The sequence below is a fragment of the Terrapene carolina genome, unplaced genomic scaffold, assembly GCF_002925995.2.
Source record: "Terrapene carolina triunguis isolate 2854851 unplaced genomic scaffold, T_m_triunguis-2.0 Scaffold113, whole genome shotgun sequence".
Lineage (NCBI taxonomy): Eukaryota > Metazoa > Chordata > Testudines > Emydidae > Terrapene > Terrapene triunguis.
Window position 1 is genome coordinate 5,262,778 of NW_020664464.1, and position 144,179 is coordinate 5,406,956.

At 42.6% G+C, this 144,179-nt stretch overlaps 4 protein-coding genes and 1 non-coding gene across 6 annotated transcripts in view; 1 reads left to right on the forward strand and 4 right to left on the reverse strand.

Moving 5' to 3' along the window:
• ADAMTSL1 (ADAMTS like 1) overlaps positions 1–28,406 on the forward strand; it is a 274,580-nt gene extending 246,174 nt beyond the window's left edge. For both annotated transcript variants that reach the window (XM_026652366.2, XM_026652367.2), the window contains 6 exons: positions 8,862–9,062; positions 12,954–13,134; positions 16,423–16,630; positions 21,332–21,441; positions 22,355–22,575; positions 24,251–28,406. In XM_026652366.2, coding sequence (XP_026508151.1) covers positions 8,862–9,062; positions 12,954–13,134; positions 16,423–16,630; positions 21,332–21,441; positions 22,355–22,575; positions 24,251–24,357 — 1,028 coding nt within the window. In that variant the 3' untranslated portion in view covers positions 24,358–28,406. The remainder of the gene's footprint in view (positions 1–8,861; positions 9,063–12,953; positions 13,135–16,422; positions 16,631–21,331; positions 21,442–22,354; positions 22,576–24,250) is intronic.
• A 14,408-nt stretch (positions 28,407–42,814) lies between these two features.
• On the reverse strand, positions 42,815–100,803 carry SAXO1 (stabilizer of axonemal microtubules 1). The gene is made up of 4 exons (XM_024193142.1): positions 100,745–100,803; positions 56,833–57,012; positions 49,260–49,462; positions 42,815–43,842 (listed from the first exon to the last, which is right to left on the reverse strand). The coding sequence occupies exons 1-4, from the start codon at positions 100,801–100,803 to the stop codon at positions 42,815–42,817; spliced, it is 1,470 nt and encodes a 489-aa protein (XP_024048910.1).
• A 3,388-nt stretch (positions 100,804–104,191) lies between these two features.
• HAUS6 (HAUS augmin like complex subunit 6) lies at positions 104,192–124,951 on the reverse strand. The gene is made up of 17 exons (XM_024193145.2): positions 124,686–124,951; positions 123,187–123,282; positions 122,312–122,390; positions 121,081–121,213; positions 118,978–119,125; positions 117,768–117,833; positions 117,604–117,655; positions 117,225–117,398; positions 115,995–116,188; positions 115,050–115,179; positions 114,362–114,464; positions 113,065–113,152; positions 111,849–111,921; positions 110,907–111,092; positions 109,241–109,376; positions 107,689–108,735; positions 104,192–106,104 (listed from the first exon to the last, which is right to left on the reverse strand). Exons 1-17 carry the CDS (start codon positions 124,799–124,801, stop codon positions 106,007–106,009), a joined length of 2,919 nt encoding a protein of 972 aa, XP_024048913.1. The 5' UTR covers positions 124,802–124,951; the 3' UTR covers positions 104,192–106,006.
• Positions 111,995–112,127, reverse strand: LOC112102102. The gene has a single exon (XR_002907717.1).
• A 10,052-nt stretch (positions 124,952–135,003) lies between the features above and the next one.
• Positions 135,004–143,129, reverse strand: PLIN2 (perilipin 2). The gene is made up of 7 exons (XM_026652326.2): positions 142,723–143,129; positions 142,444–142,639; positions 141,622–141,704; positions 139,760–140,045; positions 139,262–139,446; positions 138,410–138,544; positions 135,004–137,214 (listed from the first exon to the last, which is right to left on the reverse strand). The coding sequence occupies exons 1-7, from the start codon at positions 142,750–142,752 to the stop codon at positions 136,813–136,815; spliced, it is 1,317 nt and encodes a 438-aa protein (XP_026508111.1). The 5' UTR covers positions 142,753–143,129; the 3' UTR covers positions 135,004–136,812.
• Positions 143,130–144,179: the final 1,050 nt, after the last annotated feature.

Here is a 144,179-nt window from a genome sequence, read left to right on the forward strand (position 1 = left end):
GGGCTGTTTTTCAGAACATTGTAGAGGGTTTCATTATTATAAGAAGTTGGACTTTAGTGCGTTTTGAAAGCATGAATTCATTTTAAATAATGTTACTTGAGCAATTGTAGATTGCATAATGATAACATTCCCATTCATATTGATTTTTAAATATAAATCATATCACATGTAAGCTGTATATTTGTCAAGATCAAAGTTAAATACAAATAGAAGATCACTGGATATATATTACTTCATAGGAACCATATCATTCATTCACCAATCTGATGCTATCACTCTAATTTCATACTAAGCATTGGTATAAAGTAGGACTGTCGATTAATCGCAGTTAACTCAAAAAAATTAATCATAATAAAAAAATAATTGTGATTAATCACAGTTTTAATTGCACTGTTAAACAATAGATTACCAATTGAAATTTATTTAATATTTTTTGATGTTTTTCTACATTTTCAAATATATGGATTTCAATTACAGCCCTAAATACTCCCTATTGCTAGTAATTGGATTTTCCAATAATATCTGTCTAACATGATCAAAATAAATGGTGGTGGTTGTATTCTTTTGTTACACACATGGCTTAGTTCCTGCAGATTTGACCAAATTAAACCAGGGACAGAGTTAGGTGGAAGACGTATTCATATAGTGAGATTTGGACAGATTCTGATAAAATAAGACCTGAGCAGAATGTATGTGTCCAAAACTTAAAATTAATCTTCTCAAAAGTTTAAAGAGAAAAAAATAAAAGTTCCATTACCCATTTTTATTTTGTTTTTTATTTTCATTCATCTCTTCAGTTTTTGGTTCTTGCTGGGTCCAAAAGTGGAAGAGACAAAAATGCCCTAAGAAAGACTTGTCTCAGTGTGTCCAGCTTCATTGGAAGCAGGAAACACTAGTAGTCTCTCATGAATTCTTGCTCCTGTGAGATTTCCAGCACAGTTTTGCAGACTGAAGAGATTCAGGTAAACATTCAAACTTTTTGAGTTAAGCCCCTAAAAAAGTCCTTTTCTTCCCTGCAAAATGTCATTCATTGCTTGATGTTTCTTTGGTGTGAATTCACTCGTGATCAAATTAACAGACAACACCAAAGCTGAAAAGCTGGCAAAGTGTAGTCAATATTGGTGGACAGACCCAAAGCCATGGTCTACTCTACGGAGTTAGGGCAACGCAAGGCAGCTTACATTGACCTAACTATGTTTCTACACCAAAATTTCACTCCCCATAACATAACTCGCCCACTACACCAACTTAATAATTCCACCTCCACTAGAGGCAGAGAGTCGATGTCGATGGAGTTAGGTCAATGCAGTGTGTGTGTAGACACTGTGTTGCTTACATCAAGTATAGTTGACTTTTAGAAGCTGTCCCACAATACTCCACCCTGACAATTTAATTGGTGCAAGCATTTGGCCAGACACCCCTCTGTCTAGACACACCCTCTAGAAGTGTACCCATCACATATAAGTGGGTTTATTTTCATCTTGGCTCTATCTGTCTATCCAACCAGCCAGTTATGTATTCTACTGTGCTTTCCACTGTAGTATCTGATTCTTATGGAGTTTCCTTTATACTCTTCTAATATTAGAGATAATCAGGAAATGGGGGAAAGGGATTCTGCTGAAAATTTTGACTTTTCATCAAAATGGAAACCCAAACTCCAACATTTTTCCAGTTTTTAGCATCCAAAACACAAGAATATTTGCTCCAAAACTGCCAGACACCCAAAAATGTGGCCAAAAACTGCCCAGAAACCAAAACAATTCTCTTTTCTGATGAAATTTCAGGTTTTTGACCTGGCCAAAATATAGGAAATTCTTAAGGAAAGCTGACATTTTCCACTCAAAAATCATCTGTTCAGTTGAAAACCCAGTTTTCCATTGGGAAGAAGGTTCAAGGGGAAATATTTGATCAAATTTATCTAAGTACTACTTTGTCTTCATGTAATAACTACTGCTGTTGCTATAGTCAGGGTCTGGGATTAGGGCTGGGAGAGGCAGGAAAGTGGTCCGGAAGAGGATCTCCATTTTTAAGAACTGGTCAAGGGTGAAGCAACTTGGGAACCCCCTTTCTACACTAATGGTTCAACATGCCATATTAAATAATGTTGCTAGTGTCTGGGGCCATTTCCTGATTAATACCATGAATGAGGGTTGCAACCCATGAGCTCATGGCTTTAAGCCTGTCCAGACTAGCTGGGCCAGATTCTGCTCTCACTCGCACTGATGTAAACCAGGTATAGCTCCATTAAAGTCAGTGGAATTACTCTGGTGTAAAGGTGGTGGGAGATCACAGTGTGGCCCTGTGTATCACAGACTGGGCATCTGTCATTCTTTTGGCTCCTACTGCAACAGTCAAAAGATCTTTCAGCCTTGTTGAGGTTCTTGTGCACGCCCTAAGCATTGCTGTAGGATAAGCAGAAGAGAACTTCCAGATGGCCTTTCTAATACTGGAGGGTTTCTGAGCTGTGGTCTCTAGGACTTCTCTGCTACAGGCTTTGAAAAGCCATACGCTATCCTGGGTTGGTTGCCAAAGCCTGCCGATCACTGCCAGAACACCTCGTTAGCCAGACAGAAGTTACACTGCAGCTTCGTTAGAAACACACAGCAATTGCTTTCCTGTGCTCTCCACCACCACCTCCTCTCTTCCTTGCTTCTGATTTTCCTTGCTTCATTGGGAAGTTTCTGGGCTGCCAGAATCTCAGGACTCAGCAGGCTTATATCAGCATAATAAATACAGAAAGGTCTTCATGCTTCCATAGCAGCCCTGACCTTGGTAATCCACTCTGGTGTTCATATTGAGCAGTCATTCCTTCCTGTGACTTGTTGTTGAACTCCACACGGTGCAGTGGCGCCTCTCAGGATACCTGCTGTGAATATCAACCATCCTTCATCTCATGTATAAATATATGGCTATCCTGTGGCTGCTGTGGTGGTGGAGCAGAGATGAACTACAGCATATTCTTTTTCAATCTGTGTGTCTCCATGAACAGACACATCAGAGTGAGTTAAGGATGGAGTTTCAGCCTTCAGTTTCCATCCTCTCAGACTTCAGCTTCCATTTTTCATAACTGTTAGGTGGCTTCAGACTGACTCTTAATGATATTGTAAAGTTGTATCTCGGTGTATAAGATTCTCCTTTTCAGAATTATTTTACAAAGCACCTTATTTCCCCCAACAGTTTGAAAACCCTTTGACCTCTTAAAGGGACCACCATGTGGTTAAGTATTTGGGAACATTTTTAGCAATCTCTATGGGGCAAGGAACATATCTGTATCTATGTTTGTGAAATATTGTATAAATTTACAGCACTACATGATTTCTAAGAAAAATAACGTGGTATTATATAACCAAGATATATAGTCAAGCTGGAAAGGCATATCGAGGTGGGTCCCACAGGGATAATTTCTGGGTCCGATTCTGTTCAATATCTTCATCAGTGATTTAGGTAATGGCATAAAGAGTACACTTATAAAGTTTGTGTATGATACCAAGCTTGGAGGGGTTGCAAGTGCTTTGGAGGATAGGATTATGAGGGAATATTGAAAAAATTGGGTTTGTTCAGTCTGGAGAAGAGAAGACTGAGGGGTGACATAATAGTTTTCAAGTACATAGAAGGTTGTTACAAGGAGGAGGGAGAAAAATTGTTCTCATTTAGCTCTGAGGATAAGACATGAAGCAATAGGCTTAAATTGCAGCAAGGGATGTTTAGGTTGAACATTTGGAAAAACTTCCTGTCAGGGTGGTTAAGCAATGGAATAAATTGCCTAGAATCTGCATCATTGGAGATTTTGAATAGCATATTAGACAAACACCTGTCAGGGATAGTCTAGATAATACTTAGTCCTGCCATGAGTGCAGGGGACTGGACTAGATGACCTCTCGAGGTCCCTTCCAGTCCTATGATTCTGTGATAAGTGTTTGTGGACTGTTTAAAACCATGTCATTTACTTAATACCATAGATTTTAACTGCTCCTTTGGTGCCATAAAAGCTTTATTTAAAATACCAGGTTTTTTTACTGTTGTCATCAGCTGTATTGGTATATATTAAGAAATGCTAAATACTCAGCTTTACTCTGCTAAAACTAATTCATGCTAATTCTGCCTGATTTTAATTTGTCATACAGTTTGGGAAAAATAATAATATTTTCACTTACACAACTCCTTCCTTTTGAGGATCTCAGTGTATGTTATAAATATTAATAAAGCCTCACAATATTCCTTTGGAAGTTTTATTTTATCTATTTTATGGAGACAGGGAGAGGTTTAGGCTGTATCTACACTTAAAACGTTACAGCAGCACAGCTGCAGCTGCACCACTGTAGCACTTCAGCATAGACACTTACTACAGCGACAGGAGGGGTTCTGTAGGAAACCCAAGAATACTTCCATCAACCTAGTGCGGTCTACACAGGGACTTAGGTTGGCTTAATTACGTTGCTGAGGGGTAGGGTGACCAGATGTCCCGTTTTTAAAGGGACAGTCCTGTATTTAAGCCCTCCTGCAGGTGTCCTGAGTTTTCTTAAAAACGGGCTAATTGTCATGTATTTTCTGTTCCTCCCCCCCACCCACCACCACCACCCATCAGTACTGGTGGGTCCTGCTGCTGGACAGATCCCTGCTCGCCTGCCGCTCACCCACCAGCTGTGAGTGGGGGGTCCAGTGGTCGACGTTGGGAGGTGGGTGTACAAGGCTGGTGTCAGGGCGAAGATGCAGCATGCAGGGCTGACTGCTCCCCCTGCTGGTCCATCAGTGCAGCCCCCGCTGCGTGCCAGCTCCATCCCCTGTCCCATTTCTGGCCAGCATTGGCTGCAAGCTGCAACTGCTGGTGTGTATGGGCAGGCGCCAGGCAGGGGCTGGCTACGTGTCGCCTCTGTTGCCCATCCATCAGACGTTTACATGCTCCCCCTCTTGCTGTCCTCTCCCTGCTTTGTCCCTTCACACCCCCATCCCCGCTGCTCCTTCATATCTCCCCCATTGGGGCGTGTCCCCCTCCCAGCGCTGTGCAGAGAACCAGCCCCTGGTCGGAGTGCTCAGCTCACCAACAGCCTGGCCGGCAGACTCCTTCCTTCCCCCTCTGCCTCTGGCTGGGCCGGCACCCCGGGACCATCTATCCTGGGGTGCTGGCCAGAAGCAGTTGAGCCCTCCATGTGCCACAGCACTGGCACAGGGAAGCCTCTCCTCCCCTCAGCTAAGTTCTGGAGTGGCAGGGGGCAGGGGAGGAAGCAATTTCGAGCCTGTTCAGGCCCCACACCTTCAGGTTCCACAGCAGCCTCCTGGGCAGGGGCTTAGCACCCTCTTCACCTGTCCTTCTTCCCCCCCCACCCCGGGTCCTGCCCCCTGGGAGCACGGGGCTGCTCCATCCCCACCCTCCCCTGGTGAGCCACATCTCTGACCCTCATTGAAGGCCCTTGCAGTCAGGTTCTCTGGGCCCTTGTGCACAATGCATTGTAAGGGCTTAACGCCTTCCTGCCCGTGCTATAGCTGGGGGACAGGAGGCAGCTGGGTTATGTCAGTGGCCAGCAGCAGCCTGGAGGTGTTAGCTGCCTTTCAACCCTGTGCAGGCAGGAAGGAACAAGCTGCTTCCAGCTGCCCTGGGGGGTGTGGGTATGGGGGGGCTGTAGGGGAGGGGAGGGATAAGCTAGCTTGTGTCTTTGCAGAGCTTATCTCTTCTCCGCCCCTGCCCCCCCCCCGCCCCGGGCGGCTGGAAGCAGCTCTCATCCCTTCCTTGCCACACAGTACTGAAAGGCTGCTGCTGGCCACATTCTGGTATGAACCCTGAGAGAAATCTGGGGAGGGGGGCCATGACCCAGCGTGACCTCCCACCTCCTCCCATCCCCCCCCCCCGCGTGTTGCCTCAGGAAGACGCAACGCCTCGTAGCAGGAGAGGTGGGTCCGTCCTGGGGGCCCAGCCAGGCATGGAGGGCGGAGAGCACCTCCCCTTGCCTCAGTTTATGCATTGCTAAATTGGATATTATGATACTTACCTTCCTTTGTGAACCACTTTAAGATCTATGGATGAAAACCACTACATAAAGGCTATGTGTCATTATTAGGCCCAAACTGAAACACAAAATCCAAAGAGGCCCCTTCTCCCACATCCGGTCCGTATCTGAACTCTGTACTTTGGGCCAATCTCTAATAACTATTAGAAAGATCTGCTGGGCACTAGTATTAGGTTGAGAAGAATCCCAAAGAACATTGTGTTAGTCAGACACAGGAGCTTAAGAACAATTTGTAATTGTTTTGGGGGGGTTGTTTTTGTTTTTTTAAAGAAAATTCCATTCATTTTTTTCAAATGCCAGGCTTACATCTGACATCACCACTGCTGGCCATAGGGCTCTGCTGGGAATTGTAACAGGCTTCTAAAAGGAGCTCTGTATTCATATGCAGTAATAAACTGCACCCAGTGAACAACTGCAGTGTGGCTGGATTCATTTGTTTCTGTCCTTCAGGTGAAAAAGAGGAGTTATGTCTGTTCAGTGATTTGTTCCCTTAGCTTTAGCGCTGCTGGCCCAGATTTGTTCTTCAGCTACAGCTATGCAATGAGGTTGCACTAGTGTAACTGAGAACAGGATTTGGCCTGCAGTGTTAATTTATTCTTTCCTCTCATGCAGTCATTGGCATTGCTGTAGAACCTTGGTCTCCTGCCGGCCAAGCCCTTTTTGCTAACTTTGAAATATTAACTTTCCCTTTCTCACCAGTGTCCCACCGCCCACAAAAATGTATAATTTATATACGTTTTTGTTTGCAATTCCAAAAAAAAAAAAGAGAAAAAATATCTCTCACATCTGTGAATCATACCCTGGCTTTAGATCAATTTAGAGTCACAGTGGACCTGGAAGAGGAGGCCTAAAAGCAATATTTTCTTTCACTGGTTAAGAAGGGCTGATAGAGAAGGGTCTTCTACTGCCAGAGTTCTCTCTAGTCAGGAAACATTGCCAAACACTGCTTCCCCGCCATAAGAGTCCTGCTGTACTAACACCCCTTAGTAACTGCACTGGCTAGAGATGAAGACAGTTTTTCACTCCCATACTGTTTATCCCATGCTTGGGGCAGGTGGTGAACACTGGAAGGATAAAACAGTCAACGATGACATGTTTGGGAGGAAATGGAAAATAGGTGTTGGTAATCTGTATTAAATGGTATTCATATTATTGCTGGGAGGAGAGGGGAAAAGGGATGTTATGGGAACATATTTTTCATTACAGTCTGATTTTTGCTAAATATGCCTAACATATTATCCCACAGTTTATGCATCTGTCCAAGTGAATACATGTAGGATATATCATCTGTGAAGGGTGATTGATGCTCATTCTGCATACACAAATGGGAAATATCCATTACATACGAGCCTCATAGGTACAGGCAAGGTTTTTTTCATTAGAAGTGGAAAAAATTACTAATTATTCATTGGTAACACATATGGAAAGAATGGGAGGTTGATTTTTTTCCCCCTATTATTGGTTACTAGCTATTCCCGTAGCCTATTATTTTATATATAGATCTGGAAAAAGAAATCTAGATGATGCAAATAAAATATACAGTGATGGGAAGGGCAGTAATTAATTTATTTGGCAGAAAAATCTGCAAAAGAAACAAAAGAGCTCAGCTATGGATTGTAGTTAATTTCAGTTCCCTTTGTACTTGCGTGTTATTGGGTTGATCTTTCTACTTTCTCATTTTAAACCATGGTAGTTGATTTTGCAGACACACAGTAAAACTGAATTAACTGCATGTCTGTATGTTGATCTTTGAGAGACCTCTTTGTAATCACATAAAAAAAACTATATATAGGTTAGAATGTTATATGTGGGGCCGGTGGCCCCGCCTATTAATAAGTTTACCCAATAATTTCCATTATAAGACCCTGTTTTCAGTTTCTTATAACTTTGGTAAACTTTAAACATTTAGGCTAAAATTTCCGATGCTGGGTGTTTGCATCAGGCTAATATTTTTTTCCTTTTGGGTGGGGGGAGGTCCAGGTAAATGTCAGCTAAAATGGTTCAGCCAATTCCAAGAATGAGGTTGGGGAGGGGGGAGCATATTTTTTTCAATGTTAAAAAAAAATTCTGGTGACCTTTGCTTTGAGATGCTCTAACTCCCCCACGTTTGGAGCAAGGACCTGAAATTTGGCAAGGGTGTGGCCTTTGTGTCAGGGACGAACCATGTGGGTGTCAATATGATGGCACTGTGTTAAAAGAACATAAACACTGCAAAGTCAAGCACTCAAAAGTTAGGAAATGCACTGACAACCTTAATGCTAGCATTTCCTAGTTTTTGAGTGCTTGACTTTGCAAGTTTTGTGTGTGTGTGTTTATACTCACATACCTGCACACATATACATCCCTGCACTTGTTATGGATGCTAATTCTTTCCCATTAAATCACAAATGGAAAGATGAGCCTGTGGCTTAAAGCATCTTAAAGGACTAGGCATCAAACAATGTGGGTTCTATTTCTGCCTCTGCCAAAGACATGTTTCTTAACTTCACTGTGCCTCAGTTTCCTCATCACGAAAAGGAGAATAATACTGCCCTATTTCACGGGAGGGTTACAAGGCTTAACATGAATTATTCACTCAGATGCGTATGGTGATTTAAAACTTCACATAAAAGACACTATGGAAATGCAAAGCATTATGAACCATTTTAAAACTGTTTTTCCGTTGATAAGAAGGCACCCATTATACACATCTCTTAGATCTTTAATTATTGAGAGGAAGAGGGAAAATCAGAGAACAACAACTTTTTTTCCTTGTTGTATTGATTTCAAAACACCATGTTCTGCTGTAGGTAACTCATGGATGATTTTATTCCCATTTTGTTGGCAGAAGGCTTATTATTTCTCTTCCCTGGTTTCTAGGTTGCCCAGTGGATGGTCACCCAACTCCAAACATCACTTGGTTTTATGCTGGTCAACCCATCAGCATGAGACATAACATCCTGGCAGCTGATCAGATTCTTCAGCTACTAAACATCAGTGATGGTTATCAAGGTGAATTCAGCTGCCTGGCTCAGAATGAAGCTGGCTCACTTATGCAAAAAACATCTCTGACAATCCGAGGTAAAATAATTCTATCTTGCTGCCTTTATAAGATCTTGGCATTGCTAGGATGGTGCTGTTAACTGGCTCATCATCATTCTGGATTCCTTCACTCTGAGACCACAAGAAACGGCAACCAAGAGAAGTTTTGGTACCTTCGCCACTAAGAGTGAATTTGTAGATATGTTCAATAATTCTGGGTATCTTGGTTTTTAGAGGTCTACACTGAGATTCATTGGACCTGATTTTCAGGGTTGTTGAGCACATACAGATCATTCTGATTTCAGCTGGACTTGTACATTTTCAACATATCTGAAAGTCAGGACATAGGCATCACAGGATGGGCCGCCAATATTAGAAGCCACCAATTTTAATAACCTAATGATGGTGTTTCTCAACCTTTTCAGGCTGAGCACCTTATCTGAAGTCCAAAAATTTTGCTACCATCTTATATTTGATATAACAGTAAGAGTGAAACATGTATCAATGAGAAAAATGATCATGTTTGTGTGTGTGTGTGTGTGTGTGTGTGTGTGTGCATGCGTTTTCCAAAAAATTTACAGAATACTTGACTTTGAAGAGTAAGGGTGGGCAGGAGTAGGGGAGCAAGGGTTTCTTTCCTTTAAATTGTAATAATATTTTCAACATCTCGTGACCGCCTACTCCCTGAATGCCTTTTATCACTCCTGTGGGGGGTCAGAACCCACCAATTGAGAGAAACTGATCTGAGTCTTTTGTTATTAACACAGGTAATGGGTTTTTAATTGTAAATATGTGAATTTTATTTTGGTAGCATCCCTTCTAGGTGCTAACAAAGAAAATTGCTTAATCTTACTAGTTGATCTTTTAATGCGTGATTCGTGTATTTCCTTTCCTCTTAAAAAGACTACTTTGAGGGTAGATATTTCCATTAAATTTAAGTTTTGATGTTAAAGTTTTAAGGATAGGTTTTTCAAAGGAAATCATGAAATATTTTTGGTGCCCAATTAATTATGTCCCTTGAAAGCATTGCATTGGAGTTTCAGCCCCATGACACCAATAGCATCTAGAACTTTGTACAATGAATCAAAATTACTGAGTGTTTTTATTTTGAGATTCTTGCATCTAGGAATTAATGATAATGCAAGTGCAAAATTGATTTCTTTTCTATATTTAGATACGTTTTCCTAGAATAATGTTATTTAGCACACTATACTTGAAGAAAGTGAAGCTGCATCTTCAAAGTGCTTTACAATCATCCTCTAATTAATCTGTGTGAGTGAACTGTTTCATGCAGAAATTAGAAATAGGACCAAACCTAAACATGAAATTCATATACCATAATTTGTTGGTATCTGGAAACCTGGATCCAAATTTTCTGGTTTGAGCCTATCTCTAAGTGACACTGGACCACATCATCAGGTTCTGTAAATCTGTGTAACTCCACTGCCTTCAATGGAACTCTGATGATTTACACCGGGGGGGGGGGGTATTTTGCACCAAAAAGTTCAAAATTCTGCTCCAAAAAATTCAAAATTCTGTAAAATTCTGCATATTTATTTGTCAAAATAATGCATCACTCCAGTTTCAATTGTTTTTGATAATTTATTTAAACTACAATACAGAAAAAAGTCACAACTACTATACAGCATTTTCTAAACACATGAAAGTTAAGTTACAAACCCGTGGTAACTAATACCCTTCATTCCAGTTATAATTCTGGATTTTCATTTAAATTACATTACAGAACACCAAACAGAAAAAATAAAGTATGTCATTTTAAATTGCTCAGACTTTCATACATGAAAGTCATACAGTTTTGCTAATCATTGTCCTGGACCTGGCTAGGTACTTTGAGAAGTGCTTGGTTCTGATTGTCCTGACATTTTATTGATTGCTTAGTAAATGTTTTATTTGCCCTCAAGGTCTTTTTTTTTAATGGGTAAGTAAAATAAATCCTGAGCTGTAATCTAACCCCATTGTGCCACTTTGGCACAGGAAGAAAGTAAGAAAGCACATACATCTTCCTAGCTGAGGATTCCCTTACTGTCATGTATAATAAGGCTCATTTACATCACTCTGGCAATGTTGGGGTCTTAAAACTTTCACAGATTTTATGCTCTTGGGGGAATCGACTGAGAATAGGAACAGTTAACTAACAATAAGAACATTAACAATGTTACTACGTAGGCAGGCTGCTACATGTCTGCCTCAGAGAATGAGATCAATTAACCATCAACAGCAACTTTAACAATGTTACTACACAGTCGGGCTACTACGTTTGTGCCTCAGAGAATGAGATCAATTAACTAACAGGCAGGCTGCTACATTTCTGCCTCTAGCATGCCTCGTGCATAATAAAAAAAACCCTACCCTTCCACGCCAGTGAGCTGCAGTAGCAAGCAAGAGGGACAGAGTCTCTCTCTCTCGCTCTCACTTGTTGGCAAGCACGTACACCTAGCCCCACCGCCCACCCCCCACGCTGACAGTGATCAACTACACAGGCATGCACGCCCAAACCCCTTCCCCCATCTCTGAGGCTGCTCCAGGCATGCTGGAACAGTAGCGCACCCTGGGCTGCTGGGGCAGAGGCACATGTCCCCTGGCAGATTTATTTTTGTGTTTTTCTGCTGGGGGGGGGGGGGGGCACAGAAAAATGTGGTCTATATGAATTTTTCACCCCCAAAGGGGCACAGAATTCTGTCAGGAGTACATCTAGTGTGTGGATTGCTGCCTTTCTGCAAAGGAATGGAAGGATTGATTTACAGCATGGATTAATAATATGCTTATTTCCTAACTAGTATGGGAAAGTCTTATTGAATTTAACAGGATTACTTTAAAGGATATGTATAGAAATTTTATAGAGTTCTACAGAAATTATTCTAAAAAACGATAGAATTTAATATACATTGAAATAATTTCTATACTATTTTAAGTGTCCTATACTCTTCTGTATCAGAGATGTTCTCCTTTAAATTCCTCAGGATGATTTTTTAAAAAGCTGTAGAAAGGTTTTTATTTTCTGTTAAATTCTGCAGGACTTTTCCATAAGGGATAGGTATCACGTGGGACTGATACAATAGTCCCCAGGTCCTGTTTCCCCAGTGTGGTATGTATATATCTTAGGTATTTATATGGCCCCCATTACCACAGTTTCTGAGACCTAACAAACTGGAATGAATTTATCCTCACACCACCCCATTGACAGGGAAGGGCTATTATTCCCATTTTAAAGACTGGGAACTGAGATATAGAGAGACTCGGAGACTTGTCCAAAGTCACACAGAAAGTCTGTGACAGAGCAGAGAATTAAATTAGTCTCCTGAGTTGCACGCTTCCACCTTAACTACTGGACCATCCATTAGCCAGCACTGAAGTCACATATCACTTAGTCGCCATGCCTTACTGTGATGAGTTCCAAAACATAGAATTTGCCCTATCAGAGAGGATTGATGGTCGGTCTAAGGCTGGTATCCCAGTGCCTGATGATTCCTGGGGTGACATGCTTTTCCTATACATAATTCACCTATTTTAAGCATTTCTGTAGGAGTCACTTTTATCTTACATCAGAGGAGTAGCCGTGTTAGTCTGTATCCACAAAAACAACGAGGAGTCTGGTGGCACCTTAAAGACTAACAGATTTATTTGGCCATAAGCTTTCGTGGGTAAAAAACCCACTTTGCATCTGAAGAACCATTTCAGATTTGGGGACTGGGGATGCATCTGAAGAAGTGGGTTTTTTACCCACGAAAGCTTATGTCCAAATAAATCTGTTAGTCTTTAAGGTGCCACTGGACTCCTCGTTGTTTTTATCTTACAAAACATCTCCAAAATGACAGGAGCACCTTGGCATCAATCACTGATATTTTACCACTAATTGGCTTTTCCGATTGATTTTTAAATGTTAATTTGGGTGTCTTGTGCTTGTGGCAGAATATTGGTGGTCAGCGGACAGACTGATGGCATGTTCGGCCTCCTGTGGTAACAAAGGAGTGCAGCAACCCCAGCTGAGGTGCTTACTGGACAGGACTGAGGTCAACGCATCCCACTGCATAGAGAAGCCCAAGCCAGTGCTACAGCCTGTTGCTTGTAACAGAAGAGACTGCCCTTCAAGGTTTGTCTTTGCGCTGTAGTATATCGTGTATGCTTTTATGAGGCATTTAATAATACTCTGCCTTGGACAACGTGTTATCTTTGCTTTTCTAATGTCTGTGCAGGAAACAATTGTATCTGAGAGTAAATTTACTGAAGCTTAATCCAGATAAATTAGAGGTCATGGTGGTGGATTGGGGAAAACATTCACAGTATATGGCAGAGATTATGTCTACTCCCTCTGTTAAAGTGGTTTATCATCTTTTTATTAGCAAAGTTCACAACCTAATGGTCTTTTGGAACCTTCCCAGGAAGGATCAGTACCCAAGAATGCTGTTCATTATAGGTGGCTGGCTAGGGGACTGAATTTTCCTCTTTGGCTCATTAGTTAACCATATCTTTGTCAACTCCAGACTAAAGATATGCTGTTTGGGGGCGTGACCGTGCCCTTCTATTTGTTTGTACAGCACCCAGGAAAGAGAATCTTGATCCTGATTGGAGCCTTTGGGTACTACCATAATATATATGTATTTTTGTCCCTCAGCCAATCAATAGCAGATTTCAGGGCCCTGCAAGTCAGTTTTCCATTGGAGGGGAAATCAGTGATGTGTAGTCTGTTTATTTTCTTACTCTTGGTCTACACTGCAAAGTTATATAGGCATATCTATGTCAGGCAGGAGTGTGTAAAATCACACCCGACTGACATGTTTATGTTGATGAACCCCAACCCCCCACCCACACCCACCTCCGGTGTAGATGCATCTATGTCGATGGAAGTGTGCTTCTGCCAGGGTACCTAATGTCATTCGGAGAGGTGGTGTTCCTGCATCCTCCTGTCAAGTTGGCTATGCCAGGATAGTCCCCATAGTGTACAAATAGCCTTAGCATGGCTGGTTTTGTATACTCTATATACACCAGCCCCTAAACAGAGGTGATCACAAACAGCATGCAAGCAAACCCATGTTTCAGAAATTCAGCCCCAGCACCAATGCTCAGTTCCCAAGAAGCCACTCTGCCCCAAGAATTGACTTTAGATAGAGAGATAAAGGGAAGAGAGTAAATTCTCCAGCTGCCTACAACAGCTCCCACAAATGAAACTGCATCCCAAAATTAACAATATACCATTTATTCAATGACTGTATGTTGCTTGCGTAACCACACCAACTAGTGACTCCCCTGAGAATTGTATCAGTATTAATATTATGTTATGTGATGGGACATTTGTAACAAATCAAAAATTAACAAATCAAAATTAGAGATAGGCCCAAACTACAAATTTCAGGTTAAAATCCAGAGTGACTCCAGTAACTTCACCAGCATGACTCTGGTTTTGCATTCATATATTTGAGATCAGAATCTGGCCACAATTTCTGACACCAGCGGAGGAGCTGAGAATCAGAAAGTATCCTGATGAGCAGAGAGCAGCCAGCTTTCCAGCCATTTGCTTTGGCTGTGGCTTAGGGAGGCGGCGTGGCTCCCATTTCATTACCTTTCTATAATGTGTTCCTGCACCTCTATTTAGGCAAATGTTTTCTGGATTGCCAGCTGAGTCATAAGGAGCAGCTGAAACCACGAGAGACTTGATGAAATATGAAACTCACTCATTAATATCAGCAGTTTGACTTGCTGATGGGAATATTTCCACAGGAATGATTTATGTCCTTTTATCCCTTTCCTGAGCTATAATGCAGCCCACGCTTCTCTTCCCGGCTCCCGAGAAAGCTGCTGAACTGTATGTTTGGAAATAAAAGTTGATTGAAATGCAGAGCTGAGCTTTACAAAAGGCAGAGAAGCTGCAGAATCAACCTTGCCAAACTCTATGATACGTGGAGACGTATTTTTTGTCCTTGCCAAGAACTCTATTTATTTTATTGTTTCTGTAACAGTGGGAATCAGTCAGCAGAGCATTAATGAAAATATAATGGATGCCTTTACTTGAATATCAGAGCGCCAAAGGACTGGAAGCACCTACTGCCTGTTTTGTAAAGTAATCATAAATATGGTGCTGCTGGTTGGGGAGATGCTGGGCTTTCCCCCCGCCACCCAGAACACATAAATCCTGCAAAGTAGCCTGAAGCCTAGTTCAGCAGAGCTCCTGACTTGACCAGAAATCTCCCCCTGGAACTAATAATCACTTCCCTCCCTCCTTTCCCCCAAACTCTCTTCAAAAACCATCTGGGTAAATATCGCACCACTGCACTGGGAAACAAGTCTCTTTGCCTCCTTGTGCCAACTGCTTGGCACATGGGCCCAGCTCTTGCAGTGTTCAGCATCACCCTTATCCGCAATGTGCATGCCTGAACATGGCCCGTGATTCATGATTACCAAGGGACTCGCTTCTTTCACACATTCCACAAAGTAGTTTTAACAGCCAGTAATAAGCTGCAGACTAGCTAAGCGGGAGGGCCTGGCTATTTCACATTATCCAGGGATTGGAGGAAGGTTGCTGATCTCTGAACAACCAGCTAAATCTGTTACCCAGTTAGTAGTAGGTGGTAGACCAGTATAATAATATTATTAATAATATCATATTTATTTATTTATTTATTAAATGTTAGTTTGTTAATTTGTTTTAGTGTTTTTAAAAAGTCAATACATATAGGGCCAGATCCTCTATTTCATCCATGCAGCTCAGGGAAAATGGTACAACGCCCTTTGTGCTTCCCCAATCCCTGCCTGGCTGTGCACCAGCCCATTCCCTTGCAGTAAGAGCAGCCTAGAAGCTGCTGTAAGTTATCCAGGGAACCAGTGGCCCCAACAAGCCACTAGAGCGACCAGGGGTCAGCAGGGCTGGAGATGTACAAGTCATGCATCTATGTCAGCAGCAAATTGAGAGTGGGAGCTGCTGTGTGGTCTTTACATAACCGAAGAATCCCCTTATTTGGCTGATCCTCCCATGGCTTGTAATACTGGCCTTAGGTCCAGAATCTGCCAACATGATGCTGCAAAGTGACCATATTGCATCCCAGGGTTAGAAGTATTTACATGGGTTTTGCAAACAGAGCCAAGAAAATATAGAATAGCTTCTATTCTGGGCCCAACCCCCTTGACAGAGGCACTAAAATGTAACATTAGTCCCTAGCCCGTGATCCTGTCAGGTGCTGAATTTCCTCAGCTCCCATTGACCTCAGTGGATGGTGAGGCTGCTCAGCATCCCCCAAGATTGAGCCCAAAGTGATCAAATGGCTGGCTTTCCGCAAGGGCCTCTGTGATTTCAGAGGATCTGTGTTATGAGATCCCTGTGACACTGTCATTTCTGCCTCTGGCAATTCTGTACTGCTCCTTGACCCCTTTGCATTTCTCCCATCAGGTGGATGGTGACATCCTGGTCCCTTTGTACACGGAGCTGCGGTGGAGGGGTCCAGACCCGACGTGTGACATGTCAGAGGTTGACCGCTATGGGCAGTTCTGTCCCCATGTCAAATGAGGCATGTGCCCAAGTTGCCAAACGCCCAGTGGATACCCAGATCTGTAACAGGCAGCTGTGCATGGAGTGGGTGGCTTCCTCTTGGGGTCAGGTAAGAGCCACACAGACACACAAATCTTCTTTGTACAGTTCGGTGACAAGAGGTACCTGAAGACGAGAGCAATGATTTTGCATCTGTGATTAATGCATCGTATGAGCTTTTAAGAGGCAACTCATGTCTTTTGTTTAACGCATTGGATGATTGGGATAACCAAGCTTCACACATTTCATGAAAGAGATAGCAGCCTAAAAGACAGGGCTAGATTGTGCCAGATTGGTACTGCCTAGAGCATAGAGGCACATTGTCCCAGGGGGAGCTCGTGGAGGGATTACATCTCCGGCAGGCATAACTGCTCCCCAGTGCTCAATGGGGCAGTAAGCATCCTTTGGGATGGTGCGGCCTGTTTTCCCTATCCCCTGCAGTGTGTGCTGAGCTTGCTCTGTAAGGTGGATGTGGTCCTGCCTCTTCCTCTCCCCTATTTCCTTTGGGGAGATCTGCAATCTGGAGGGAACAGTCCCAGCCCTCCTCCAAGTACAAAGACTGTGGTTGTGACCAATCTTTGCTTGGGGCAAGCAAGGAGCAGAGGAAAGTTCCTTGCATCTTCTCCCATCCCCAAACCTGTGTACACCCTAGAAGAGCTAGTCACAATCTGGCCCTTCACTCCTCTCCACTGGACTGTCTTCACAGAAGAAGAGGCTTCTTCTTGCAGCCTCTTGTTATGTATTTATTTATTTGTAGTGATGGACACAACCCTGGAGAGCAAAGTCCTCCCTCTTCTCCCAGAGCAGCATGGACATTGGCAGCTCAACCTTCCCCATCCTGTTCTGCCAATGTGCCTCAGTAATGACCTGGAGAAATTGGTCAGTTTCCATGGCCTAGTCAATCCTTGCTATCTCTGCTGACACCTATATATCTGGACACAGTGAAACACATTTCCAGACCCTGATTGTGTCTGTTATGCAACATTTATATCTGGTCCTGTTCTGGGCTGTCGTGTGTTTTTTAACAAACCCCCAGTTTTACAAAAGTTTTGAATATCCCCTAACACCTCATAAAATCAGGATTTACTTGAACCACTATGTAAGGGAAACTGAAATGATGATACAAGACATTGGGTTCAAAGCATTTTAAGAATCCCACACAAGTCAGTCTGAAACACCGTCCTTACTGCTTCATGTTGTGCTCAGATACTAAAAAGATGTTCTGTAAATAGTGAATGATTCATAGTATTATGAGTGAAATCCTCCTCTTGGGGAGATCCATGGGAGATCCCCTTATTGTCCGTGGATCTGTGTGGGCCAGCAGATCTCCAGAAAGGATTGTAGCATATATATGCTGTGAATGTAATCCATGCCCAGTCAGTGTGGTATTCTGTCTCTCTCCCTCCCCGCTGTAGCTGGGCCACATGTACAGGCTGATGAGAGTTTTAGCTTAGGTAGAAGAGGCTTATATATTTAAATGCAAATGTCTGAGGGTCAGTCCATGCTGATGATGAATCATCCAGGGGCAGAGTGGAATAAGTGAAGGCCAGAGTTTAATCCACAGGCTAGTTTTACTTGATGTTATGAGTTAAAGTCAGATATTAATGTTGTTATTTTAACATCACTTTTGGATTAATAAAGGTTTTCAATGGAAGAACAGTTCATCTATAACAAATCTGAAGAGGTCATACTTTTAAATCAATATCCTTAAACAGTACTAGTCAGGCAACAATAAGGAAATTAAGTTTAGGGGAGCACGCTAAAAGCCTAATAAAAACATTATGCAGAGTCAGCTTTGTGCATGCAGAGATTGGCTTCATTCTCAATATACACTGAGTTACCGTGAAATATTTTGCAGCTTTTCATGATTACTGCCTGGTAAGTCAATGTGGAAACAATGGTAAATAAATCACATTATCTCATTTTGTTAGATTTCATAGTGATATGATAGTAGATCTTAGCCACATAAATTCTGTAATTTCTGATATGACCATATATAGTCTCATATATATATAGTACACCTCTACCCCGATAGAACGTGACCCGATATAACACGAATTCGGATATAACGCAGTAAAGCAGCGGGGAGCCCCAGGCCCTTTAAAGCGCCACCCGAGCCCCGCTGCTTTATTGCATTATATCCAAATTCGTGTGGTGCCCCAGGCCCTTTAAATCACCGCCCGAGCCTGGCTGGGGAGCCCCGGGCCCTTTAAATCCCCTCCCGAGCCCCGCTGCCGGAGCTCCGGCAGTGATTTAAAGGGCCCAGGGCTCCCCGCAGCGGCTGGAGCACCGGGCCCTTTAAATCACCCCCGGGGAAGCCGGACCGAACCCGATATAACACAGTCTCACCTATAAGACGGTGAGATTTTTTGTCTCCCGAGGACCGTGTTATATCGGGGTAGAGGTGTATATACTAATATACTAAATACAACCTTGTAGACAAAAGCTACTCATTACACAGCATACAACATTGACTGTTTTATTCCATCAAGGTCAGTAACTCATTTTATGAAATGTTCATGGGACAAATGTTATTGCAGAGCACCCAGCGCCATCATCAAAATGAGATTTGTTACTGCTAGCTAACTGAAAATAACTTCATTAAATCCTATGTCTGTGTATTTTGGAGAAAGTTCACTCAGAACATAGAGTTTTGCTGCGTTTATGAGTAAAGAGCTGAACATTCTTTCAAAACAGAGAAGCAAATTGCTCAATTTGTATTTTCTTTGAAATTTCAGGTAAGGATTGTGTAATACTAGCTGTTGGCCAGTTAACTCACATGGGTGGTTGTAACCCGTGGTGGTTTATATCATTCCCCATGATGTCATACCTAGTCTCAATCATCAAAGACGCATGAATTCATCTGTTATACCTGACCTTTGTACTTTATAATATAATATTTCTCCTACCTGAAAAAAGCATTTCTCAAGCTCCATGTAAACCTATACAGCTCTGTTCCAAGCCATGTCTACAAGACAATTACATTAATTACAATTAGGAACAGACCACTGGCTGTGGATCAGTGACATTTCTCCATTGTTTCATAGGTTTCACCCTGGGGGACGTAAGGTTCATATTGGTCAGGTTTAGTGATTAGCTTTCCCAGACTAAAGTGAAAATAAATAGATGACCTAGACCCCTCCAAAATGAGTTATTTTCTTGTACCTCCCATCTTCTTTCATTTAGTTTTAAGTGGATTACTGTGGCTATTTAACCTCCACAGCCTGTGTTTTCTTATACTGCAACAAAGCATCAAGACGTATCCCCTAAAAAATAAATATATGGAGATATACCTATCTCATAGAACTGGAAGGGACCCTGAAAGGTCATTGAGTCCAGCCCCCTGCCTTTACTAGCAGGACCAAGTACTGATTTTGCCCTAGATCCCTAGGTGGCCCCCTCAAGAATTGAACTCACACCCCTGAGTTTAGTAGGCCAATGCTCAAACCACTGAGCTATCCCCCCTAAGACTCCCATTTACTCAGGCTTGTTTATGATGAAGATTGCCAGCATGTACAGCTATAGCAGTCCTGCCCTAAGTACACAAATTAATGATACCTACATGCACCTGAGCCAGCACCCCCTGTGGAAAGCCTTGCATTGACTTGCGTCTCTCTTTTTCAGTCTGCAGGGAAGTGCTATCCTTATTGCGTCTGCACCAAAGCATTAGGCTGCCTAACAATAGAGTATTACTCTGTAGACCACTTAGGTCTTTGGTGGACATTCAAGATGAATTTGAGCATATTCGATCCCACTTTCTCCACGTAATTGGTTCTCTGACCCCAGCCAAGCTGGTGATTACTCCCTCTCCTCCTTCTGAGGCCCTGTCTACTTATCTTATCTACTTAACACCCTTCCTTGCAATCAATTCATCTGTCTCCCCACTCCAAATCACCCTAGTTGTTGTTATCCCAACCAAGCTTCCTCTTTTCTGCTGGACCCTGGTACAGGTGTTGGTTGAGAACTAGTACCAGATGTGAGGAGGGCATGCCAGGGCGGAAGAGGGTTCCTGGCAGTAGGGAGGTGGCACAGGTCAGTGTCAGGTAGGAATCGCAACCTGCTCCACCTTTGCACTGATGGAAACTCCTTGATCTCTACATTCATGTCCCTTCTCGTCCATCTCCAAATCAGCAGTCCCCCGCTGCCAAAAACAGTTTCCAGATATTGGCTGCCTGGAAACCAAGCAGTTTCATAAGCTTGATGAAAGATGGTGCCATAGTCACATGCTTCATGCCTTTAGCTTTCTGTGATTTAAGCTGGGAAGAGTGGAAACAAATTAAACCACAAGAGGCTGACTGACAGGTTTGAATTAGTTAGGACATCTTTGTGTTAAAGAAAAAAACATTGCTGGCCTGATTCAGTCTTGCTATGAACGATTTGGCTATAAATTGTGATAGTACAAGCTGTAAAATACACAGTAAAGGGACTGCAGCAAGATTTCCTGTATGGATCACAAGCTCTGGGCTAATAAGATGAGAGCTTTTTATTTGTCCAAGCAGATGGATTTAAGATTGAAATAGGCAAAGGGGGAGGGGAATTAATCTATAGAGCAGATACAGCAATGAGTTTTAATACTGCCTTGGGGAGGCTGCGTGGGATACACGAAGACTGTGCACTTGGACTTAAAAACCTACTGATCTCTATGAAGTGATTGAGAGCATCTGCATCTCAGCAACATACATCTCTGCTCCTCAGCTCCCAAGAAGGGCTTCATAAAAGCAGGGCATGTTCTCACTTTATGCCACTGAGTGTCCTTTTTCTACTTTCGCAGTGTAATGGGCCATGCATCGGACCACGACTAGCTGTACAGCACAGACAGATTTTCTGCCAGACCAGGGATGGGAATTCTGTGTCTTCTGACCAGTGCGGTGCCCTGCCAAGGTATTACAGAATCCCTCATCATCAGAACCATGCTTCTGTACAGAGACCTATGAATTAGGCCAGAGATTTTACTGCCTTTGTAGTTTTTTGGATTTGAGGGCCTGATTCTCCTTTCACTTCTCAGGAATAACTCTGTTGCAGTCAATGGAGTTATGCTGGTACAAGTTACAGGAGAATCAGGCTCCATGTATGTTTGAGACCATTTTTACAGAGAAACCCCAATTCTCCCTTCAAGTTTTTTGCTAGTGGATGAGCATTCACATTGCCAAAGCCATCCCAACTAGCACTGCTTGGCAGCATCTCAATATTTCTCCTGTGCAATAACTAAATGAGCACCAAGTGTTCTTGAATATTAGCTGATAGCGTGTACAGAAGGAAAAGGATGGATTCTGAACACAGGTTTTTGTTTGTGCCATTTGTAAAACCATAACAACAATATCTGAAACCCAGGTTCGTTGCATTTATAGTAATGAAGCTCTAGTGGCTTACATCAGCCACTTCTTGGTTCATTACAACTCCTCTGTAGATCTGTAGGCAGTATCGGGTTGTTAACTACTTTATGGACAGAAGGAGTGCTAAAGTTGTTTGAGACAGATCCTCAACTGGTGTAAATGGATACATAGCTCCATAGACTTCATTGGAGCTATGCCAATTGACAACAGCTGAGGATCTGGCCTTTTGAGTCCTGTTCTTTAATTGCCAGTTGAAGTCAATGGGCCAGAGCCTCAACCTAGTCCATTAAGACAATGGATCTACGCTAGTTTACAACCACTGTGGATCAGGTCCAGTAAGTGTTCAGGATCAGAGCTATAGGGCCCATAGTATCCCCAGTGTTTGAGGAATACCCAGTGTGACTAAGCCTCTTATTTCCTGCCTGGTATTATAATAATATCTCTGTCCTTTTTATTAACAGGCCTTTGAGCACACAGAACTGCTGGACAGACATCTGTGGTGTGCACTGGAGGGTCAGTCTGTGGACTCTGTGTACAGCTACCTGTGGGAACTATGGCTTCCAGTCCAGGCGAGTGGAATGCGTGCATGTCCGCACCAACAAACCCGTGCCGGAGCACTACTGTTCCTGGAGGCCAAGACCTGCGAACTGGCAACGCTGCAACATCACCCCCTGCGAAAATAGTACGTTCCTGTGGGAGAAAGGAGCCATCTGTGAATCTTCACCACAGAGCTGGGTCCCCAGAGCGCGGTGTTGGGCCCCACTGCTGGGCTTCTTGGGAAAACATTTGTCTGAAAAATGGCAAATTGCAGCCTGCAAAATCAAGTGTTCCTATTGGAATGGCTTCAGTGTTGTTTGTTGTTGTTGTTTTCTAAGAGTTGGGATCTCATCTCCCTGCTAATAGGGCTAAAAGTAATAGGTGTTGTCCTAAGTTTCCATTATTGGTATGGAGAGAAATAATAAGTCATAAACAGGTAGTTAGCTGATGTTAACATCAAGCAAACCTGAAGCGGCTGAGTTGGTTAGTGCTGGGAATTCCTGGAGTGGCTTTCAGGTGACTAGCATTTAATTGGGGCTGCCAAAAAACGCACACATTATAAATATTGCAGAAAGAATAAATGATCTGGAACAGATGTGCCTCTTTGGAAACCAAGCCCAGTGTTATGTCAGTGTTCACCAAGCAGCATGAGTGTAAATCACAACCTTTTTGCCAGTCACGGTTCCCAAATACTCTGAAGCATTGCGTTTAAAGGCCAAAACCTGGAGTCTAGTGTGCAGCCAGCAATTCTGAGGCTGAGCACTGGGGATCTCCACGGAGGCTGGGCATTCTGGAGCAGCAGCAGAACCACTCTGCAGCACTAGACTACAGAAGGGATTGCTACAGGCCTTCTCCCCCCTCTAGAGGCAAATACAGATGCTTGGTAAAACCAGACCAAACACAGTGAGCATGGCTTGGCTTGCTGAGGGAGGACAGGACTGTCAGAGGTGGAGTTTAAAGGAGGTGCGTGAGACCCTCTCCCTCACTCTGGCCCCTTTCTGCCAGATAAAAGGGCATAAAAGGACCCTAAAAGCCACAGCTCCAGCCAGGGGAGAATTCCTTTGGCACCAGCACTACAGCAGACAACAATAAAGCTGCCCTCTGAGGATCCCCTCACAAGCTGGCATGGGGAAGGGTGTGTTGGGGCCATGACACACAGCCTTGTGGAGATTCCAGGCACTGCTGCAGCCCATAGGGCAACACCAAGTGGCTGCTGTAAATGAGACAGGCCCCTAGGGCTGTCTGAGTTACATTGGGAGGGTCTCTGGGCCTTGAAACAGCGCAAAGGTTGCTTAACCCCCTCCCCAGGCTGCAAGTTCAGTGCTCCACCTGTTAGAAACACAGCACAGAATCTCACCTGATAACTTCAGAACTAGCCAGTACGGAGCTTCCAAGCTCCAGATCAACCAGTGTGGACCTCCCAAGCCAATAAAGTACATAAAGATGCCATAGAGCGACTCTCTTAAAAAAGCAGCTCCTTATTTTATTTATATCTTTAATGCCAACTTGACAATAGGGATATCTCCTGTGGGTACCCAAGAGCAAAACTCCCACGAGTGCAATGACAACCCCAAGATTCAGGTATCCCACTAACCTGTCAACAGTACTATTACTAACCCAGGACTCCCCTCTCTGATTGTGTGGTCTAAAAGCAACCGCTGGATGTTAAATTCTTCAAGCCCATGTCTGTGTAGATTCTTGAGGCACATGTGCACCTCCGGGGAAGGTCCACATGGACAAGAAATCTTGAAGAACCACAGTTACTGGGAGGTAAGTCACTGTTCTTTCATTGCATCTCCTTTTTGTTCCCCCTTTGCCAGTGGAGTGCAGAGACACCACCAGGTACTGTGAGAAGGTGAAGCAGCTCAAACTCTGCCAGCTCACCCAGTTCAAATCTCGCTGCTGTGGGACTTGTGGAAAAGCATGAAGATGAGAGCAATTGAGATAGGGAATCAGAGGCATCAGCCTTTGCTTCACTACAGGAAGGACTGTTACAAAACAAATGGGACAGAATTCAGTTTTCTTCATTTTATTTATTTATTTTTATTTTTTATTTTTTAACTTTACTGAATCGTTGTTGTAAAGGACTTGGCAAGTTTTCCCTTCAGTGAGGCTGGGAGATGGAATGCAGCAAAGCACAGTCGTGGTGGGAGACCAAAAAGAAAGAGAAGACAAGCAACATGTCGGGCCTAAGTGGAACAGAGCTGCCTAGGAATCCTCGTACAGGCCTTGTGATACACATCAACCAGCAGATGGGGAAAAACACCAAAGCAAAAACTCCCATTAGCAGCAGATCAGACCACCAGGGCATGGATCAAACAGCTTGACAGATCATGGACTACTGAAAAAAGGGATTGAACTAAACATTCAGCTAAGCAATGGGCAGAGACATCATTTGCCCTAGAAGGGTTTGTTAACATAAATGTGAGGTTTTGGTTTTTTAAAACTGCTATCCTAAAGCTGTATTCCTGTTCTCTCTCTCCCTCTCATGCTAAGAACTTAGGATCTGAAAAAGAAGTTAAACATTGTGCGAAAGCATGAATGAGTTTAAAATACATCTAAATAAGTGCACCAAGTTTTTTCCCTCAACATAAAAAAATGAAGTACAGTATTACGCAGAAAAGGAAAGTGAGTGACAGTGATCTGTTATTGACAGGCCACCGTGCATACCTGCCATCACTGCACTGTACAGAGCACTTATAGGAGGGGTTGTATATATTTGTGGCAACAAGAGCTACTTACCATGCTGCATCTTAACATGATTAAAATGTATCTGGGGAAGAGAGAAGCCTGAGATCCCAGAGTTATTGGGCTTTCAGATCTGGGGTTTTGGTCTATTTCTAACTTTGAATTTGTAGAAATGATTTCTATGTCCTGCCAGTGTGGAATTTTTCTCTCAATTACAGCCAGATCCTCCAGTGATAATTATTAATTTATCAAGAAGGAGAATTCAGCTGCTCTGATTCGTTATAGTTCTTTCTGTCACGTAGACATGCAGAATGCTACATCATCAGCTTTGGCCCCAAAGTGGTAGCACAGATTCCTAAAAGACACACAAAAAAGGTGGACCCTAGTAAGTGAAGCAGTTGTAGTCCATGAATAGAACTCTACAGTGAGAGGTGAGCTGAGAAGTGAGTGTCAGATTTCACATTCATAACATGATTTTGCCTGCTCATTGTGATTCTCTCTCCTAATTGCATCGATAATCAAAAATTAAGTGCTTCATCCTTCAAGGTGCTAGGCATCCTCAAGTCAGTGGAAATCCAGGTTGCTCAGCACCTTGCAGAAATCGTCCTGAACTACAAAGTTTGAATTTGAACTTCCCCGAAGTTTGAGGGGAGAGGTGCCCAGATCCGGAGTTTTGGTTTAGGACTATCTCTAAATGTAAGGTTTGGCTGTGCCTCTTGTATCACCCCCAGTGGGACTCTCGTCTTTTGATGCAGTAATAAAACACTGTTCAAGTATTGATATGTTGCAGCTTACCTTACATGTGGATTTTTCAACAAGCCTGGAAGTTCTCTTGTGAGGTTAACACCAGGTCCATTGCATTAAATTGCCTCCAGTTTGGTCATTCCAAAGTGTGTCTGGCAGGGAACACTCTCTCTATAAATGGGTCTCTGAGAAATCACGTTGCTAAGAATCAGTGTAACTTTTATTTAAAAACAAACAAAAAAAGTCTTTTTATGTATGTAAATGTATATCTTTTTGTGTATATTTATTAGGATTCCTTGTATAAAAAGTGCAATATTAATAATTGTACATTGTTGTCCAGATAAAAACTATTTTGGGGACTTTTTTGTGATCTCCCTGCAATTTTGTTCCTCTAAAATTAGTGGTAATAGTGTAATTTTCCTGTTTTTATTAGCACTTTCATTTAACTTTGGATACATTTCACTGTGTACAGATTGCTTCATAAACTATGACAATTCGGGGGGAGAGGCTTTTCTACTTGTGAAACTATAGTTATGCATGGAACGAGAAGGACAAATTCCTTACTAATAATTTGGTGGTTGTTTCTAGTACAATAGCTAATGAAAAGCATTGCAGGGAAGTATTTACATTTTTTAATAGCAAAACATATTCAGACAATCCCATGTTGGATATTAGCCGTGTAACTGTGCTTAGGATAAACACTTGGAGACAAGGTCTGGCAAGGCCACTGTGTCCCTTTCACACCGTATAAATATAATTTCAGATGTTTGTCCTATGAATTGTGACTTGGCAGCACCCCCATAAGATGATGAGGGTTGCTGAGTATTCTAGAAGGAGGATTTCCTCCCCAGAAAACCTGTATTTATATCATTTTTGTACAGATAATGCAGCTTATTTATTTAATTACTTTTGTCTGACTCGTTCTTTATTAACCTTAAAACAGGAGCTACCAGGGTAGCAGAGCTTTCAAGGTTCTCCAGCCTCCTCCTCTATCTCCACAGTTGCTCAGGTTTGCAAAGCTAATCATCTCCATGCCGTCGCCAATGGATCTCGTAAGTTTCTTGAACAATCAAATGCACACTTAGGGGGAAATCCTGCCTCTGTTTGCACTGGCACACTGAGCCTGAAAAGTAGTGTGGCTAACTCTCCCCATGTGAGCATGGGGTGGGCCATGAGTCAGGAACTACACAGATTTGCTCACAAACACCCACTGTGCAAGAAGAGGGTAGTATGTTGCAACCACTAGAATAGCCTCAAACAACAGCGACTGTATGGTGGTTGTACAGCTGAGCCATACCCCAGGTCCAGTTGGGAAGGAGGATTGTCATTCCATGGCAGATATTCTGTCCTCCCCAGCCCTACAAATCCTGAATAAACAATGAGCCCGAATTCAGTACACACAGGTATGGTGCATCTGTTTCTGCCCAGCTGTTGATTTCCACTGGGCTCAGACTGATAAAAGTGATATAGTCGTTAAATCAAAATATTTTTTTAAAAGCAAGCAAAGGTATTAATCCTCAGTTAGGATTATGTCTGTGCCAAGTTTCAAGTTTCTGCTGGAGCCCTTTTCAAACAAGTGAGGTTGCAGCTCTTTTACAAAGGGAATAGTGATTTTGTTCACTCTCCTGTAATTCAAAACCTGATCTAGTTTTTCCAATAGGTGGCTTTTAATTGTAAGTTTCACAGGAAATTCCACATGGAAAAGTTTTTGGTTTAAAAGAGGGGAGGCAACTTGTGACTGGGGGGCGGGTCTAATCTAAAATCAGAATCAATCAGAGATTAATTAAAACCTCATCCTTAACAGTCACTTCTGAATTTATTGGCAGCTGAATACTGCTCAGCAGTGACAAAAGGATTCCACAAAAGCCCCTTTACACAAAGACTGATGTTACCTTGCTCCGTGGACTCTGGTAACAAAGTAGCACAAGGAGCCATATTTAAAACAGGGTTGTCAACAGCAGCTTCCCAAAGTCCAGACTTTGTATATTATTTCATCCACCTGTAATGGGTGATTTTATGAGGGGAGGGACAGGGGTAGCACTATGTAAAATGGCTTCACGCTATTTTGTGGCTAAGATTGTTTGAGAATAAAAGAGCCCCCTGAAGCACAGTTGCTATGGAGATTGAGATAAAGACCATATCCTGTGACCTGAACTTGGCAGTAGCTGGACATTTTCTAGATGTGAAAAGCAACGTTTTAAAACGTTTAAAATGATAGTGCCCATCCTATAAAAAGGAAAATAAGGACAACCCGGGGAATTACAGACAACTCAGTTTAACTTCTGTACCAGGAAAGATAATGGAGAAAATAATTAAGAAATCAATTTGCAAACACCTAGAAGGTAATGAGGTGATTGTGACATTGCAGTCTATATGTTTATGGAAATATGTGTATAAGTGTAAATATGATGTAACTGGAATATGCTTTATACAAAAGGTCTCTTGTATGGTATCATTACAAAGCATATAATCTACTGGGTGTGTTCATCCTGTTTGTATGAATGTATCATTCTTGTATCTGAAATTAGGAAGATGAAATATAATTCTGAGGTCTTATTGTAGTTATGCAAAGTGTGGGCCATTAATGGTGGTTTGGAATCTTGATGGCCCCCATTAATTAGGACAATTGGTTGTAGATGACTCTGTTTACTTGTAAGCCGTCCTGTATACATGTGTGCCAGTGAGTGAACAGGTCACATGATACTGGAATTCATCTTTAACCTGGTGCTTTTCCATTTAGAAGGAGGGAGGGAACTCAGATTGAGACAAAGGATTCCCACCTTGTGCCAAAGCTATAAAAGGGAGTGGAACAGAACAAAGGGGTCCCAGTCATGTGGAATCCCCTGCTTTTCATCTAAGATGCCTGCTGGAACTAACAAGAAATGTACCAGGGTAAAGGACTGGGCCCAGACTAAGGAGGAGTCTAGTCTGTGAAAGGAGCTTATTGGAACATCTCTGAGGGTGAGATTTACCTGTATTCTGTTTCTTAATGTATTAGGGTTAGACTTGCGTATTTTGTTTTATTTTACTTGGTGACTTACTTTGTTCTGTCTGTTATTACTTGGAACTACTTAAATCCTACTTTTTATTCTTAATAAAATCACTTTTGTTTATTATTGAACCCAGAATAAGTGATTAATATGTGGGGGAGCAAACAGCTGTGCATATCCCTCTATCGGTGTTATAGAGGGCGGACAATTTATGAGTTTGCCCTGTATAAGCTTTATACTGAGTAAAACGGATTTATTTGGGGTTTGGATCCGATTGGGAGTGGGGTGTCTGGGTGCTGGAGACAGGAGTACCTGCTGAGTGGTTTTCAGTTAAAGCCTGAAGCTTTGGGGACGTGGTTCAGACCCTGGGTCTGTGTTGCAGCAGGCTTGTGTGTCTGACTCAACAAGATAGGGTTCCGGACTCCCAAGCTGACAGGGAAAACGGGCTCAGAGGTAGTTTCAGCACGTCAGGTGACAGTCTCATGGGGGTCTTTGTGACCAAACCCGTCACAGTGGTGTTGTCGACAGGATCTGTGCACAGCTGAATGCTTTGAGGCACTGGTAGTGATTTTAAGTGAGTTTTAAGTGTGGTGGCCAGAGAACAGACAAAGTGGTTACTGGTTTGTTATTTTCTGTTTGTTTATTTCGGGTGAGGGAAATAAGCACAAGAAAGCAGGAAAATGACCACCAGTGAGGCAGCTACAAAACTAGAGTTGGCCAGACTGGAAGCGGAAGAGAAGGCAAAGGACCGTGAGTTTCAAATGTGGCAGGCAGAAATGAGGCTCAAAGAAGCAGCTGTGGCCAGAGAAACCATGGAGGCCCGGAAATAGGCTCAAATTAAAGCACAGAAAGCAGCTCACGAAAGAGCCATGGAGCTAAAAGACCAAGAACTTGAAGACCAGAAAGCTGCCCAGTTGGAGAAGGAAAGAGAGAGGAGGCTAGCTCTGGAGTTAAAAGACAGAAATACAGGCCCAGATTGAGACCCAGAAGCATGAACTGGCTGTAATGGAGTGGAAGAGACAAAACCCTTCAGCAGATGCCTCCACTTCCCAAAAAATCCATAAATGGGAGTGGTTATGCCTGTAGTATGATGAATCCAGTGATATTGCCAAACATTTCATCCTCTTGGAGAGACTGTGCACTCTCCATGCAATTCCTGAAGATCAAAAAATGACCACTTTGGTTGCAAAATTGACTGGGAGAGCTCTGGACATATTCAGTAAGATGACTATTGCTGATGCTTCAAACTATGGTAAATTTAAGGAACTGGTTTTGAAACAGTTTTTCAGATTACACCTGAAACTTACAGGGTTAAATTCAGGAGTCTTAAGAGGGGATCTGGATTGAGTAATATGGCTTATGTAAATGAAATGAAAGATTTGTTAGACAAGTGGGTGAGGGGAAAAGGCATTACAAGCTTGGAAGAATTGTATGATTTGGTTACTCAGGAACAGTTCCTGAATATGTGCAGTGATGATGTAAAGCAGTATTTGTGGGACAAAAAGGTGGGTGCAGTGTGGGAATTAGCTGGGTTTGCAGACTTTTACGAGCAGTCACAAGCTGCAGTTAAACATAAACCACTGGCAGAGGGGTACAGGGTTGGTGGAAAGTAGAATCACCATTTTACCCCTGGGAAAAAAGAGGCTTAGCATTCACCTCCCTATTCCCCTGTTACTTGTCCCAAGTCTCCTGTACAAGCAGTGAGCATATGCATGCTGTTAAGCTTAGTGGCAAAGTGCTCCAAGGATGGAGAGACACTGGTGCAGAAATTTCTGTAGTCAAGAGGGGCCTGATCCAGGAGAAGGATTTGTTACCAGGGAAAATGGCAGAATTAGAATTGGAGGGAGGTTACAAAGTCCTTGCACCTTTAGCTAAGGTACACATGGAAACTGGTGATTTGCAGGCTGAACTGCCTGTTGCAGCAGTGACACATAATTTTCCACTGTTTCTACTGGGAAATGATTTTTTCGATGTGGCGGAATCTGTCCCAGGGTTTGTTAGCAGCAAGAAGGAATCTTGTGCTAAAAGCCCCAGGGGGGAGGCTGAAGTCACATGTGCTGCTGGGGGAATAGGAGAGTGTCTCTTTAATTCCTCTAGCAGTGGAGAATGCAGCTTTGGGGGCAGGGTGGTCGAAACCAGTTCCTACAGCCCCGGGGCTCAAGGCAGATCCCTGCGAGAAGGGCTGGATAGAGCCAGCTCCTGTCCTGTGATCATCTCCCTGGGGGAGGGGGATGTTCCACCTTGTAACAGGGAGGCCTTCCCAGCTGCTGACTGCCAGGAGTTGCAGGCCAGCAGGGCAGTCCTGCCCTGGGGTGCACAGAGCCATGTATCCCGGAGATGGAAGTTGGGGTCCTGGTGACTGCTGCAGTGGGAACAGACCCTAAGGGCTCTGTAGCTGAAAGCAAGCCCAACTTGAGTGAAAGGGGGAATTTTTCTGGCCAGTGAAAAGTCTGTCATAGCTGGTAGCTGTGAGCCCACAGCTGGATAAGGGTCACCTTCCCTTTTAGGGGACACAGGAGTGTCTGCCTCAGAGGGGAGCCCAGAGAGGGAAGTCCAGATGGAAGGTATGAGGGGACAGGAGGGACCGCCCACCTTTTGTAGGAAGGCTTTTCCCCAGGAGGAGGGTGAAGGATCTGCATCTAAAATGCCAGACCCCTCACCTATGGATCAGGTTTTAAGGGAAGACTGGGGGTCAGATCTCCTGGAGGAGCAAGTCCACCCAGCTAACCTTTTGGGAACAGAGAATGGGGTGACCAAGGGGATCTTACCAATCCAAAGCACTCCATTGAAAAATGTTGTTCCTGCTGCCTTTGTGAGAGATAACACTGTCTCTTCAAGTCTGGAAGAAGGAAAACTTTGCATTTGGGAAGCTTCACAAGGGGGTGAGGTCCAACATAAAGAGATTCCAGAGGGAGGGGCTGAAGGCAGGCAGGGTTGCAGTGCACCCTTTCCTTGCCAAAACCTCAAACACATGCCTGAATTAAGAGCCTTATCCAAAGGGGCAGAAGAATCTGTATCTGAGCACCTACCATGGTACACAAAGGGATTGGAAAATGGAATAGACACTGAACAAGTCAAACTGTGTGAACAAAGTCTATCTGTCATAAATTGGCTGTTAATCTTGTGCCTTTTGCTTCTTCATCTATGGGTCAAGAGAAGGGAGTTAATACTAATGGTAAACCTTTTAAAGATGTGTAACATACCTCATTTGTGGAAAAAACTTTTGTACATGCTAGGGATGGTAACAAGACAATCCCACAAGCATATTGCTTTTCAGCCTATACCTGTAAACAGGCTTAGAGCTTGGCACAGCAGCAGAAGTATAACAGGCCTACACTGCTGTGTGGATGGGGAAACTGAGGCATGCTGCCTCATGGCATTGGTGGCTAAATGCCAAGACACCTACACTTTAACAGATATTGCTATCTGCATTCTATTAGCAATACTGCACCCCAACATGTTTTCAGCCACCCAGGGACCAGGAACACAGAACTTTGCTAGGACACCTATGAATGACATCATAAGGTTTAAGGGTATTGGAAGGGGGTGTGACCAGAGATAAACAGGGATTTTACATGTACTGCCTCCGCCATGGACAGTGTCCAAGACTCCGGCAGTAAGTTCAGGAGGAGGGTGTGACATTGCACTCCATATGTTTATGGAAATATGTTTATAAGTGTAAATCTGATGTAACTGGAATAGGCTTTATGCAAAATGTCTCTTGTAAAGTATCATTACAAAGCATATAATCCACTGAGTGTGTTCATCCTGTTTGTATGAATGTATCATTCTTGTATCTGAAATTAGGAAGATGAAATATAATTCTGAGGTCCTATTGTAGTTATGCAAAGTGTGGGTCATTAATGGTGGTTTGGAATCTTGATGGCCCCCATTAACTAAGACAATTGGTTGTAGATGACTCTGTTTACTTGTAAGCCTTCCTGTATACCTGTGTACCAGTGAATGGGTAATGAAGTCTCACAGGACATGTGAACAGGTCACATGATACTGGAATCCATCTTTAACCTGGTGCTTTTCCATTTAGAAGGAGGGAGGGAACCTAGAGAGAAACAAAAGATTCCCGCCTTGTGCCAAAGCTATAAAAGGGAGTGGAACAGAACAAACGGGTCCCAGTCATGTGGAATCCCCTGCTTTTCACCTAAGATGCCTGCTGGAACTAACAAGAACTGTACCGGGGAAAGGATTGGGCCCAGACTAAGAAGGAGTCTAGTCTGTGAAAGAAGCTTATTGGAACATCTCTGAGGGTGAGATTTACCTGTATTCAGTTTCTTAATGTATTAGGCTTAGACTTGCGTGTTTTGTTTTATTTTACTTGGTGACTGACTTTGTTCTGTCTGTTATTACTTGGAACCACTTAAATCCTACTTTTTATTCTTAATAAAATCACTTTTGTTTATTATTGAACCCAGAATAAGTGATTAATACCTGGGGGAACAAACAGCTGTGCATATCTCTCTATCAGTGTTATAGAGGGTGGACAATTTGAGTTTACCCTGTATAAGCTTTATACTGAATAAAACGGATTTATTTGGGTTTTGGATCCGATTGGGAGCTGGGTGTCTGGGTGCTGGAGACAGGAGTCTCTGCTGAGTGGTTTTCAGTTAAAGCCTGCAGCTTTGGGGACGTGGTTCAGACTCTGGGTCTATGTTGCAGCAGGCTTGCATGTCTGGCTCAACAGGGTTCTGGAGTCCCAAGCTGACAGGGAAAACGGGCTCAGGGGTAGTTTCAGCACATCAGGTGACAGTCCCAAGAGGGTCTCTGTGACCGAATCCGTCACAGTGATAAGTAACAGTCAGCATGGATTTGTCAAGAACAAATCGTGTCAAACCAACCTGATAGCTTTCTTTGACAGGGTAACAAGCCTTGTGGATGGGGGGAAGTGGTAGATGTGGTATATCTTGACTTTAGTAAGGCTTTTGATATAGTCTCGCATGACCTTCTCATAAACAAACTAAGGAAATACAACCTAGATGGAGCTACTATAAGGTGGGGTGCATAACTGGTTGAAAAATCATTCCCAGAAAGTAGTTATAACTATAATTATCAGTGGTTCACAGTCATGCTGGAAGGGCATAACGAATGAGGTCCCGCAGGAATCGGTTCTGGGTCTGGTTCTGTTCAATATCTTCATCAATGATTTAGATAATGGCATAGAGAGTACACTTATAAAGTTTGTGGACGATACCAAGCTGGGAGGGGTTGCAAGTGTTTTGGAGGATAGGATTAAAATTCAAAACGATCTGGACAAACTGGAGAAATTATCTGAAGTAAATAGGATGAAATTCAATAAGGACAAATGCATAGTACTCTACTTAGGAAGGAACAATCAGTTGCACACATACAAAATGGGAGATGACTGCCTAGGAAGGAGTACTGCGGAAAGGGATCTGGGGGTCATAGTCGATCACAAGCTTAATATGAATCAACAGTGTAACACTTGTGCAAAAAAACCAAACATCATTCTGGGATGTATTAGCAGGAGTATTGTAAGCAAAACATGAGAAGTAATTCTTCCGCTCTACTCCACACTGATTAGGCCTCAACTGGAGTATTATGTTCAGTTCTGGGCACCACATTTCAGGAAAGATGTGGACAAATTGGAGAAAGTCCAGAGAAGAGCAACAAAAATAATTAAAGGCCTAGAAAACATGACCTATGAGGGAAGATTGAAAAAATTGGGTTGTTCAGTCTGGAGAAGGGAAGATTGAGGTGGGACATAACAGTTTTCAAGTACATAAAAGGTTGTTACAAGGAGAAGGGATAAAAATTGTTGATCTTAACCTCTGAGGATGGGACAAGAAGCAATGGGTTTAAATTGCAGCAAGCGTGGTTTAGGTTGGACATTAGGAAAAACTTCCTAACTGTCAGAGTGGTTAAGCACTGGAATAAATTGCCTAGGGAGGTTGTGGCATCTCCATCATTGGGGATTTTTAAGAGCAGGTTAGACAAACACCTGTCAGGGATGGTCATAATACTTAGTCCTGCCTTGAGTGCAGGGGACTGGACTAGATGACCTCTCGAGGTTCCTTCCAGTTCTATGATTCTATGAAAAGCTGGAATATTTGCTGAATATAATAATCATGTTACTTTAAAAAGGGACCCTTCATTCCCATGTGAATTATGCTGCTGCTTTTTTTTTTTTTTTTTTTTGCAACAGGCACACAGAGCCTGGTTTCCCCCTCCCTCACTTACACCAGTTTGACACTGGTGTACATTTGTTGGCTCAGATCCTGTGTGGTGGCTGAGGAGTCCGTGGCACACCTCCCTAGACAGAGTGGTGCAAGGGTGGCTTTAAGACTCTCTTGTGCTCCCTTGATTCTCTGCTATCTACACCAGCTAAGCCCCCAGTACAACTTGGAACAGCCTGAAGGCTGCTCTAAATTGCATCAGTTTCCAATGGCCCTAATGAACAATTCTGGAAGACAGGGGTCACTAAGACCATTGGGTTGTTCTGGGGATGCCCATTGACCCCAACCATGTTCTCTGTCCCAGTCATGGAGAGATGGAATGATGGTACAGTTGCTGCTACTTTAGGTCTTTGGCTGCTGAGGCACCTCATCTGCAGAGCTCCTGGGCCAGTTATGCTCACTTTGAGGCTGCTTAGGATTTGGCCCATTACTTCTTTTTTTTTTTTTTCTTTTTTTTGCAGCTTAGTGAGAACTTATTTATGAGTTTCAAGACCAAGCCATTTAAAGAGCGAAGCACAATACAATGTTTTAAAGGAGAGGTACCATTCCACCACACACCCTCCACGTGTCCTCCAAAGTTACCTTCTCCATCATCAAGTGGGTTGAAGAAGGAGGCCACAATACTGCTCTTCCTGTGATGTGTCCACTTGTGCTATTTGACAGGCAAGATGGTTTTGTGTTCCAGGTTGTTGTTTTTAGGCTTCAGGGGAGTTGCTCCAGATTTACACTGGTGTAACTAAGGGCAGGAGCTATCCTGATATCACTAAGGGTTTGTTCCTCACTAGAGACAAAATTCTCCTCTTGCAATTGCACTGTGGAGCATTATGGGACATTCCACATTTGTTCTTTGTACAGATTTTCCATTGATGCCAATGAGACATCCATGCACTCAGCTAAATCCTTCCGCCTATTCAGGGGTTGCAATTCTGTGAGACTTCCCAGAGAGTCCACTCCCCTTGCACACTGCAGAGCACTTGCTCTCAACCATTCAGGGCAATTTGGCTGGCCTGGGACAGGAGGAGGCTGGCTCATGTGTGCTATTAGCTAAAAGCCCCTACAGAGGATGAACAAGCTAAATGTCACTTGTTTTGGATGTGGTCCTCCAGCCTTTCTGCTAAGGCTGTACATATAAATGTGTTCTATAAACTCTGCATTTAAGCCTTTACTAACTAAATGTTTTATTTAGTTCTGTGCCGACATAAGTAAAACATGGCAGTTTTATGTGGCTGAGAAGGAAGTGGGCACTGGAAGCCTGTACTCTTGGTGCACATAAATAGGGTTTGTTTAGGCAGAACCCTTAGCAGGATGTGATTGAATGCACGGTCAGCATTTAGATACACATACGTGGTTAAGATCACACCAGCATGGGAAACCATTTCCCCTAGCACCCTCCTCAGTACTATAAAACCGTCTGCTGCCTCTAGATCTCATGTGGGGTTTGGGCTGACCTCATTTACAAATCCCCAGGGCCAATGGTGAATCACAAAAATAAAACCTGAACCAGAAAGATCAGACCAGACAAGCCACGAAGAGCTTAATCACCAAGCAAGGAGCCAGGACATTTTCCATGCCTTCTTTAAGGAAACGTTTAATGGTTGGGCTGAGGAGTAATTTGGTTTGGGCTGTGCGAAAGGTTTGTTTTTTTCCTTTTCCATGCACTGTTTTTTTAAGCATACATTATTGGTTTAAGTAGCCTCTGAGGTTGGTGGATGCTTGTTAAAACACTTCACTTACTGAAACATTTATGGAGTCAGTTTTCAACTAACAGGCCATCCTAGTGGTTTCAATACCAAAAAAAGAAAATCTCGGTGTCAACCCGTTATATACAAATCACAGCAAATTAAATACAGCTGTGCTCAAGGGGGGTATTTTATTTACTTCTTTTAGTGGGGCAGAGCGGGTGAGTAGGAGATGAGGGCATGGACCAGACAAAACGAGGCCCAGCATTTCTCTGTTTGCCTGCCTGTCTTGATGTAACATGATAACTTCTGAATGCCAAATCTGATGGATTGCAAATGTTTAGGCAATGTTCTATGCATCAATAGGCAGACCCCTGTTGACTTTAGTGAAAACTGGAAGAGCTATCATTATTTAAAAAGTTGCTCTTAACTCTCCGTAAAGTCCCTAACACCTATGGGGTGGCTGTTTAGTCAGCAGGAGGAGCCAGAGGGAAAGGAGAGTAAAGGAGGCTTCATTCCTTCCTCCCTCCTAACTCACAACATCTCCAGTGCCTGCTTCATGCAGTGGGAAAGATGCCAGCTGTCGGCCTGTCCCTTCCAGTCCAAGAGAAGAAAGCTATTTGGTGGGGAGGGGATGAGATACACAGTATCCCTGGCATGGGGAGAATGCAAAAAAATCCAGGAATGGGGGAACCCAGAGAATGGGGAACCCTGTCATGCAGGAGGGAGAGAATGGGAGGACACACAGTGTCCCAAGTATGGGAAAGAAGCTGAGTTTCTGTAGAACACGAGGGCAAAGAAAGAGAACCAAGTCACTGTTCTGGAGTCAGCGGGTCTAACTTAAGTCCTAATGCTAGTTATGTTCATCGTGTTATGCATGTGACAAACCTAGACACATCACTAAAGCTCATTTAAAAAGTCAACACGGACACTGTGCAATTTACAACTTGTCCATGAAATTCCTTGTGCTCTAAGCAGAAACCTCTGTTCAGAAGTAGTAGCAGTCCTGTTGTTTGGGGGGCGGGGGGGCTATGTGTTTAGTTTGTAGCGCTTCAGGGCAGGAAAGTTGGTTTGTTTGTTTTTTGTCATTTTACCTCTTACACTGCACCATGTGCACATAAGGTGTTATGTGGACCAAAAAAAAAAAAAGCCAAAGGACATTCTAGTGGGATTTTGCAAATTATTTATTCATGTGAATAAATTAGGCTCCTTGTATTATTCTGGTTTAGTTTTAAAACATTAAAGCATTTTATTAAGATACAAGTCAGCAAAAATACATAGCTAGCTCCCATGCTGTGAAATCCCTGGAAAAAAATCAGTTCCATTGATTTGGCACATGCTTTTGTGGAGTGGAAGTTGGTGTAGTGTTTGCAGAATCTGGACTTTTGTTATTAATGTTTGAAAACCAGCAGTTACTCACACGCTGTAACATTTATACTTAGATCCATATTGATACTGATAAATTCCATATGGCAAAATACAGTAAAAAAGATAGGTTTACATCCTAGACACACGCTGCTCCATTTTCATGGTCAGGTTAAAGTGAGAGTGTTAAATTAACAGGCAAAGAGCTTTACTGTATAAGAAGACAAATCCTTTCCCCAGCACTTAACCTGAGTAGCATCTTTCATAGAACCTGTGTTCCAGAGAGTTTTCAAAATAACTGTAATAAATAGCAGCAAACAGCGAGAAAGAGATTAGCAAGTAAAATCTTTTCAGTTGAGATTTGACCTGAGATGGTTTATTGATGCGCCATAAAGTCTGTTACAGATGGCACGAGCTGTAAAAGGAGAGAGTTCTTGCACCAGCAGAGGTGAGAGAATATTTACTAGATTTTAAGACCGAGAGGGACCATTCTGATTCTCTAGTCTGACCTCCGTGTATAACACAGATCCTCTAATCTCATGCAGTTCCTCCTACTTCAAGCCCAGAACTTCTGTCTTAACTAGAGCATGTCTTTTAGAAAGGCATCCAGTCTGGATTTGAAGACTTCCAAGTGTTGCAATGGTTAATTAAGCTCAATGTAAAAAAAAAAATATTCACTTTATTTCTTGTCTGAATTTGTCTAGCTTCAGTTTCCAACCACTGATATAGAACTTCCATTCCCAAGGGCTTCAGAGGGCTTCACGCATATAACTAAAATGCATATTATACATAGGATCACTTCAATCTATTTAAATGGAGCCACCTCTATGGTTGAAACAGAGCTTCTCTGCAACACTGCACAGCAACAATGCTTAGCACTTGAGATTAGAAATTAACAATACTTTAGATCATGATTGCTCAGCCTGTGAGTAGCCATCCAAAATTGTGTCAATGGCCTGGGGGTGGGGGAGGGAGTTACTGCGCCTGTGGGGAATGGGCAGTTGCGGGGGGGAGAAGGGGAGGGAGGCAGAGAAGGTGTTGCAACCTAGTGCATGGGTCAGAGTGCTGCTCAGGTTTCTCCCAGCCACCCCTTTGTCTTGATGCTGGGGGGGCGAGGGGGAGGGGAGCTGTCCAGACCAAATTTGAGTGAGTGCTGCTGTAACCCCACTCCAGGTTGCAATGCAATGCTCATAAATGTGGTCCAACCAGCCCCCACATCAGGGGCCTGTGCCAAACCTGAACGGCACGCCAACTCTAGAGAGCAGAGAGCTGAGCCCAGCCAGACACACGGGACAGGAGATGCACTATGGTACGCACAGTACACTTATTTAGTACTTACTACATTAATGTGTACATTATACAGCGTGGGTAAGAAATATTTAATAAGCCAGATTTTTTTTTTTGCACTATAGCTATTTTCTGGGTCATGATGGGCCATCGAGGTTTACAAATGGGTCGAGAGCCTGAAATGGTTGAGAACCACTGCTTAAGTTACAACTGATTTCAGGGGGGGATTTTAGGAAATTGGCCTGGATAACAGAACTAATGTATCTATCTTGCAGAAAAGCACCTTGGGAACTTAAATAAGCACCAGTGGTCAGGACCTTGTTTTTCGATCACAGCCAGAAGATGCCACCTCCAGTTGCACCGTGACCCACCTAGCAACATGCATGGGCACTGCTTTAGCACTGACTCAGAGGGAAATGTGCTACTTCAGAGGTTCTCAACCTTTTTCTTTCTCTGGCCCCCCACAACATGCTATAAAAATTCCAGGGCCCAGTGAGGGGGGACCCTTGGGCATAGGTGTAGTTTGACTTGTATTTTGGGAGGGCAGGGGCCAGCAGGGCTCCTGACAGCTCTGCAAGGCGGGGTCCAGGGAGGGAGCACCACCTCCACCCCCTGACTCACCTCAGCAGGCCACCCACCCAGCCTGTCTGGGTTTGGGGGGAGGGGTAACCAAAAATTATAACTCAAAGGTGGGGGGCTCAGCTCAAAAAGTTTGAAAACCACTCAGAGTGCAGGCAGCAGGTAGATAGGGGCTGTGTGCTGGCAGTGGGGTAGCTCAGGGTGCAGGGAGGGGCTGTGTCGCAGGAGGGTTCCCGGTTCCCCGAGGGCTCTGCCAGCCACAAAGCAGGGTCCCCTGCCCAGGCGGCCCTTACCGGCTGCATGAGCAAAGGGGGCTGGGAGCTGAGGAGCAGCTTCAGCCCCCTGCAGCAGCAGGAAGCGAGGAAATGCTGTGGCTGCCTGCTCCATGGCACCAGCCGTCCCCCACTGCCTGGCTCTGGCTTCCCACCTCCGACCTGGCCAGGGGGCGGGGAGAGAAGGAGGTGGGGGGAGTGGAGCTGCCCTGCTCTTGCACTGTAATTTTGGGAGGGGCAACACCCTCATGTCCCCCCCAACTGTGCCCATTGGCTCAGGGCGTCTGCCCTGTGGGGAGCACCAGGGCTCTGGAATTCAGCCCTTCTGCTTGTGCTTCAGCACTGTGGGGGGCACCAAGGATTGGAGCTTCAGACCCATGGGAGGCGCTGGTGCTCGGGCTCTGGGTTTTAGCCGTGGGGCCTTGCGAGCCCCCCCTGTTGAGAACCGCTGTGCTACCTAACAGTATTGACTTCCTAGTACTTGTACAACTTCCTGCAGCAAGAGACCTCCAAGGTAAACCTATCCAAGTACTGACCCTTCCTACTTTGTGAGATTTGAAGATTTCCCATTTAATGTTCTAGTTCTGGGCAGTAATGTAACTTGATATCTTGATTTTACTAAGGCATTTGCCCTAGTTCCACATGACATTCTCATAAGTAAACTAGGGAAATGTGGTCTACATGAAATCACTATAACAGGAATCGGCAACCTCTGGCACGTGGCTCGCCAGGGTAAGCACCCTGGTGGGCTGGGCCAGTTTGTTTACCTGCCACGTCAGCAGGTAAGCCGCGGCCAGCACATCCCGTGCCGCTTCCCGCAGGCCCCATTGGCCTGGGACAGCGAACCACGGCCAGTGGGAGCTGCGAGCGGCCGAACCAGCCGACGCAGCAGGTAAACAAACTGGCCCAGCCCACCAGGGTGCTTACCCTGGCGAGCGCATGCCAGAAGTTGCCGACCCCTGCACTATAAGGTGGATGTACAAGTAGTTGAAGGCCGTACTCACAAATTAGTCATCAATGGTACACTGTCAAACTGGGAGAGCATATCTAGTGGAGTCCCGCCAGAGTCAGTCCTGGATCTGGTACTATTCAATATTTTCATTAATGACCTGGATAATCAAGTGGAGCGTATGCTTATAACATTTGTGAATGACACCACCCTGGGAGAGGTTGCAAGCACTTTGGAAGACAGAATTTGAATTCTACACAACTGCAATGAATTGGTCTGAAATCAACAAGATGAAAATTCATAAAGATAAGTGCAAAACACTTAGGAAGGAAAAATCAAATGTACAACTACAAAATTGGGAACTACTGGCTAGGCAGTAGTATAGCTGAAAAGGATCTGGGGGTTATGGTGGATCACAAATGAATATGAGTCAACAATGTGATGCAGTTGCAAAAAAGGCTAATATTCTGGGGTATATTAACAGGAGTATCATATGGGAGGTAACTGTCCACTCCACTTAGCACTAGTGAAGTCTCAGCTGGAGTACTGTGGCATCTAGTTCTGGGCCCCACACTTTAGGAAAGATGTGGATCACTTGGGGAGATTTCAGAGGAGAACAACAAAAAGCTGACCTATAAGGAAAGAGTTTTTTTTTTTTGTTTGTTTTTTGTTTTTTTAAAGTTGGGCATGTTTAATGTTGAGAAAAGAAGACTGAGCAGGGACCTAATAATTCTTCGAATGTGTTTAGGGCTGTTATAAAGAGGTTGGTGACCACTTATTCCCTGTGTCCATTGAAGGTAGGACAAGAAGCAATGGGCTTAATCTGCAGCAAGGGAGATTTAGGTTAGCTATTAAGAAAAACTTCCTAACTATAAGAATAGTTGAGTGCTGGAATAGGCTTCGAAGGCGGAGGTTGTGTTTATTTGGTCGTGCCTCAGCACAGGGGGCTAGATGTTGCAAGGTCCCTTCCAGCCCTACAATTCTGTGATTATTAAGGGAGACACAACCCTGAAAAATCTAATTTTAAACAACAACATTTTTTTCTTGTCTTTTATGGACTCAATAAATAAGGCTGGACATTGGGCTTGTGCTATTTACCTGCACTCAAAACTAACCTCTGTTTTTATTGTAACTTAAGGGATCTGTCTACCTATGATCTAGGCTGCTGTACCACACTCATCATGGAGGAAAAACTTAGTGCCTGATACGTTTGTGAACAAGAAATCTGTCCAGGGCCGGCTCCAGGCACCAGGCACCCAAGCTGGTGCTTGGGACGGCACCTGGAGGGGGGCGGCGCGGCGCTCCGGCCGCCGGGGAGAGCGGGGCCACGGCCAGGCTCGCCGCCCTCCCCCCGGCGCTCTGGCCGCCCTCCCCCCCGGCAAAAAAGCCAGAGCCAGCCCTGAATCTGTCACCACGACCTAGGCATTGCTTAACTAAAGACAGAGTTTGGGAGATAGAAAAAGCACTGACAACCAAGTGATTAAAATGTTTTTTCCCCCAGACATTAGGATTCTTATTATTCAGGTGTTCCACCAGGAGCTAGGTCCTGGGAGCTATTTTAAGTTCTTTAAAGGAATAAAATCAATGATCAGTTTAAAAGAGGGTTACAAAAAAAAAAAAAATCAGGCTGTCACTGGTAGTTCCTTTGGGCCAGGTAGGTATAGTCCATTCCCAGAAAAGCTGCTTCTTCGCTCTTTACTCTTTGAACTCATTGGGCGTTCAGCCTCCGAAACAGGGCAGTAGAACTTGTGACCGACAGCATCGATTTCTTGAAGCACATAGCCTGGGGGTTCTTTGTAGGAGGCAAGGCATTTGACAATTTCCTTCGGCGTGTAGCTGGTGGCGTAGGTGGTTTCTGCATCGAGTGGCATGTTAGGCCGTGCAGCTGACCAACCCGGCTTAAAGCTCTTAGTTAAAGTGGGGGGGTGAGGCACGTAATGGGCCCGAAAGGTGGTCAGGTTCTCCATTGGTTCTGCTGGCAAAGTAAGTTCTGAGACAGGTATGATGGGTTTTGCTTTCTTACCATGCCATGGCTTGTAATCATCCTTCATGGTGGAGCAGCTGTCAAAGGGTGCAGTGGTTTTCTGAACATGGCCCAAGGGCCGACATGCCTTGGCTGGCTGTCCCTTAGGGTATGTGTAATGAGTCTGAGTAGTTGTCTGAAGGTCCATTTTCTCTACGGGGGGCACGTACACATCAGGTTTTCTGGTGAACATGGGGTGCTGTGGCCAAGCTTGGTATTTTTCCCGAAACTCTGTGGAAGAGGAAAATGGGAGATCGTGGGTTGGCATTGACTGGTACGGTTTCACTATCTTGGCAGGCGGGCCAGCCAGACCCTTGTATGATTGTTTGTGGGTGGTGAGGCCATCAAATGGGGTTTCACTGGGTTTATACTTCTCATACTCATGGACAAAGCGTTTCTCCAAGGGATGTGGCACATAATTCAATTTATAATTTGTCAGGTCCTCCAAAGGTGCCTTTGTCATGTGGGCTGGATTCAGAGGTTTGCAGCTGTGAGTGGCGACTGGTCCCTTATATACATAATCATCCTGGACAGTGGTTCTGTAGTCAAATTTTGCTTCCGATGGATGGTATTTATTGTCTGGTTTAATCATCTCTCGTTTTGATTCATTCCATGGCACGTAGTCACCTGAAATGTAAGAATCTGATTTAAGTGTCCATCAATGCACAAGTTCTGTAGTTAGTTTAAAAATATAACAGCCTATGCTTTGGTTATTAGTATTTGTTGTTTGTGTTAGTCGTGTCAATCAGGTAGGCACCGTACAAACACATTGTGAGAGACCATCCCTGCCCCTGAGGAGTTTACAATCTAAATAGACCACACAGAGAATGGTAGGAAGAAAGGAGGATTAGTTCATCATCTCAGTAAGATGGGGATGATGATAAGACACTGGGAGTTAAGTGACTTGCCCAAAGTCACACACTGAGTCTGGGAGAAATCTGGGAATTGAACCAAAGCCTCCTAAGTCTCAATCTAGAGCCTCAGCTACAAGCCAGTCCTTCCTCGCTGTGTCTTCCTCTTTGATGACAACTGATTTTTTCAATTGGCTAGACAGTTTTTCCCTGCCCAGAACGGAGTTCAGGGTTTCTTCTTGATGACATCTAGAGTAGTGCATTGAGAGGCATTTCCTGCTTTCTTTGCACTGTTCTATATGTTAGCAGTGCTATCAACATGTGCAGAACCCTGACCTCAATTATTATTATTAATTAGTTACATTGTGCTGGGCACTGTGCAAACATAGAACAGAGTTGATCCCTGCCCCAAACTGCTTACAGTCTTAAGTATAAGGCTAAGTATAATCTACCACTTTGCCAACATTAGTACACTCTCTGTAGAGCCCTGGGTGATGGGTGCATATTATATCCTATTTTATAGATGGGGAAACCAAGGCACAGGGAGTTAAATTGACTTCCAGAGCACACTGGAAATCTGTGGCAAAAACTCCTGGCTCTCAGACCAGTGTTGTAGCCACAAAGCCATCTTTCTTCCCTCTTACTAATCTTGTGCAATTGCCCCTAGAGAGCAATATGGTTACTGGTAGGAAGTTGAAATGAAATAGCCGTGGCAGTAACCCAAGTCTTATTTTTTTGCTTTGAAACCACATTGAGAGGCATGAGACAAATAACGTTCCAGCTGATTCTTTATAGGAAGGAAGTCTGGATTTCAAAGTACCAGAAAGTAAATGATGCAATTAGGCATCGGGATATTTGAATTTTCCAGTCCAAACAGTATTAGTCCCTCTGAATGATTGTGCTATAATACAGCACAATTACAATTATATTAGAGCTCCGCTCGTTACAATGCAAAGTTGAAAAATTAAAGCTTATTTTTAAATTAAGCATTTGTTCTCCAGTCTCTCTGCCCTGACACCCAGCATGAAGTGGCAGCAGTAGCCAGCACTGCTACTGCTCATACTCCGACCTCAGCCTAGCGTCCCCAGTGCACCAGGCAAAAATGGATTCCATGCAAAACTGCAAGGAGGGGCCTGCTAGCATGGGGACCTTCCAAGTGCCATGGCTGATGTTTGAAAATTCAGCTTGGATGAAATCCTGGCCCCATTGAAGTCAATGGCAAAACTTCTAGTGACTTTGGTGGGGCCAGGATTTTATTTTCTTCCTCAGAGTGAAGAGCTGTCTAAACTAATCTGGCCTCATTTATTTTAAGTGTTTACATAGTACCAGCCTTCCTCATATTTAGGTACTAAAGGGCAGATTTTAGAGGTATTTAGGCACCTAAAGATGTAGATAGGTCCCTAATGGGATTTTCAAAAGTGCCTAGAAGCTTAGCTACTATTGAAATCAATGGGAGTCAGATAGTTTGGGAGCTTTTGAAAATCCCACTAATCATTAATCTTCATCTTTAGGTGCCCAAATACCTTTAAAATATGGCCCTAAAGTCCTGGCCTCAGTCCGTCAGGCTCCACTACTAGATCTGTGGGGATGTCTAGCCATAGTGAGATCTGGAAGGGTGTTTTGCCACCCGCAGCACACCTGAAGTAGTAACTTTTCCAGACACTCAAAGATATCAGCAATGCTCAGATTGTTGCTAGGAACCTAAATAGCAGTGGTCTTGATGTTGTTCAAGAAATATACTGTTTGCATGGCCATGCCCACTCTGTGCAGCTTACACAACCAGTTAAGTATATAAAGTGGTGTGGTACCCACCTGGATGAGAGTCATGAGCTAAAGGTAATGATCAAGGCTGGGTGGACTAGTCCTGGAAACTATAAGGACTGATCCAAATAGGCTGATGTTAGTTCTGATCAATTCCCTTTGCTATTATCCCACCAGTCCTTTCTAAGTTAGTTCATCTGCCCATTGCAGCCTCTCACTGATCCCCAATCTACTCCAGCCCCCCTCTGTTCATCCCTTTTCTCCTACTTTTAAAGCCTATTGATGCAGGAGAGAGGAGAGAATGCTCTGCTGCGCCTTCAGTGCCCATGGGCAAAGCACATTGAAGTCATTTGTCCTCCCACCCCAGGGACGGCGCCAGGTTTTTTGCTGCCCCAAGCAAAAAAAAAAAAAAAAAAAAAAACACCGGAGTGCCGCCCCTTGAAAAGTGCTGCCCCAAGCACATGCTTGGTTTTAGGGAGTTAAAATAAAGTCATTCCATCACCCCCTGCCCCACCCCCAAGATGTGGCAGCATCCTGGAGATGACAGTCTGTCCTGCCTAAAGCTAAAGCTGCCCTTGCACTCGGGTCACACTTCCCAGCACAGCGGGGCTGGCCCTCAGGCTAACTCCAGCCTCACAGACATGCCCCATGATCTCTGAGGCATGTGCTGAGAAGTTTGAAGTGAGCACCGTCCCAGACCCAACTGAAAGGTGGGTGGGCCACATCACTTTACCAAAGTAGGAAGTCTAGAAGGGGAAACAAAGGGCGCATGTTAAGATGAATCCTAGAGAGGCTGTAAGGGGCTTATTAAGAAGTGGGTGACTTTGGAGTCTCCACTGCTTATGACATGCAGTCTCCAAGCAAGTGTAGATCCAGTTGAAAAGGCCTGACATTTCAGATGAGTATTAGAAACTAATCAAAACCAAACTGCACCCCAAAACCGTTCAGGGCTTCCCATCATCAGTTGTAATAATCGAGTCCAGGCACTTCACTGAGACCATAGTTTTAGAAATAGTTTCCACATGTCTTCAATTTTAAACTTCTATAAGTGCCACACATTTGGAGTCCTCCTAGGCATTATGAATTTACTTTAGTTTAAGCCAACAATGCTACTATCCCTTCAAAATATGTTACAGTTTTATTGAAACTAATTCTTTTCCAGTAGATATTAATGGTTTCCCATGTATCACCAGCTTGAAAACTTTAGGGGGTATGGGAAGGAGCCTACAATACAAACCACATGTTCCTAGGCTCAGGCAGCTCTCCATATAACCAAGCTAGACAACACTTTAATTTGATTATATACCTGTAGATAGACACACACGACTAAGAGGAGATGAAAACTTTGAAACCATGCTTCATGCAGTGTTAAGAAATCAAGTTTCAAAGCTGTCAGACATTAATTGTGATATCTGATAGCATCATTTAAAACCACCCTATACCACTGGGTTGGGTGGACTCACGACTTCATATGAAAGGCATTTATTGCCAAGGTGGCATTATTTGAAACCTCATAGAGCAGCACATTACAAATAAATTGCACCTTGAAAGGTGATTAATAAAGCCTTTTTATGCCATAAGGCTGAATAGGTAAAAGCACATTGAAAACCTTCCCATTTGTGACCTATGGCCTTTTAAAATGAATTAACACAATATGGAACCAAATCTTTGTGGGGTTGTTAGATGGAGCTTTCCATTTGCACAGTGTTTTGAAAAATACTACAAATTGCAACCAAATGTGGCTGTGCTGCATTTTATTAGAGCTCTTGAGCGCACTAGTAAAGGTCCTGACCTAAACACGGATAAAACAAAAAGATTTACATATGGTTCTTAGGTCGAATGGAAGCATGGCTAAACACATAGGGACAGATTCTCAGCTGGTATAAAGCATTGAGGCTTTGAGTGCTTTAACATGGACACCGATTTTGTGGCTTTTTGTCATTTTAATTGTGTAACCTTAACATTGCAGTCACATGGGTTTTTTCCCATTTTTATTTTCTTGCTTGATTTTTATTTTAAATAGAGAATTACTTATGCTGAATAGGGCCAAACCCTCATACTAGCAATCAGCCTGAGTAAGTAGACTTCTTGTTTTACAGCAGGAAAAAAATAAAATATTCCACCCTTATTTAAAGTCATACACAAAGTGCGAGCCCAGCCCTCTAGTGGTAGCACGACAGGCTGCCATTAGCAGATCACTGTTTAAGACCAAGTTCCTGATCCAGCAGAGGTTAGAAGCAGAGGCAAAATGCCTTAGTGTTATATGACAAACAACTCTAAAGCAAGTGGAGTTGCTCTGGATTCATGCTAGTATAACAATGCAGTATTCATCCCAGTGTGCTCAACCCCTAGGGAGAGGGAAGCAGTGCAGGTGGCTTTGTAGCCATTCTATGGCTGTTTCACGAGTAGCGTTTACAGGTTCTGGAGGGAGTAGCATTTAGCACTCATTGAACCAAGAAAGATGATCCCTGCAGTGAGAGACCTTCTGGTGAGGGCAGTAAAAATTAAATGGGGTGTAATGGTCTAATAGACAAGGCACAAGACTGGGAGACCAGGCTCTGCCACTGACCTGGTGTGTGGCCTTGGATGGGGATCTAAGGCATAGAGGGAGAGCTTAAGTAACTCACCCATCACATGGGGCTAGGAATACTTGCACACCTATCTGACGTGTTTTGTGGGCTATGATTGTGAAGTGCGATAGAAGTTGAGCCTTATCTGTGGGAGCAGTTGTCAGAATTTAAAGGACTCCTTCACCTTGGACGGAAAAGGAGAATGCCACTTCCATTCCAGCCCCGATAGAAGCCCCCACACACACATCTCATGACATGAAACAGCAGCAATTATTCATTCTTTAAAATATATATAATTAATTCACAAACACTGGAACGGCTCCCAGTTTACACCAGCATCACTGGGAGCAGATTCTTGCCTTGTGTTAGATGCCATTCTGAACTGGACTGGCCCCACTGACTGAGTTACTGAGCTAATCAGGAATTAGTTACGATCCCGGGCTAGCCTGGCCCACGCCGGTAGAGCATTCAGCACTGCTTTTCAGCACTCCCTCTCCCCTCATGGCTGATGTTAGGGCAGTGCTGAAGCTTTCAGTGATGCTCTAGGCAAGGGGCAAGAGAAGGGAAAGGCTCCACAAAGACCCAACAGCCAGCCCACTCCCACCCTGAAAAAAGGGCCTGACAAACCTGACACTAAGAAGAAAGTTAAATTAGATTAAAATTCTGTCCTTAGCCTCAGTCCAGCCCAAAGCGCCCAGGTTAGTTGACTTTCCAGTCATTCTCTTAAGGTTCCTACAGAACCAACCTATCAGGGCAATATAAGAAATAACAAATGCAGAAGTCTGTGTATCCTCATTCTGTTCTCTTCAAGCAAGATGTTACAAGTGAAGCCCTCCTACAAAACAGCTGCGAGGGTACATACCTTTGTACGTAGGTATTGTGTCCATCTTGACATTGGAAGTGTAGTTAGTCTCGCGGGGCAAGCAGGGAGGAACTCGACAGATAGGATAGGGGTTGTAGTCTTGTTTATATATTGAGATTAAATCCATGTTCTCGTCACTCTTGACATACTTTTCAGGTGGTTTGAATTTCACTGGCAACACTTCATGAGGTACGTAATCTCTCCTGTGAATAATAAAGGCAATACATCTTACTTGTGTCTTTGTCTGGAGGACTAAGTATATGTTCCTTTTGCTGGATACCCAAAGAAAGTTTGGATAATGCAATAAAGGTGGCTAATGCAATACACAAGACTTTCACTTGTAGAAAGCTGACAGTACTCCTGTAATTACAGTATGTGTGAAACAGGAGCATGGACTCCTTCAAGTGGGCCAAATTTCTCCTTGTTGGAACTCAGTGGGTTTACACAGAGTTAATTATGGACTTCAATGAAGTTAGACCAAGAAAGAATCTAGCCAATGAGTTTCGTGGACTCATTCTAATCTGTGCACATCACAAAGCCCACCACACTATTCGGAGGCCCATGTTACAGGTAAGGTCCACATTGGTGGAGCAGGTGGGCATGTTTCTCTTAAGGACTGAGCTGGGCCAGGGCTTGTAATAGGCATGGCCTGAGACAACACCATCACTCCATAATATTCATGAGCAATAATTTCTTTAAAGCTGGAATTTTTCAAAGGTGCCTAAATGAATGAGGCGCCCAAATACCATTGACATTCAATGTGAGTTGGGCACCTAGCTCCCTTAGGCTCCTTTTAAAAGCCCAGTCAAAGTATTTCAGCCCCGTGACTATTTTGGGACACATGCAAGACCCCCCCTCTGTGCAGGGGGAATGGCAGGTATCCTCTGACCATGCATTCCACAGCAGCCCAGCCAACGAAGGGTGTCCTAATTAGCCTGCCTGCCTTAACTGGTTCTAGCAGGTTCCTGATTACTCTAGTGCAGCCCCTGCTCTGGTCACTCAGGGAACAAACAACTACTCATCCAGTGACCAGTATATTTGCCCTCTACCAGACTCCTGTACCCCACTGGTCTGGGTCTGTCACATATCCCTCCCCCCTGCTCAACGCCAAGGGGTTGGGCAGCTTGGGACACCAGACAGTGCACACTTCCGATAAACTCCTTGGTGAAATCAGGGGCTATCAGTACGGGGTTATTGCAGAGGGCAGTCCGTAGGTCTGTGAATGCTTCCTCTGCTGCGTCAGACCATCTCACCAGATCAGGTCCACGGGCTTTCACTAAGTCTGTCAGGGGGCTTGCCCTTGTGGCAAAGTGGGGGATAAATCGTCGGTAGTACCCCACCACACCTAGGAACGCCCGGACTTGTTTCTTGCGACTTGGTCGGGGCCAATTTTGGATGGCCTCTAACTTGTTCACTTGGGGTTTTACCAGACCTTTTCCCACAATGTAGCCAAGATATTTGGCCTCTGTAAACCCTACAGCGCACTTGGCAGGGTTTGCTGTAAGGCCAGCTTGCCTGAAGATATCGAGGACTGCCTCCACCTTCTCCAGGTGGGTTTCCCAGTCTGGGGTATGAATGACCACATCGTCCAAGTAGGCAGCAGCATAACTGTTATGCGTGCATAATAGCTTGTCCATGAGGCGCTGGAAGGTAGCTGGGGCCCCATGTAGTCCAAAAGGGAGGACAGTATATTGAAAATGATCCTCTGGTGTAGAGAACGCAGTCTTTTCCTTTGCGTCTTCTGCAAGGGGAATCTGCCAGTACCCCTTTGTCAAGTCTAGGGTAGTCAAGTACCGGGCATTACCCAGATGGTCCACTAGTTCATCTATGAGAGGTATGGGGTACGCGTCGAACTGGGATACTTCGTTTAGTCGCCGGAAGTCGTTGCAAAATCTTGTGGTGCCATCAGGTTTGGGCACCAGCACGATTGGGCTGGACCACTGACTGTGGGATTCTTCGATGGTCCCCAACTCCAGCATTTTTTTTACTTCTGCTTTTATTTCCTCCCTTTTTGCCGCTGGCACCCGATAGGGCCTCATTGTTACTCTGGCCCCAGGGTTCGTGATGATGTGGTGATATGTCTCGGTTGTTCGACCCGGTTTTGTCGAGACCACATCTTGGTTCCGGAAGATCATCTCAGACACCTCATTCTTCTGGTCTGGTGTTAAATCGGGAGACACTCTCACCTGTTTGGAAGGCTTGTTTTCCTGGGTTAGGTCTTTTTGGACCGTTGTGCATGCCTCTTGTGCATGCTAGGGTTTCAGAAGGTTAACGTGATAAATCTTTTCTTGTTTTCTGCGTCCTGGCTGCCGCGCCTTGTAGGTTACTTCCCCCACGGGTTCAACCACCTCATAGGGCCCCTGCCATTGGGCCAGAAGCTTGCTTTCTGCCGTGGGTACCAACACCATAACCCGATCCCCTGGTTGGAACTGTCGCACTTTTGCCTGGCGATTGTAATGGGTTCGCTGGGCCTCCTGTGCGTTCTCCAAATGTTCCCGTACAATAGGGGTAACCCGGGCTATCCGGTCTCGCATCTGCATTACATGCTCTATTATATTTCTCCCCTCATTGGGTTCCTCTTCCCAGATCTCTTTGGCGATATCTAGTATGCCACGGGGGTGACGTCCGTATAATAACTCAAAGGGGGAAAACCCAGTTGAGGCCTGAGGTACCTCCCGGATAGCGAACATAAGGTAGGGTGTCCCAATCCTTCCCATCCCGACTTACCACCTTCCTTATCATAGCCTTGAGGGTTCAGTTAAGCCTTTCTACCAACCCATCAGTCTGCGGATGGTAGACCGAAGTTCTCAGGGTATGTATATGGAGAAGCGTACAGAGGTCCTTCATTAGCTTCGACATAAATGGGGTTCCTTGGTCGGTTAATATCTCCTTCGGTAGCCCCATTCGGGCAAAGATCCCCACCAGCTCTTTGGCTATAGTTTTAGAGGCCGTGTTCCGTAGGGGGACGGCTTCTGGGTAGCGAGTAGCATAGTCCAAAACAACAAGTATATATTGGTGGCCCCGAGCTGTCTTCTCCAGGGGTCCCACTAGGTCCATGGCTATTCGCTCGAAGGGGACCTCTATGATGGGAAGGGGTACTAAAGGTGCCCTCAAGTGGGGACGGGGACTGTGCAGCTGACACTCCGGGCAGGAGGCACAGTACCTCCGCACTTCTTCATGTACTCGGGGCCAGAAGAACCATCGTAGGACTCGTGCCAGGGTCTTCTCTACCCCCAAATGCCCCCCAAAAAGATGACTACGAGCAAGACTTAATACAGCATTCTGGTGTTTTTGAGGTACTAGGATCTGCTGTACCTTCTGTCCCTGTACTGGTGCAACCCGGTATAAGAGATCCTTCTTCATTATGAAGTAGGGTCATGGTCCTTGGGTTTTCCCTTCCACGGGGACCCCATCTATTTCAGTCACCTCCTTCCTAATATTGTCATACCTTGGGTCTTCTGCCTGGTCCTGTCCAAAATTTCCTCTCCCGGGGCTAATCTGCCCAAGATCTAGGGGCCCAGTCTCTGTTGCGTCTACTGGTTCAGAAGCGTTAGGGTGGGGGTCAGACTCAGGTGCTTCTCCCTCCTGCGTGGCCTCCTTTTCAGCTGCGCGGGTCCACCTACCTACAAGAGCGACCCTCTGGCTTTGGGTCAGTATTCGGGTTCCCAAGGCCTTAGCTGCCCTTCTTTCCCTTTTTGTCTTTCTACCCTGTCTGGGAGTGGAGAAAGAATCTGGGGATATTTCAGAGAAGATTGGGGGTTGACAGTCTGCTGTGGATGCCTCACCAATTTTAGGGTCCCCATCTTTCTCCATTCCCCCTACTGGGAGTAAGTTTCCAAACCCTGGGAAGTCCCTCCCTATGAGCACCGGGTATGGGAATTTAGGGACTACACCTGCTGCTACCTCAGTAGTGTTCCCTTGGATCTCGATTTTTACTGGGATGGTGGGGTAGTAACTAACTGTCCCAGGGACACATGTTATCCCCGTATGTTTAGCCTGTAGCAACTGACTACGCTTCACGAGCTTCCCTGAGATAAGCGTGATAGCACTCCCCGAATCAACCAGTGCCATGTTCCCTACCCCATTTAGTTTCACTGGTCTGGTATACATATGTGGGGTTAGTGAGACCTCCACAAGGTGGATTAGGGAGCATGGATCTGCCCAGTTCCCCAGGTTACACTGCATAGGCTCCTCAGCATTGGGACACTGTGCAGCTATGTGTCCCCACTCCCCGCAGGCATAACATCTGTATGGAGCCCTAGGCGTTCCCCGGTCTCTTGGTTTGGGCAGTCTAACATCACAATCCTCTTCTCCCTCACTGCTCCGACTCTTTGTGGACTCTGATGGGCCTTCAGCCTCTCTCTTTTTCCACCTGGGCCCTCCTGGTGGCCCAGTCACCCGAACTTTAGGGCTTGGTGCTGCTAGTTTAACCCAGGGTGCCTCTTCCTTAACTGGTCGGGTCAGCTCCCTCGCTGTCCTTCGCCTCTCTACCAGGGCGACAACCTCGTCATAGGTGGTGGGTTTGTTCTGGCTTACCCAGGCACGAAGGTCTGGTGGTAGTCCCCTCATGTATTGGTCAATGACCAGAACTGCTAGTATCTCTTCCGGACTCCGGGACTCTGTTTGCAACCACTTTCGTGCGAGATGGATGAGGTCATACAATTGGGACCGCGGGGTTTTGTCTTCCTGGTACCTCCAATCGTGATACTGCTGGGCCCGCACTGCTGTCGTTACCCCAGATCTGGCCAGGATCTCTGCTTTCAGCTGGGGGTAGTCTGCCGCAGCCTCTTCAGGCAGATCATGGTAGGCCTTCTGGGCCTCCCCACACAGGAATGGGGCAAGGATGCCAGACCACTGATCTCGAGGCCAGGCCTCCCATAGGGCTGTCCTCTCAAAGGCCAGAAGGTATGCCTCTACATCATCCTCCCGTGTCACTTTCTGCAGCCAATGGCTCGCCCGTATGAGCCGCGTCCCATCATGGCCGTGATTCAGCTCTGTAAGGGACTTTACTTGGTTTACCAGTTCCCGCAACATAGCTCGGTCTTGAGCAGCCTGGTCCATCAGCAGGCGATTAGTCTCTTGCTGCAGCCGCACTGCCTCCTGTTGGGCGGCTGCCTGGACACGAGTAGCCTCCTGCTGGGCCGCCATAGCTTGTATCAGTGCCCGCACTACGTCATCCATTGTGGTGAAAAAAAAACACCCTTTTTTTTAAATCACCCTCCTTCTTCCGCCGCGCTGTGCACCCCAAGATCCCACCCCTGACACCAGTGTGACAAAGTTCCTCCTATCTTGGTGGGTCCTGCGCTTATGGGCAGATTTTCTTGCCTCAGAGATTCACCATGTGGGTTGGGGAACAGCCCAGAGACCTTCGCCTCTGGAAGAACCCACAGTCCAGGTCAATTGGGAGGTTTGGGGGGAACCCTGGCCCGCCCTCTATTCCGGGTTCCAGCCCAGGGCCCTGTGGACTGCAGCTGTCTATAGTGCCTCCTGTAACAGCTGCATGACAGCTACAACTCCCTGGGCTACTTCCCCATGGCCTCCTCCAAACACCTTCCTTATTCTCACCACAGGACCTTCCTCCTGGTGTCTGATAATGCTTGTGCTCCTCAGTCCTCCAGCAGCACACCCTCTCACTCTCAGCTCCTTGCGCCTCTTGCTCCCAGCTCCTCACACTCACACCGCAAACTGAAGTGAGCTCCTTTTTAAAACCCAGGTGCCCTGATTAGCCTGCCTTAATTGATTCTAGAAGCTTCTTCTTAATTGGCTCCAGGTGTCCTAATTAGCCTGCCTGCCTTAACTGGTTCTAGCAGGTTCCTGATTCCTCTAGTGCAGCCCCTGCTCTGGTCACTCAGGGAACAGAAAACTACTCATCCAGTGACCAGTATATTTGCCCTCTACCAGACTCCTGTACCCCACTGGTCTGGGTCTGTCACAATATATAAAGTTTTGCTGGAGGAAGGTAACTATTTAAACAGCCAGAGACCAGTGCTGGATGACCGGTCTATTGTATTTTTGTTAACATGGTCCTATGTCATGGCTTAGCTCCTCCGGGGTACCACAGCCACTTTGCACCAAACCACCAGCCCAAAAGCTACAGTAACCATCCCCTGAGCCCAAAAGCTACAGTAACTGTCCCCTGAAGGATCTTTCCAACATCAGACAACATAGCAACAACTGTGCCACTACACCTTGTTGCTCGTGGAGGGAGCACAGCAGGGGCGTCTGTGTACCCTGTTGCTCCCTAGCTGCTGTATCTGCCCCTGGGGTCACTGGCCAGGGAACCAAACCAGCACAACAGCTGTCCCAGTATTGAGACAGCACACCCTACCCTGAGTGGCGCTGTGTGTAGCAAGGATCTAGGCCTTTGGCTTTTGCGGATTATACAAAAGTCACCAAATCTAACCAGAGGACTGAGAATTTGGAAATAGGGAAACGGAATTTCAGATGGAAATTTACATTTCCACTAGACTAACAAAGAGATACCGTTATTGAAACCCTTGAGTGGCTCCTGCACGCGGAACTTGAGTCCGGCATTTGTATGAGCTCTGGACAAGTGTTCCACATCCAGCCACTCCTGCTTCAGCAATGAATGTAACCATGGCTGCACAAATTGCTATTGGGATCTACTGAAAGAGCAGAGGTCGCCTGACCCATCACACACCAGCACATCCCCCTCAAAGAGAGAAGCGGGGCTTGAAAAGTACCTTCCCCAGCAGCTCTTTGGGTCTTGCATTAGATGGAGCACAGATGAGGAAGGGATTATTGATGACAGAGCCTGAGGTCACAGAGTAAGTAAACAGCAATATATTCAAACATCAACCAGAGGCCTTCAGCTCAAGAAAGAGAAATCAAATTGCCAGCTGTGTATTGAAGATTCAGAGTCTTGCATTTCAGTAGCATAACACACCACAATCTCCACTAGCAGGGAGCAGGTTTGCTGATTAATTTAGGGGGAAGTCAGGAAGGGGCACAGTTAAACCCGAGGTCTTGTATTTAAATTTCACAATCTGAACAGCAGCACAGCTACGATTCAAAAATGGTTCAGCATTGCATGGCATGGTACTCTGTGTGTATCTCATTTCCCCCATCATCATTAAAAACACATGGCCACTTATTGTATGTACGGTTTAGCACCTAGAAGCCCCACTCTTGGACCCGGCCCCTGTTGTGCTAGGTACTGTATAAAAAGATAGTCCCTGATCCAATGAGCTTAGGCCTGCCAGCCTTACTCAGTTCTTTTTCATGCAGAATTCCTGTTGACTTCCCAGGGAGTCTGCCCAATGCTGCAAGTGAGTAAAAACTAGGGTGAAAGCCAAGAGCCCAGACATGCTCTCTCAACAGATCACATTTCCCCATCCTGGAAGGGTCAGCTGCCTTCACAGCAGCAGCTCACCCCAAACTCTGGCTCCCTACATTATTCCCCAATGCCCCCCGCCCCCCCAGCAAAGTTACACAGCCCCAGCAAGGAGCACGTAACTAACTGTTCTCCTCAGGCGCTCCTTGAGGGAAGCAATGCTTATTCCCCACCCCCACATTCATTCTCTCACCCTCCCTCCCTTTCACTGTTTCTTACTTGAAAGTTGTCATTCCCTCCACGGCCACTGGCTGCTTCTGGTATTCTGCCTTGGGCTTGAATGAGTCTCTGGGATGGGCGTAGGGATACAGGGGGTATTGCTCCACGTACTCTGACAGGAAACATGGCTTCTCGCTCTTCTCATAGATCCTGGTGGGAAGATGTGGGCAATGGTGGCGCCTGTGCAAGAGAGTAGCATGGACGTTATTGACTGAGCTTCAGGGAGGAGCAGAGATGTTGGTGCAGGGCTTCAGCAGCACTGGTTACAAATCACCCACCATCAGATGTAACTAATTACAACTAACTATAGGCATTATGAAGCATCAGGCAAAGTTCTGGCCCATGAAAATAGTGACACGCCTCCCTTGGTTACAATAGCCTGCACTAATGACAACCTATAAAAAAACACCAGCCTTAGGTTAGAACAGCGAGTTAACTCAAGGTTAACTGATCCTAGATTTAGCTAAATACACCCTACTGTGCCAGACTGGGCACTCCATTTAACACCCTTTTGCTCAGTTGTTCTGATTAAGGATTGGAGTCTCCACAACCTGCACCTTATGCAATTGTCCAAAGCTATGCAAAGTGTATGTGAAGTACTACCAGGTCAGCACTCACCCCTGTGTGGCATTTCACACTCACGTCACACCAGCGCTAAATGGCTATGCAAGTGCAAGACAAGGGAGAATCCAGCCCTAACAGCATAAACCTGCTCCCGTTTCCATTGCCGTCAATAGGAACAGAAGCAAAGGGACTCGATCCCGCAAGGCACTGAGTGCTCTCGATTCCCACTGACACTTGGTAGCTATGTCTTCTGAAACCCCGAAGGCCTGTCAGGTTGTGAAACACTCTATTACAATCTACTGCCAAATGGCATATTTACAGTGCTTTACTTCCTTTTAAACTTATTTACAAACCGCACTCGCATCTAGCACATTTAAAACCATCTCTTTGGCTCTCAACACATCTTGCATTGGCAAAGTAGTATAATGCCTGGAAACATCTGCATACCTCTGGATTTTCAAGTTGATGCAGGTCATAAGCCAGCATTGTAAACAATAAACCTTTCAGTATGGATCCCTGAGGTACGCTCTGCACAAGCTTAAAACATTCTGAAATCTAGTGCTGAGCTAAACAAACATTCTCTTTCAGATTAAGCAAATCAAAACCAAAGTCAAGGTCACTCCTTTTTTCATTAATAGTAAGTCAGGGGCTTTATGGAAATCATCAAATAATATACTCATTTCAAAACCATTAGCCAAAGTTTGATTGATGCTATCTATAATTTTAAAGAGACTCCCTCTACTTAAAAAAAAACACTCTTCTGTCTGGAAAGTTTTTACATACTATGGTTCCAAGTAACCCCTGAAATCACTTCAAAAGAAACTGGGGGGTGGTGATATTTCCTTTGTGCATTTGACAGCGCTTTGTGTATAGTCAGTTTCACTGTATGGTTAGTTACTCAGTTTCACCTCTTGTTTATGTGGCTCTTTCACATTGCAGCAAAGGAGAGACTGTCCCATAGAAAATGTGACTGTAGCCCTTCTCCCCTCCAGCCCCAAAGGGACTTGGAGGTAGGTATAGAAAGGAGCTACTTTTAACTTGTCTTTTGAAATTGACGGGATTTCAAGTTATTTGTAGTAATTATCGTTGCTGTTACAGGAGCATCCAGGAATCTCAGTCAAGGATCCCCTTTGTGCTAGGTGCTGTACAAACAAGACACAACGACGACAGGCCCAGCCCTGAAGAGAGGGTTACAAATCTAGGTGGCAGTGATCCTTTAAGGAAGGATCTAAAACCAGATTCAGAATAGTTGTTATGAAAGACTTAAATTGGTAAATTGTAATAATATTTCTCTAGACAACACTAGAAGTAATGAAATGGTGTTGATTAGAACAAGTAAGTTGAATGGCTCATTTGTGGCTTTAAGCCAGGGCTTGAGGCCGACACATCTCTTTGGGAGTGCTGGAAAGTGCATGAAGGGAATAACTACTGCTACACCTTGTTCCAAGCATCAGTGTTCACAAGCCAGTATGGGAAAGACGCGTGTTGTCTCAGATAGGCTCCTGACCAGGTCCTCAGTGACCAGTTTATGCCCTGAAACATGGGGATTTATATTCTTCTTCTTTTTTTCTAACTCAACTTCCTGTTGATGTCGATGTGCGTTTTGCTGAGTAAAGACTTCAGGAATGGGCCGACAGGGATTACAGCTAGAAAAGACCTGTGGTTTTATGTCTAGTGCATCATCCATGCCAGTGTGTGATTATTCCCTTCTGTATGTTCTCCAGAGCTCTAGCCAGTCTCCTTTCAAATTATTCAAATAATGGGGCTTCCATACTTAATAAAGTAGCTGTTAAATCAAATGTTTGTCTATCTAGCATCAGTCAATGTCTGATTACCCAAAGTTACAGAGGTAGCCGCTGATCTATGTATGGGGTCACATAGAATTATTTTCCAAACTGCAGGTCACAAGGGAAGGACAGACTCTGCTCTCAAATAAAATTCAGCCTTTGCTTGACAAGCCAATTTTCTACTCTGGCGATGAATCTTTCCATGAAACCGTAAATCAGAAAGAGCCACGGTAGATTCATTTTTGCCTTGGAGAGGCTTTAGGGCTTGGATGGATGGTGGAATGAAGGAGATCATCCCAGTTTGTTACCATGTTCGAAGAGTTAAGTTTAAACTGGCAATTTCAAAAGAGCCTAAGAGAGGTAGGCACCCATCTCCTAATGAAAGGTTAGTGAAAATGGCACCACTCCCCATTCAAGGTCAACTCTTAGGTGCCTTTGAAAATCCCAGATTTTATTCAGCTGGAAAGAGGACAAAAAGGAAAATAAGGGGCAAATCTTCCCCCCAATCCTAACCCAACTTGGCCTTGGTGCAGCGTGTTTCGAGGGGATGGCGAAAACACTCAATCCTCCCAAACAAGAGGCCACTCAGAAACGACAGACAGACAGTGACCTCTGATGCAGTCTCATAGCATCCCCAGCAATTCCTCCTTAGCCCTCCAGGGGAGGAAATGGACACTGGATCCTTCCAGCCTCAAATGTGCTGGTCTCATGCCTGACCCTAAGCTCCTTTCCTTCCTCTGCGGACTGGACACGGTGAACTCCTGCTGAGTTCAGCTTTGCAGTGAGCAAGGAGTGATTGAGGCCCTGATATCCAGCCAGTTACAGCGGAACCACACTGAATCCACTCTTATTTACTACTCAGACTATGGAGAAAACATCTATCCTGCAAAAAACTGGAGGCATTTGGAGCAGGATGGACACCTCATGCCCAGTTTGTCATTGCCCTGCATTGTGAGCAGTCTTTTACACCAGAGCAAAGAAAGTGCAGAGTTCACTTTACACTGGAGTAAGTGGCTGCATGCAATGCAGGGCAACAGTGAACTGGGTCCTAACTTTCTTTGAAGTATGGGGTATGCCACTAAACTGGGGTAGTGCCTAGCTAATAGGTGCTTTACAAGGAGCATAGATACTTAACACAGAGCTTTACTGGTACTAGCTAAAAATCCATTTGCCCTGTGTATACTGTTGATAGTAGATAAGAAAGATGGGGCCCCTCTGTTCTTCTATATAACAATCTTAATCAAATGTCCTAAAAGGTTGAAGACATTAATTCAAGGAGTGATTTCATTCATTTACTTATTTGGATTTGTAAAAACACAGGAGACACCTTTCTGATCAGTCTCAGCTCCTCAGATACTTATAAATCTAAGGAAAAACAGAAACCCATAACATACAATAATGCTAAGTAACCAAGCAGAAGTAAGCCGTACTCCCCACTTTTCCTAAACATCGCCCCCAATAGTCATGCCTCTCTAGTTGCCCTTCTACAAAGCTGTGCTCTGCATTGTGCCTTTTAGTTTCACCTAATAGGTGCCAGATATTCCTGTCCTCTGCACAGCGTGGAAGGGGGCAGCAATTGTGTGTGCAAGGCCCTCACTCTGCCTGGAGGTAGAAGCAGCCCCTCCATGTGAACATTGGTCATTTGAGGGCTCTGTTACAAATTGTGTGGAGGTGAGTTTGCCATGCCAACAAAGTGCAGAGCCGTGAAGCTGCAGGTTCTCCTGGCAAGATTACAGGAGACCTAAAATTCACAGCAAAATGCCGCAATGATTAATGCTGCTCAGAGCTCCAGCCTCAGAATCCCTGACCAGATAGAGCTGAAATTGTTCCATACGACTTCTAGACTCCTTCCTCTACCCTGACCTCACACCTTGCTCACTAGCTGTTCTATCATTGGTTCTCTCCTTCCTTCATTTGCTGAACAGAGCAGTCACAGGAATCGGCTCCCCTGAAGACAGTGGTAAGGTAGTGCTTGAGTGATGTGGATCTCAGGAAGGAGATGATCCTTCTAATGGGAAAGGGCCTGGAAATATTCTCAATCTCCTGCAAACAGTCTTATCCCAGGCCCATGGAACTGTGGCAGACCGGGGCAGACATTTATTGTGTTGAGCAGAGCCTAGTGTGGTCTGGAGATGGGCCTGGGTTTAAACCCAGACTCTTCGCCTGCCTCAATATATACACTCAGCCTCTTTCAATTATTTTTTTCATTCTCCAAGCTATACAAGTGTATGTTCTATATTTAATATCAGATTACGAAAACAACACTTGGAGGTGTCTGAAAGTTAGCTGTTGAGTCAAGTGCTTACCCATAATAAATCATCCATGGCAGGGTAGAAAATCTCTAAGTGTTTTGCCTTCTACTTCTTTGCCCAAAATTGTGACGTATGCACACATGTTACTGTAACACTTACAGTATCCCATACACACAATGAGCAGGGGAAAGGATAAACTGGTGGTAATTCACCACTGACGTCTGATAAAATAAGCCACTTTTGCATCGAGAGAGCCTTTCTTAAAAAATGTTTTAAATGGACACTACTGTAAATCACAGAGCAAGATACTTAAGAACAAGGAGTAGACCAATACTGAAGCAAACCTTGAGCTCTACTTTACTGTTCCTTTGGGCCTTTAAATATTTATAAAACAATTACACAGTCATTGGGCACTGAAGTCACTGTTATCTGAACATGGTAAGTCGGTATGTCAGTGAGAGTTTAATAGTTAATACACCTGGGCAAATGATAGATTACCTCATGGATTATAATTTCTAACCCCTGATTATCCATAAACTGTGACATTTGTTATGCTCCCATGGATGCTTCATAGTCTTGATTCTCCTCTGACGTACACCAGCACAAATTATACATGACTCCATTGGAGTCAATTGAGTTACACTGGTATAAGTAAGAGGAGAATCAGACCCTATGTTTTTAATTTCTATTAATAATTAGGAAGCAACCGTAGTACCTCCAGAGAGCTTCCATTGTAAATCTAACTTTGCGGCCCAAAATCCTTCAAGTAATATTGACTTCAAATTTAGTAGGTTAGGTCTGGGCCCTACATAGAATTTTTCTACAAAATGTGAAGTGGATTGGACAGTTAGGCACAAAAATACCTTGGAGGATCTAGGCCCTACTCCCATTGTTATCAATGGGAGTTAGGCATCTAAATACCTTTGAGGATGTGGGGCCTTGGCTCCTGAATGGTGGAACCCTAGACAGAGAGATATTCAGTAGTGTTCAAAAAGGCTTTTCATATATTTTTTTCTGTAAGAAGAGTGATAATGTAGCTATGGGGTACAGGTGTTGACAAGCTTAGGTCAGGACATCAAGGGAGTGCTAGAGACCTAAACTTTCATTTAAGAAAATGTAAATCACTAGCACTTTTCCTTGCAGTGGTACACCTCAAAGTACATCCCAATTGCTGAGGAGATTTGTCATGTAAAAGAAAACCAAACAATTTTTCTATAGGCAGTGTCGTGAGGCTAGGGAACGGGGTAGAAGGAAAAAAAGAATTATAGTTCCACACAAAACCTTGGTGTGGTTAAGGTTGCAGGCACATATCAGCAATTTGAGCACATTACCTTTCAAGAACATTAAAACTGAAAATGAAGAAGCAGCGTCAGAAACCCAAGAAATGCAGAATTAAGGTTGCAAGTCTCAGACAATGCACATAATTCCCTTAATTGCCTCCAGGGCGATGCTCTGAGGAAAGAAGAAATACACACTACTCTATCCATCCATAGCTAACATTTTCATTTCATCAGTGACCCCAAAAGACTAGAATTATGCTTTAATCTTAATCATACAGTAGAGGTACCACTTTATGGCCATCTTTACATTAATGCACATTACACATACAATAGTTTTACAAATTCCTGATTAGACAATGCAGGATTGAGACATATGCGAGGGCAGCTAACTCTCCAAGTGTCATTAGACACAGAGCAAGCAAATTTTATATCTTCTGGCCATGAAATTAGAGCACTTACATGAAAAACCAAATGTCAATCCAAAGAAAGAAAGAGTCCTCACTACTAGAGGCAGATGTGCAGTATTGTTTTGTAATCATAAATCAAAGCTAAAGCACATATTGAAGAAGAGCTGTAGATATAAGATAGTCGTCATCATGTGGTCTCATACAACTGCTTAACTCTGAGCCACATATAGGATGTCTGTAATTTTAGAAGGAAGAAAACAGGTCCCATAGTCACTATTAGGAAAACAAGTGAATGTGTTGCCTACATGAAAGCGGTTAGCACATACATTTTCTTTGTGGGGAAATAAGATACAGAACACAAGGTTTGTACTGATGAATGACCAAGCCACTCTGGGGGTGATTTTCAGCTTTCATAGACGTCAATGGAGCAATGGCAGTTTACACCCACTGAGACTTTGCCCCACACTTTGATTGAGCTAGTTAGGATGCACTAGTGTCCTGCCACTAAACCCATAGGCTGCTTTTTTCATCCTCCTAGGAATGGTTTTGAAAGGGCTTGTAAATAACACTTGTTCTGAAGTTGCTCTGAAACAAGGCTAGAACATCAGTGGCTGATCGCTTCATGTTTTGTCACTTGCTCACTACTATCCGTATCTTCCAATGGCTGAGGTTATGATTCAGTCACCTCGGAGTAATCAACAGCTTTCCCAGGATCTTACTCTCCTGCCAACTCCCATGGATTTCAACGACCTTAGTCTCCCACTGTAGGGTACAACTAAGGCCCATTAATTTCAGGAATCCCATAAAGGAAGACAGAATCTTGAATTTTTCTCACCCAGCACCAAAATGTGGTCTTGACTCTAGGATTGATGAGTTACAGGGTTTTTTTTTTTTCTTTCTTGCAGCTTTTTGAAGACATAGGGTCAGATTCAGTCCTAGTGTAAGAGGGTGCTACAGCAAAATTTCACCCACTTATGTTAAGGCCAAATTTGGCCTATGATGCATGATATAAGTGGTTAGTGATAGTACTATGATAGTTTCTTCCCCATGCTAATTTTCCCCCTCCTGTTACTCACACCTTCTTGTCAACTGTTTGAAATGAGCCATCCTGATTATCACAGCATAAGTTTTTTTTTCTCCTGCTGATAATAGCCCACCTTAATTGATTAGTCTCATTAGAGTTGGTATGGCAACCCCCATTTTTTTCATGTTCTCTGTTTGTGTATATATATATATATATATATATATATCTTCCTACTGTATTTTCCACTGTGTGCATCTGATGAAGTGGGTTTTAGCCCATGAAAGCTTATGCCCAAATAAATTTGTTAGTCTCTAAGGTGCCACAAGTACTCCTTGTTCTTTTTAGTAAAAATATTGTTTTCCCTTATTCAGAAGTCCAGGTCTGATACCTGTGTTGCCCCTCTGCTGAGTGGGTAGCAGGCCTCGCAGGTCAGCTTCCCAATGGAGTAGAAATCAGTGACATAGAATCTGGATAGACTCTAAGTGTAACTTGCTTTATTTACACATACAAGCCACTCCTAGAAGGGAGGTGGTCAAACAACATGCAGGGCAATTCCTTCTCCCAGGAATCTCAACCCAACGCCAAACACCCAGTGCTTCAAGAATTAACTCTAATAATTATTATAAGAGGCCCAAGCAGAGAGCAACCTCTCCTGCTCACACAGATCCCTCTCTCCCAAAGCCACCTCTACACAAAACTTTGCATAACCAAACATTTAACCAACCCAGCATGTCTTTGCAAGAGTCAAAGCTTGCTCAGCCCATACGAAGAAGAACTTGGGAGGGTGTGTGTAACAATGCCACCAGATGCCACCTGTTATAACAATATTATCTTATGTTTCTACAGCACCTTTCATTCCAAAGGATCTCAAAGCAGTGCACCAGGGGAAGGACCTCTGCTCATTGTGCAACATTGGACAAAAAAAGCAAACACAATATTAAGGTGAATAAGAAATAAAATAGAAAATGACACTGGGAATATTGTAACATCATTACATAAGTCAATGATATGCCCTCACCTGGAATGCTGGGGGGAGTTCTTGCCAGCCCATCTCAAAAAGGATTTATCAGAAATACAGAGGGTGCAGAGGTGGACAACAAAATGGCTAGAGACCTGGAGACACTTTCATGCAAAGAGAGATTGAAAAGATCCAGACTCTTTAGTTTAGCAAATAGACAAATAAGAGGGGACATGATAGAGGCATTCAGAACTATGATTGGTGTGTAGGATGGAAGGTAAATAGAATGCTCCTATTTACCCTTTCTCATGATACAAAAACAAAGGGATGTTTAAAGAATTTGAAAGGTGACCAATTAAATATCTTTTCACACATGTAATTAGCTTGTGGAACTCATTGCTACTAGGCCAGGAGCATTTCTGGATTCCTAAAAGGATGGACATTTGTATGGATAATGAGAAAGATCATCTACTGTTTGATAAAGGGCAATATATATAATGGTGATATACTCACATGCTTCAGGGCATAAGAAAATTCTTTCCCTTTTGGCTGGGGGTTACTTCAAATTGCCCACTGATGCCTCTGGTGCTGGCTGCTATCAGAAGCAGGATACTAGACTAGATGGACCACTGATGTCATCTGGAATGCAATTCCTAGCTTCCTAGAAACTCTCAAATCATAAGGGGTAGCGCCTAACAGTGAAGAATCCGCAGCCCATACCTTTCTCTCTCCATCATAACATACCTTCTGTAGTGCAAGGTATTACAGAAAAGCTTATTTAGACATGGAACAGCATATGTTGCAGCTACTAAGTCATCGCCTGGGTCTTGTGCCATGATGATTTGCCAGCTAAAACATGTGTTATCTGATGGTTAAATAAGCTTCTCTGTAATACCTTGCACTATAGAAGGCACTTCATGAAGTAGGACTAAAGGTATGGATTAAAAATCCTTCACTGTGTGAACTGATAGTAGTTGAGCACTCTATGAAGCTTTCCTTGTCCTGCACAGAGCACTTCTGGTAATTAAAAGCAAATTGCAAGATGATTACAAGTAGGACTTATGCTCCTTACAAGCTCTGGGCCAAATTCTCTGCTCCATTGACACAGCTCCATTGACTTCAAGAGAGTTTCACCCCTCTACACTAGTAAAAAATCTGACCACATATATACAAGACTCACCTCATTAAGCACTGGAATGCAGTCAACACTGGAGTGAGAGTGAGAGTAGCAATTGAACAGCTCACGCCACACAATTGTTTAGGTCAGGAAGGATGGTCTTGTGACCATAGCACTGGACTGGGACTCAAAACACCTGGGTTCAATTCTAATCTATTCTCTGCAACATTGGGGAAGTCCCTCAGTCTTGCTGACCCCCAGTTCCCTATCTGTACAAGGTGGCGAATAACATTTCTCAGTTACAGAAGGTTGATAATAAATTCAGTAATGTTTGTGAGCATCTCATACTAGAGCAATGATGCCATAGAAAAATCTATTAATAATGAACAAAGTGAAGGAGAATATTGTATCCAGCTGAAACTGCAGCAAGAATGTAAGGCAAGCAAAATGTAAGTACCCATATTAGAATTTGGCCAGGACCACTGGGTTACTATTATTAATTAAAGCATTTCCATCTCATTGTCTATAGCTGCACACACAGCTGAGGATAACTTATCAATGGGTGCCATGACTGTTACTAAAGAGCAAAGTCTCATGAATTAACCAGAAGTGGTTCTCACAGCATCCCAAAGCCATTGGTTTTATATTGTATCCAACAGCACAATCTCCCCTACTGCCACCCTAAGACATTGGTCCAGTGCTGACTCAGAGGAAAGCGGTCCACCTGCTGGGTCACCAGCACTGCTTCCTGCAGCAGCTGGGTCTGCCTTGGAGGTTTCTCATTCGAGTGCTGGCCAGGCCTAGCCACGTTTATACAAATCTCTGCTTCAGATCAGATGATACCATCCCTAGGACACCACCATAGGAAGTGTGAGAGAGGTAGTAACAAAGGACTGGGGAGCACATTCTAGCACTACAGCAGGAATCTAGTGTCGGACAGACTGCAAAGCAATTCACTGAAGTTAAGACTATATTTATAGAAGTCTCCTTTCTCCCAAGCAAGTTTTCATGAAGGGGTGGGTGTGATTTTTGGATTTACTCTTTTTCAGTGCTGATGGCCATACACGCACACAGCTAGGTGGGTAGATTCTGTATTTAAAGATGCATGTGAACCCCATCCCTGGGTCTGAACTCCCCAGATTTTAAGTATGGACCCAAGCTTCACATATGGCCTCTATCTTTATATCAGGCTGAACCAAAACCCTGCATCCTAACACCTCCTAGAGTTGGGGGGTGGATTCAGATCTTGAGCAGAACTTTGTGATTCCAGTCCATCTCTATGTGTTAGATTTTTATTAATTGCTCTTCTCATTTCAATTAATGTTTTGCTGTATGCACTTGTAAGAACAAAAGCAAAATCCTGTTTAATGACACATACATGGAAGATGAAGCAGAGGGGGAGAAGTAGAAGAAGTTTGGCTGAGAGAAGTGAAACATCTGTGAAAATTGAAAGCAGCTCAATGGAATAAATGAGTGCACTAGTTTCAGAATAATGGGGCTTGATTCCGCTCTCACCCCCATGTAAATGGAGAGTAACTCCATCGAAGGAAATGGAGTGACACAGGTGTAAAAACATGGAGAGAGAAGAATCAGGCCCTTTGTTGTCACAATACTTTCATGCATGCACAGATACACATGGAGTGAGTTCGTCATACAAACCCCATATGCACGCTTAGGAAACATCCTGGATTATTGGATGATCCTCCTTCCAGATGGTTTCATTTGGCACCCCACAGGCAGCAGAAAATACTGGCAAGCTAAAACGTGCAGCCTCCACGTATCTATTGAGAACCTCATTGGTAACTCCTTTCTATGTTGGTAATTTAGCATCTGCAGCAACAATAAGTCATGATTGCAGTGGAAATAAACATGGTGTAGCACAGACCAAATGCTGCTGTGCAGACTTAAGAGGAACAGTGAAGAAAGAAGATATTGAACATCTGAATGTACTGTGTAAACTAAGGAGACTAGCGTATCATTGGGAGGGCATTATTTCAACTCAATGTTAAGGCAATCAAAATAATAAGTTTTATTGTGTAAAATATAGGATACTTTTTAATCAAATATCTCCCACAGGTGAGCTAAGCCTCCCAGCACTGTAAAATAGATAGTTTTCTCATCTGTAAAATGGACATAATACTGAGCTATAGAATGACTCCTCAGAAAACCAGGTTACTAGTAAACGTTTCCTCGTATAAATTATGTATTCAGTCATATGTATGTATTTGTCTCTGCTAAAAATATCTTTTGTATTACCCCACCATCTGTACCCCACTAGTCTGCTTGTTTGATTCATCCACCTGTTATGTCTTATCTTTTACCCTGTAAGCTCTTTGGGGCAATGACTATCATTTACTGTATCGGCCTGATCAAAAGCCCATTGAGGTTAATGGGAGTCTTTCCATTGACCTCAGAGACCTTTGATCAGGCCCTTTGTTTGTATAATGCCTAGCATAATGGGGCCCACACTTTTGTGAGCGCTCTAGAATCTACCATAAAAAATTAATATAATACTAATTCTAATTCCAGTCCCTGTGCGAGATATGAGGGTTATCATCGTTACAGAGGAAATGATGGAGAAATGTTTTGACTATGTATATACACCAATGAATGAACAAGCATTGTTCGGCCTCATTTCATGTATCATGATAAGACTCAGTAAGGTATGTGAACACTTTTCTTTGGAAGCCCTCCTGGCCTAAGAAAACTTGATTGGAGGTTAAAAAGCTATGGGCCAATATCTGGCCCACAATGGGGACAAGGTATAGATCCATAAACAACAATGGACGCCTACACTACTGAAGCAGCATTAATGTACATGCAAAGTCCGGCTTATAGCAGCACAGATCTTCCCACGGGAAGATGGAGGTGGGGCTCAGTCTTGAAGACCTGCTCCATATGCAGCCTAAGGAACACACCTCTACCTTCTATGCAAAGCACAACTAAGTCAAATGGAAATAAGAGCAGGCATTTTCATTAAAATCTCTGCCTCCCTGTGGAGGGTAGCGCCGTCGTGCCTGTTGCTCATGGCCCAGCTCATCTAAAGCCATGACTAGTGATTTGAGGTGCCTCACCTTAGACACCTTAAAGGGCCCCGATTGTCTGAGGGCAGGTGTCACCCAGCCCCAACCAAAATAAGTTCTTTTGGGGACTCTGAATCTGACAGTTTTGTAATTTAACAGTGCAAATAGTCAGTCACGTATTCGGGTCCAATGTGGACAGTACAAGAACAATTCAATGACTGCACTGGAAGCCTTCTAAAATCAAGATAGCAAATGGAAAAAAAATCTTACAGAAAGGCCAAACTCTTCAAAAGAGATGGAGGAGGAGACAAAATGGGCATTGGACCAGGAGCCAGGCTCTCTGTGGAGAGTAGCTAACTAAGGCTATGTCTACACACTGTGGTGTGTATAGTCCATACACCGCATGCCCAGCTAGCACAGGAATATATAGCAGCGTAGATGGTGAGGCGCTGGTTAGGCGAGGAGAGAACAGACACACCAGAACCTAGGGGTATGTACCTATACGGCTCTACATACCCAAGCAGTTCCTCCCCCATCCACACTGCTATTTTTAGCAGCATAGTGCCCAACTGCTGGAGCCTTTCCCCACTGCCTTCCTCTTGCCAGAGCCTTTCCCAGCCGCATGTAGCTACACCCCGCAGTCTGCTTTTCACTGCCGCGTGTATCTACGCATACCCTATGTGCTGCTGGCAGTACAGACAAGGCCTAAACTGTACAGCTTACCAGCAGGTGCAACTATTAGGACCCCAAATATCCATCAAATAGAAGGAATATAATATTTCCACTTTTGGTGAAACTAAATCTAGCAAAGAGGCTTCCCTGAGGAAGGATGTGGGAAATCACAGAGTTCCTGAGGCCAGAGGGCAGCTTTCCTGGCAACCAGAAGGGCTCAGCTAGTAGGAGGCACAGCTTCTGGAATGAGCAGCCCTGAATGGCACTTTCATTGAATTTGATGGAGAAATTGATATGCAGGTGCTCAGCAGGATTAGACGTGGGAAATGGAACCTGCTTGGCTAATCAGCTGAATATTGCCTTCAATTTAAAAAGAAATTCTTCAATTAAAAAAAAAAATCTTACTTGGGACTTTCCTACCTCTATTTGCTATAAACCAGTGTTTTTCAACCAGAGGTACACATACCCCTGGGGGTTTGCAGAAGTCTTCCAGGGGGGACATCAACTCATCTAGATATTTGCCTAGTTTTACAGCAGGCTACATAAAGAGCACTAGCCAAGTCAGTATAAACTAAAATTTTATACAATGACTAGTTTATCCTGCTCTATATACTATACACTGAAATGTAGGTACAATATTTATATTCCAATTGATGTACTGTATGATTATATGGTACAATGAAAAAGTCAGCAATTTCTCAGTAATAGTGTGCTGTGACACTTTTGTATTTTTATGCCTGATTTTCTAAGCAAGTAGATTTTAAGTGAGTGAAACTTGGAGAGTACTCAAGACAAATCAGACTCCTGAAAGGGGTACAGTTGTCTGGAAAGGTTGAGAGCCCACTGCTGTAAACAGTTAATTAATCTTAATAAAGAATTAAGTAAGTTTAATTCTCAGGTATAATGTCACCTAGACTCAGATGAGACTGAATACAGTGTCAATGCAGCGAAACAGGAAGGGGGCTTTAATATGAGAGTTGTCATTCATTTAGGGCTAAAGTGATTTTGCCACTAGCCCTGGGGAAGGGGAGTATATAGTTGCACTATCCTAGAGGTAAACCTATATAGAACTTTTCATCTGTAGCTCTTTACAAAGGATAGCATTATCCCCATTTTACAGATGGGGAAACTGAGGCACAGAGTTGAGGTCATTTAGCTAAGGTCACCCAGCATACCAGAGGCATCCAGGATAGAACCCAGGTCTCCTGAGTCCCAGTCTAGTCCTCTATCCACTAATCAACACTGCCTCCCAAAACTCTGCCCACTACCTGCACAGGAGTAGCAGCAGCAGCAGATTATTTGTAAACTACAGTGATCTGTGAGGATGGCACAAACAGAGGGGGAAACTTTAGGAGCCACCTTATAAACAGTCAAAGACAAAGGGTGCCCACCAGGATGTAAATAATGTGCATTCTCCCTCAAACAGCTCTGGTTCTATTAATCTCCTGAGGTTGGGCCATCTAAACATATCTCCTCAAGCCACAGCAGGTAATGATCTGACCACAAAAAGGGCATGCCTCTCACTATTTGAGGAATGAATAGGTTTCTCACACTGTAGTCACCAAAGCAGAGATTTGGACAAATCTGTACAAGAGATGGGTTTGAGCCACAAAGGTCAGATCTGAGTCTGGACTGAGACTTGTGCAAAATGTGAGGGTGTTCAGATCTAGAGTTTTGGTTCAAGACCATTCCTTAATTTCCATAGCGTGAGTCTCCTTTTATACTATGGCCCCTTTACACTGCTGTGGCAATATAAAGGGACCTTAAAAGCAGTATAATTTATATTTATGTAAGGCCAGTTTACACAGATGGAGTGGTGTACAGGGATCTCCGTGTAAATGAGAACCAGTCCCTGTGTTCCTATAGCAGAAAACAATTGCTTGTACATTGGATCCCACTGAACTACATAATATAAAAACTGAATCTTTTTATAAAACATCATTGTAATTTCTGCCCTGGGCTTGATGAGCTTTTGAAGAAACACATGGGATGTAAATCAGACTGGGATGAGCTGATAGAGAAACAGTTTTGTTTTCGAGCCTTTGTTTGAGGTGTGAAGATTATCTTGGACAAAATTCGTCTCTCAGTTACACCAGTGTAAATCCGAAGGAGCTGAGTGCAGAATGTGGCCCCATAATTCCACCACCGAATTTGCTGGAGTCTTTTTTAACCTTGCACTGATATTCTGCTCATTATGGCTATCTGTAGGGCACTTTTAGTTGGGGGCCTCTGTTTATCTAAAAAACAACAAGAAAGGGGGCATCATGGCCTCATAAGTTATTGTGTAAATCTCAAAACACTTGGATTGTAAGCTTTTGGGGGCACAGACCATCCATTCTTGTGTGTTTGCACAGTGCCTAGCACAATGGGGGTCTCACTCCAGGACTGTGGCTCCTAGCTGCTACCACAATACAAATAATAAGAAATAAATAAATCATTTACAACAATGATCAGAAAGCAAGCTTTTCTGGGCAGGGACTGTGTTGGCCTGTATGCCTAACACAATAGGGCCCCGATGCTGATCATCGCCTCTCGGTACCACTTTATTATCAATATTAAAGAGGAAGATGAATATGATTTGATAAAAATTGATTTTATTTTTGATGTCTGGTAGGCATCATGTTTTAGGGCAGTAAGTTAGAAGTGGAAAATCTATGAGATCTGAAAACATGCATCTGAAACAGACTTTTGTCAGAACAGCTTTGTTATGTAATGTGGCTGTGAATTCGGGTAGCCTGCATGGTGCTTCACTAGCTTTTTCAGAACCGTCTTTGGAATTCATTTAGACTACATCTGCACTTAAACCCCTACAGCAGCACAGATGCAACGCTACAGCTGCACCACTGTAGCACTTCAGTGTAGACACTCAACCCCTCCCACTTGCTGTTGTTTCTCATCACTGCGATTAATCCACCTCCCCGAGAGGCAGTAGCTAGGTTGACGGAAGAATTCTTTCAGCTGCCTAACACTGTCTGCACCATGGGTAGGTTGACATAGTTACAGCTGTCAGGGGTGGGGATTGTTCGCACCCCCCGAGAGACGTATCTATGGCCATGTCTCCACTACCAAGTTTTGTCCACAAAAGTGATGTTGACACCCAAAAGTCAACATAATAGAAATTGGAATTGCACGGTCACACTTGCTCCTTCTGTCGGCAGATCGCGTCTACAGTGGGGGCACCATCATCGATAGTGTGCGCAATGCACTGTGGGTACCTATCCCACAGTCCTCCTGTCGCTAGGTGTTGTGGGAAGGTGGAGCGGATCACAGCACATCTTGGGACCAGGCTCAGTGTCCCATGATGCATTGCTTTCTGTCCCAGCATGCAATAGATTTCCAGCTTTCTTTCATGACATTTTTGCAATGGCCCTTCTTTGCTGTGCACCCCAGCATCTTTGTGAGAAGGGATGGATCCCGCAGTGCTCTCCTATGCTCTGTTAACTGTCATGAAGACATCATAGAGGGCAGTGCAGTTTATCATCAAGTTCTTAACTGAAGATGACTCGCAGGTGCCCAACATTCTGCGTGATATGGATAGGAACAACTTTAGATTGCTTTTGGCATTCACAGAGCAGCTGCATAGGATAGACCATGGCTTTTAGGCTCGGGAAACAAGTACTGAATGGTGGGATTGTATCATCATGCAGGTGTGGGATGAAGAGCAGTGGCTACAGCACTTTTGGATGTGGAAAGCCACCTTCCTGAACTGTGTGCGGAGCTCGCCCCACACCTGCGGCGCAAGGACATAAGAAGGAGAGATGCCCTCTCCATGGAGAAGCGTGTGGCAATCGCTGTATGGAAGCTGAATTAAACCTCTCCACAACGAGCCAGCAGAAAATGGAATTTCAAAAATTCCCAGGGCTTCTAAGGGGGAGGGATGGATGGTTGTTTACCTGACTGCAGGGCAGGGGAGTTCATACTGCTGACCAGAGCAGTCAGGATGGGCATTGTGGGACACCTCCTAAAGGCCAATTAAAGTGAAATCAAGCGTGGTGTCTACACTGGTACTTTGTCAAGAAAAATGTATAGGAAAAAGACATACGTCTCCCATTGGGGTGGATGTAATTAGTCACCAAAACTGGCATTTTTCCTTGACACAAGTCACACTGTATGCACTCACTGTTTGGTCAAAAAAAGGCAGTTTTTGGCAACAAAACTTGGTAGTGTAGACCAGCCCTTAGAAACAGATTTTCCTGAGGAACACACAGCAATTTGCCTACCAAAACAAATGTCAGACACCGTGATTTGATCCCTGGATATCATAGAAAAGCAACAACAACATGGCGAAGGAAAACCATGGTCTCCCTCCGCACCATGGAAGAAAATGAGATGGTAGCATGGTGGATGGCTCTCCAAGCTCATGCAGCACTATAGGTCTTTTCTCACAGCCTCACTGCTATTATTATGAGAGCTGCTCTGTAATTTTTTTAACAGCCTTCCTTCATCCCTTGAGCTCAAGGACTCTCCATATCTTTCCAAACCTCACATGAAAATGTACAGGCCAGAGCCTCAGCTGCTGAAGCTCTACTGAAGACAATGGAGCTACTCAGATTTACACCAGCTGACCACCTGTCCCCATAGCTTGCTTGCTATGCAGATACCTTTTATTTCTCTCTCCCTTTGTTATTGTTCTTTTGACCAAGCAGATGCTTTAACCACATACACGATACCCATTTTTGTAATTTATCCATATCCTCATCACAGTCTAGTCATTTTTAGTTCTGTAAAGGCTTTGGGGGATATTGTTTCTATAAAAGATGCCCCATAAAATTAAGTTGTTTATACAAGGGAGGCAGGATCCCAATGGTTTTAGGAAAAAACAGCTATTTTGCTAAATGGTCTTAAAAAAACTGCTGTGGACGGTCCAATGATGGGGCTACGCTTCTTGGGCCTGATTCTCTTCTCAGACTGATGTAAATCAGAAGTAACTCAACTGAAGTGAATGGAGTGACACTGGTGTAAAATGGGTGACTGACAGGGGACTCAGACCCTGTATTCATCTATTAGACCTGAGCTGTTTGATGCCATATGAAACTAAAAGCCTTCGCAAAACAATTTCCAAAGCTGTTTTAACCAACTGTTCCCAGCATTCTGGAAGTACAAGGTTTGCATTGATAAAACTGTGCCAGACAGTCTCCACTTCTATTTGCTGTAGGGTGACCAGACAGCAAGTGTGAAAAATCAGGACGGGGGCTTGTGGGGGGGGGAACGGTAATAGGAGCCTATATAAGAAAAAGACCCAAAAATCGGGACATCTGGCCACCCTAATTTGCTGTGAACTGAGTTCTTTCTAATATATTCTGCAGAATGTGCACAGGAATAAGCAGCAGGGATAGAGATTTAGAAATGACTCATCACTACACCAACCCGACACCTTTCAGCACAAAAGAAAAGCCCTATTTCTGCCACCCCCACTTCATCAATTGCAACCTGACTCAATATGGGAAAATCTGGCTAGTAGCAGGGAGATACACCACTGATTATATAAACAGCATGGACAGAGAACCCCAATGGTGAGCGGCTTTAGAACTTTTTCTAGGTGAGAGAGCTACAGGCACATTTTTGGCTAACAATTAAAGATCCAATCACACACGCACACAGAGGATGGAGGTTTTGTAGTCATACCAAAAAAAAAAAAAAGTTTGAATTTAAATCATCTGAGGAAACAAATGGGTCAAACATCAGGAAAAATCAACTTTTCTGGTTGAACTATTCCCTGACCAGAAGTAGTTCAGCCATGGGAAATCAGTCGGAAATCCTGAAATTCTTTAGCTCTCTTCCTCTCTGAAACAATCACTTCTTTTCCTTTGCTTCTGGGTTTCAACATTTCCATGCTTCTCAAAGAAAAGAATATTCGATCCTCCGGGGAGGGGGGAGTTATTTTCTAGCGCTGCATCACCTAGTGTGAAAATGGCCTTTATATTTTTCATCTCTGGTTTATTGTATTGGCCGACTTTCACCAGTCATATTAAAGCTGGGTTCTGAATTATCATGGTCAACATTTTCACATTCAACTAAATGGGGAAACAACAATAAGCCCAGATGGCTTCTCACTACAAGTTTTGTTAATTTCTTCTAGGTAAAAGAGCCATGTTTTTGATAAGGGTACTGTGCTTCTCTACCTGCACATAAGACGTTGCACACTTGATATCTAATTTAATTTATTTACAAGGTGCCCAACAGTGCACCATCTAAGCAGCACCTCTAACAGACTGCTCTGGCTACCATGCCATTTTACTTCTTAACAATGACTTTAAAATCTTGTCCAAAAATTCTGGAAAGTGGAAGAAAAGCAAGAGAGATCTATGAACTTATCATTTAAACTGTAGAGTGTACAGTGGAGATTTATATTACACAGCCCTTAGAGGTGCAAACCAAGACTGAGGCCCCATTGTGCTCAGAGCTGTACATTCACACAGTCCATGCCCACAAAGAGTTTATAATCTAAATAAACCTGACAGGCAAAGGAAATATTATTCCCATTTTACAGATGGGAAATGGAGGCACAGAGTGAAGATTTACCCATGGTCACACAGGAAGCCTATGACAGAGCCAGGAATTGCGCCCTGATCTCCTGAGTCCCAGCCCAATGCCCTAACCAAAGGCTACCTTACTTTATCAATGTGAGAGTAGCTACAGATAACCACATCAAGAGGGCACAAGGATACCCTGCTCAAGAAGATCCTTGAAAAAGCTGCTATTCTATCTGCACTAGATGCCAGAAGGCCTTTGACAATACTGAATGGTGCTACCTCTGGTAAAGGTCCTGGGACATATGAGATTTGGGAAGGATCCCTTTGATCATGACCACATACTGTGTGCCACCCCTCAGAGTTGCTGCTACAAGAAATGAAAGCAGAACTAAAAGCTAAATTGCCAGCTGGTTAGAGGCTGCCTCCTTATCTCCCCTCCTCCCCTCGCGGTTACATAGCTTTCCTGCCAGAACCCCGCTCAAATGATCTGCAATAACTCAAGAGCGTATAACAGTCCAGGTGAGGAACAAACACCATGGATGACACAACAGCATCTGTCCAGAGTAGCTACTGCATATACTGTATACAAAGACAGATTAGAGTGCATAGTACAGGTCTCCAAATGTTATGCTATGGGATTTGCCCCAAAGCAGCAGCTGTATGGATCCTGCCTCACCTGCCATTTCCCACTAAAGGATTAATTAATCTTGGTATACATTAAAGAGGCTATTTCAAAGGCAGAAAGTTGTCCAGCACCCATTGAAAGTCAACAGGAGTTGGGTGCCTAGACTCCATTTGTGCCTTCACCCTGAACTCCTCATCCAGCAGATCTTTACACATGTAACTGTCTCCCATTGCCAAAGCAAGACATAAAAAAAATCTGCTGGAATAGGCACACCTAAGCACTAGCTAGCTAGGCAGAGTGAACATAACCTGCATAGTTACCCCGCCAAGATTTGTATGCATCTCTTCAAATTGTCTTTAAAATGTTAAGCACATGGTTTCATGAGTACAAATGACAAAAAAGACAACTAAAACTCGGTCTCTTGACGCTGTATGACTGGACCTGCTTTTGCAGAAACCTCCGTTATTGGCATTCCTCCTTAGCAGCTGTATCACTAGGTGGACAGAGAAAAAGGATCATTCTCCACATCCAGTTTGGCATGAGAGACAGATGGACTATCAGCAGCATACTGAGTGTTGAATGCAGGACAGTAGCTAGGGTTATTAGCTGTATTTCGACCACAAGTTATTAGGTTTGATACTGAAAGTACTGGATGAAATTCTATTTATCATATAGGAGGTCAAACTAGATTATCTATTAGACTAGAACATAATGGTCCCATCTGGCCTTAAGAACTATGGCTGAGATTTTCAAAGACACCTAAGGGATTTAGAGGCCCAGTTCCCATTGAAGTCTATTATCACTGTATGATTTCAAATAACTTTTTTTTTTTAAAATTGCAAGGTATCACATCATGACCCCAGGAGCCACACAGGAGTAGACTATGTCACATCTTTTCAAAAGAGAAACTAGACTTGATAGATTTCCCTTTTGCCTTCCTTCAGTATCTGCAATTGTATCAGCCATGCCTGCCAAGACACAGGCCTCAGTATATTTAAACAGGGAACTGTTTGAATACAAAAATAAAACAGGGTTGATATTGTGCATACACTAAAGCTTCTTGTGTCTCTGTCCAGTTAAGGAACACAGTGCCTGACATACTGAACTGGCAGCAAGAGAAGATATCTGTGATCAAATCTGGGAACATAATGGTCCCATCTGGCCTTAAGAACAAGGCTGAGTGTAAGGGGAAAAAGATAAAAATGCAACTCACAATGTGCTTAGCACTATATAGACTCCATCATATGATCAAGATCATCACCACTATGCTATTCTAGTCTATATAGGTTTTATACTACCCTCATCACCATAGTAACTGAGTGCCTTCCAGTAGTGCATTAAGTGCTATGACCAACATTTGCTATGTGTGGTACATGCATAGGAGAAAGGGCATGGATCTCCCCCTCTGGTTGAGATACTCATACATACTTAAGATATGAGCACCCAACACAGATTTAAGATGCTCAAAACTAAATTAAATCAAGGAAACAAAGGACATGAAGAGAAGAAATTCTTTAATTGCCTATACATTAATGGTAGGAGCCTGTATAACAAAGAAAAATTGGAATTGCTCATTTATGAGCATAAATTCAAATCTTGTTGGTATTACTGAAACCTGGTGAGATGATTTGCACAACTGCAATGTTTAAAAAAAAAATCGATGGTTATAACCTATTTAGGAAGAACCAAAAGGGGAGGGGAGTGGCACTGTCAAAAATGGAATTACCTGTTTCTGAGTCACTGATAACTCAGAAGAAAATGATCTTGAATGCTTATGGATAAACATCTTAACAAATAAAGCACAAAGAGGGATACTAATTGGTGTCTGCTACAGACCACCAAATCACCCTGGGGAACCAGATGATCACTTCCTTATGTGCCTATCTATGAGTAAGAAAAAAACAGCGAGATCATGGGGAACCTCAATTTGAGTGACACATGCTGGAGGCCTCATGCAACCAGTTCTAAAACAGTCTTGGAATTTCAAAATGTTATAGATGACAATTTCCTAACTCAAAAAGTGTTGCAGCCAACATGGGGAAATTCTATATTAGACCTTGTCCTAACAGATAAAGAGGAACTGATCACAGAACTAAAAGTGGATGGTAGTTTAGGTACAAATGATCGTGACTTGATCACATTAATAAATGTGCAAACAGAATAAATAGAGTGGTAATATATATACTTGGTGCTTTAATAGGGCCAATTTCACAAAGCTGAAAACAATTACGAACCAAATCAACTAGGAGGAAGAATTTAATCAGAAAAATGTGAATGATAATTGGGAATCATTTAAGAACACCTTACAAGATGCCCAGTAAGCTATGGTCAAAGAAGAAGGCTGTGCTGGTTTAAAAACCAACCTGCTTTAGAGAGCAAGTAAAGGCAGTTGTAAAAAAATGGAAAAAAAAGGTAACAAATATAGTAATGAATATAAATCAGAAGTTAAAAATGTACAAAATTGATAAAGGACGCATAGGGACAAGGAGAAACCTATGGCTAGCAGAGTTAAGGATAATAAGGAGGAGTTTTTAAAATATATTGGGGGAGGGGGAAGAACCCCGACAATGGTATAGGTCCATTACTAGATGGAAATGGTAGAATCATCAATAATGGAAAAAAGGCAGAATAAATAGTTCTGTTCTGTATTTGGGGGAGGGGGGGGGGAGTAGGTGATGCAGTCTCGTGATAACACCCTTTCCATTCAACTACTACCTCTGGAGAATGTTAAACAGAATCAACTAAAGTTGGACATTTTAAAATCAGCAGCTCCAAATAACTTGCATCCAAGAGTTTTAAAAGAGCTGGCTGAGGAGTTCACTGGACCATTAATGTTGATTTTCAATAAGTCTTGGAGCACTGGGAAAGTTCCAGAAGACTGGTAATAAAATAATGCTGTGTCAATTTTCAAAAAGGATAAACTGGATGACTTGCATAATTATAAACCTGTCAAGCCTGACATTGGTCCCGAGCAACATAAGGGAGGGGCTGATATAGGACTCAATTAATAATTAGCTAAAGGAAAGAAATGTAACTAACGCAAATCAACATGGGTTTATGGAAAATAGATCCAGTCAAGCTAACTTGATATCTTTTTTTGATTACTACAAATTTGGTTGATAAAGATAATTGTGTTGATGTAATATATTTAGACTTCTGTAAGGCATTTAACTTGGTACCGCATGACATTCTAATTAAAAAAACTTGAATGATATAAAATTAACATGGCATATATTAAATAGATTAAAAGCTGGCTAACTGATAGGTCTCAAAATGTAACTGTAAATGGGGAATTGTCATCAAGCAGGACTGTTTCCAGTGCAGTCCCACAGGGAACAGTTCTTGGCCCTTAAAGATAAAAAAAGAAAACACAAAATCATTGATAAAGGTTGCAGTGGGGGAGTGATAAATAAGGAAGAGGACAGGTCACAGATTCAGAATAATCTGTGAACAAAGAATGTAGGCCATACTTACAGAACGGGGGACTCTCACCTGGGAAGCACTGACTCAGAAAAAGATTTGGGGATTGTCATGGATGAGCTCCCACTCTGACGTTGTGGCCAAAAGAGCTAATGCAATCCTGAAATGCATAAACAGGAATCTCTAGTAGGATTAGAGAGGTTATTTTAACTCTGTATTTGGCATTGGTGTGACCATTCCTGGAATAGTGTGTCCAGTTCTGGTGTCCACAATTCAAGAAGGATGTTGATAAATTGGAGAGAGTTCAGAGAAAAGCCACAAGGATGATTAAAGGATTAGAAAACATGTCTTATAGTGTGATAGATTAAGTTCCTTGAGTCTATTTAGTTTAACAAAGAGAAGGTTAAGGGGTGACTTGATTATAGTCTATAAGTACCTACATGGGGAACAAATATTTAACAATGGGCTCTTCAGTCTAGCAGAGAAAGGTATAACACAATACAATGGCTGGAAGTTGAAGGTAGACAAATTCAGACTGGAAATAAGGTACACATTTTAAACAGTGAGAGTAATTAATCATTGGAACTATTTACCAAGGGTTATGGTGGATTCTCCATCACTGACCATTTTTAAATCAAGACTGGATGTTTTTCTAAAAGATCTGCTGCTGTAGGAATTACTTTGGGGAAGTTCTACGGCCAGTGCCACACAGGAGGTCAGACTAGATGATCAAAATGGTCCCTTCTGGCCTTAAAAAAAAATAAAAAAAAAAAATCTATGAATCTGTCTTCTGGCAGGCTGTCAGGATCATCAGTGACAAGTAAATTAGATGGAATGAATCATTCCATTTTTTATAACTAAGGTGCTATTGGGTTAAAGGACTTTTTTTAAAAAGGACTTTAACTTGATGGGGTGTCCCTTTTAACAACTGGTACATAATTTGGTGTTTTACCAGTTCCATTTCCCCATCCCTGAGTCCTAAATCTGTGTTTTAACCACTAGACTATACTACTTCCCCTAATAAAAGGTGCAGTGGGCTTATTTAGAGTAAAAATGTTATCCTTGGTGGGGGCGGGAATTAGTTTATTTTCTCTCTTTTTTTTCTTCAGTTTCTCCACCAGGAATGAAATCTACAAATTATCATGTATCACGTTAAAAGTACAAGTCTGTGCTACTTTAAAAACCAAAGCAGTATTTGTGTGTAATAAATTATCAGTAGCACAAAGTATAATCAATGTAAACTGAAGCCAAAATGTTCATGCATGTGTGTCTAAAGTTAGGCACCTAAATCCATATTGAGCCACCTAAATTAGAGCAGTCTGATGGAGGCAAGGAGCATCCAGAACTCCTATTAAATTTTGGCTTGAATGTTTAGAAAATTTTCTAAAATAAAGAAAAGTTTAAAATACATGCACCAAGCTGTATGGGTGCGGTGAAAATAGGCAAATGCAATTACAGAAAATCACTGGCTTTTTAAAGTGTATATTGCCACCCTGTGGAAACCAGCTGCAGTGTCAAATTGATGAGAAATAGGAAAAACCTCTCTAGAAAAAATGCTATTGTTTCCACTAATCTCTATTCCAACTATTCAGACCCAAGATACTCATTGCTGACAAAAAATGGTGATACTAAAGAGTATAGGAATCCTAGATCTGCCAATGACCTGCTGAGAGACTTCAGCTGTGTGTCTCGCTTTCCCCTGCATTCCCTTTGTTTGTCTGGGCTATCTAGATGGTAAACTCTTCAGGGCAGGAACTGTCTCTCACTGTGTTTGCACAGTGCCTACTGCAATGGAGAATCACCGTAATACAAACAACACCACAATGCAATTTTCTCATTGTTTTACACATTCATGGTTCTTTTTGTATTCTTCAGAAAAGGAAGCATTGCCACAGAAGGTGCCAAACAGAAATTAGCAGAGGTAGTAAGGTGTACAGACACATATTTACATGGTGAAATCAGCCTGCAGAAAAGTAGACATTGACGCTTTGTGTTTGTCTGCAGAAAAATAATTAATGTGATGGTCCAAAGATGTGGCCCCAAGATCCCAGTGCAGAGGCGACACTCCCTACACAGTTCTCCCTGTCTTGGCAGAAAGAGGGGTCAGCTACCACCAATGGAAGAGAGAAGATGGGCAGCATAGGAAGGATGGGTCAGAGGAGGAGCGGGCTGGCCAAGAATAGAGCTGCGTGAGACATATGTCATCCCCCTATTGGCCCTGAGCACCAGCTTATGACAGAAAGTAATACAGCCTGCGACTGGGGCTTCTCTCTTTCACCAAGGCCCAGGGTTGCAGTTCCATTGAATCCACACTGCCAAGGAGCTAGACCAGAGGCACAGAGGGCCAAAACTGCTACAGAGGCACAGAGCCTCTGTGTGGAAGGTTCTGATCTCTCTTATCCCCTGAGGTCTGCCCAGGGACCAATAAGGTTTGCAGACAGGCCCTGTGGCTTGTCCACTGGGGACAAACCTCAGGCCCCCCAAGGCGGAACAACAAGGGAGAAATGTCTGTAAAGCTCACAGAGAGAGCCCCCAGTGACCCACACGGCTCTTCCTGCAGGAGGGATTGATTGGGCCCAGAGTTAATAGCATGGAACTGTAAAACAGGAAGTGTTAGAATTGAGAAATTAAGGGAGGGCTTCCGTAAAGATAAGAAATTGGCACCAGGCACCTAAGCACTATGGTAATATAAATAATAAACAATAATATTAAACCCAAATCATCTTGGTTTCCTAAACTGAATCGCTATATAATCCTATTAGTGTAACCAGGGCCTTTGGTCTCTTTGGGAAGAGCCATTCCTGTGGAAGGTTCTGCTCTCCCTGGTCTCTCAGGTGCATATTTAGATTGCACACTCTCTGGGGAGGAAGAGATGGGTGTTTCCCAAGGAGTTCCTGGCCATATGTGGGTGCTATAAAAATAAATAAAATAATAGACATGGAAGTAGCCTTCTCAGACAGATACCAGGAACAAATCTTGGGAGGGTGTTCAGAATTCTGGATCAATATGACAGATCATTCTATTAACAGCAATTTTAATATATTTTATAATGCTGATAAAGTTAGTCCTAAGCTAGGTTTTTTCTACATACCACTACTGGGTCTGTTCTTGTTCCCAGCAAAGCCACTCCCATTGAGTTCAGTAGGAAGGATTGGGTCCAGTCTTTGCTTGTTCATCCAAATTAATTATGGGAACCCCGATAGGTGTTGAATGACTTTTTTAAAAGTAAACAAAGTCATATTAATCTGTCATACTGGGTATTTTTATGCATTTGGCCAGCTTTCCAAATTACTTTCACAATGTACAGGAGTGGAATTTTAATTGCTCTTTTTCTTTTACTCTAATCTGGATAATAGCTTCTCATATGATTAAATCTCTCCAGCAAAGTGCAGATCAGTCTGGAAATTTAAACACAGCCATGCAGGAGGGTATATATAACCACAGATGTACTGACGTTGTTGACACACACATTCCTGAACCACTTCCCAGCACTCTGCACAGCTACGATAGAGATCCCAAAACTGGCTCCACAGCATAGACTAAATACCTTTTTGTTGATAGATATAGACTTCTTCACATGTAACGCAGACAAAAATTGTAATGGACAAGGCCACAAATAATTACACACAGCATATGGGCCCTGGAATGTGCTGGGAAACATTAACAAGCTTTTCTGAGAGTTGTAGGGTATAGAAATTAGGTGGTAGCACTTTAAATAGTCTGTGAGCCCTCTAGGGCCTTCCCTCTCTTTTGTGTGGTAGAAGCCATCAGAGAACCCTGCCAGAGCAGCAGTGTATATAGGTAGGAAGGCCTTGTATGTTGTCTAGAGTTAGTAAATAGGGTTACTAGGCCCTCATTGCACCCAGGTAGTTTTGTTCCTTCCTTTAAGCTTCTTGTGTACAGAAGACAACAACAGTATCCCTTTAAATAGTTTGTGAACCCTCTAGTGGTGCCCACTGTGTTCTAGAAACAAGCCAGAACTGCAGTGCATGTATTTATATGGAAATAGGCCTTGCATGTTATTGAGAAAACAGTTATTTTGGCCCTACCATGCCCATGTTGTTTCTTTGTGCGAATATTGTTGTACAAAGGGCAAAGGACAACAGTTATTCAAAGACGTAATAGGGGAGAGAAAAAAGAAATCAGAGTTGCTACAACTAGGGGTCACCTATTTGAAGGGAAAAGGAAGACAAGAGAATTAGGGCAGTCAGGTCTGAACTTGATTTCATTCAGAAACAAGACACAAAAGCACCTGCTTTATATGAAACAGTTTTATGAGCACAGCAATAAAGTGATACCCATGCTTGTATGGCTAACCAAAAGAGAAAAATTCTGAGATAAAGATGGACAAAATCATCTGTGCACAAATATCTTGTAATGACGTGCACCAATACTGAAATTGCAGGTTTTGAGTGTGCAAACGGTGAATAGGCACATTTTAGGTAAGTACATTTTTGAAGGCTCTTTGAAAATGTGGGTCTTTATTACACACAGACACATACATTGTGTAGTGAGGGGATTCGTGCACTAGCCTTTCCCCTTAGGGGTGAAGATGCAAATCTTAAATTAATTGCAAATCATGAATTAATTAAACCTCTTCCCTAATAGTCATCAGAAGCTATAATCACTGCAAATGATGCATTCACTTTATGGATCTGAAAGTTGACTTAGATAATACTTCTCTCGAGGACTTCACCCAGGATTATACATATAATTACATTTTTTTTAAAAACTATATTAAAAAAGAACATCAAAGTTGCAGAGTCAAGCACTCAAAAAAAGTTAGTGGCACCTTAATTCAGCCCCATTGCATATATGCATTATGAGGTAGTCTTCAATTACATGATCACATACCACATTTTCCATAGGAAGCCATGGAAATCATTGGAAAGATTTCCTTAGGACTGGATTTCCAAGGGATTTCAATCAGGCCCATTGTTTGTTTTGGGACTGTTGATTTTTTAGGTCAAATAGCTTTGTAAAAATGGCTGCTGGTATGTCACTACTGAAGATGAAGGTTAGATATCAACTCATGGGAAGGAGTAACAGCCGCCATGAACACTGCTTATGCTATTGCTAGTCTGGTGCATTTATGCAAGATAGCTAACCAAGCAACTCTGTCTCAGTCAGTGATTTGATGCCCAATCCTGCAAGCTGATCTAGACTCCTGTGCCCCTGTAGAGCCCCAATGACCTCAATGAGACTCCATGAGCTTCTGCTTGTATGGCTCACCTTGCAGGACTAGGGCCTTTGCCTCGCACGTTGCAATCCCAGGGCTTGATATAAGGTTCTATCAAACCAAAATCTGATGGTTGATAATATTTTGGATTCTCTTAGACGAGAAGTAAAACAAAATGCAGATGGTTACATTCTTCAGAGGAAATTTTGCCAACAGCAAAATTATCTGTAATTGTTTTGAGCATACAGAAAGGAGACAACCCATAACGTATCTAGACACTGACATACCGCGTTGATTAACATGGAAAACAGCTAGTACAATAAAGGTTACTTCAAGGCTGCAGGGGAAAAAAAAAAAAAACTTTTGCTTTTTGGCTCACAGAGACAATTTTCCACCAGAGATACTGCACAGTATCTGCAAAAACTGTTCAATGTCACCTTTTATTTAATCAATATTTAGACAGGCTTTTCATTAAAACAAGAATTCTTCCTGTAACATGTAATATCAACTCCAGTCCTCTCGCCTTCATTTTCTCTCTTTGTTTCAGAGTGAACACACAATGTATTTAACTAAATAAAGTTTATTGCCAGGGAAATTAATTCCGAGCATGGAAGCAAACATTTTCCAGAATTAAAAGGCAATACATAACCAATGCAATATGATTTAAGCAGCAGCTCTATTAGCTCTTGGTCTGTCATAGCATTCTTCAGGGAGCAGGGACTCTCGGGTTTCAGTGAAATGCTTTTATGGAACAATGAAAGCCAGGATTTTCAGAAGAGTCTAATGGAGTCAGGTGCCCAGATTAGGCAGACCATTCATCTGGTTTTAAGCCAGACAGTTCTGTTTTTTTATGGGGGTTTGTCCCAGTCCAATATTGCTATAAAAAATCAGAGGTGATTTTGTCCAGTTTCATGCGGGAAGAATGCCACTTTGAAGAGTGTGCTGCTCCAGCCCACCAGCATGACTTCACACACGGTCAGGCTGGCGGGGCTGTGGTGATGTGCTCTTCAAAACGGCATCCTCTATGCACGGAGGCATGCCCATGCCATTCCCTGTAGTTCTGGTAAAGTAGTACCGGAATGCCAGTACTGGCCACCCTAGCCCAGATCCCATCAAAATTCCTTGGGAGTTGGGTGCTTGATTCCTTTCAGCCCCTTTGATTCCTTTCCCTATGCTGGGAAAAACCCAGCATAAAACAGCAACATGCTGGATGAAGCTGGATTCAGGATCTTATTCAGAGGAACGCCCTAAATTCTGTTTGTCTCCATGTTTCTCTCTCTAGCCTACTGCTTGTTAGATGCCTACAGGGTCCACATGATGGCTCCATGTGACACTCAACCCTGTGCCACACTCCTTACTGTCCCATGACATGTACAGTGCCTAGCGCAGACCCTAACTTTGGTGAGGTTCTCTCCAATACAAGTGCAGGGCCTCTCTCCCACAACTGTGGCTGGATGTCCCTAGTCAGGAAACCCAGTGACCATGACTGTCTTCTTGTAACCCCTGCTCAGGCTGTTAGAACACCTTTCTCTTTTATGAAGCTCTGAAACCTCTCTTGATCCTATTACATGCATCAGGAGGCCACATGGTGGAGCTTTCCAAATAGAAAGCAGGAGGGGACACTTAGGGCCTGATCCAGAGCCTATTGAAATCAAAGGGAGTCTTTCCATTACTGCAAAGGGCTTTGGATCAGGCCCGTAGAGAATGATGGCTTTGTTGAGGCCCAGTGGCACCAATCAGATGGGAGTATGGACAGCAGACTATGCATGCTGTTCTGGCTGGCACATCAGGTGGGTTCATGTGACATGAAAAGGACAAATGTGTGCCTGAATAGGCCTATGTCTGCCTTTGATGTCCATAGATATACAGGCTAAAGGGGAGATTTTCTAAAGCAACTAAATGTTTTAGGAACACATCCAATTGAAAGTCAGTGGGGTTTAGGTGCCTAAATCCCTTGGTGCTTTAGAAACTCTCCCCCTTGAGGTAATTTGAAAAGTTAGTAAGGTTCCAAAATTGCCAACAGGAAATGGTTATGAGAAGGTTAGGGAGGGGACTTGAGCACAGTCTACAAGTAATCCACAGAGATTTCTAATAGCAGAGGGCTCTTTAATTTAACAGACACAGGTCTGAGATGCAGTGACTGGAAATTGAAGCTAGACAAAAATCAAAGTGGAAATTGGCACACATTTTTACCAGCAAGGGTAACTAACCACTGGAACAACATATCAAGGGATGTGGTGGATTCCCCATCATTTGGGGTCATTCAATCAAGAGTTTAAAAGACTTTCTAGCTTAATCAAAAGTTCTAAGCTTGATACAGAAATCACTGGGTGAAATTCTACAGCCTGGGTTCGCCAGGAGGCCAGAATAGATGATCCAATGGTCCCTTCTGGACTTCAAAAATCTATTATATATGTCTTAGAAGAATTTTAACTTCCCCCCCCCCCTTTTAATACTAATCAATCAGTCTAAGGATTGGCCACAAAGAGCCTAATAAACCATTTGAATCTGTTTATATTATTTCTTTATTGTCTTGTGAAGTGCCTAGGGACCTTTACCATGTGAGGACCCCATTGTGCTAGTCACTGTACATACATATAGTAAATGGCAGTCCCTCTATCAGTTTGCACAATGCACATTTTTGTGTCTGAATTGAGTAAGTCTATGTTTAAAAGTCTGTGCCATTTAAAGCTATGTGATGCAGAGAGATTTATAAATCTCTAAACCTACTGAACTCTTTGAAACCTGATTCTTTGCAATTTCCTCTTTCTTGCTGTGAACTGTTGAGCTGTGACAAGCTATTCAGCTCGATGTATTTAACACCATATCCATCCATCACACAACAACACTATGTGACAGAAATATGACTGATTAGAATTATTTGTTCCTTCTCTTATATGCCAAAGGATAACACAGGCATGACACAAAGTCGCTGGCTGGAGTTACAGCACATGGTTGGTTAGTAGAATGCTGCCATCTTCTGGTTAGAAGAAGTCAGGATGCTAAAGAATGCATGAAACTTTATGAGACACACAAGGTGGGTGAGATAATATAGTTTATTGGATCAGCGTCAGTTGGTGGAACAAAAGTTGGTCCAATAAGTGATATTGCCTCACTTACCTTGTCTGTCTCGTATCCTGGGACCAACACAGTTACAATGCTAAAAACAACTATGGGTCTTTATGGTGACTGAACCATAGTCTAGAGACTAGACCTAGATAGTCCTACTCTCTAGTCATTGTGTCATACTTTACAGTATCCAAGCAGTATATGAGGTGCTGTAGCAGAGACACCTCATGAGACACAAACCAGGCATGATTCTCTCTTTCATCCAGTAGTGATTTCTCAGGGAAGTTGTGACTCCTTTCATAGCTCTCATTTTCCTATTGTATACATCTCCTCTAATGAGGTCATAACTAAGTAACTTGGGTGGAAATGCTCAGAGTTATAAACCTGATTCAATATAAAAGGTACCAGTTACTGTACTGTACTCAATTAGCCAAATAAATCAGCTACTTTTCAAAAGTATATTCTGCCATTTACTGTGGATTCTTCAATTCTATCTTTACTCAAGGCTAAGAAAATTAAAGTATAAATTAATCAGACCAAATCTTCAACTGGTGAAAATTGGTGTTCCATTGATTTCAGTAGAGTTTCTGTTGATTTACAATAGCTGAGGATCGGGTCCATTATTTCACTTTCCCAGCTAGGAAATCTTGTTTCTTTTACATTCTTTGTGTTAGTCTAGACAGTTGGGCATAGTTCCTCTTTACTAGACAATGAATACACAGGGATGCTAGAAATCTGTGAGAGATTATTCCCTTCTACAAGAGGAGACAAGAATTGACTTGGGCATGTGAAACCTAACTCCAACAAACAGCTACTCATCTGCAGAACCAACCAAATGAGTGCTCTCTGTCTCAGTAGAGGTGGGAGAGGAGATAAGAAATGGAGATGAGAAATTTGCTCTCCTGCATCAGTTTAGATGCTTAAAATTTCCAAACGGAACACCAAATAATAATAATAATAATAATTTGAAATCATTTAGGACCTTTTGTCTAAGGATCTCAAGACACTTTACAAATATTAACTAATTAGAACTTAATTCGTTGATCAAAAAGTAAGTTCTGTGAGGGCTATCTATGAGACACAAGCTAAAATACACGTTTCTGTTACAGATCACAGTGAAGACATTACTGATTAATGTCAATTAAATCTCACACAGTACCAAAAGGTACAAAATGAAGAACTGTCTGCCACAGCACTTTGGCAGGTCATGTCGTAAAGGATTAGGTGTGCCCCTCTCAATGATCTGCTCGTTGTAGCTGTGGCGCTTATAAGTGACAGCACATGGCTGTTAAGAATATTATGGTACCTCAAGGAACAGGAAATACAATAGTTTGATATCTCCGGAAAAAATTCAAACACAGACTTTATCAAAGAGAAAGATAAGATCCAAGGAAGGAACTGGAGAATGAATTGAAGGCCATAAACTCCTAACTGACTTAAGCAGCCTCAGAAATCTGTACCAGTACCTACAGCTCCTGAAAACTGCCTCTAAAAGCATCTCAGAGCAGTTATCTGAGCTGTCAGACAGCTGATTCCCAAGCCCTCTTATAACTAAAGCTGTTCAAAAAAATTTTTAACAGAACAGTTTTCTGTTGGAAAATACTGTCTGAAATGTTTTGTGGAATGTGTCAATTTCAGCAATATTTCAACTTTGTTTTATTTCAACTTGCTGGTTGCATTTTGTTCTGAGTTTCGAAGCTGCACCAAAATGATAGTGTTTAAAAATTAACTTTGAATTCAGTGTTAATATATTATATATACACCCACATAGAATTACAATGTTTTGACATAAAAACATTTGTAAAAGGATTGTTTCAATGTTTCAGAAAAGAAAACAAACAAAAAAAATCAGAATTTCTGTTCCTCAATAAGTTTTGAAATTTCAACTTATCCCAATTCAGAAAAAGTTTGGTGAAGAGTCTGAACACTGAGATGCTTATCTAAACTTCAAGCAGGTTTCTCAGCCTCATGGTTCCCATCCCAAGAGCACTGGAAGCTCCCTAGAAGTGGGGGGGGGGCACTGGTTGCCAGAACTTGGCCCCACCCTGCCCCTTCCCCTGTTCATTCTTCTCCATCTCCTCGCCCTTAAGGCAGGTAAAAAGTAATGGGGCCCTGGCCCCTGGTCCTCCCCCCCATTCTGGTGCCCCTGTCCCATACCAGCTCTCACTGCAAAAGAGTAAATGCTCCATGCACGGATCAAGAAAAATCTAAAAATAAATATTAAAAACTGCACACTCCAGCTGGCAAGGTTTGCTAGAGGAGAGAGAAAGAACTGGCAAGAGGAATCTGGAAAGTTCCCCTTTCACAGGGGAATGAAATCACTCAGCATCCTAGCGTTACTGTCTCCAGCTTCTGGCAATGTATCACTGCGCTGAATGTCTGGAGTTGGTATAAGAGAATGTCAGGAGAAGAATTATTAGCAATATTTTTGGACTTGGTATTCAGCATTGGAAGAATTCTCTTGCAAGTGACAGAGTGGTGACATGCAGCTTGTTAAAAAAAGAAGTGTTTTTTATTATAGATGCCTAAATATGCAAAGCTAGGCTGATCAAAATATACAGTGTTGTCTGATTGTTCATACCTCACTAACTGCAACAACTGAATTAAGTACCAAAATGCCATCATAACATTATAGGCCAAGATTTTCCAAAAGGAAAAGGAAGCCTGAATTTAGATTCCTAAATTCTTACTAGAGATCTAAATACACCTCTACCCCGATATAACGCTGTCCTCGGGAGCCAAAAAAAAAATATATATATATATATATTACTGCGTTATAGGTGAAACCGTGTTATATCGAACTTGCTTTGATCCGCCGGCGTGCGCACCCCCCCTCCCCCTGGAGCGCTGCTTTACCGCGTTATATCCAAATTCATGTTATATCGGGCCATGTTATATCGGGGTAGAGGTGTAAATGGCCTGATGCGCAAAGGGGCTGAGCACCCACTGACAACAATTTTGGCTACAATATCATTAAAACAACAACAACTGAGTAACAGCCAGCGTATGCCAATGTATCTTGCTAGCACCGCTCTGAAGCTGCTATCTTATTCTTCAGCATCTCAACTTTTAAAGACAGAAAAAAGCGGTTTGTGAAGAAAATCTCAAAACTGTGTAGGCAGTGTAACCAATGCAGAGAGGTCTATGTGAATCTGCAGAGGGCATGGAACAATACACCCACCATTAATTTTTCCCCCAGTCAAGAAAGAGCCAAGCTCAAGGAGTCTAGCAATGCCCTGGGCATATACAAGCCCCACTACGAGGGAGCAAAGGAGCCCAGCTGAGCTCACAGAGCTGCACAATCATGTTTTGAACATCTGCAGGATCTACTATGAATAGAGTCTTGTTTTGACAATTTAAATGGGTGGAGCTTATTTTGTGGACAAAGTTTGGAAAAGTACCACCTTTTCCCCCCTGCAGTCTAGCCTTTGAAAAGAATGAACCTGAACTGAAGGCAATGCAACTTCTGTGTAAGGCTATGCATATTGGTATTGGGATCTTATACATGATCTACAAATGGAGTATGCCCTCACCTGAATTCTACAGCACCCAATACTGCAAATCAGAGCAAGACCCCTTGATGTGTTACTGTCAAGCATTCTTTCCATTACCACAAGCTGACCTAGATCCTAAACATGGTTGTGCATTACATAAGAGAGCCGGTAGGGGGAAAATGTGGAAAGAGTGTCCATGGAGGTGTAAGTGCTACAGCACATCCTGCTCCAGGCCATGTCAAAGTACCAGGTAAGTTGTCCCTTATGTGCCTTGTCACATTGAAGGCTATGTTCTGCACAGCATTGCTCCTGCATACATCTATGCTCTTGTCCCTTATGTCCTACTTCACCCACTTCAGCAGTGATGCCAATCCCTCCTCTTCCTTTGTTTCTTTCTCCCACTCTCCTCTTCGTGCCATCCCTTATGCCTGAAACAACCTCTCTAGTCCAGGGTGCCAGGTTCCCTCCCTCTCTTTATTCAAATATTTTCCATGAGACCCACAAACACTAGATCATCCTGATTTCCACTTTTTAAAAATACATCCATCCTCTGGGTCACCCAGCAGGGTTTCTTTTGGTGTGTGCTTGCTTGTTTGTTTTGTTTGCCGTGGGTTGTTTTTTTGTTGTTGTTTAGGGGAGGTTGTTTGTTTGTTAGATCTTTGTCTACATTTTGGACTACAAGATGTTTGGGACAAGAACTCTGTCTATTTGCCTCTTGTACAGAATCAAACACTTTGTCAGTGCTTAATTATAAATAACATAAATATTGCCTATTGGCTAGGCAATGTTGTGTTGCACACAGTAAGCGACTTGCCACAAACACAAATCATTTGCACAATAGTGTTATGGTGCCGCTGGCTGTGTGCAGCATTGTACATGTAACCCAAACCCAACTTCTCGCAGATATCACGGCATGACATCTGTAATGTTAACTGCTGAAATGCGTGCAGCTGGATGGGATGGTTGAATAGCCACACAGTAGGTAAATCAGTGATTAAGGCAATCATGAACCAGATTGACAGCTGGTGTGATTGTGTGTAAATGATCAGAAACCACTGTCAGTACCGTGGAAAAGCACCACCAGATGTGAAATGCTATGCAGAAGTGTTAATATACCCAAAATAAAAAGACACAGATGTACTAACTGTGGGCGATGTGTGTGTCTCTCTGCTCTGTGCCAATTACAGGGAGTTCCCCAGCTGTGAGCCCACACACATTGCTCCAGACACAGACAGCTAAACAGCTTCCCACAGACTGGGGCGTCAAGGTTATGAACCATGGCTCAAGGCAACCAGATCGCTCCTAAATGCTGTCAGCCATTGACATTTGAGGGTACTTGGATTGTAGAGCCGTTTACGAGTGACTGGGGGAAGGGCATAGGGAGGAGGACAGCATCTGGGTGATCATGAAAGCACATGGCCGAGTGAGCTGCAGTACATAAGGGGCTTTCAGATCACACGGAAGCAGTGCAGGCAGCAGCACTCTTAAAACAAGGTGTCAGCCAGTGCCAGGCATAGTCCGCAGTTATCCTAGCTGCACGTACACAAGCACTGCAGCTGGGTAGGCAGAACTCACACCAGGCCACACACAGCACAGCTGTAACCCATGGCAACTCCACCCAAGTGATATACTACACACAGATGAGTGAACCTATTTCCCCCCACGCACACACCTTCCTGAGCCTTTACTCCTCGGCCTTTCATGCTGAACCAGCCTCTGATCACACCTTCTCCCCATGCTTTATGGCATTGGCCCAACTGCAAATGCAGACGACGTATGCCCATCTTCCTTGATGTGCGGTCTGTGCGGATGAGCACCACACCGCCCTAAGTCAAAAGGGGGAGCCACCTGAGACAAGTTACTCATTGTAATGCACACAAATTTCATCCTCCCTGCACAGCATGATTTACCCATGTGACTTCCCTTCATTTTTTGATCCATAAATGCTAAACTTACTGATCATTTTTCATATTCACCTGCAGGTGTTAATTGTTCAGTGTTGTATCCGAGATAGAAAATATGCATCCGGTCCCTGGCTTTGATGCAAAATACAAGAGTAATTCTTCAGAGATCGTAGGTTTCACGTTCTTCCCTCCTCAGCAATGTGTCATGACCCTTTAAAATCCTGTCCCTACCAGCACCCGCCCTGGAGTTGCTCAATTCTCTCTATAACTAACGGCAGCGTCCTCGGGGCAAGTATTGCCTCTAGCTTTAGGACACGGTTTATCTATCAAGCCAAAAACGCACTCAGGCCTGCAAACAAGGATCCCATTGGACCCCCTAACCAAAGCACACATACACCTCCTAGGTGAAAAGGATTTATTTTTTTAAATAGAAAAGGAAAAAAGGACAAAAAGGTTAGTTCCCTAATAGAAGAAGGCAGCTGAGACTGGGTGCACACAGTCTCAAGAGCAAACGATTAACATGAAGATGACACTGACACAGCCATCCAACTGCTCAGGATTCCTTCCCAGCTTAGAAAATAAAATAAACAAAGAATGGAAACATCTGGATTGGTGGTTTAGTGGCAGGGAACATACTGCCATGCAAAGGGTCTGAGCTCAGGACCTTTCTTCCATCCTTCACTTCCTGCACTAGCAGCAGGGAGGGGCCAGAATGTTCACTCACTCTAGGTACGTGGATGTGCAGGGGCTTAAAAGAAGCATCTCAGTTCATGCTCAAGTGGTAGGAGTGAAGTTAAATTGCAAGACAACTAACATCCAGACTTCCTTGTAGGGGTGGGAAGAAGCAAAAGTTTCTCCAATTCCGGGCTCATAGGGTAGGAGTTAAGGGGCTGTATAAGGCAGTGGGAGGGTCTCAGAGCTGCAGCCCAAATGCCTACACTGCAATTAAACAGCCCCTTAACTTGAGCCCCGTGAGCCCAAGTCAGCTGGCATGGGCCAGCCATGGGTTTTTAATTACTGTGTAGACATACCCAGAAGGACCATCTTCCTACTCACGCTCACTCACCCTCTAAAATGAAAAGAGAAGACCTACAAACCGATACTTTGCAGACATTTAAAATACTTTTTGAAATAAATCCATTTTACTGAAGGAATACTAACGCCTGCCCCCGTGGGAGACTGAAATGAAGACGTCGGGGCTTGCTAGTCTTTATCAGAAGTATAATCATGGCAGTGGGAGGTAGAATACATCCAATCATACCACTGAGTCCATCCTATCTCAGGCATCCTTGCCCTTGGGGTAGGGTGCATCAGACACTATCATACCGCACTGGATTTAAGCCAACAGGTCAAGAATTCCCACTTACTGTCATGTATAGTTAAGCAGTGTTAGTTTTGTTGGCCAAATTCCTCCCTGTGAAAACACACTAGGGTTACACCAGAGATGAATTTGGCCCATTGTCCCCGTAAGGCATTCAGTGAAAGCAGAGGGTCATTGTTAGGCAACCTCCAGCCTTAGGAGACCCCTTTAACATATTCCCAAATGTAGTGAACAAAATTCTGCTCCAGTCTATTAGAAGATTACCTCCATTGAGTTTTGTTCATCCTTTGAGTGACCAGATAAGAAGGCTTCACTCTATTGAATTTGGCAAATGTAATTATTAAGGGCCAAATGTTGCTCTCATGAGAGTAAATAGTTTTTGCACAAGATACTCAAGGGAGAAGGAAAACAGAACTTTTCATTCAGGTCACAGAGCATCAAGCTGGCTGATCCACAGCAGCTCGTCCCTAAGCCCTCCTTACAGGCGGTATTTTTGCCAGTGGATCCAGTAGAAGGAAGGTCTGGTGGCCAGCTGGCCTAGTGGTCAGCTCATGGCCTTACTGTTTCTGCCACTCTAGGCATCCAGAGGGGACCCCAGCTGCAGCCTCATTCACCCCCTGGTGCTCTGATTGTAGTAACCAAGCTCTGAGGGACCAAAGGAGCTTGGGGGCAATGGGGGAAAGCAAGGTAGGGGGACCCAGGCCCAACCACTCCACTGGGCCCTGACCCCAGGGCCTTAAGGGTCTCTCAAAGTGTCCAGCTCAGTCGCTGAGCTACCCCAAAATTATGTTTCCCCTAGGTGACTTCCTACTAGTCTGGAGTGCCTCAGTTTGGCACATGGCCACAGGCTTAGTAGGCTCTCCTCAGTTTCTTAGCATCCAATTCAGTCGGTCCCTCTCTCTCTCTCAGGGCCTTCGACTCCGAATGGCGCGGGGACCCAAGTCCCTGCTGCTAGAGCAGGCTTCACAAAGCCATTGCCACTCCCTGCACAGCGCTCAGCATCAGTCTTGCTTTTTTGTGCCATATAGAGCTAATTCCTCCCTTCTCCTGGGCTACCAGTGTTCTTTTAAACTGTTCCTCCACAGAGAGCAAGCCTTCCACCGAGGGACGATGCCTCCCTAGCCCAGTATTTCTCTACTCCCTGCCCTGATGCAGTGTGGGCCCTATCACAATCCACATAGCTGTGAACTCACTGACCATGCTCCCTTCCCCAAACCCCCTCCTCACTGTGGTACTGCACAGAGAACCAACATGGAGCACTGATCCATGGCACACAGACCCTGACAGAACCCCAGCATCATCTCCCACATGCTCCAGGCAACAGAATCTATGCCATTCCACCATTTTTTCAGATCTCATGAACTCATTGGGGGGGGGGGGTCTGGGTTTGCCCCTAAAGGAATAAAAGATATACCCTAGATCTAAAACCATTCATAAATACTATTTATAATTAATTAGCAGATGTTTGGGTAGGATTCCCAGATACAATGTGTTAGATGAGTGCTGAGCATCATTACAATTTTTAGAAAATATGGGGAAGCCAAATGGGATCAACATCCCAGCAATTCACTCATTATACTAGAACTAGATCAAATGAGATTCCTTTCTTACCCTCTGAAAGTGCTAACAAAATTGAACATAGCTTCTTAGAGCTTCAAAAATGTCCTTTGACTCCCCCTGCTGGTTAAAGAAAAATCATATCTTCCCTGTGTCCAGATGAGCACTGTAACAAGACAGTGCAGAAGTATGTATAACTTGTTTCCCTTAAGGGCCATATACTTCCCTCAAACTGCATGCACAAATCCCATTGGCATTAATGGAAGTTCTGGATGAGGAATGAAGACAGAATACAACTCTATTTGTGTTCTCCTTATAATCATTCTTAAGGACACAGTAGCCACCTTTTCTGCTTTGAGTACTTGTTTACATGCGTTCCACTTCCGGTGCGCATGCACCACCGGAGAGCCAGCAGTGCCCACTGGTAGCACCTGCTCCCCTGATGACACAGAGCCCTTAGCCCTTTGAGGGTAGCAAGGGGGCAGAGCAATCAACTGACCCTCAGTTCCTTTTAACCACTCCTGGCTGTGAGATGGAGCCAGATAGCAGTGTCCACTCTTTTTTCCAAATGCAAATTTTATTACAGTTTTGTAAATGGTTAATTACTGATTTAGATGAGGTATTTACCATAGTGGTTAGTATGGCGCTTTTAGGAAGTTTTAGCTTTTTCTGGGTTAGTTTTTGTTCTGTACAAGGGGGATCAGGTGTGATGTTGCCCCCTCCCCCCCCCAAAAAGTTTAAATTTTGAGAGTCCTCTATGAAAAGTGTCCCAACAATGGCTTTAATCTCCAGGGTGCTGCCTGCTCCTGCCTCTGTGGCTGTGAGCAGTGACAGGCATCACTCCTCTGAGGAGCACAGAGGAAGATCTCCTCACAAGACCTCCTCAGAAAGAAAAGGGGTTGGTTCACCCCTTGCTGTCTCCAGGAAGAAGAGAAGCAGCCCTCACTCCTCGTCTCAGTGGGAGGCAGCAGCCCAGAAGACTTCACTGGTGTCCATGTTTGCTGCTATCGGTCTGCACCAGCTCATTGTGAGAGCTGGTGACAATGCTTATCCCCTTTGGTGAGGAGGGAATGTAAGAACAGCTTTCTGATGTTTGGGGGAAACTATGAGAGGTAAATAAAATGGTCCTTTTTACACCAGCATGCTAAAGGTGGGCAAATCTGGGCTGTGACATAGTCATGACAGTTCTGCAGTGGGATATAGCTTTGGACACTAATGGTCTGATTTTCAGAGTAAGATGCACAAAGGTGTGTGCAACACTATCTATATCCACCAGCCAACATCTTGGCAAGAATCTTTTGGGGGCTTACCCATGCCACCTCTTTAAATTGTTCAGTTAAGCAACATGAGGCAGTCTTTGCCCAAGAGGAGCAGAGTGCATTGTTTCGGGTTCAATTTTAATTCTGAAAAAGATACAGCAAGACTGACTTTTAAACTCTTATTGGCCATTAGGGACAAAAGTCACCGCAATCCTCAGTAAGTGAGAACATTGCTTATTACTGGGTAAATGCCAATAGTAATTTGCATAATTATAAAAACACTTTACATTAGTTTAGCTAAAACAAGATTGCTGCACACCTCATTAAACTGAGGGGCGGGCAAGTAACTGCCTACAGCACTGACAACTCCACAAGTCAGCAAGCGGTAAAAGGGTTCCAGAAGTGAACAGCCATTTCACCCTCAGAGCCAAATATACAGCCTTAATCTCATACCTGAGCTTCACAACTCAGGTGGAAACATCTTCGGATGTTCAACACTCTTAGCTCATTGCCATCAAAAGATAAATGTACCAAAGACCATGGCAAAGATTTTGCCAAAATAGGCCCGAATCCAGCAAGACACCCACATGCTTAACTTAAAGCATGTGAGTAGTTCCATTGACTTCAATGAGATTAGTCACATGCTTGAAGATAACTGTGCGCTCAAGTACTTTGCTCTGTTGGGGACAAAATGCACAACATCTTGGTGGATCCAGTCCATAAAGCTAGAAACTTAGCTCCATCACCACATCCCAAGTACAATGTCAGTCTGAGAGCTACACCATTGCTTGAAGTCTCAGTTACATTTCCCAGACAGAGCCAAATGTGGAGTTATCAACATAGATAAAAAAAATATATAAAATAAAATTAAAAAAAAAAAAGAGCTAGAAAGATGAAAGGAATGAACACAGATGCTCATATATTACAATGAGTTTGATACAAGTACTTGGACAGGTAGATTAGATTAATACAATTATATTAGATTTTATATTCTTAAGAACAGAGATGGTCATTTATTATGTTTGTACAGCACCTGGCATGGGGTAGGCAACCTATGGCACGCGTGCCAAAGACAGCACACAAGCTGATTTTCAGTGGCACTCACACTGCCCGGGTCCTGGCCACCAGTCCGGGGGGGCTCTGCATTTTAATTTAATTTTAAATGAAGCTTCTTAAACATTTTAAAAACCTTATTTACTTTACATACAACAATAGTTTAGTTATATATTATAGACTTATAGAAAGAGACCTTCTAAAAACGTTAAAATGTATTACCGGCACGCGAAACCTTAAATCAGAGTGAATAAATGAAGACTCGGCACACCACTTCTGAAAGGTTGCCGACCCCTGGCCTAGCACAATGGGGCCCAACCTGGTTGTGACCTTTTAGTTTCTACCGTAATATAAATATAAAATGAAAAAAATAATTAACATAATATAATTTAAATTGTTGACAGACATTAGACAGACCATAAGCGAGAACAATAAAGAAAGACATTTTGCAAAAATGTATCTATTGTCATAGTTGAAATACAAAAGTGTGTTAGCAGAATTCTTTTCACTAACAAGCCCAAGCAAGTTGGAACATAGAATAATCTCAGGATAACTTTCACATAAATTTATGAACTATAGTATTTTTATTTCCCCTCATTTATTATTCAGAGCTTTCCTTTGCCTTGAGGGGAAGTTAGATGTGTTTTATAGTCTTAAATCTATGGTGACTATCGGAATTGAGCTGCAACCAGAAAGAGTGTTTTGATTGATAATCTTATTCTTTCCTCTGCAGATTTGGGAGGATGGATCCTATGAAAAAGGAGATCTGGTTATTTCTGGACCACTGCTGTGAACAAGCAGCCACTGGAGAACTGAAATTTAAAAAGTGAGGAATGAACAGTGTTATATTTAGATGTCTGCTCCATTTCTACCGTTCTCACCCTGCATACCCTGTGGAATAAACACATTTAGAAGCACTATCGTTTTTCACTACAGGAAAGCAAAGACTTGTAACAATGATACCAGTCCCCCAGAATGGCTCTAGCCAAGAAATTTAAAGCTCTCTTATTGGGGGCACATTTCAATTACCTACAAGAAAGTTTAGAAATAAATAATGAACAGTTAGAATGAAGATTTTACAATAAATAGAAAACAAAACAAGCTACAAATAATGGAGTGATACAGTCGCAGATAGATACAACACAGAAAAGTTACATCCCTGTATATTTTAATAAGACTATTTCAGAAAAGATTTAAATCCACTCAAACTCCTCTCTCTCGCCCTCTTCCCTTTACTCATCCCCCCTCGTGAAGTCTTAGCAACTGGGGCACTACCTACCAGTTGCAGTCACACGTGCCCCAGGCCCAGTGGAATTTAACATCTAAGCAAAATCCATCCTAGAGACCCTCTGATTTGGGGGGGGGGGCGATACTACTCCTAGATAAGAGCGGCTAAATGCCCACGGGCTCCTATGGCAGCAGCACAGCAGGGTCCTGCCCTGAAGCTGCCAGTCCGGCCGGCTCTCTTACATACCCGCAGGAGCACAGCTGGCAGATGCACTTCTTGGTGGGCGGAGTCACGGGAGGCGACATCCTTGCGGCGGGCTGGAGCTAGAGCCGCTGTCTCTCCCCCCCAGCAGAAGCTCTGGGGCCGAGAGCCGCTTTAATAGCAGCCCCTCCAAGGGCGTGTTTCGGAGAAAGTTCCTATAAGCTCCAGGGACAGGGCTAGCCCCAGCCGGAAGCCGGATTCGCTGCAGCAGGTGAGAACGGTACTAAGTGAACTACATAGCACAGCTAGTCCACTTCCCTGCGGCCGCACGCCCGAGCTTCCCGGCCGCCTCTGCTCTCGAGCTTCTCCTCAATCTCTTGCTTCTCATCTAGCCCCAAACAGCACTGCGAGGTCCAGGGGATTACAACCACCCAGTCACCCAGGGAGCCTTTGTGAGGTCACCAGGGCAAGCCTTAGCGCTCAACTCTGCTGTCAGCATAGTCCCTACAGTGTAGGTAATTAATGACTCCCCGACACCTGGGCTGGGCACAATGGGGCTGGATCGGCACCTGGATAGACAAGGCCTTGTCTACACTACTTAAAAATGTTACGGAGGGTGTGGATGGGGGAAGAGAGACACACACTTGTATAGACTAGCCACTCACGTTTTAAGGACCAATTGTTCAACTCGTAAAGCGGCGAGGGCCATATTACTCCAGAGAAAACAGCTGAGGGCCGAAACACCCCAGCCCCGCTGAACACCCCCCCCCAGCGCCACCCAGCCCCCCTGAAACACAACACACACACCCAGTGCCGCCCGCCTCGTGGAAACACCTCCAGTGCTGCCGAAACCCCCCCAGCACCGCCCAGCCCCCCCAAAACAACCCCCCCCCACAGCATCGCCCCACCGAAACAGCGGTATTGAACCTTGGTAATGTGTTATAGCGGGCCCCTAATGTAGTATAATTAAGGTAAAAGAAAACTGTCTTTTTGCTAGAAGTAGAATAAGATCTTCCCCCCACTTTGTAATCAATTGCCCTGTTGAATGAATGAGGTGTGAATGAGGAAGTCGTGGAAGGCAGGCACCTCCAGACAGCTGCAACCCTTGGAGAGGGGATGGGAGCCAGACCAGATCAGTAGAACAGGTCAACTACTGACTCACCACTCGCCTCCTCAGCTCCCCTCCCCCATCGCTGGCTCACCTGCCCCCTCGCCACTGCCTGCTTGCTTGCCTCCTCAGCCCCCCTCCCTCACCCGTGGCTTGCCTACTCACCCCCCGCGGGCCACACAGTGAGCCCACATGGGCCGCATGTTGTGCAGGCCTGTTCTAGATAGTGTTAAAATGCTGGCAGCTAGTCAATAGCCCACCTGGGCTGCCACAGCTGGTGGAGCAGGACTGCTGGATAAGAATGAAATTTCCTCCTCCAGAGTGGGGAAGTTGAAATGAAAAGTCTAGGGTAGGCACAGCCTTTGGCATGAGCAGTTTAATTAGTTTAAAGGAAAGAAGTTGTACACAGGCTGGCAAAACTGCATTACCTGAAACTGCTTCAGAAATGCTTTTGAACACAGCCCAACCTGTAGAATAAAGGGACTGGAGCTACAGAAAATGGTCCAGTGCCAGCTCTTCTCTGTGTCATTCTTGAATGACTGCCTCAATCTCCTATTAGGGAGCCCTGTGGTACTGGAAGAGCTGTCCTTTGGATAAGATGAACTCAAGGCTTTAAGCAGCAGTGACCTTTTGAACAATAGCATTTTGCATAGGAGGTAGCACATTAACCCTAGCAGATCTGGCCCAATTGCAATCTGAGTACATTCTACCTGCACTTCCTCTGGCATTTCACCAGGCTATAGCAGTAATTCTTAAAGTACAGCCACCCTCCCTCACCAGAGAGAGGAAATAGAGTGGGAGGTTAGGCAGTGCACATTTCTTGTTTTAAGAAGTCATCTAACTACAGATGAGTTAGAAAAACACTGGGATACAATATTCTTCTGTCCTGAATTGTTGGTGAAGGTGTTAGGTTCTTAGACAGTAGATATGTTTCTTCCCAAAGAGCTGGATACATGGCAGTAGTATGTGCACTACACACAGCAACTGAAGTATGCAAGAGCTCATTTGATGTGGAAGAATGCTAAGGTACATGAAAAGTAAAATCATTGGTACACAATATTTGATTTTATGAGAAGTGGTTAAAATAGTTATGCATTTATAACCTAAAGCATGGGATTAAATAAAAAAGCATCAATAAAATATGAACTGACATCTACCACTGATTATTTCATTGTGGAGGGAGTGGAAAGGTTCCCCCACCAGCAAGGACATTCCATGGCTTTGTCTTACAAATAAGTCACTGCAACCTTGATATTACTGCCATATTGTGACTGGGGCAGTAGCCTGCAGTACACATACACTATAGTAAACATAGCAAAATGCATTTGCACAATGTAGTTTAACAATAAACCTTTCCTATATTTAAATGTATGAAATATGTAACTTAAACAGTCAATGCACTAGATCAACTATCAATATAGTGCCAGTGCTAGTAATAGGAAATTTGTTTTTGTCAATACATTAAGCAGGTATGTTTGAATTCTCCCTTCTCTACTCAAATTCTTATTCTGCAATCCCCCTGCTGCTGATGGCACTCTGAATGGCCGTGACAACAGCACCTACTGCTCAACAGTTGCAGGGCACAGATTCTGGCCTCCATGTAGGTTATGTTCTTTTTTAATCTTGATTTGTCACACTAGTTTAATGTAAAGGCAACATAGCTTCGACTATTGAATAACACAGTTACTCTGCTTCCATTAATGATGATGTTGCCAATATAGCAAACACCTAGAGTCTGGACCACATAGGTTATAGGATGAGTGGGTTATGCAGTTTTAAAAGGTACTTCATATCATATTTCAGATTCTTAGATTAAAGCAACTTTAGTATGGCACCATTCATCTTTCTTCCATATCCTCACCTTGTACCCCGTCAGTATATCACAAAGCACCAGTACACTGAATGTGACAGTTACATGTTTAATACTGAAGAGTGAGCTAGAATGAAGCACCAATAGTGGCAGCTAAATGTGGATTACAGAATGAGTGACTGACTGTTTGGATCAATGTATACTGATATCGAAAATCATTGAGGATAAACAAGCCCACACCGTATCTTTTTTTTTCATAGTAACAACTTCAGCTAGTGAAAGTAATCTTGCTCTGCCTTCCAAATTCAGACTTAGCTGTCATCAGAATTCAGTGTGTAAAGTAGGACTAGTGAATTAATCTGGTAGGAGAAAGTTGATGGCAAAAAAAAAAAATGGAAATATACTTTTCTAAGATGACATTTTACTTAGCAAATGGCCATCACCTTCTGAACTGCTAACTTACCTGCCATCACAAAGGCATAATGCAAAAGTCACATGGAGGGCCCAAGAGGTCAAAGACTTGTATAAAGGGCTTAATTTTTTCACTCTTGCATTGACTGCTGAAGAGAAATTCCATCTTTCCTAGCCCATGGAATGCAGATTTTTAAAAAACAAACAAGGGCGAAGAAATACTTGTGTAAGCATTTTTATAGCAGTGGAGAATTATATGAAGGGAGGCAGCCACAGTGTCTGTTCATAGGCAGGCTGATGGAAAAAAAAACTTCTCCATGATTAAACAATCCAACCCTTCTAACATGTTTAGTAATTAAAACCTTATATCCAATTGTTTCTCCTGAAGACAAAGATTATCTAGTTCTTACTGTACTTGCTCCAACAATACCTGCTTGTCTTCTACAATACCACCTTATCCAGCAAATCCTGGTCATTTGGTGTCAATTATTTTGACCATTTAAAATGGAAATTCATTGAAACATATCATTTTGTATACTCCGATCAGTGGCTGGTGTTCAACAATGATAAAGACAACTCTACAAAGTCCTCAGCCCAGTGCTGGACTGGAGCTCAGTTTATGATTTCTAGAGTAAATATGCTACTAATTCTCTTTATTTCATAGTAATGCAGAGTCACTTTAGATATCAAGTCCCATTTCACTGCCTAGAACACAGGTAGACAAATCTTAGACTGGGTTTGCAGGATGAAGTTTATAAAATTAAATATTTCTGTAACAAGATTGAAAACTGTTTTTCATTTTAATAAACTATTTAAAAACAAAGTTTAAATAAACACAAGACAAAGTCAAACATGAAATCTAAAGTTAGACAAAAATCCTAAATTACTTTAACCCACAAGTGGATTTCTAATTGGTCGTTAGTGGGCTTAGTTACAGTGTTTGGGAGCACTCCTTTGTCCTACTCTTCATGTGCCTTTCTTCCACTTGACTCCCCTCTCCCTAAATCTTTCCTCACTTTGCCTTTAGTTCTACTTGAACAGTCACTGGTCCCCAGAGTTTTAAGTCAAGAGGTTTGTTTATGGAAGGTGGAGTAGTGAGGCCATAGACATCAGTGCTCCATCTTACCAAATTGATTCTCTTCCCTTGCAAGTCAATAAATTAGGCTAAATCACACCCACACCTTGATCTGAATACACAGAAGTTTTCAGTTGCTTACAATGGGCAGGGCAGGAAAGGTCTCCAGGCCTTTTCTGAATAGCCCCATCATTTCTCCTGACAAACAATGCTATAACCAAGGGTACTACCAGTGGAACCAGGCTGCTGTGGAATTGGGGCACCAGAGCTGGTGGCAGAAAAAGGGCCTCCATAAAATAAACTTGACAAGTCAGATTGGGAGGCAAACGTCATTCCCCAAACAGGGAACTGGGGAGAGGGGGCCTTTACAAGAATCCATCCTCTTTCTCCTACAAAGTCCATTCACAATTTGTGTGGTAATTAAAGTTCCAATTTTGCTAGACTTCAGAAATTAAAGAATGATATCCTTGATATCTTATAATGCACGTGGTTAAATGTCATTTTTCAACAGGGTCCTTGACTAGTTTTTTTTAAATACTTCAGATTAAAATGTGAACTGTTTTAGGAAGTCGCGTCAGCCTCAGGAGTTTCAGTGTGCATGACTTAACCACACAATCCAACAAAATGTTTGATTCCACACATCTGACTATTAGTCTTCTCATATCAATGGTCAAAAATCTCCAAGTCCCTCTGGTCAATGACCAAAGAAAGAATTCAGCCTTAATGGACACAGTACACAAAGGAAATTTCTTCCCAGGTTACATTTAAATGCTTATTTTAACGATGTATTGGCAGAATTTCTGTCTGAAATGGAAGAATGAGTTTGAAAAATGTAAATTACAAATAGCATTTTAAATTATACGTCTAATTGTTTAGTACACAAGCATTACGCATCCAAGTGCATCATAATTCTATTAAGTGTGAAACTGCTTCATCTTTACGTGTCTTTATATCAGATGATGATTCTTTTGCATCCAGTTTCTCCTTCAAATTCTCTTCTTCTAGAAAAAGAATGTATTGTTATATAAATGTATAGTATTAAAAAATTTGACATACCAGATAGCCTTAGGAAAAAGACAGTAGTGTTTCGGGACACTTCCTACAGATGCAATTGTTCCAAATCAGGGAAAGGAAAAATTCCCATATCTGCACAACCAAAGAAGCTGCAACTAATAACTAGAGAGGATTCTGGTGTATACCAACACTGGAAGTACAACCTGTAAGCAGCCAATTTAAAGTGTTATTGCTGTTTAGTATATGTAAAAGCATCAGTTATGTAGCAATATATATTAACTACCCGCTGCTGCCGAGGGAGAAAAGGCTTATCAAATGTGGACTACAGGAGTGATGATCTTTAAGTCACTTCCAATGAGTGAGAATGTTACTGAATGTAGATTACTCAGAGCTCCCAGCAAGCAGGGCCAAGAGAGAACTAGTTTAAGTGTCTGCTTGATTTCCTTCCATGACATTGCATGTATTTGTAATAAGCAATCTGGTCCCAAACCATTTAGGACATTTAGCTTTCAGGTGTCATCTAAGCTGTTTATAAGTTAACTGACAGCAAGTACAATTTATGGAGGACCACTTAACCAAACAGTTACATTCATTACTATCTTCAGTTTCTTGATAGTTGCAGGATGCAGCCCCATAAAGTGCATTGCAATCTTGTAGTCTGTCATTGTCCCTTTAAGATTAACCTGTTAAATTCAACTTATCAACTTTTCCATTTGACATTTAAGTGAAAGTGTCCTGGATACTTACTGTAGACTGACAGTTGAGTAGGGTCCACGTTAAATGCAAGTGCACTTACAAAGCTAATTCCTGTCATACTAATTACTCAAGTATACTGATTGATGCTTACAGGTGTACCAGTAAATGCCTAGTGCCACTGTATTTCTGTTTCTGGTGTGGAAAGCTATGTTGTGTTTCATTAGCGTAAGTATTATTACCTAGGTCTCTCTTGCATTTTGGTGTTTATAGTCTGGCAAAGACTCCCATAGTTCCATATTTGGAAAATGTAACTTGCAAGATATGGACTTTATCAATTTAATCACCCACCTCTGGGGAGAAGTGTCATTTTTCAAGAAAGGAAAACTATGCATATGTGAAATCTTTAGAAACTAGTATATTGGAGGATGACTGTCCTGAATATACACTTTTTAAAAAGTTTAAAAGGCTCCCTCTACTCCACTGCTGAAAAGACTAAGACATCAGAAAGTGCACACAACCCAAAGGTCAGATCTACATCTTTCTCGCTCCTTCCATGATTTTTTTTTTTAATATATATAGATATATGTATCTATATATCTATATCTATATATATAGATATATGTATCTATCTCTATATCTATCTCTATATCTATCTCTATATAAATATAAGATACACACACACCCCTACATTGCTCCTTCCAGGGAGAATGACAGTAGCTGTAATTGTGGCAACAATCCACTACCTTGGTGGTTCCCTTCTTCCCCTTAACTCCTAAAGCAGAAGCCAAGTGCTCAGATTATGTTCAGGAAACCCAGAAGTGAAGAGTTCCACATGTACAGATAGTGGCACAATCCTGTCAAAAGCACAAACTTACCCTTCAAGTTATGCAGGAAGTCTCCAGGTTTCTTTTGCGTCATTGGCCTTAGTCTGTCTTGAACTGGAGAAAATGCAATCAGTGGAGAAAAAGTGTGCCTTCTTTCAAAAAGAGACATGCGTGAAGGTGTCTTGATATACTCTGCATCCAATGCATAGAGTTTTCCTAGAGGACTAAATACTTCTTTTGTTTCTGTGCATCCTGGAGTAAGGTTTATCTCTGATCTATGCCTCAGAAATTGTTTTCTAGGTGACTGAAATGAATCTGCCTCATTTCCAAAAACTGTCTTTTTCAGTGCTTCATACCTGTTGCGAATAGACTCTAAATCCTGTTTGCCTTCTTGAGCGGCCCATTCATTTTTCACTATGTTTTCTAAAGACTTGCTGTCCCTTGAGTTACCTTCGACTTCATCATCAGTCTCTAAACTTTTAGAGCTATTAAGACTTATGTTGCCAAGTTCCTCTGGAAGAGTCTCATGTAGTATTCCAAACTGGATAACTTCACGACTGTCAGAACTAGTACCACTTACCATTTGAGAAGCATCCCATGGCAGAGTTGTATGCATTGAAGAATTCTGACAAAAATAAGATGATAGAGCATCTGTTTTAATATCTCTCTCTGCACTATTATCCAGAGGATTCATGCTCTTATCTACAGCTGGAAAGACAGATTCTTCTAGATTTTCTGTGAGACTTTTACTTGAAACAGTATGTTTTGATCCAAGCTCCCAGGATCTTTCGTTATCTGTCATTCTTGTAGCTGGTATCTGTGTTGGCGATTCACTGATGTGACTAACCACCACGTGCTTTTTAGGTGCAGGTGTCATCCAGCTTACTGAAGATTTCCCTTCTAGTAAATTAGAAACATTAAGGTCAGACATGTGAGATGAAGACATAAAGCAGGCCATACTAGAATCTATTCGGCTACAAATTGCAGACTCTAGATCCAATGGAGCTTCTTTTGTCACCATTTCAGTTTGAGCCAACTCTGTATCTGAAGGATCTTCAGCTTGAATAGCTTTTCTCCATGAGCTTCTAATTTCAGTAACTAAGATTGAAACAAATTAAGAACATATTCAGTGCAATTCCATATTGTTTAGCCACCTATTTTTCTACTTTTATAAAAGTGTAAACATGCTACCTTTGAAACGATTGATGTTTTCCCACCCATGCCCCGAATGCTGACAGCAGAGGTGATGCCATAGGAGTTCTATACCAGTGTTTCTCAACCTTTTAGATACCAGAAACCACTTGTTGCCTTCCTAAACTGTATCAGGAAGATCTCTGGGACTGGCACCAGTCCGTGCACCAGTCATTGAGAAACACTGCTTTACACTGCCTTAGTCATACTATGTTCATTTTGTTACAGGTACTATGTTGTGTTACAGATAATAAGTATGTCATCCTGATGACAACTGTTAGGAGTTAAAGCCATTGTGATTGAGCAGTGTTTGGAGGGGTGGGGGTGGGGCTGTCCTTTAACATGGCAGCATCTCTATTAAACAGAAATTCACTGAAGTTTAACTACTCTACATTATGAAAACAGAACTTACTCAGATTTTCTGGAGTTCGTGGGATCTGTTTCCTTGTTAAGAAAGGGTTAGAAGCCAATGAGCCAATTAGGTCATCTAACTCCATTCCTTTTCCTCCAGCACCCTGAGTCAATTCTGATACCACTACATCTGCAACCTGTAGGAGAAAGGTTAGAGAATGGAAACTGTTGAGGAAGATAATAACTTTTGTTCCTGCCAATAATAGCACTGAATGAATCCCATTCTCTCCACCCACTCCAGAGCTCTAGGAGTTCCACAACCCTTGCTTAAAGTGTGTGTGAGTGTGAGATTATGGAAAATGCGCCTTTTAAAGTGAGGAAGTGGGAAAAGAACGGAAAGCTTCCTGGTCAGAATATGAGACTGGAAATCAAATTCTGCATTCTATTCTCTAATTTACCACTGACTTGTTTCAGCCCATGCTTTAGTTCACCCATCTTTCTTTAAAATGGAGACAAGATTCCCTGAGAGACAAAGAAGTGAGATTCATTATTAACCAGGAATTAAGAGTCCTGGATGAAAAGCATTTAAGAGAAGTATTAAGCTTTCACTTTGACAGTTCCAATCTGTACAATTATGGGAAAATCACAATCACTTAGGATGTCAATATTCTATTAATGAACAAATATTCTTGAGTGCAGTTGACAATTAACTACACCATTTCAGGGATGAAGACACTTAGTCTTCCATCTCACTATATAGCACAACTTTGAGGTTCTTGTAACAAAAATTCCCTTCAAAGGACTTAAAGTGCCTGCACACATCTGCCACGTCCAAATGTTTGTCCAACAATATTCAGATGCTATAGTTAAATGCCAAAATATGTACTAGTTATAGACCTAAGATCAGTTTTGTAAGTTGCAGAAAGCTTTCAGTAAGTGAAATAAAGGAAAAGCATCAACTCTGTCAAGCATATAAAAAAAAAAATGCACGAATGGTACAATAAGCTCTATGTCACCAGGGTATGCTTAATCACGTAGTCTCCCAAGGAAGACCAATGACGGCTGCTTAATAAGAACAAGCAATCTTTGATTAACAGCATGGTTTAGTTGGTACGCTTTCATGAATCTTATACTGGCTCTGATAGTTTGTTGCCTTAATAGCTTTCAGTCCCTTCTATATTTGTGTGATATAGAAAAGGAATTCAAACTTTCTACCCTCCCTCTTCTGGGCTATTAGTTTGTTCCATCAACGGCAGCTACATATACTTGACTATTATTCTATTTACTGCACAGTGTCAGCAGTAGATGCAACAGAGGGACAGGCTTAGGCCCTCTCCCAGTGGAAGTAGGCCTACTTACAGAAATCTAATACAAATACAGAAATGAGGTACCTTAGAAATATCCAAGCACTGTAAACACTCTCCAGTAATATTATGGGCTTCATAGATTCCTGCACAGCAGCATTACTTTTCTTCTGGTAAATCAGAAAGGCCACCACCCACTAGGATATTCCAATTAAGAGTATTCTATTGTACTGTAATTGAGCAATGTGTACTTTTAAATTATAGCCTTCATCCTTTTCTTCTTAAAGGACTGAAAACTAAGCTTAGACAGCTACAATTAAATAAGAACAGTTATCATAAACAAATGAGTACCAAGATCAAATTATCTTTAGAAGATCAGGATTAGTGAATGAAGTGTAATTAAGAAGTGAAGCCTCTCCTAACCTCTTCTGCCAGTTGCTCTTGTGCTTTCTTAACAGGATCTTCTCTTCTAATTGCAGTTGGTGATTGGAGTACATGAGTGTCTCCGTTCTCCCAAGCTTCTATTGGTCTAGGTTTGTACACTGCATATTTTAAGATTTTTTGAGAAACAGACTGTTCTTTCCTTTTTGGAGTTGTAGTATGTACATCCTAAAGGAATATAAAGAAGTTTTTAAGTCTTATATTGTGAAAATGTACAACCTGAAGGAACTACCATACTAAACTGCACAGCACCTGTAGTGTCAGTGTTAGTTTAATCAAATAGTAAATCAAACACTGAAAAAAACATTTGTTCCAGTCAGATTTTAAGTGGACACAAAGCATGCCTACGTAGGTAAAGCATTGCATATAGATATTCCAGGAGTGGGTGGGTCAGCTTTTGTGGCCTGCATCATGCGGGAGGTCAGACTAGATGATCATAATGGTCCCTTCTGACCTTAAAGTCTATGAGATAACAGCAAGCCCTTGGGTTTGCCCTTTCTGTGCCTAGTGCAGCCAAGATGCAGCAAAGGTGCTTTTTAGACCATACTTACCTTCCTCAACCTGGGACCACCATGCAAACCCTGAAGCATAATTTAGTATTGGACCTATGGATGGTGCTCAAGTTGTGCTGCCATTTCAGAGCCCCCAGAAGGAGCTGTTCCAACAACCAGATATTACTGGTGTTTTACAGACACTTCCTATGCTGGGAGTCGGGCTTGGAAACTTATCACAGGTGCTATGCAGCCTGGCGATTTTCCCAATGCCTGGGGAATCCTCTGCTAACATCATAACCATTTTCAATCTACCAGCAGGACCCAGGAAAGTATGTCAAGTTTACCTTGCAATCTCTTAATGCAGACAGAATACAAACTTCTCAAGTGTTTAATTTTTTTCCAAAGACAATTTAAGCTATTAAAAACTGACCTTTTCAAGTACCACACTGCTGGGTTCAGCTGTGAGAAAGCTCTGTGTAGCTGACTGCAAGTGTGAGAGCATCCTAAAAACAGACAAGATTCCAGTTATTGAAACTAAACCAAACATGCTGCATATAAGTCTTATGAAGCTCAGTATATTGTCTGCCCCGTATCTGTCCGTTATGATTTCCCTCAATTCATCCCGGTCATCAGAAGGCAGTTTTACTATAGGGAGGGACTTGTGACAATTAGAGCGAATTTTTAGCCCTATTTGTGTATCAGTCTCCCAAGCAGTAATAAATATGAAACTCCCACACATACTTCTAGAGTGGAACTTTATATAAAGAGAAGTGTATTATTTGTATTGGGAATTTGAGATCAACTTGAGTTCTACAGCAAACGGTTGAAGGATAAGGGCATCATTTTAGTATCAATGTATTTCAGTTCACTTGTCACACCACATGAAAGTGTTAAGTAACCTGCCTGTAAGCCTTTTGGTGCTTGTGGATTTGAATTGTATTGTAGGTGTTTTATGAAGTCAGATAGTTGGCTACTAGTACAAGTTTAAGTCAGCTCTGATGGGCAAAGCAGAAGAACTAAACTAAATACCATCACTGCTTCTAAGTAATTTTACCTATTTCTCTTTTAAAAACTATGCTATTAAAATTCAGTTCACTCACTAGGAAGCAAGTAATCTAATTATGTATAGTAGTATTCCTACCTGTTTTACCACCTTCTATAACATAGGTATTTGTCCATGTTATACATTTAGTTTCTTGGAATTTTCAGAAAGTTACATAAAGTCGCTCACTATAACACAAGTCTAGCTTTAACTGCTTTGATAATCTGAAGAGAACTCCGATGCAAATGATATGAACTGATTTCTAGGAATGAGATAACTAGTCAAAATTTGTTGAAATTTTTACTCCCTTTATTTTTTCAAACATAACAGCTTTCAGGTGTTTGTATGAGTCCTTATGTGGATCCATGAAAAATACAACCTTCTAAAATGCCATAGAGAACCAACTAGGGTAAACATCTGCCATGCAACTCTGGACCCTCAAGATAGGGATAGTTATATAGTTTCATCCTTTGTAGGGATTATGTAAAAGCTTCATAGAAGAAAGTGTTTAGAGAAAGAATCTTAATGAGGAAAGTAACCGTCTGCACCGGTTGACCTCTTTTACTCATGTATTAAATGGTCCAAGATCATTTTTTAATCATACCTTCCTGTAGATGTGGTGTCCATTATACTTTCCATTGCTGCATCCTCTTTCTTATCGTCATTTGCTTGACAATCCTTTTTTGGCGTATCTAGAATAGAGAATGGAAGAGATTTGTTACCACTTTTTGCCTGGTCTGTTTTCTTTGATTATAAAGGACCAGAGGTGACAATTTTAGATCTAGGAGTGCTATAAGCAGACAAGTTCAAAAGGCTATTCAAAATGCCAATTTAACAAAACCCTTATGTACTCTACAGTGATTTGCCAATACCAGAAAATAAGTTACGGCACGAAGCTAGTGGGCAGAAAAAGTGTGCAGATATCAAACAATAGCAAAGACATACACAGTTTAGTACAAGGGCTCTTCAATTAACAGAAATTCAGTATTTTGATTCATTGCAGGCATAAAAATTCAACCCAAGTGATAACTTAATTTAAAAAAAAACTATCAAAAATAATGCCACTTCAACCACAAGAACCTCTTATTATATCACTACATTTACAATGCCAATATATTCTAAATTAAGCTCTAGGAGTTAGCTACAGTTAATATGCAGGCAGCTCTTTGTAGAAATGGATGTTAGTGAACACAATTTTAACCAACTTAAAAACATATTGTGCTAATGCAACAGACAGATCACAAAGGCAGAGTAATAACCAGGATGGTTCTCTAGAATTATTAAAAACTGCAAATTAAAAGAACTTCCAGCCAGGAATCTGCATGCAAGAAAGCGAAGGCAAACATACATGCTATGGAAGTGTTACCAGAATTCTGAGACTTCCTTGGGTTTTTGTAGTGTTACCTATCCAGCCTAAAAATGAATGTTTCTACTAGAAACAGGTTTAAGTTATTGCAGTTAGAAATCTAATAGCTGGACCCACAAGGGTTTTACTTTAATAATAAAAAAAAAAAGTTGACTAAGTGGGGGAGAAACAAGGCTCATGACAATTGCAAGAGACAATATACTTTAAACGCTCACCATGCATTAGTGAGATGAAAGTGGCACTGAAATCCAGGTTTTAGACATATTAGCAGTTTTCCTCTGATAAGAGCTGGGTTCTCAGCCCAAGTTTCCTTATTCCTCCATGAACAAGAAAGTCTTATTTTTTGGCAGACACAAGAAGCAGTACTGAAAGGCTCCAAAAAAAAAAAAAAAAAAATTCCTCAGCACTCATCTGTCAGAAGAAGACTGCCATGACAAGGATCTATTGAGGACTGGAGTATCAAAGGCAAGCAGAGAATCATTTCAGGCCATGCAACACCCTAGGGATAACCAAAAACCTTATCCAATTTACTCACCTGGAATTGATGCTGGATATTTACAGAAGACGCTGCTTTTATAAGCCTCTTCTGTTGCAGGATCGAAAGAAAGAGGAGACATAGCTGGTAACAAATCAAGTACCTTTTCAAAATAAAAATAAATTATTAAATAGTTATTTTTTGTGAAAGACTTCAGATCAGTAATATTTGACACTACTGAAAGTGATGCAACTTTTTTAACTAAAGGCCAGACACAGTGAGATTACAAGAAAGTGTTTAGCAGATGCTATGAAACCGTTATCCTTCATTCATTGGAAATAGACTAAAAACTTACCTGGTCAAATTTTATAAAGTACATTTTATGCTCAAAGACAAATACCACTTGAAAATTAACTACAGAGAATTACATGAGGTAATTGCTATGCAAGTTTGCCCACTGACTTGCTACTACGACTCACTCCTGACCTGAAGGGACCAACTTTGAATTACCTATAAGGGTACCAACTTTGATTGGTTATCATAAAGGACTCATGTCTACTTTGAACTAAACTTACACCTACTCATTTTTAAAAGTCTAAAGAGGCTAGAACATTTTTAATATCTGGTACACTGGAAGCATTAAAAGGATTCTACTGCAGCTATATATTTGTTAGAAAGTCTGCTTCAGCTCTCTCAACCCCAGAAAACAGCCATACTCTAACTTCTCCAAAAAGCTCATATTACTTACTGGATTCTGATCTTTAATTAAACTGAAGGGAGACTGGCCAAGGAAGTTTTCCCACTTCATATCCCAATCTCTTTGTTTTTCAGCAATTGATTCCACTATGGACACGTGATCCTCTCGCTTCAGTTTGTGCCTGCAACATTTAAAAAACAAACGGACCTTAAGTATCTGTACTGGAAGTAAAATCATGTTACATAAAAAGCAGACTTTGATAGAGATCAGATGTTTTCCCTGGGTATGTTGCAATTGCTTGGGATGGACAACTTTGTGCTATCATAAAGTATATTTAGTTGCTGGTTTTGTTTATCTTGTAACAATTGTCAGATAATATAAATATATAGTCACTCAAATTTAACGAGACAGAGTTCTAGAGTATCGCCCACTTAAGTGTCCAGTTGTTTCTTTTTTACAAACCAGTTTTACATACCAAATACAAGCTTTGCAAAGAAAGCATAGATAAATGACTAAAACACTGTCATTAGAGTCTTTAAAGAACACAATACCTAAAATAATTAAAGGGTGAATACAAGAGATTTAAAATCTTAATTTCAGTTTACTATGCTAAAATTTAGCCAGTACAATAGATTTCTCACCTATCATTTAAGATCAAAGGAGTAAGAATCCTTCACTACCATCACTGAACTAAGATGCCCAACCTCCATTTTCAGCCAGGAGCAAAGCTGGCTTGCTCATAAAGAGAGAAGAGGGGAAATGCTGAAGTTTGCAGATGCCTCTGTAGATGTAAAACCCCAAGTAACACCAATGAATTTGTCAGCCAAAATATCTATCAAGAGTAGAGCTGATATCAGCATGTTCTCTAAGTAAAGCAAATAAGGCCAAAATATGAAGTGTTGTGTTATTTTGGAAGGGGGACACAGGAGACTACAGCTTCCCTTGTGCAAGAAAATAAGCATAAAGAGCCTCAGAAAAAATGTTAAGAGAGTTTACCTCATGGACTTCAGACCCAATAAAATTTTATTCTGAAATTTGGTCTTCCCTTCAATATACTGAAGATCTAATTTTAGTGCCTCATGGTCAACTTGTTGACGTTCATATCTTAAAATCTTCAATGCTTCATTTAATAATTGAATGACTGTTAACAGATTGAGTTTTCCAGCTTCATATACATTTCCTATATGCAACTTCAAATATTGAAAATAAAAGAAAACTGATTAGTAGTTACATAGATACATCAGTTATTAGACCGCTACTTTTTCTATGAGGAGGTATAGTATAGGGATACAAAAAACCTCTTATGATTATCAATCTGTACTTTTTTTTTAAATTAAGAGATACTCCCCTTGGTTTAGATCCAGAAAATTAAGGCTGCTTAGAGGGGTTATATATTAACATGAAATGAAAACATTTTAACGAACACAGTTTGTAACCACCCAGCAATTCTATGAACCTGAACAGCAACATACACAATGCATGAGTCTGACCAGTCTAGTTTTGTTGTCCAAGCAGAGTGAAATGCAAAATGTAATCAGAAAAAATAAAGTTAGTTTTAAGTGTTCATTTTAATATGGGATTAGCAATGCAGTTATTGATTTAATAGCTTTAGTGATGTTTACACTTGAAATAGGACTTCAAATAAAGAATATTTGTAACACCATACTGCAAGACATTTTACCTCAATACCTACAAGCACATTTGAATGTAGAAGAAAATAAGCCCCCAACCAATTGTCTTGTTACTTTTCCTTATTCCTCAATTTTGACAATGACCAACATCTCCCTCTCTAAACATTTTTTTTTTTTTTTTAAGTTTGAGGAAAGATCATGTTTTCCATATATGTCTTAGAAATTCCCCCACGTGTTTTTCCAAAAGTAATCTAGGCCTTTCCTTCACCCAAACATGATATCATTACTGCATTTGTGCATGTTTGTAGGGCAGGTTACAGTAAGAACATTAAATATAATCAGATCAGATTTATTCGTTCTCCCCAGCTACGCAAGAATACTTGGCATCTGATGCAACACTAATCAAGGCATGTTCCCAGGTCTATGAGAAGTATGCTGCGTTACTCTGGGCACATAACAAATGACAAAACAGAAGTGCAGCTCCATTAAGTGATAATAATTTCACTTGTCACTTTTGTAAGGCAACTAGGAGTTCTATGAATAAAAAGCACAAACATGAAGAGACAAGTATTAGGTACTTTAAAGAATCACATACTTTGTACATTTGATTTTCAATTTTGTCAAGCAGCAGCCTTGGAACGTTGATAGTGACATTAGTTCCATCTAAAGCATACTGGTCCACGTGACCATCAACAACAGAATCTACAACTTCTTTCTCCTTTTCCAAGAATGTAAGTGTTTCCATTACAGATGCCCACCTGGAGCGAACCTTAATGGGGGAGGGAAAAAATGTCATGGCTCAAATGTTTGCCACACTATCTTGGTTAAAAGACCACAAATGCATAACGTTAGATGAGGAACGCTAGCATGTTTGAAGTAGAGAGCAGTATCTGGGATGGAGTAATTGGTGGAGAGGTATGTTAACTAAAAAAAATATAAAGTCAACCATCTGCCATCAAGAAGAAAATCCTCACCTTTTGAACTCTCTCTGCTTTGTTACTTTGCTTTTGGCTATTTTGCTCCATTCTAGTTAAAAAAATAGATAATTGAGTTAGCTATGATGAAACTACCATTAAAGTTTACAATAGTCTGCCTTTAACTTCATAAATCTGAAGAACAGTTAGGAAGGAATACCTACTTTTGAAGCAGTTTGTGCAGCTCTGCACATTCAGATCTTGGGTCTCTTATTTGTTTAGTCAATAATCTGCAAAAAAACAAATAAGCAAAACAGAGTTACTATATCAAGTTGAAGACTTTCATTTTTGTTCTGATATCCCAATTCTAATGGCCATTGACATTGGAAAATATGAAGCCCAACCTGAATATCCAGATAGTGAACTGTGCCAGGCTTCAGCGCTATGTATAGGCTCACACAAGTTATTTTGTGCAAGATCTTTCCTAAAGATCTTACCAAAGACTTGAAAGTTTGACTGTCTTCCATTGCATTACACTGAAATATAATTTTCAGTAGCTACAGAAATGATATAGTTACTAGAAATGTTATTTTCTCAGCTATCCTAGTACTTAAATTATGGCTGAGGGCCAATTTACATGTTAATATACAGCTTCTCAACTATCTGGCATACAAATACCCATGTTCTAATTGACTAGTACCCACTAGGAGCCAGAGCACTGGGATTTACATAGCTGCAGTGGCTAAACTTTTCAAGACCCAAGAGCCTAGCAGCCTAACTTGATTTTTTATTTTGCCATTTATATATAAATAGCCTGATTTTCAGAAGTACAATGGGATCTTCAAGTATTCTAACATTTTTTGATGGAAGAGGAAAAATAAAGAAGAGGAAGCTTTGAAAAGATGTCACTCAGTGGAAGTCGGGATGTTAATTATTCCCCAGCAGGAAGAGACTGGATGTGTCCCAGGTGAAGACCGAAGAGGATAATTTAGTAAGACAACTAAAGCATGATACTGATAAAGCATATCTCAAACTGATAAACTCAGAGGTCAAACAGCTGTTATAACCACAACATAATTACTATGTTTTTTAAACAGCAGTGACTTTAACTTAAAGTCTACTCTATACCCATCCCAGAGTACTCCAGCCATTTTGGTGGATGAATAATCACATTTTAATATTTAAAATTTCTCTCTGCTGTTACGTGTTAAGGTCTACAAAAACAGCAAGACTATACAGGGAAGAATTCAAACTAATATGCACATAGTGTTGTCAATTGCAAAAAGCTGGAAGTTCTTAATACTAGTAGGCAAGACATTTGCAAAAATGTTACTATAAGCTGGAAATGTCTTTATCTATATTGCCACACATGTAATAAGTAATGTTTATGAAGACATTCAATTAAAAATATCCTCCCCCACAAGAGTTACTTACTGTGCTTTTCTCTGGTACTCTCGAATTACAAAATCTTCCCTTTGTATAGACTGTAAAAATCTAATACATGCCACCCTGTATCTTGCTGCTGCCTTATATGAGTCACGAGGCCTTGAATTCACAGCTTCCGGAAAATGTATATTGGTGTCTATATAAATCAGTTAAACAGAAAGTTCAAAATGTGCCGTCAAAATTATAGGTAATAAGACATGTTTCTAATTTAGGTGATTTAATTTAAATGCAAAATATAAAACAGAGGTTCCCATCTCTTTAGATGGGATGGATCAACATATATGGCCCCTATTCACCTTGCCCTTTTATCCATTTCTCTTCGCCTTTTTCCCCTTCAGGGTACATTTGTTCTTTCTGCATTCTTCCCTCACCATCTTACCAGAAGACTACATGCTCCTTGGAAAGGGGGAAAATTGCTCCTTGGGGACTCCATAGAGCCAACCCACATGTGCTGTGAAGAGTGCCATCAGAACAGAGAAGATAGTAGCTTTCCTGCCCAAGCTTATCTGAGCTGAGTAGAGGAAAAGTGCCCCTGCAGCAAGGGCCACTATTGGAGCTGGGAAGGAAAGACAGATTTTAAGACCCTGCCTGCTGACTTTCTTGCTGTTACATGAGCACTTTTGCAATGCGGTAGGGAGGAGTAGGAGGACTAGTTTGTCATACACCTTTCCCTTCCAGCATACTGTACAAGAGGGTATGTTTATATGGTAAGCAGAAAACCACAGCAGCGAGTCTCAGAACCCTGGTCTACAGACTTGGACTCATGCTACAGCACTAAAAATAGCTGTGTAGACCAGGGGTCTCAAACACGCACGGCCCACGGAGTTATTTCCTGCGGCCCGCCATAGGCGCCGACTCCACCGGCAGCCAAGCTCCCGTCACCCCCCGTTCCCCCCACCCTGAGCGCACCACATCCCTGCTCCTCCGCCTACCTCCCATCGCTTCCCATTAGGACTTTCCAGGAGGGAGGAGCGGGGAGGTGGCGGAGAAGAGGCAGGACCGGGGCAGGGATTTGGGGAAGGGGTGGGAAGAGGCGGGGCCTCATGGAACGGGTGGAGTGGGGGTGGGGCAGAAGGGGGGCTTTAACCAAAGTAATTCTAAAAGTAAATGCGTGTTTTGTCATTTGACTGAGGTACATTACTGAGTGTTTATATTTTATTAAAACCCCTCTTCGCATTACAGTTTTAAGAAGTTAATACATTGACTTTTAATAGCATACTGTATTACTCTTCATTTTTGACTACACTTTTGTATTGTTGTATGAAAACGTTTCAGTGATGCGGCCCTCGGGCCAATGTACTAGTCCTCATGTGGCCCTTGTGGTGATTTGAGTTTGAGATCCCTGCTGTAGACATTTGGGCTTGGGCTTTGAATCCCAACCCCTTCTCTACATTTCAGGCCAAAGCTACATATACACAGCTATTTTTAGCACTGTAGTGCAATCCCGAGTCTGTTGATCCAGGCTTTGAGACTCTCTGCTGTGGGTTTCTGCTTGCTGTGTAGACATAACCTTTCATGCCACTACCCTTCTTGGACTAATATGTTGTCTATTCACCCCCAGATTAGGAAACACTAACACAGTATCTCATAAGAGCATGAAGAAACTGGTTCCTCTACTTCACAGTACCTGCATGTAACAGAGGGGTATTTGGTTGCGTTTGACTAAGTTTGCTCAGATGGAAACTCAACTTAGTCAATTTCAGAAAGTGATTAAACTAGTTTTAGGGAAACTAATTCCCCCTGCCAGTTTTTTAAGTAAAAGTCACATATAAATTTCATCTCGTTCTTTCCACAAGAACCATCTTAACTATACTGGTGATACCACCCCACTATAAACGCACAAAGCGCTGTCAGGTTTGCCTAGAAACCCAACTACAAAAAGCTGGTCTTTCAGTTACAGTAAACAATTACTTTAACGATAGAAAAATACAGATAAGATGACAGTGTCCCTTTAACTTAAGGCAGCTTTTCATAAGAGCTGGAGTTACTCAAAGAAACTACAGTGAGACCACAATCATCCGTTTCTGGGAACTAAAAACATACTGTGTCACATACTACGAATGAATCAATAAACAGGCAACAAAAACTTACCTTCAGAATCTTTTTTCATATGTTGCACTATTACATATCTTGCAAAGTGGTACATTAGATGAATAAATTTAGGACCACCAGGAGAAAGAAATAGTGAGGCTACAACCGGGGGAAAGCTGTTTCCACATTCATCCTAAGGAAATGAAATTGGCTACTATTAATAAATTCTCCGAAGAAGTGATTTTGTCAAAGCAAAAACTACCACACATTTAATTAAATATAAAGGACACTGTAATGGCATAAAGGTCTTTAGCTGCTACACAACTTTGAAGCAAACCCAGTCTATGTGTTGTCAAAAGAACAGACAGTTGTGATATGGTAATTTGAAAGTTTGGATCCCTTCCTCCCCATCTCCGGGATGGGAACAAATTGTTTCAAGACTATGGTTGGGATTAGTTATGGATACCCGTTAGACTTCCTCTGCTGTCCCAACCCCTTAAAAGGTAAGTGCTCTATTCCAATTACAGTGTCCTGGAAAATACTTTAGCCACTGTTTCTTTTCCATATCAAAGGCGCTGACTACTTTTTCCTTTTCTTCAATGATTTTGCATAATAGAGTTCACCCAACTTGACATTATGGAAAGGGGTTAGGATCTTGTGACATACTGGAAACCCTCAAGCATGAAGGCCATGATTAGCAGAACCTCATTTAGACAGAAGCTAATGTAGAGGAAAGATCCAGGATACAGTTATGGAACCAATTTTGCTTTGGGCCTGATTATCATTTCAATTCAAGAAGCTTGTTTAAACTTTAGCAGCTTTGCCCTTACCCAAGACAGACTAATATTCTACAGCTGCAAAGTTTCTTGTATCAGTAAAATTGCATTCTCAACATCAATGTCTTCTACAATGGCTGTAATTAATTGAAACATACAATATTTATGTTGAAATAAACTCTTCCCAACTTACCTTTTAAGAAAGCCTGTTCACTTATAGGTTTATCTGAGGCATGAAATACACAGAAAACTAAGTGCATGGCTATAGCTTTTTGCATGCATGAAGCCCAAATGTATCAGCTTTGCAGTCTAAGCTTTACCATACCACGCTGTAACTTTTAGTTCAAATAAGTTTAAAAAAATTGATCTATGCCATATATTGTACTTGGGAAAGTTAGAGTTATTCTTTGGTTGCAGGTACTTTGTTTAATAACCTAAAACGCTACTTATACATGTGGTACTCTAAACAGACAAGAATTCCCTGCAGCGATCATTTCATTCTTGCCAATACTTACTGAAATTTTTTTTAGCCATTCACAGCATTGCTTCCTGAATTCAGCATCTCCCTTTTTATCCGCTGGAGGGCAACAAAATCTTTCCATTCCAAAAGAAGAAAAGTCAGTTTCAGTATATTCGTAAATAATTTAATTTACCTATTTAAGTATGTAGCTGAAAAATGCTAAGATTTGTAGTGATTCCTTTTAGGAGGAAGATAAGGGAGGAAAGAAGTAACAGTACTCAAACTATGATCCAAGGGTACCTGGAAGTTTTCTAAAATGACTAGCACTGAAATGGTTCACATGCACAGGTTTTTGCTATAAGGGTTCATAGTAAATACATTATAGCCAGAGCTGGTAGTGCCACCTATATTTAAGGTTGCCCTTTTGTATTATAAGGCCCTGTTTCCAACTGCTTATAACTTTGCCCAGCTGTTTGGGCTGAAATTTTCCATGCCAGGTGTCTGTTTTAGACAGAATTCTTTTTTTAGAAAGTTTCTGATAAAACAGTTTGGCTGCCTGAGAACCAGATTAGGGAAAATCTTTTGCCCATGTTAAAAAAATGCTTCCTGTCATTTCACTGAGAGGCTCTATGGCTTGAACCTGATACTTGATATTTGGCTAGAGGGTGAAGAGATGTGCCTTTTGCCATCTCTGTGAAAACTTCCCCAAAATGGTCTACGTTACGACTACTGCCGTAAAAATTTGAGCTAGGTAAGTTGTCTGTCATGCATTAAGAAGCTGTAACCCAAGTGTGAGAAACCTACACAGATGGTAGTTTTGTAACGCAATCTCCAAACAGGTTACCTCTACCCCAGAGACTACATCAGTGATTATTCCTATTGGGTGTGTGTACAGAACATTGTTATTGATTACACAAAAATTGTGCGTACCGGAAGATCTCTATTGAGCGTGAGTGATCCAGTTTAGTAAACAAGAAGCGCGCAACCACATGAAAAGCATCCTTGTTTGGCTTGTCAAACATGTTCCTGATAAATATAAAGTAGTTAGTGAAAACAACCAAAATAATTGACATTTAAGCATTCAAACAAACTAATTTAAGGTTTGTATGTGAATTTAAGACTACAAAACCCCTCAAATTCTTTGGTCTGCAAATTTGGCAGAACCCTTCCAGATTATTTTAACAATTTTTAATCCAATGAAGGAATCTGCAGCATTCTAGTCTCCTTAATAACATTTAGACAATTCCATCAAGAGTTTATTCTGTCTTGAAAGCAGAGTTATGTCAGTTCAATGCCAACACACTACCAAAGTGACTGTTTCCATATAAACTGCATCCAATTGTGTCAAATCCACACAGCAAGAGTTGTTGCTATTTCCAGACCTCATTTTTTCTGACAAATATAATGTACACTTGTAGTGAGAAGCGACCCAATAAAAAGTCCATTTTGTTTACCAGAGATACATTGCAGGGCACTGTAAAGTCTGACTGATCCATGTGAAAGGCCTTTCTATAAACCAGTGAACAATAACATGCATAACATCACATTTCGCTGGTCGATACCCACAACAGAAGGGATTTCAGGGACAGCTAGCTCCACGCTGGGTTGGTGAAAGAGCTGTGCTGCCACAGCAAGTCAGGGACAGGCTTCGCGAAGCCACTGTGTTAGAACGGACACACCCCACCCTGCCTTCAAAATGGAAGCCCCACCCCCTTTTACCATCTGTCATGGGTAGGGCTCACTGGGGAAGAGCCAGGCCCTGTGCAGGTTACCATAGTCAAGGGTTTTCTGGCTATTTCCTCTTTTTGGAGGATCCATCCTCTGTCTGTGCAGATTTTTCAAACAGGAAATTTCTGGATTTTTTCAGAGCAAACGCAGCAGCTCAGAAAGAACCTCGATTGGTCCGTTTCGCAGTTGGTCCCTCCCCAGCATCCACAGCTGCCCACCAAGGCGCTGGCACCCAGCCTTGAGCAGGGGGCCCCACAGGAAGGCACTGACTGACATGTCCTGGGCTTGTGCCAGCCTGCCACTATGTTAGGAAGTGATACTGCTCCCCACATCCAGTGAGTACCCCCGCCGCAGATACCCCCTTCAGCTCCCCCAACCCCCACAACATCCTCTTTTTGGAAAAACGAAATATGGTAACCCTACTGTGCAGCGTCTGCGCCCCGGCCCCGCAGCCCCGGCCGGGCCGCATGTGATGCTCCCAGGTGACCAGGTCAGGAAATACCCACGCAAGGCATCTCCTGCTCAAGGGATCCCCCCCGGCCCGCCGACCCCCCCCCCCCCCCCCCGGCCCGCCAAATCTGCCAGCACTAGCTCGGAAGCGTCCGGGCTCGCAGTAGCCTGGGGACCCTGCGTGTGGATGGGGGTGGTCACGGCTGAAACGCTCGCACGCGCGGGCTGAGGGCGCTCCCCCCTGCACTCACACGCCCAGGCTGAGGTGGATGCTGAGCCTCCCGGCAGCGGCGGCGGCTCCCGCTCCCGGCTCGAAGCCAAGCGCCAGCAGGTAGAGCCAGAGATGCTCCTTCTCCCAGACGCTCATGCTGAGGGCCGGGAGCGCGGGGCGGGGCCGGAGGAATCGTGCGTCTCTACTCCGAGGGTTTCTGTCTCCGGCGGGGCCCTCTCTCGCCGCCGTTCCCGCTTCCTAACGCGGCCGCCATTTCGTTTAACCCGCCAAAGAAAAAAAACAGTGCGCGGAGCGTCCTTCGCAGCGGAAGTGACGTCATAAGAGCGCGCCCGCCGCCGACCAATCAGAGCCCGGAAAGAAATCCTCCCGCGCAGCTGTAAGGAAGAACGCTCCACTACGCGAATTCTTAGATGCAGAAATGTAAATCCCAGCGTGCAGCGCGGCACACTCCCTTCCTTCTGGGTAAAGCATGGCCTGATGGGAGCTGTAGTCTCAGCCGTGTTGCCAGCTGGGAACTGTAGTCTCTATGGCTATGACCTACTAAGGGCAAGCTACTGTTCTGGTCATAGGTGGCACGGGGCCGGGGATTCCTCAGAGCAGCATGGGGAGCCCCTGGCTTTGGCTGGGTTAATCAGAAGCTCTCAGAGAGACTCTTGCAGGGAAAAACAAGGCTCTGGATTTCTAATGTTAAACACACGCCTGTCCTTGGGAGGATAAAGGGTTTACTACTTGGATGCCATCATGTGCCAGCAATGCCCCTCTGCCATGTACATTGGCCAAACCAGACCGTCTCTACGCAAAAGGCTAAATGGACACAAATCAGACATCAGGAATGGTAACATACAAAAGCCAGTAGGAGAACACTTCAATCTCCCTGGACATTCAATAACATTTAAAAGTAGCCATCCTACAACAAAAAAACTTCAAAAACAGACTTCAAAGAGAAACTGCAGAGCTACAATTCATTTGGAAACTTAACACCATCTATTTGGGCTTGAAGAGGGACTGGGAGTGGCCAGCTCACTATAAAAGTAATTTCCCCTCTCTTGGTATTGCCACCTCCTCAATTATTGGGAGTGGACCACATCCACCCTGACTGAATTGGCCTTGTCATCACTGGTTCTCCACTTGTAAGGTAACTCCCTTCTCTTCATGTGCCAATATATATTTATGCCCGTATCTGTAATTTTCACTCCATGCATCTGAAGAAGTAGTTTTTTTACCCACGAAAGCTTATGCCCAAATAAATCTGTTAGTCTTTAAAGTGCCACCGGACTCCTCGTTGTTTTCTTGGATAGCCAACCCACCAATAACCGTTCAGGACTTCTCTATGCGTCATAAACAAACAGACAATCTCTTCCCCCCACCACCTTTAAACTAAAGAAGATTACAAACTAAAATTTGTAACATTTAATGCATATTAAACACACCTCCCTCAGTCAGGCAGATTTTGGGCAACTCCAAAAAGACTGGACTTACTGCTATCTTTTGGAATATTTTAATACAGGCTGGTCTACACTGAAAATTTACCTTGGCATAGCGACACCTGTGAGGGGTGTGAAAAATCCACACCTGAGAGACATAGCTATGCCAGTCTAACCCCCAGTGTAGGCAGCACTCCATGGCTACACTACATAGCTTACAGCACTGCACTGTAGCACTGCTAGGGCAGATGCTCTAAGCCTATGGAAGAGAACTCTCCCGCTCGCTTAATTAATCCAGCCCAAGCGAGGAGCCGTAGCTATGTTGGTGAGAGAAGTCCCCCGCCCACATAACGCTGTCTCCACTGGCACTTAGGTCAGTGTAACTTATGTCTTTCAGGGAGGCGTCTTATTCACACCCCTAAGCAACATAACTTGTATTAACATAAACTGTCATTTCTACATAGCCTCAGTGAGGTGGATTAACTACAATGATGGGAGAACCGCTCCTGTCACTGTAGTGAGCATCTACACTGAAGAGCTACAAGAGCAGTGCTGCAGCTGTACTGCTGTAGCGTTTTAAGCTGAGACATACCCTGCCTGTCAAAGTCATTCATGCCACATTGTTGTCATACATTATCTGTCACTTTGCAAATAAAATCATTACACCATAGCACCTGTTATATTACAACAAATATAATCAGTCCCTATCTGGCTTTGTGAATCTGCATTCAGAATACAGGAGTCAATTTGGGTTGTCCCACAAATGGGTATCTGTGAGCCCCACAAGTGAGTCTGTCCCTTTCCTGCGTAGGGTCAGGTGCAACTCAGTGTATATCTGACTATTTGTGAATCAGAAGCCGATCTGGTCCTTTTTAAGTGCATTCTTTCCCCTGCTTCAAATAATCAAAACAAGAGCTCTTTAGACAGGAATTAAGTGCAAGAGACAACGAAGAAGAGAAGTCCAGCCATACCAACTCTAAGATTTATAGATCAAACTTTATTTCAAGGCATTTCAGTGACTAGACTTAAAAGCTTTCACAAAAATCAGATAGTACATTATGATAGAGTAGGAGTATCAACCTCATTCTATAGCGAGAGCCTAATCAGGATCTGTGGGCCTGGTCTACAAAATTAGCACCATATAAAACCCACAAATCCACAATGGCTTCCCAGTGATGACAGTAGGATTTTTGCACAAAGAATAAGAATAGAACATGATCTATAAATAATAACATAACATTGAATGGGTCTGATCCTGCAGCATTCCTCGCATACTCCAAAACTGCCACCGAAGTCAATGGTGCGTGCAAGAAGTGCAGTATCAGGCCATTAAGTTATTAAAGTTAATCGCTCTATTTGGTTATTCAGCAAAAAAGATGGTGTGTGTCTAAGTTATTACCACCACAGTTTCTCCTTCAATTCAGTTTCTCCTCTATCTTTCTTTCTGTTTGTCTTTTGCCCATGATTATTTGTATCTCTCCTCCATACTTCGTTTTCTCCTTTTCGCTCTCCTTTTTATGTCTTTTTTATTCCTGTCTCCTTTCTCCCTTTGTGTTCCCTGCCTTCTTATTTGTATTTTTTCTGCACTTTGCCCCATATTTGGGCTCTTCTAACCCAATTCCCATTCTTAGTCTCCCCCAGACAGCAGAAGTACTTACACATGGAAGGGATGCAGTGAGAAATGGAGTTTTTTCATTCTAAACACTTCTTACAAAGGACACTGTTTCAAGCTCTTTAGACACAGAGTCTCACCAAAACTGACTAGGATCCCATGGACAAGCCAAGCCTGTAGTCCTTCTCAGCAGCAAAGAGGTAGATGCAGAAGTGCTTTACACATAGACTAAAAAGGGAAACTTTTATCAGCAAATCCTAGTCAGTTTCCTTTTACTGACAGTCCTTTGTGCAAAGTGCTGGAGTGCTGTTTTGGCTGTTCCTGACAGCAAACAAAATAGCAGGGCAGTTTTAAATGAATGTGTACACCAGTCGGCTACACTGATTGGGCCATAGGAGGCCTGGAAGATGGAAGTTTGACACCCATGCTATTGAGTTACACTAAAATGCAGTCCTTAAAAAAAGAGATGCAAATCAGAATTTCAATGCAGCTAAGTGAAACAAAATTGATCCAAAAACTGTACACTCCAAGAGCTAGATAGATTTCTTTTTAAAAAGCAGAAATATAAGTTAACATGGCAAAAAAAAACCCCATATCAAATCAAGAGAACAGTTTTGTGCCTGATGTTTATTCAGCTCTTGGTCCCGTGGTGATAGGACCATTTGTGCGTGAAAAATCTTGCTGGTCTTCCTCATCCAAACCCAAAATGTCTGGAATTTCATCAGATTCTGAAGACAAGTCTGTGATAGTGAAATCTGGCACCTGCAGAGGAAGAAATCCAAATAAATGTGAAGGTAAAAACTGAAGGATCTGATTTGCAGGGAGCTGAACACTCATGCCTCCAACTGAAGTCAACCAAGGCTGCAGGTGTTCAGTACCTCTGAAAATCAGGCCCAAATTATTAAACAAATCAAACATTCTCAGTCTTATTTTAGATAGATAGAATGATAGAAACATCTTAAATAATATAAATTAGTGTATTAATGGATACATTCTTATAATAAAGGTGGAACAGAACTGCACTCAAACACAGAACATTTCATAATACTTTGGGATGGTATGTTAAGAAGGTTTTCTAATAAGATTGGTCTCTTGCAGATACAGTGTATATTATATCTCACATCAATTTATAGGTGTTATATATGTTTGCTATATCATCTTTATCTTCAGTCCTCTTCAAACTTCAGAGGGGAATGAGGGATAGAGAAAAAATTAATGGTTATGTAAGGAGCTAGTTGGAGAGCCTGGTTATTCACAGAACAGATACAGCACAGGTGATATCAACACAAGCTCTTCTACACTGCACTCAATTGAGGCAGTAGGCTTCAATCTTGTTCTGAAGAAATTGTATGGGGAAGTGATTGCCTCTAATTGTGAGAAATTAACATTTCACAATAGTTTGCCAAGGAAAGTTTGTATTTGTAATGGACTCACACTGATCAACATTTTAAGAAACAGACTACATGGCTAAACTTTCATTTGTCAAAGCTCAAATCTGCCACCAAGTAACTTCATAATAGTTATCAACTCAAGCGCTACTAATAATATATTTTTAAACCAACCACCATCATCCCCAGCAGAATTGACACTACCCTACTACAAGTGGAGAATACCCATTCCATCACTCATACACTCCTCAGTTTCAATGTTGCATATTATTCAATCCCTATCCTAACGGGGTATGTAGAATTAGTATGGACTGTTAGCTGTTGAGTAAACAATGATGGTCAAAGTGATTTTTATATGTACGTTAAATTGGTTAGTAAAGCTCTTAGCACATCTAGATGTTGGGCAAAATTTTCAGAAGCCATTTAGGAGCCTAATTTCCATTCCTGTCAGTGAAATGTATGTGATTTAGGAGCTTGGGAGCATTTGAAAATGGGATTTACGCTAGCTGATTCAGGCATTTTTGAAAATGTTACCCAGTCTGAGCAAAGTAAATATATTTTTCACAGTTTAATGCAAAGTTGGCTTAAATGTAAGCAAGCTGAGAAAACACAAACTCAGCTACAGCATTTGTGCAGCAACTGCAGGATGTGTATAGTGCTTGGGTTTACAGTTAGGATAAAATAGCAAGCAAATACCAATGAATCTCCTACTCCAATTGAACTATCTGAAACATGCTAGACTGAGAGGCAACCCAGTTTATTTTTTCCCCCCTCTGTTAAGTTTGTTCTTTAAAGAACTATCTTGATGGCACTGTATGCGCTGCTATGCAGAAAACTATGCTCAGTCCTTGTTATCGGGGATGACACCTTTGGAACAGAGAGGCATGGGCCCAAGAAGGAAGTGGCTCCTCATATTACTCAGCAACCTCTCTAGATTGTGGAGCTCTGGCTCGGAAGTTGATTTACAGGTAGGGAATCTAGAACAGGGCTCCAGAGAGATGAGTGCCTCCAGTAAAATAAAACTGGATTTCAAAAGACATTGCTTGAGCCCCGGGATGATGACACTTAGCATGAGGAGTGCAGCATAAAGGCCTACAGCAGCCATTGACTAGTTTTAGATAGAGCTTGATCTTCTAATGAGATCAATAGCATTAATCCCACTGACTTCAGATGGCAGCAAGAATGAGGCTCCATCCCTCTATTGGCAGAAATTACTCTGCACCCTGCTGCACAAAACATCCACATAGTAAGAAAGACTCCACATAGTAACACATTTAAAATAACTCTGTATACTTTCAGGATCTAGACATAGCACTCCTTGCCACACTAGTAACGGACTAGGAAATCTAAAACAATGTAACCAAGATATCAGGAGTCAAATGTGGAGGCGATACGTAAGTTAGGCTATGTCTACACTGCACTTTTGTCAGTAAAACTTTTGCCAGTCAGGGGTGTGAAAAAAACACACCCTTGACCAACAAAAGTTTTCCTGACGAAAAGCACCGGTGTGGACAGCGCTTTGTCTGTGGGGGAGACTCTCTCACCAACAAAGCTATCACCCCTCATTGGAGGTGGTTTTATTTTGTTGGTAGGAGAGCTCTCTCCTGCCGACAGAGGAGCTACATGGAGTACCTTACAGTGGCACAGATGTAGCAGTACAACTGTGCCACTGTAAGATGCGCAGTGTTGACATAGCCTTAGACTTACAATAAACTCCTGCAGAACTACTTCTACCCACTATACTCATATTTAAGGGAGTCTACATTGGAGTCAGTCATTTACACCTTCTCCAGCCACCTTGTCAAGTTACTTGCACTTAAACTCCTTTAGATGTTAAAAGAATGGATGTAAGTAGCTCTAAGGGACTCTAAATTAGGGCCTATTAATATTAGCGATTGCTACACCAGCTGCAAACCCTGTGTAAATGCACTATGTCAGCCAACAGGGTTTGCATCAGATTTATCTTTATTCTGAATCTGGTAAGTTGCACCAGTGGAGCACATTTATACAAACCCCCATATAGATCAATGCATAAGCCCCTACCAATTATAAGCCTTTAATGTAAGAGTGTCTAACTTCTACATCACCTCTGTATTTGCCCTTATAGATCAGTTGTTTCATATTTGATGGGGAATGGGAGAACATGTAATCCTAATTTTTTGTGTGATTATGACCAAAAAAGCCAGGTAAAATGTCTCTTGCACCCCTTCCCCCTCCATCAACACTAGTTATGTTCTCTATTAAGTTACTTTACTCCATAAAAAGTTAAACTGTACTCTAGTGATATGTACATTTAGCCACTGTCTTATTAGAATTTAATGTGTATTTTGTAACTTTAGTAAGAAAAATGTGGGGGCTAGGAAGAGACTTTTGAAACAGAACTACATACAATCAGCATAGAAAAGCAGTTCCTTACTTTACAGTTTTAGCACATGGATTCTGCCTTTATTTGCATGCATCTAAGAGACTGAAAACTTCAAAAAAAACCTCAAGTTTCAATCTAAGAAGTTTCAAAACTAATAAATTCAGAACAGATATCAATCTTTAATTGAGTATTCACAATACTACTGACCAGATGTTAAAACAACAAGCACTGCAGTGCCTGAGTTTAATACTCTATGGAGAAAGCAATCCACAAAATTAATTGATAATTGCAGGTTAGAATATGGGTCCTCATTTTTGTGGATGAGACTTTTTGGCAATTTTTTCCAGCTCATATAGGGGGAAAAAAAGATCTGTAAGCAGTCAATGCATTATGGAACCTGAGAGTCCTGGTGTAATCAGTAATAATATTAAAGAGCACCAACACGTGTTTTATTAAGATAGTCTGCTGAGAGTAGAATGTGTTCCAACCCATCTTGATCCCCCAGAGAAGCTGTCACTATGGTATTATGGAAACTGAAAGCTCTTTGTTCCAGAGAGCACTGTGTAAAGTAGTGACATATTTTGTAATAATATCCAAGTACAGATTCCAGAACTTAACTTCCTCAGGTTAAGTATTCACTTTTGGAGTAGAAAAGCATTGCAGGGTACAAGTGTTTTCTGGAACCTTAAATGGTTATTCTAGACCAAAAACCTGAAGTAGAAGTAACCAGTATCTAAAAGTGGGTGTAGAGTCAGTCAGGCTCATCTTTCTGTCAAAGATCTTGCATTACAATTAAGCGAGGCTTAACTTTACCAATTATTACTTTATAACACTTTATTCTAGGGGTCAGTGTACTTGTTTATAAATCAGTATATTTAAGACTTTGGTAGCTTACAAAATGATTGTCAGTGTATAGGAAAGGAAGTTATGAGGTGAAGCTGACTGCAGAAATCAATAGCTGAGATGTATAGTGGTTTGGTTTTTTGTTTTCCTCCCACATCTAGAAGAGCCTCTGGTTGTTTCAGATGTAGGGCTAAAACAGTATCTCTCCCCCACCCACACTAATCATTGTGTCACTGCAATCACATTACATTGTGTAATGACCTATCAAACCACAAACAATGTTTAAAAAAAGTATGAAATCTCATGTTTATTCTCAGGCTGATGGTAGAGTGGAGAGTTTCTACAAAGTGCGGTTGAGCTATTCATTATGCAAGCATGGTGAGGAAAGTTTAAAAAGAAAAAAAAAGTTAGACATTTATATGAACAGCTTCTTCTATTCTTACCCAGGCTTTAAGTGCTGTACAGATTCTTCCCATTTGAAGATTTATTATGCTTTTAGTCTATAGCTTCAAAGTAGTCCCATAGCAAATACAGTACAATGTTACTTCAACCAAAATGGTTTAGCAGGCAAATATGGATAAAGTCAAATCACGGACCAGCCCACAGATGCATCTGCACTAGGTGTTGTAATTTAGCACTAGAGCTATCTAATGGGAGCTTAGGCACAGCTGGAGTCATGTGACAGGAGCAGGGGCTGCTTAGGGAACATCTGTATACAGACAGCTACTGTCTCTCAAGGAAAGAGCTGAATAAGTTGCTTGATTCAGTTTAACTAGCATTTGTGACCCACACTGCTCCCCTTCAATTATGAGGGCAAAGGTCAGAACCCAGAATATCCACTTGTTTGACCTCAGTTCCCTATTTATCTAAGGAAATTACTCCTAATCCTGTAGTAGCTGTCTCTTCCTGGAGACCTTTTCTGAGCTCTTCCTCAGGTGGCAAGTCTCACCTTCTTGGAAAGAGGTCAGCAAGTCACCTGAATACTTTTGCTCAGTCTTTTGGTTCAGGAGAAGGGCTGAGCAGGGCTGCTCAAGAGCTCCACTCCCAGGGACCCACCAGCCTCAAACAGCTGACATTTGGAAATTCAATCCTGAATATCTCAGCCTACCTGGGAGGAGCAGTTGGTTTCTTAGTCTTCCCTCTACTGCCCAAGGCTGCCTCTGTGCTCAGGCTGGGAGAACGGACAGCATCATGCTTTCACAAGCACCCATTTGGATGGAGTCTAGCACAGGGATAGTCTATTTTTTGTTAAAGTCCAAATTTCTTGATCAAGGTATAGTCAGGGTCTAAACTACAGAAAAGCCATCTCCCACTGCAACAATAATGTTAAGTAAATAAGATTTTGCAGTCTGTTCAGTGTGGATTTGGCCTATGGTCCAAATGACTACCCCAGTCTAGTACTACAACCCATTTGTCCTCAGTCCTAGCTACTGTAGCCACAAGTGCTTTTACTAATAATCCTCTACCACCAACTCACATTTCAACTGATCATGAAACGCCATTGTGTGGCTTCTGCATAAAAAAAGTGGGTTTTTTGTTTTTGTTTTAAAGGAGTTCTTAAACTGTCAATTTACCATGGAGAAAGTTTAGGGCCAATTCAGAGATCTAAGCTGCTTTAGATTTTCCACACCTTCAAGTCTCTTCAGCAAGTAAGTTATACAGACAGACTTGCTCATTCATGGTGTGCTATAGTTCCTTACACATCCTCTGAATTCATCCCATAGTCTAAGCTGGTGTGTAACTTACGATGCCAAAAGGCCCAGAAGAGGGTCCAACAGGAGGCACTATGACTCCTACTTTAACTTACAACCTCCTGTTAGTTGGCTTTTCCTCCTGCACCTTTTTGGTCCCTCAATATTTAAGTTACAGCAGCTTGGGAGTGCCTTCGTTTGAATTAGGACTTTGTTCTCCACGGATAACCACAAGCCAACAATAAGGGAGAATGCAGGAGGTTATCTGAGCTACCAACAGTTGTTCCAGTATCCACAGTCCTACTTACATTTGTAAAATAATTAAAAAAAAACCCACCCCAAAACCTAAGATTAGAGATTTTACAAGGTAAAATACAGGTTAAAGGGAACAGCAGAAATCAGTCCCTATCTCATGGTACATTTAAAAACAAATCCATTAGAATACTCAAGTCCACTATTAATAACTAGCACCCTACCAAATTCATGGGCATAAAAAAAAAAAAAAAAGTGTCATGAGCCATGAAATCTGGTCTCCCCCATAAAAATTTGGTCTTGTGTGCTTTTACCCTGTACTATATAGATTTTACAGGGGAGATCAGTGTTTCTCAAATTGGGGGTCCTGACCAAAGGGAGTTGTGTGTGGGGGGCGCACAGGTTATTTTAGGTGGGTTACAGTATTGCCACCCTTACTTCTGTGCTGCCTTTGGAGCTGGGCAGCTGGAGAGTGGCAGCTGTTGGCTGGGTGCCCAGCTCTGAAGGCAATGCCCTGCCAGCAGCAGTACAGAAGTAAGGGTGGCAATACCATATCATGCCATGCCGCCCTTACTTCTGTGCTGCTGCTTTCAGAGCGGGGCTCCCGGCCAGCAGCAGACGCTCTCCAGCCGCCCAGTTCCAAAGGCAATGCTGCTGCTGCCACCAACAGTGCATAAGTAAGGGTAGCAATACCGCAACCCTCCCTACAATAACCTTGTGGACTCCCCCACCCCTACAATTACAACACTGAAATTTCAGCTATTTAAAAAAATCCTATGACTGTGAAATTGACCAAAATGGACCATGAATTTGGTAGGATGCTATTAACCCAGAAGCTTGAACATCTTAACTGCCCATTCATTAAGCATGAAGGTCTCTTCCAACAGCCTCAGCCCACTAGTCACTGAGTTCACTAGCCACTTTGATTTTCATCTTTAAACGGTTGCTTTACTGCAGCATGGCACAAAAGAGCCATCCTCATTTCCAATAGTGGATATGCAGTGGTTTGAGGCTTTAGTTGTGCCAATAGGGAGAGCCCAGATGCTGAACTGGTTAGTCCAAGCTTGACCTAGGGTAGAATAATTAACTAGTGTTCATTAGTACATGATCAGAATTTTTTAAAATTCCATTTCTCTCCCCAGTGTACAATATGCAGCACATGTAATAAGCAAATTAAGTAGTGTGATTAAGTTTCAAGTCTTTGTAGTTTCAAATGCATGTTTGATTATAAAAAGACACCACACAAAACAGCCATCTATTTTCAGTTCTGATTTTTCAAACTAAAAGTATATTGGCTGCAGAGGGAGGACTGCCCATGCAGTAGGTATTAGAAGTCACATGCAAGAATGCCCATACTGCAAGCAGGACAAACATCTGTCCAGGCCATCCTGCACAGACCACCTCCTTTACATTACTGAGCAGTCATTTCTACAGTCCAAGTTTTCACTAAGGCAGACAATAAGCACAGACAAGCTGGAATAAAGCTAAGAGGGAGCGGAAGGGTGGATGGGGACTCATGGGTAGGAAACAAATGCAGCAGCAACATCTGACCCATCTCTATGTGTAATGCATCTGATGTGGGTTAGTAACCAGTAGTTTGTATCTACTTTGTTTGCATTTCAAGCCTGCCTTCTCCTGGACCCAATTCAATTTAACAAGACAGTGAGTCACAGTATTTAATAAGGAAGTGCTAAAATGTTAGTTTTTACACCATTCAAATGAGACAGACTTTGGCTGCTGAAGCATTTATTACTGAACATACAAAATGAATTACAAAAAAAGGTGAAAAAGCACTACAAAGACACATGAGACTAGGCACCCTGGTACAAACATGTGTTCATATTCCACACTGCAGATTTAATTCTCAGTACTGGTTTTAGTTGATTTATTGGGTAGTTAAATAAGGATTTTTTAGAAAAAAGATTTAAAAAAGAGCAATGAAAACTCAGAGCATTTAAATAACTGGCTGAACAAGTTAGAAGCCTTACTTGAAAGCAAAGCAAGTAGATTCATATTAAGGCATTATGCTTGTGTGACCTGTCCAATGAGGTGATTAAGACAATTGTACAGTCTGAGTCATCATAGCCAAGTGCACAATTCGTGATACCAAAACATCAGTGGCAGTTTGATAAAGTTCTCTTGCTGAGCTGCAGGACTTTTAAATGGAGTGCCAAATGAGATCATACTACTTTTATATTTTTCCTGCACAGGTCACAGACTAGTCAGTTTTTGGCTGCAATGAGTTCCATTTAAGGTCTGATACTGGACACTTTAGCTGTCAGACAAGAGGCTTCTTAACCAGGTAACTAAACAAGGTGAACCACTGCTGTAAGCTGCTGGAGTTTCAAGCCTCAAGGCACATTATGCTGGTCATTATTTTCAGAGGCACTTAGGACAGCAAAATCATTTTTCTAATGAAAGTTCCTCTCTTAGAGGAGAAAGGACACATTCATATCTTTAGGCCTCCACCATCCCCACACTGTGGATATTTTCCCCATAGGTCACCCGACAGCTACAGTAGTTAAGTCACCTTGTTAGCTCAGACTGCAGAGTATGTGTGTGCTATGCAATTTAATCTGTGCTGTGTTCAGGCTGTTTGTCCTCCTGGCTGGCATTTTTCTCCCCTTCACCCTTGCGCTCAGCATGCTGAGACCCAGCCAGTTGTGGGTAAAAGGGACCTACCAGCCAGTTGAGTGGTGTGTTGTTAACAAGATAATCCATCACATCATCCAGAGACTCCTTCATTTTCTTCAGGTGTCCTTTGCTAGTGGTGAGAAGGTTATCTGATACTTCATGGAAAGATGAAGCAGAGTGGAAACTCCTATAGATGTCTCCTGCCATTGCCCCAACATGATGGGCTTGGTCCTGAATGTTCTGCGGCAACCCCTGTATACTTGACACCAGGGTGAGGCAAGTGGTCTGAAGCTGCTGAGTCAGGCTCCGTGCAATAGCTAGCGTGCGTGATTCAATGTGCTGGAAACAAAGCATAATAGCACTTTAGAGTTAAGCATTTCATTGACCAGAGAGTTGGTCACTGCAGCAACTGTACTGTTGCTGAAAGCTCACACCATGGAATGAAGGGGAGATGGAGAATTGAAGCTGTGGCAGATGAGAGCAGGGCCTTCATTTCATAGAAAGAAAACTATGAAGCTGTTGGCTTGAAGGAGTTTACTAGGGTCCTTGCTTTTGAAAACATGTCTGACAGACCCAGGTTACATGAACCCTTGAAGGCTGCAAGTCTCTGAAGTGCACTACAGGTCATGTATAGAAGAGGTCTGGCTGTTCCTTGTCTCAGCTAACTGTACTGTAGTACAAGCTCAATAATTCACTTGATTTTAGTGAAACAGTTAATGCTTCCAGCTTAAAGATTCAAGCACTTATGAGATAGCATTTTAAGTTCAGCTAATCAATTACTGCATTTGTGCAGTTAGCAACCAATCCTGCTAAGAGGCTTGGGAGGAGAGGGAATAGTCTGGCAGGGTAGGGAAAAGAAAAAATTGCATTGTCAGTCCCACCCAAGTTGTTCTGACCTTCCAAAGATAAGCTAGATGAAAAGATGTCCAGGACAGATCTGAATGCCTGACTAGGTGTGGGAGAGCAAGTAGCTTATCCCCTAGCAATAGACTCACAGGCTCAAACTATCTGGACAGTAGGTCATGGCAGCTGAGTAGAGAGGTCAAAAGGCCAATTAATTTTTTTTAATTCTCTAAAAAAAAAATATATGAGGCTGCAATAAGTATGCCAAAGCTTGACTGCTAAAATTATAGCAGCATTTGGAGAATGTAGTAGAAAATGGCACCCAGTTACTGCATTAGGCCATTACTGCAATGATGTTTAGGGTTCTAGGAAACATCTGCATCTAGTTAAACTAATTTGTTGAAATGAACACAATACGCATAGCCAATTAGCTTGCATCACTAATTATGTCTGGTGCCAATAACCAAGTCATTACTTACGCTGGCCACCACAGAGCTAAATTTAATTAAATTTTGCAGAGCAATGGGGGCAGCAGGAGGAAGGGGCGAGACACCATTCAGGTTCTTCATGCTTGTACTGCATCTTGGCAGCATAGGATGTTCCATGAATATTTTGAAAACAAGGACAAAAAAGTTACTTGTATGTATATACTTTGTAATATGTCATTTATACACTTGGTACATTTACTTACCTCAGCACTGTGAGAGTCATCACCATCATTTTGGCCTGTGTTTTTCTTCCATTCTACCCAGGACTGATATAGCATTTCCTGGGCATCATGAAGTTTCTGGTTGGCACTATTCATGTTCTTTCTGGCATACTCAATCTAGAAAACAACCAATGAGGTAGTGAAGCAAGGATCCTAAACAGTTTAGGGTGATTATAAATGTTCTCTAGCCCTCCCACTCTTGAAGTGACTTTTTTGCAGAGGGACCATTTTGTTGGGTGAAAGGACATTTTTAGAGTGATGGGGTGGGGAGGGGGGGGGGAAGAAAAGTCTGCCTTCCTCTTGTTTTCTAGTCGTATCATGTGCAAGTGTTGAAGTAATGTACAGGTCTTAGAAAGAAATGAGAAACGGTATACCAGGACTGAGAATGAGGAGTATTCTGTTGCATGATTCTAACAATGCAGGAGCATGCAAGAACAAGTAGTTCCAACTTTAAATCTTGCTATGACTAACTTTTGAAGAATCCTACTCTACTAATGGAATTGAGTAGGATTTTAATAGAACTGCAAGACATTCTTCACTTTAGGATCTAAGCTGGTCCTTTAGACAGCAGCCAGTATTACAAGTACATTTTCCTATTAGCCTTGCAAAACAGATGCAATCTTATTTTGGGAGTGGAGACTGAATCTGTTTTAGTGTAAGAGATGAGAACTTAAAAGATAATGGATGTGTTTTGTACCATTAAGAACCTTTGATTTAATTAGTGAAACAATTTTAGTTAAGTTATCCATGTTCAACAGTTCTAAGATAAAAGACTACCAAGAGATTTTGCATTTACACTTCACACACCTCAAATCAGAATTCTTGTTAACTTACCAGATTAACAGTGTAATTGAGCTGTGAAATGGTCTCTTGGCTTTTGTACTTAGCATCTCTAACCCTGATTAAGGCCTGTTGGTAGGCACGGCTGCGGACCTTTGAAGACAAGGATCCAAGTCTAATGTAGTAGCTTGGCTTTTGAACTCCAGCTTCAAATCCTTCAACCTTTGTAGTTTCTTTTGCTAGAGAGAAAAGTTAGTTAGTTTAGACTGACTAAAAGTTAGGTTAGCAGTCCAGCCTCTGAAGGATTACATGGCAGTCCAACATGTATCTGGATGGGGCAAAAACCTACCCCTTCATTCCAAATATCACTTTCCTTCATATGCCTTCCCTGCTGACAAGAAGGGATCATGGTTGGCATGGTGAAGGGCCATGTCTGAGATTAGTGTCAATACAGTGCCACTCCATTCAACTAGTAAGGTTGTCAAGTGACACTGCTTGTCTCTCCGACTCCCAATCCTCATCCCCAGTTAGGGTCATCTCAAGTAGTCTTACCTAGCTCCTCTTCAGTAAGTGGAAGATAATGGTCTACAAGAGTCTCCGACCTGCTGAGTGCGCTATCCACCCCACTGCTCACCATCTGCACCACACGGCTTCCCAGGACAGTGTTAATGCTGCCATTGACAACTGACTTGGTCATTTCCACACTGTCATGCACAGCTTCTTTAGTCTTGTCCATGACTCCAGTAATTGTATGGGCAACAGTATCCTTGGCACCAGTCACAGTGATTGTTACAGCATCTTTTGCACCAACAACTACATCCTTGGCATTGGCAACCACCTGCAAGGAAGAGAGGCAGATTCCTCATTTAATAGTGGGGAGGTATTTAAGTTCTGGATTTATACACATTTTCCAAAAGTAGAGAACTAATGTTTAGTATAGCTGGTTTCAGGATTCTTTAAGAGGCATTCACTACAGTGATAGAATTTTGGCTGTCATAACAAGCAGAAACCTACAGCTACTCAGTCAGCATTAGGAGGCATTTCCACCACAAAGTGGATTAGTAGTTTACACTGATGCAAGCCTAGAATGAGTAGGATAGGAAAAAATGAGACTTGTTCCTTAAGGAACAAGACTTCCAAAAAGTTGTGTGCCTAACCTGTGACTCTTTAGAGGGACCAGGTGTTAATGCCCTGTTCTGATCAAGAGTCCTTTGGGTTAGGAAGATTTAGTCTTCCTACAGTGGATTTTAGTAGAGATAGCCTAATTATGACCTGGTGGTATAAATGGTCATAGATGGTTTGTCTCTCTCCATATCTAGAGAACCTTCCAGGTAGTACTGAAGCATCATTACCAAAAGGAACCCAAGTAGCACAATAGACAGGAACCCAGCTATGTGGCCCATCTGGTAGCACCATACAGGAGACTACTTGATGACAGGCCCCCTAATTCCCCCAAACCAAAACACAAATCCCTGCAAAGAAGCTTCCAGCTACCTTAAGGAAGGACAGTAACTCAATATGAAGAGAGAGCCAGGAGATTAGCTTTATTAGAAGACCTTGAAAGACTTCAGGCTAGAAGGCAGCAGTGTTAAGAGTTGAAAGATTTCTCTTGTAAGAGACTGTGTAATGAAAATTTGAACACAAAAACAGTGAGCTCTCAGTCACAAAAGGTATTCTTTCATTGTACTCACGTGGTAGCAATGGATGAAAGTAGATCCTCCTACTTTGCAGTATGCTAAACCACTGGGAAGTAGGTTAGATTAAGCTCTTTGAGCAGTGACGGTCGTGTCTTGACCAGCACCTAGCACAATGGGGCTGGCCCTCATACTAAATGGAACCCTTGGACACTATAGCAATATGTAGACAAGTTATAAATTCACTACTTAGTTTTCCTTTCCACCCAAATGAATAGTGAAAGCTACAAACTTTCACTTCATAGTTGGTTCTCCAGTTAGAGCTCATTTTTAAGTTATAGAAAATGTTTTTATAGGAAGTGTGTTCAAGTCATTTTAACATAAGTTTAATATGGAAGCTTTCTACTTAAATTACATACAAGCCATTTCTATAGTGCTTTGATATCTGAAGCATTACAAAAACTTTAACCCTTATATTGCTCTGGTAAGTCAGGAAAGTATTACCTCCATTTAAGTGGGAGAGGGAAACAGATGGAGGGCCTGAATTACAATAGTGCCATGCAGCCACTGACTTCAGCTGGAGTTATGGATACTCACACCTGGGGGTGGGGGAGGGAGGAAGAGAAGGCACTAAGTGACTCCAAAGGCCATAGGGTGTCCGGGAGAAATCCAAGGTTCCAAATTTTCAACATTGTGCTCTGCTCCTAGCCTTGCTACTCCAGGAATTACTAAATCTCTGGTTGTCCCACTTAGAGATTTAAATGCAGTAATTGAATCTACCTTGTCAGTTGGTTGATATAGTATAGGCAGCCTCTCTTCAATTTTGTCCAGTCCTATGCATGCATAGCTGTTGGCAACTGCAACTAGAGAAGTGTCAAGAATGATTAAGTTGCCCTTGTGATGTTTAAAAACACCCTACATACAAAGCTAAAGGTTAACATTTGTTGAAACAAGAAGCCCAGTCCAAACAAGTAACATTTTGTTTAGTTTCTTCCTTAAAAGGAGTAAGGAAAAAAGTTCATGCAGCTTAATTCTGTAACAGCTTTCAAGTGCTTTGCAAGTGAAAAAACAATTGACATATCTTTCAAGGAAGTGACCTTGAGAACAGACTGATGAAATATTTCCTGGCCCTTTGCCAATTCTTAATAGGCTGAGCTAAAACCAGAGCAAGCAGCCATGAAACAGTTGCCAAATTTGTAACTGCAAGTTTTACTCAGAAGTAGGTGAAAGGGAAGTATGATGCAGAGCTCAAAACTGGGTGAAGGGTTAGGACAGAAGTTGAGCAAGAGGCTTCTTACTCAAGCAATAATCTTAGAAATCAATGTTCGTTGGGAACAAGTCATTAGATGTTTAATCTTAGGAGATCCAGAACTTGCTTGACTTTATTTATAAAAGCTCATTTAATTACACTTGCTCATGGCTTATTGCACAAAGCAAGGTAACAGTTTTTCTGCTGTCACTAACTTGTTACAAGTAGGTTTAACTCATAGTGCCCCCAGATTCTTTTCAACACCTCCCCCAAAAAAGCCTATATATTTATATCTGAACTCAATGGAATAGTTGAACAAATGCACAGAAAAGTAAAGTGGAGTCATGCCTTACTTTGTGGCTCCAGCTTCTGGATGATAGGCATAGCACTTGTCATGGCCACTGCAGTGATGGTCTTCACTCCTTTCTCAGCTATCTCACATACTGATTTCAGATAGGGATGGTTATCTTTTGTGTTGACATAAGCAGAGGACACCATGTCATAGGTGGAACTCACCAAGGGAAGGTTGACAACCCTGGCTACCACATTCTGTGTAAACAGAGAGAGAAGTTTAAACTCACATCCTTCTTGGCTATGTGACAAAGACTGACTGATTGTCAACTCATACATACCTGTTGTGAGTCAGCTGCTACTAATGCCATTTTTTTAGGGCTTGAATCTTGTACAGCCTACAAGAACAAGATAATCCAAATAAAAAAATTAAGTCCCAAATAGCCATACCACTGTTCCACTTTAATAATCTAGGCTGGAGTTCTTTCCCTTCTGGAAAAGAAAGCAGTTCTTAAAGCCACCCCAAAAAGGCTTTTGAATACTTGTGAGTGTACCATCCCCTTCATGAGAAGGATCCAGACAATGTGGGCTGTAATGAATTAGAGATTCTACTGTAATAATTTAGATAGCTACAGCTTTGTTTCTCTACCACATTCACCAGTTTGGATAATAGGCATTCAGGTACTAGATACAAAAATAAAAAGGATGGTCAACTAAATAGTTTGAGAGGTTTGTAACAAATTTTTCACTGATTACTTCACTGATTTGACAGCTCTGTCTCTAATCTAGGTTACCCCTGTTTGGATGCATCTTCCACATAGCAACAGAAAAATACTGAAGAGTTAAAAATTGTGTTTGTAGGTGGGAAGACTGAGTAAAATGGAATATCTGCAGCTACTTTAGTCCATTTTGAAATATTACTTGATTTTAAAGTATCAGGAGTAGCTGTGTTAGTCTGGATCTGTAAAAAGCAACAGAGTCCTGTGGCACCTTTAAGACTAACAGATGTATTGGAGCATAAGCTTTCATGGGTGAATACCCACTTAGTCAGATGTGGGACAGCTTATGCTCCAATACATCTGTTAGTCTTAAAGGTGCCACAGGACTGTTAGATTTTAAAGTGGCCAACTCTTAGGAGAACCTTGAAAAAGGTTAGGAATTTATGTATCCCTAAGGCCCCAAATCCTGCAGACACTTGCACATATTTGTCACTTTAAGCACACAAGTAACTTGTGTGGTGTTGTTAATGAGATTAAGTTAAACATGTGTTTCTGCAGGATCAGATTCTAGTGTACATATTGCTATACAATATGTAGTGTGTCATCCCACCCCCTACAAAGGATTTAAAATGTAGAGGCATAAACAAATTTGCAGCATAGTGTTGTCTTTATAGCTGGCATTTGTACCTGTTTCCTTCCTCACCTGCACCAAAATGGCAGGGGGTTTCAGCCGGTCACTCCTAAGACACGTAGGCTGTAGATCATTTAGAACTGGGCTATTTGTGCCAAGGTCATGCCCACCACATGGGCGTTGTAGGGCAAGCCATTGTCCCACATACAGGGCAGGGTTTCCCCACTGCAGAGAACCCTGAATTAGTTGGCAGGGTAAACATTTATTGCCAAATCACATGGGGTTGGAAGAGAAAGCAGCTGTCACACCAAGACCCACCCATCCTGCTTCTCCACAGGCAGACATCTGTAGTGCCAGGGAAATGGTATTGGCAGTCCTCCCACACAACTCCCCTAAATCTGCCAGGCTTTCATCCCTGTCTGTGGAGATACAGGGGGAGTAGATAATT

Bases quoted from the DNA above. Each gene is read 5' to 3' on its own strand.
- PLIN2 (XM_026652326.2), bottom strand. From the start codon at position 142,752: ATGGCATTAGTAGCAGCTGACTCACAACAG. The intron at 142,640-142,722 runs GTATGTATGAGT...CTGTTTACACAG, and splicing joins TAGCAGCTGACTCACAACAG to AATGTGGTAGCCAGGGTTGT. The intron at 140,046-141,621 runs GTAGATTCAATT...TCTTCCTTGCAG, and splicing joins TATATCAACCAACTGACAAG to GTGGTTGCCAATGCCAAGGA.
- HAUS6 (XM_024193145.2), bottom strand. From the start codon at position 124,801: ATGAGCGTCTGGGAGAAGGAGCATCTCTGGCTCTACCTGCTGGCGCTT. The intron at 122,391-123,186 runs GTACGCACAATT...TGGAATGGAAAG, and splicing joins CGCTCAATAGAGATCTTCCG to ATTTTGTTGCCCTCCAGCGG. The intron at 116,189-117,224 runs GTATGTGATTCT...CAATATTTGAAG, and splicing joins TTGAAAATCAAATGTACAAA to TTGCATATAGGAAATGTATA.
- SAXO1 (XM_024193142.1), bottom strand. From the start codon at position 100,803: ATGTCGCCTCCCGTGACTCCGCCCACCAAGAAGTGCATCTGCCAGCTG. The intron at 57,013-100,744 runs GTATGTAAGAGA...TCTCTTGCACAG, and splicing joins TGCCAGCTGTGCTCCTGCGG to GCGCCACCATTGCCCACATC. The intron at 43,843-49,259 runs GTATGTACCCTC...CTTACATTTCAG, and splicing joins CACAATACCTACGTACAAAG to GTGACTACGTGCCATGGAAT.